Here is a 144,179-nt window from a genome sequence, read left to right as displayed (position 1 = left end):
AATAGCAGAGATTTTAAAATTATTGTTGCTATATCTGTTGAAATTTAGAGAGGCAGTTTCATTTGCTGGTTTTATTATTAAATCCCTCTATGCTGCTGGGACATGTCATAGCTCTTCTGTGAGACAAAATAATGTTAATGGCACGTAGAGGAGGAACCCACTGCAATACTTGATGATGGAGCTGACACAAAACCTTGGGAAGAGCAGAATCCAAGTGTTATGGGAAGTGCAGAGCTAGGATGTAAGAATCAGAGCTGGGGTCCTGTGTTCCCCAGAGCTACAGATATCTTGGCACCAGACCAGTTGTGTCAGCAGAGGCTTCTGATGCAGGCGGCGCTTGCTGTTGGAGGAAGACAGTACATCTTGGAGGGAAGGACACCACCTCTCAGAGTGGTGTTAGTTCGGCATAAATTGCTCCTATCCTCTGCTCTTAGAGAGCATTGTGTCAGCATGGTGTGTAATCTAGGGTTCATGATTTACTTTTCTCACACATGTGCCTTTGGTGATGTAGCTGTGTAGGAAGACTTTTGCAGCACGCATGTAGGCTTATTTCCATCCCTGAGATTGAGCTAGGGTTTACTATATAGTAACAAAAACCATGTTTTAAAAATAGTGCTTTAATATACTATGGCACCCTACATAATATTTCAGACTGATTCTATGATGATGCATATTTGCGTGAACCTTAATGAGACTTACAAACGTACGTGACAAATTTTAGGGAAAAATTGGATTAAGTAGCTTAATTCTCCATAATCAGTGTTTGAGTATGAGACTAGTAGCTCTTAGACAGAATGTTTGCACTGTCACCAATGTATTTGTATAGCAGTGACTCCTAGAAGTATGAAACAAAATTCAAAATCAGCATCTACATTTCCCAAAGACCGTATTTGGGTTGTATTTCGTTTTGTGTTGTGAAGGTATCTTGTACTCCTGCACAGCCAGTGGCCCCTGTGCAGACATCTGCATGACACCTGTGATGAGCTGTATTGGTGCAGTTCTTCTTCCCAGTGACGGGACAATACAACAACAAACCTAGTCTTGCTTAATGTGTGGAACAGGCAGAAGGATGTTTGATTTTCTATTATCTGCCTTATATTCAGCCTTCACAGAAAAAAATATGAAAGGGTGGTTTTGGATTCTGGTCTGTTATTCCCCATGTCTGTAGTCACAATGCCTTCCCACCTCCCCCAGTGATATTCAGAACTTCATAAATATTACAAAGTTTGTGGATTTCAAGTTGTCCTCTAGTCTGGGGTTTGTTTTCCACATAGCTCTGGGGAAATCTGCATTAGACAGAACAGATAATTTATGGATGGTGTAACTGGTGAGTCCCAGACCCTTTCAGGCAGTTCAAGCCACACTTTGAAGCTCTTTCTTATCTCACAGACATTTCTCAGAACCATATAATGGTTGGGGTTGGAAAGCACCTCTTGAGATCTTCTAGTCCAACCCTCCTGCTAGAGCAGTTTGCACGGGATTGTGTCTAGGCAGGTTTTGAATATTTCCTTGGAAGGAGGCTCCACAACCTCTCTGAGCAGTCTGTTCCATTGCTCTGTCACCTTCAAAGTAAACAGTTTTCCCCAAATTCAGATAGAACCTACTGGGTTTCAGTTTGTGCCTGTTGCCTTTTGTTCCCATCATTGGGCAACACTGATCTGAGTCTGGCCTCATCCTCTGATACCTGCCCTGAAAGCAGTTATGTGCATTGATCAGATCCCCTCTCAGCTGTCTCTTCTTCAAGCTAATCAAGCCCAACTCTCTTAGCCTATCCTCCTAAGAGGATAGCATCGTTCTTGACTAATGCTCCATTCCCCTTATCACCTTTATAGCCCTTTGCTGGACCCTCTCTAGTAATTCCTTGTCTTTCTGTTATCCTTGTCATTCCTGATTTGACATCAAGTATCTTCTTGCACATAGGTTTATCTGCTTGTTTGGGGATGCACATGCGCGTGTGTGTGTTACACACACAGCTAATCTGTGTCTCAGGTTAATTCATTTTTTCTTGTTTCTACTTGGTCACCATCCACACCTGTTCATACCACACACCAGGTTTTGATAGTGGCCGCCATGTAGATGAAAATGAGCTGGGCGTTTAAGGAGCCTGCCTGTACTAGACATTTTTTGGCTGTTGTGGGATGATGAGGGATTGTCTTGGCCTAGCAAAAGGTTATTTGTATTTATTAGATGGAAAAAAGACTGTAAAACCTTCTAAAAGTTAATGTGTTGGATTGATGTGACTGTAGAGGATCATGAGAATGCTTTGGTCATAAACAGTAAGGAACTTTTAATGAGATGTTTTTGAAGTTAGGCAGTTGTACTACAATTTTAACACCCTTAGTGAAGTCATCATGTTTTCAAAATAATAAGGTTATTGAGACCTTAACACATTGCTAAAATGGAATTATGTAAAAATAAATGAATTTATGTTGGACTGATGAAATAAGATATTCTAGAAGAGCAGTGGAATACACAAATATATAAGCATAACAGTTTCACTTTTAGTATGCTTAAGAAACAATTCTTCAGACTTTTTCCCAATCTGACACCTTTGCTTTCTGTGGATCAGTTTGTCCTGTCAGTGTAAAGATGCTCTGTCTTTAAACCATTATTGGTGTTGTGGTTTAGGAATGGCATTTCCCAGTTAGTGTTCCCACTGAAACAGTCTAAACCATGAGCCGCTCGCTCATTTCCGTTCCCCTCTCCCTCTCCTGTGGCGGGATGGAGGGGAGAATTGGAAGCTCAAAAGGTAAACATCACAGATTGCAATAAGAACAAATTACTGGAAACAGAAATGAAATTTTAAAAGCACCCCTAAACAAACTGTACCAGTAACAATATCAAACATGAATGCTCACCTCATGGAACCCCAGCAACACCCAACCACTCCCTCCACTACACTGTGTGACCCAGAAGGGCCCCCTTTCTCTGCCCCTAGAAATCATGTGAGGTGGTACAGAGTAATGTAACCTCTGGGTCCTGCCCATGTCCCCCTTGGTTACTGCAACAACTAACCCTGTCACTTGCCAGAACCAGGACAAATGGGGATGAGAAACCTCTTGCAGTGCCCTACTTCCAGTCTACTTCTGAGGTTATTTTTAGTGAGCGGGGACACATGAGACTAACAAATATATCAAGTGTCCATTAAACTTCAAACAATTTCAGTTGGATCTGGTGGTCAAAAGTCTTTAACATCGCTATGACTTCCACTGTTGTGCTAGATTTGGTTGAAATTGTTCAAGAGGCTGAAAAATTACCAGGGAGATTGGGGTAGTGGAGTGAATGGATAATGCACCTGCATAAGCCTCATTTCCTTAGGACATTGTACAACAAAATGAAAAATCTGCTGGGTGAGAAGATCTTCAGTATTTAGCAGTATATATGTTTTGTTTCAGTTGTTAATCTTGCTGCTAGTTTGTGGAGAGAAGTTAAGTTTGCTTAACAAGAAATATGGCTAATCAGTCTTCATCATGCTTGGCTTTTTCTTTGGAAAACGAGTAAGAGTTAAACTGAAAATACTGTATCTCGAGTTATCTGTAGTTAGCATTTCTGATCAGAACATCCAGTTCTTTCTTCTCTCTTTCCTTTTAAAATTATGTTTTTATTTCAACCACTTTCTACCAGCAGGCAAAGCTGCTGTTACACTGTACCCAGCTGTGAAATCAATATGATTTTCATTACAAAGATAACAGAAACTCTCTTAGAAAGACTGTGAATTGCCAAAGGTCAAATAACAGTCAGTGGCACAGCTTAGAATTTAGATGCACTAATTAAAAAATACTGTGGTATAAATATATTAATGAAATGCACCCTGAGAAATGTTTGCATTTAAGATGGCAACAATTTTAAGATATTACATTGTTTCTTTAATTACTGTAGTTCATGTAAGTCACATCAAAATGTAATGGATTCTTTCTCTGGTTTATGATAATTTCTTACAAAAACAGGTATTAGCTTTTGTTTCTTTTTTTAATTCACAAGTATTTGAGCTTGATTATGCTAGGAGGTGTAACGGGCACAGAAGACAGAACTTACCTAGTAAGATTTCTGTCATATTGAGCTCTAAAAATTACACATACACCAAATGAATGGGTGCATCAGTTATTTCTGTGATATATGACTTCATTAGGAACAAGAAGAGGTGCATCATCAAACTGAAACCAGCACTTGAGTCTTTCAGCCAAAGCAGCCAGTTCTATTAAACTAAAATCAGTATTTTAAGATAAATGTTATTACTCTTCCCAAGATCATCCTTGATCTCTTCTTTTAAACCTCAAATTTTCCAGCAGTTGTTACATTTGCCTTATTACAAATGAAAATAGCACGAAAGAAATTATTTTACTACTTGTGTTTGTTTGACATTCCTCTCTCACATTTTTTTATTTTTATTTAAATTCTATCTTCTCCATGCCATGTGCTAAAACCTTAAACTCAGATTGCCAGTTACTGTGGGTTTTAATAGAAAATTTCCTCACCTTAGAGCTCAGGGGTTTTTGCGTTACTGTGCTCCCTCTGCTGGATAGTGCCTGTTAATTTTTTTGTTCTGTAAGCCGTATTAGTACCCATGTTCTGTAAACAAGCAATCACACTGCCTTAAAGAAAGAGGTATAAAAAGTGACAATGCGTCATTTTGATCTCAGAGAGCACAAAAGGTGACATCTGTAGGCTAGGAAAAATCCTATTGTCAGCCAGCTCAAAAAAACTTCAGCAGACATTTGAGGAATAATAATTTACCATCTCTTGAGCAAAACCAGATGGACACTAAATAACCTTTCATTTGCATAACTTAGAGAGGGTGATGTTGCTTCTCATACTTGGTAAGTACAACAGTATCCTCAGATGTCCCTGTAATGCTGTTAGTGTCTCAGTCTTAGTGGCATGGTTCTCATAACTTGCTTCATCCTTTGGCAAATCTTACAGAGTCATTGCTGGGCCAGCGCTTGCTCAGTGGAGAATGCAAACATGCTCTCATGCTCAGTGCCAACCCGACAGCAAGGTGGTGAGAATACAATCCTTTCCTGTCCCCACTGCAGTGGGGCAAAAAAAGCAGGAAGAGCAATACTCCAGTTTTGTTTCTAGAAGTGATTTTGGTCTTTGTGGCCTTTGACTTCATGTGCTTTGGGCTTGTTCTCCTGCTCACCTTTCTCCCACTGCTGTCACACAGTGAACCTGGCTTTGTCTGTCCTTCCTTCCTTCAGTTTTCCTTCCTGTCTTTCTACCTGCCTGCCTGCCTGTCTCCTTTCCTTCCTTTCTTCCTTCCTTCCCAGTGGGATGTGGCTTGGGTGGGCACCCCCAACATAACTGATTCAATGTCACAGTTCTGTCTCAGTTGACCCTGGAATCTCCTGACAGTCCATCCCCCCGGCCCCCCCCAGGGACCACCCAGGCTTCCCCACGGAGCAGTGCCCAGATCAGGCAGCCCCTGTGTTTCACAACCTCCCAGCACTTCTCTCTGTGCTGGCTGACCCAATTGGTTGTATGCAACATCCGTTCAGATGCGGATGGATTTTCCCCATCCAGGATGCTTCTTCACAGATCTTGAGCCATGGTTTTTCCAACTAAGATGGATACCTTTGCAGTTTTCTTAGATTTTAATGTAATGTTATAAATGCCACTGCACATTAGTAAAGACAAACTGGGGTTTTCTTTTTAACATGGCATGGCTGCCCTTACAGATTAGTCCACATCTCTTCCATATTCTAAAATAGATCAGGCTGGTAGCCTATTCGTGAAAATAAATAGAAAATTGCCAGTTTTTAGGGGCAACAAATTATTTTGTTTAATTTACCATTTATTTAATTTAGTATTATTATACAATGTTAACTTAAATCAAATATAGTTATTTACCATTAATACTTATTTAATTTAGCATTGTTATATAATGGTAACTATTTGACTCCTGGGAGAGTCAGCTAGGAGACTTGTTTTGGCAAAAGGCATTATGGGCAAACTCTAGTTAAGAATTTTTTTCCTAAGGTCAGTTTTAAATTTCAGTATCTGGATATATAAATTAATATTCCAGGTCTTTAAATCTCCCAAACAGTCCTACAGTGAAGTAATCAAAATAATTATTTTCTCTGATTTGCACAAATAAATAAAAACAGCTTCCATCTACATGTATCTTTTTTTTTTTTTAAACAAAAGAAGATGTTTTTTAAAACCATTTTTAAAAGAAAAAACTGGTTAGAAGAATAAATTTCCAATTCCTAAAACCTTCAGTTCTTCCTGTTTAGAAGAGAAGACAGTTGCATGGTATATTCTTCTTTTGCTGGATAATAAAAGCTTTTGCTGTTGAATAAATATTTTTCCTTAATTTAGCAAGACCTAAATAAAATCAGCATTACCATTTGCAGAACAGTGTGTCCTAGGGTCAATCGATGACAGTTTTGCTGGTGGTGGGGTTGGGCTGAGGAGGCTGGGGAGAACTTGTTCGAAAGGGACCCTTTATGCAGGGGCTTCCAGAATGAGGTTGGGAATTTTTGCCTCAGATGTCCACTGAGTTATAGCAACTAAAACACTTGACAGTGCTTGTCTCAGCAAGAGCGTACGCCATATGTTTTGGGAACATTCCCAAGCAGAATATTATCCTCCTAGTGCCACAGCAAGCTCATTAATACCCCAGTTACCCATTCAGCGGGACTAATCCCCCAGCCCTTGAAGTCAGTGAGGAGATTCAAGTTATCTTTACGATGTTTGAATAAAATAATTTAAGTCACACCACAGGAATTATTTTCCAGAGTTTTAAATTCTTGCTTTTTTGCCAGTTTCTTTATTCCAAGCTACTTGTTTTCCTCCATCTTATGAGGAGCAGTGATGTGAACTGGAAAAAGGAATATTCGTGTACATTTCTGCTACTTTCCTAAGCTTTTTCCAGAGAAGAACTAGAATAAGCTTGCAGCGGAATTTCATATAATACTAAATCAAATGTAAATATATATGTTGAACAGGTTTTTTCTCCAAATATGTGGCCATTTCATGGGAAGAACTGTGGAAATTTCAATGATATGGACAAAGAAAGTGCCAGTTTAAGCTGTTGTAGTCCTCAGTCAATTCCAGTCATTCTTTATTGCTCTCTGGCCACACAGTAATCAAAAAATAATCTTTTGCAAAGTATCTTTTTATATGTAAGAGAAGAAGAATTGGTATTTACCAAAAAGAACCCCCCTTCAGGTTCCGATATTTTTCCAGACTAAGTTTCTTTGTATGGTGGAAAATTTCATTTTCACTCCTGTGCATTTTAACAGCAGTTTTGAATTTTTTTATTGGGAAAAAAAGATAATTAGATATGTGGGAAGTGAGAATGAATGAACCTACAAGCTGTACAGACAAAAGATACTATTTCACATAAGTATATTTATGGTAGTGGGAGTGGAAAACTTAGATCAAACAAGAAGAAAAGACTGGAGAGGATCTACTCCAGATTCCACTGATATGATAACAGCTATTACAGTACCCAGCTTTTTGAATTAAATATTGATAGAAATAAGTGAATAAAAGTCTGAGTAAACCGAAATGTGTGTTCTGTCTTTGTAAACTGCTTTTTTTCAGCATCTAGAGTACCAGAATCAACACCCTTTAGTACAATTAATAGTACTAAATAGGGACATCAGCTGACAGGAAATAAGAAAGTTCCTATGGCAACTAAAAATAAGCACAGGAGGAAAAATGCATCAAATGCTGCCAGCAGACAGCATAAAAGGTGCCTGCATGTCGATAATACAATACAAGCAGAATTAAATTCTACTTGCAAACATACACATTTTAATCACTTTTACTGGTACTTTTTTCTTTCTTTTTTCTTTCTTTTTTCCCCAAATAGGACTGTGATACGTTGGGTACAGAGTCTGTTTACCAATATCTCAGATTGGTTTGCTGGCATAGGATCCTGGTTTTAAAGCCTACGAAACACAGGGACAGGGCCTTGCATCTTCAGGAGAGCAGCTGTATCCCCTCAGATTTGGACACAGATTAAAGAAAGCTTTTGGGTGTTTTAAATCTCATGCACTTCTGGCACTTTCTCTCCACATTACTCTTTGGTTCCTGCATACAAAATGTTTGAGAAGAATTTTGGGTAGAAGCAGAATGTCTGTTAGAGCTGTGCCTTCTGGAAGAAATAGAATTGTACACATCATGTAGATACTACTTACATTCATTTAAAGTTGTACTGAGCTTCAGAAGCCATAGATGATAAAATCCCTGGTGGAGGGGAAACCTGAGTGTGCAGCTGCACTGCTGAGGCCACGTGCAGGCTACTTCTTTCATCTCAGTGGGAGAACTAGTTTTAAGGACAGTTTAACTCTTGAAATTCCTGAGTTATCTGTTTTTCCTTCCTATCTGATCTTTCTACCTTCAACTCTCTCATAAAAAACAAAACCAAACTCCCTCCCGCCCCTACCAGACGTGTGCATGGCAGAGAATCCAGCATTGCTTCCTCTTTGCTCTCTGAAGTCGTTGCTGCCCTTGCACACACATCCAGGTTCCCTCTTCTGATGCACAGACGTGGTTTTCATAGTAGAACTCTTCCGCTGAGCAGCACAGGACTCTGCTAGAGTGGCTTTGTTCACCGTGGCTTGTGGGGTTGACAAACCCACTATCAGTTTCTTGGCTACCTCAGGAAACTTGGTTTCTGAGACAGAATATTCAGCCCTGTAGGCAGCAATGGGATCATATTTCTCCCATATTATTTCTATCCTGTTAAGTGATAAAAATGTGAGAGAATGCCAAAGCAAGGCCAAAAGTAAGAAGAACTGGGAGAAATGTGGTCAGACAGCCTTAATGCCAATAAAGATTTCTATATTTACTCAGGAATTCTGTAATTCCTGGATTTTTATATGACTGTTCTGATTGCTGACCCAAATTTTGAGTTCAGTACTCAAATTGTAAAGGGAATTCCACTGTTCCAAAGATGAACCTCATTTGCAGTTTTAATATTATGCAGCTCAGAGGGCCTTCTGGGGCAAGAAGCCCACTCCGCACCTATGGTGGGCAGCTATGTCATATAACTTCTTCCGTAAAACCAATTTGGGTATGTTGCTATATATATTTATATATGCTTCCCAATCCTGTTGTTCCATGTTTATATGATAGTGTACGTCAGATGTAACCCATCATTATGTGACTCAGGCTGCAAGTCAACACATGTAACCACAGGCATGTGGAGTATGAATAGATACCAGGCAGTGATACTATTATAGCTTACTCTGCAGATTGGGTATGTACAGGCTGCTGTGAACAATACCCAGCCCTCTATGGACTATACTTGCACTGCCTGCATGTCTCCACATGCGCAACTCCAGAGAAATTTAGGAGCAGATCGTTAGGTAGTCCACAAACAAAACATCAGAAACTAGGTGATACAGTCACTCAAAGGGAATCACCTTCTCAAACTGGCTGACAAGAACAAGCACGTTGTTTTGCTCTGGCATAATTAGCACAACAAAGAAATTAGCTGTCTTCTGATTGAGTAAAGATGGATACTACACATAAATACTCCAGCAAACAAAGTGCTTCTAAAATTATCTGAACCACGATGTCACTGTAAAGGGAAAAGGCACATTATATTGTAGCAGAAATTCAGGGGATGGCAGCTGAGTGTTGGCAATTACCTCTAGATTCATAATAAACTCATTGTTATTCATGTCATGGCTACCAGGGCAGAACAGCCTGTGTCCGTGGGAGCTGCAGGCCTTGTGACAGGAAACATTTGGTCTCGGAGCCACCCGTTCCTGGTAGCAGTGTCAGGCAGGTGCAGCCTGAAGCAGGAGGCAAGGCACAACCTGTTCCATCCTTCCCTCCTGTTTGTGAGTACACTGTGCTCTTCAACAGCTAGAGGAACTTACTGACCACTTCCCTGGTGCTGCTACAGAGCTGGGTAATTGCAGTGATTACAGTGATCAGATTACAATGCAGTTTTTCCTACTGTGCTTGTGAAATTTTGCAGCTCATCTCACCTTTTATTCATGGCAGATGGTAGATTTGCTGAGTGTATGAATGGGTGCTGCAGGATTAATCCTCTTTCCCCTGCCCCCCTTCTGCCACAGCTAGGTTATATTCTTCACCTTGTGTGAACTAGCAGGGCAGTAAAACAGACAGCATGTCTACTTTATGCAAGTCAGACTTGACATTTAGTTTGTCATCCTCTCATGTTCAACAGCTCACTGCTGAGTTAAAATAACAGCAACCAACGACAAGCAAAAAGAACATCAGTGACCTCATAATTTTTGTTCCTTAGGTGAACAGATACTCCTGATTGGCTTGTTATGGACAAATCAATAGCCAATTTAATATAAAGTAATTCTATTTTGCCATTTTAAAAATAATAACAATCTGAAATAGCCACAATAAAAGAGACAACCTCGATCCTGGGTTATCGAAGTTGGGTGAACGTAGAGACCGTCCCAAATGAACCAGCTCTCCCCTGTACAGGATTGCCTAGATCCAGTGGTCAGGTTTTATACAGCTTTTCTCCCCTGAGGCAGTTTTATTGTTAGTTTGTATCTGCAACACATATTCATGTGTTTTCTTTCTCTGGCCTAATGGTCCTTCCTGGCAGAGACCAACGCTTGAATGGAGTTCCGAGAAGTTGGCATTGGGATGCTGATAGCGACATCTCTGTGTCTTCCTCTTCTAGATTGGTATCATGTGTTAATCACCGGAGGAGGCAGGTGGCTCTTCCGTGATGGATGGGACATCTCCTGCTTCGCCATTCCTTTTGGTTGCTAATTTGGGCTTCACCCTGCTATTGTTTGGAGTCTCTACGGTTGCAAATCAGTCTTGGCAAACAGGAGAGCTTTCACGGCTTGGTGGAAACCCTCTGCTTGTAATACAGTGTATAGTTTATAACATATAGAACACGAATTTATCTCAAAATACCCAGTACAGGCTGAATCTAAAGATGAGTAATAAGAAAGAAATTGAAGAAACTAGACATGTAGTCTGAATGTTTGCGTCAAACAAGCTTTAAAGAATACATTGGAACATTGGAATAAAAAAGTTTAGGTTGGGTTTTGTTTTTTGGGTTTTTTAGATACATTTTTGAGGTAGAAAATATCAGTGTATTTTTTACAAAATTAGTTTAGTTGTAACACACAATGAACTAAGGTGTTGTACTTATACCTGTAAGACCTATACTAAAGGCTGTTTCTAGTGGCTCAGAACATGATTGCTGAAATGCTGACTTCTCAAAATGCCAACATTTATGGAGGTTTAGGTCTTAAAAATATCTTCAAAGCACAAAAACCAGTTTTCATATGAAAAATGTGCTTCAAACAATTGAAGTGCTAAAAGAATTTGAGAAGTCTTGTTTGTGGAAGGGCTAAATGAAATGTCTTTCCTCTCTGCTGTGACATTTGTCATCTTTTGCTCTAATAAAGTCCACCTCCATTGGACCTGGTGAACTTCTTGATAACATAAGTATTTGGCATACTTATGCTGATGCAAAATTTTCTGTTCTAGCAACAGCAACATCTCTTTTGACAAGTGCAGTCAGATTAGTCTATCCAGCACTGGCCACTGTGTAGTCCCAGAAGATGAGAGGGAGCCTGCATTGATTATCACTATTTAGCAAAGTCCATTGTTGAAAATGTGTCTGGTGTTGGACAGGGAAGGCAGAGGCGCTCACACAGGGTCTGAAGTTCAGGTAACTCCTGCTGACCAAGAATGTGAAAAAACTCCTAAAAGAAAAGCACTTTTCAGCTGGAAAGATGTGAAAATGGGGGGAATAAGGAGAAAACGGGAATGCCTTTACAATATTTATATGTAGTATAATAGATTTTTCCTTTATAGAGTTACTCATTCTGAGAATTTCATACTAACATGTTATAAATGATGTAGACCAAATTCGACAAATCAAAATTTGGAATTTTATTGAGAGACAAAATAACAGTCTCGGACAGCCACAATTAAAAGGACAGCGTCGAGCCTGGGGTTGCCGCTGGGTGAACAACGATAACACACTCTGCCAGTCTGTTATCCCCAAGTTCACATTTGTGGTTTGCAGCAGTCTCTTTTTATACACTGGATCGCGGAGAGAGGCTCGGGATGTTGAAAATCCTCCCTCCGAGGCATCTTCATTAAACATGCAGGTTTCAGTTCTAAGAGTCTGAGTGGATCAGCGGAGGAGGACAATGCTGTTAATGGTCGGTTCCAGGTGTGGTGTGGAGATGTTAATTCCAGACGGAGACCATCTAGATACGGATCTGAAACCATCATCGGGTCCTCCGGGCTATCATCTCCGTTTTCCGTTGCCTTTTGTTTCTTTTCAGCGATTCCTGGCAGTGACAGTCTTCTGTCCTCCTTTCTGGTAATTCCAATCAAGCTCTCCTCATGTCCCTCCCATGCCTTTTCAGGCTAGGGAAATTCTTGTATTTTATTAAGTCCCCTTCCTCCTGAGTTAACTCACAAAATGCTATTTTAAAACAAAACTTAACTTCTAACATGCTAGTTTATACAGAACTTATATTTATACAGTTGGTATTACATTTTATATTCTATTAACATGAAGTAACTTTAGAACAGATGTTACATTCCTTTTTAATGATTCTTAGCCAAGGCATGTTTGTGTCTCTCTCCTGGTAATTCTAATCATGTTGTGTCTCGTGCCCCCCCCCTTGTCTTTTCAGGCGAGAGAAATTCCTGTACTTTTACTGAGCTGCTTTCTTCTGAGTTAACTCATAGCATATTGGATTAAAACAAAACTTATACTTATAGGGATGATATTACACTTTGTATCTTTTAACACGAATTAACTTTAGGACATATATCATATAACAGATTTCATTTAGTGGCTCACTTGCAGATTATGAATGGCAATTTTCTTTGTTTCACTGATGAGAATGTCAGCAATTTTTTATATAATAAAATTAAGCTTGTTGTTTGCAGATAGTGTACTGGAATAAAACATTTTATAGTGCCTTAGTGAGCACTTGGAACAAAATCTTCTGATATAAAATTGGACAGCGTACATAAAAGAAGTCAGTCTGTTGGTTTGGGAGATTGCTCAGAAACTGAAGGAAATTCTGAAATTGGTGGATCAAATGTTCTCTTTGCATAGTTGTCCTATTCTGCTAGAATTAACTTAAAAACAAATGTAAAATTTTGCATGAAACTGTTTTTCAGCTAATTTAGAGAAGGATCTTTCGTGTAAGAAAGGTAAAGCACTTTTGGCAACTACTGAAATGAAAGTCAAAGTTGTTTAGTACCTCACAGGACTGAGGTAAGAGTAATCAGAGGTGATTGCGCATTCCTGGGACCTCAGGCAATGAAGTAATGTCCTCTACTTAGTGACCTGCTATACTTAATAAATATAGCTGTCCCATAGGAAAGGTCCCATCATTGCATATATTTAGCCTGAGAATAATCAGAAATATTTTATTTTATTTTATTTTATTTTATTTTATTTGTGAGTTGAAACCAGGAATCATTGCTCTTCAAAACTGAGAGTACTTTTCTTTTTGAGTACATAGATTTTTTCCTTGCTCAACATGTTTCTGTTTCTTCAGCAAGTATAATCTGGAAGAGGAAAAATATATGACTGATGCATTAAGATCAATCATGCTAGAAAATGCAATATTCAAAAAATTCTCCAGATATTCTGGAAAAAAAAATCGAAGTGATGACAAAATGTAGTGCAATGATTAGTACTCATTTGCCATATTGAAGGCAGAAATATTTGGTAGTTTAATTTTACTCACGGTTATAAATGGCTCTTGTCTTCAGTGGAAAGTCCAGCTATATCACAGCTTTTGAGATAACCAGGTTATCTTGCACATGTAGCTTAAAACGCATGTGGCAGAAGGGCATGTGACATGCATAAGTCACTGTCTCGAGCACAGTGAAGCACATATCGTTTGCATCTCACAGAACATATTTGTCATTTTATGCTAATATATGGTAAGGAAATTTTTCCAAGAAGTATAGCAGGAGTGTTTGAAATCTTATTGTAAGTCACTGGATTAATTTATTAAACATTTACTCCAAATCATTGTTTCAAGTTCAGGCCCTTCAAGGGTAGGCACACATGGGTGATGAGTGCCTGGGAATCTCTTGATTACAAATGACACAGGACAGAGGGGAAGCTGCCAGAAACCTCCATTTTATTAAAGGTTGTGATGAGGTTTGTATCCGTAATCATCTATTGATGGTTTATGCTGAGGAATGGGAGCTCCAAGGGTGCTAGCTTCCCCAGTGAGAGGCATGAACTGGAGGAAAGGAGCTAGGAAGCCTTTAGCCCCTGTTAGCAGTCTGGTCCTTCAGATGGCACAGGGTCCTTGGACTACCCCTGCACTGCTAGATGAAGTGAGACCACAGAAGATGCTGGATCTTTTGACCACTGGGCATAGGCTGCCATGTCCACCCTATACATTTGGCTCTATATATCACTTCCAGCTGCCCAGTGGCATTCCCATGACCCCAGCTCACAACTGCTGTCTGAAGTGATGCTGTTGCCTTGCTGTGAAGCTGAAGTTGCACCTTGGGTTCACAGGGCTGTGGCATGGTACAGGAGGCTGTCCAAGGTTGGCCAGTCTTCTGAGACAGTAGTGGAGGCCATGTCTGGTGGAGATAGTGCTGGGGGATATTGAAAACATTAAATACTATGGGTAATCTCCAGCCTGGAACCTTGGCCCTCTTATTTACCAGGTGAGAGACTCTTAACCAAAGTCTTAGATTTAACCTTTTTTTTCAGCTGTCACCTTGTGTACATGGAAAACCTGCTGTTAAAGAGGACTGCTTTGTGAAATTGCATCAAAACCAGATTTTTATTGTTTGTTATTGCATTGTATTTCAGTACTAAATCACATCAACCCCAGAAAGTTATCAGGAAAAATGGAAAATGTGGTGCTGCTGTCTTCTTAAGTTTTGTTTGCAGTTCTTTACATAAAAGCTCTGATTCTGCAAGAATTTTGAAGTTGATCTTATTCATGTCTGTGCTAGGTTTCACAAATATATTGTTAGGTACTAAATCAGATCTTAGTTTCACATATAATATGTTTATGTATTGTAAAATCATCTGGTCTAAATGGTGCTCCTAGGGAAGCATATCAGCACTTCAAACCACAAGATTATAATTTTCACTGTAGCCATTCTGCATTTTGTTACTATTTGCATGTGTTAATATTATATATTTTAAAAAATGTTAAAAGGACACAAAGTTTAGAAAATCAAGCAGTAAACCATAATTCTATTTCTTTCTGGCAGTAATCTGTGCAATTTTAACTAGCTTGCTTTGGATTTATGCATTGTGATCAGTCTTTAATTAAAAGAACACACTTTGTTGTTGTTGTTTTTGTCAACGAACCTCTTCTACTGGAACTCTTTAAAGTCAGACACCTGGTGTGGAAGTGTATTTCATGTAGATGATCCATTAATGAGCTCAGTATTTGATTTTACCCTTGTCTTAAAGGAGCATCCAATGCTGATTCATTTCATATTGTGCAAGACTGATGTAATGCAGAATTGTTTCCTGACAACCATTTCTTTCATGTTCATCATTAGTGTACTCAGCTGTTTTGCAGGCAGTAATGAACTTCTAACCATACTTATTTGCTGCAATGTAGAGTATTATTAGTCCCATTTTTCAGATAATATGCTGAAGCAGATAAATATGAATAATAACTTTAAGTACAAATTTTGGACACTGAGTAAGAAAACAATAGACAATTGTTTCAGGCTTTATTAGTTCACAGTAAAGCCCTCCCCGGTGTCAGGTGTGAGTGTGAGTGTGAGATCCCACACTTCTGCAAGACCACCACAGTCTTCTGCTCAAGCTGATGCACAGCTAAAGGGCTGAGGAAGAATGCTTTAGGGAATGGCTTTGTAAGGTTAGCTAGCTATAAGGTCTAGAAAGGAGATGTATGCCTTTCCCTTACCAACCACAGGGAATGATTCCATTGATGCAACCTCCTTGTTTAACCTCTTCTGGCACAGCACAGTTGGGAAAGGCAATTGTAGAGACAGTCTGGGCTTAGCCTCCTTTATCCTGGGGTCAGAGAAAAAAATAGGCTTAGCATGGACGGAATCCTTGGAAATGCTATTTATCAACTGCTACTATGCGTATGCAATCACATATTTTCTCAATTATTTAAAACTTGGCTATATTTGTGCTTTATACCCATCCATACATATAGATGCACAACAAAAGACTTCCCCATCACACAAAGACTGTTTAATGCCAAATTTCACTTCCTTGCCTCAAGAAATCATACTGCCAGAAATTATTTACGAAACTGTTGAAATAATCACTGGTAAATAGCATGATTGGCAAATAATATATTTTCTGCTGATTATATTATTGAAAACAACTGGACAATTTATGCTAAAACTCTTTTGGAAATCAGACATGGAACATTTCAGGCCCAGCAGTTAAATTCTGGAAGAGTTTTTAATGACTGAAATGAAGGGTTTCTAATGAGAAGGAAGAGTTTGGCAGCATTAACTACAAAGAGCCTTCACCATTTAGTCTGCAATTGCTTCTCCTGAGCTGTGAGTTGCAAATCATCTTTGCCCCTAATTCTTGCCAGAGCTACAGTCCCTGGTAAGAAGGGAGCCAGAAGTTTTAATTTTTTTACTTGGTTTGTGGGGGTGGAGAGGTTAAGTAGATCTAGTTTATAGTATTTTTATGAAGACCCCACTGCTAAAAGCACATATGGAGGTACTAGAGGACAAATTAAGAAGCAGAAATTATTTGTATGTACAAGGTACACAATGCCTGTAATGAAATATTTCAGTTTATTAATCTTTCTGGAATGAGTAGGAATAGTGTTATCTGTTACTTGCATAGTTGATAACTTCCAGCTGTAGAATCAGTGTGTTTACAGTTTTGGTTTGGTTTGATTTTAGTCATATGAATTTGATGTGAGAAAGACACAGACTTATGTTAACATGAGTCCCGCCACAAATTAAAAAAAACGGTGTGTACTAATAAGTTATAAAAAACATATACAAAGGAGTGTGTATGATTGTGATACAAATGGTTTGGGAGTTTTTTTGCTTTGCTCATAGAAATACCAAATGCAAAAATGCCATTACTTTTTTAATAAGTTTATCACTCTGGTAGCCTGGGCTTAAAAAGAAAGCCAAAGGGCCTCACCTTTGAAGTGTTTCTTTAGCTTCGGGTAATGGCAATACTTTGTAGAATCCATGTAGGAACTATTTTTAACAGCATGGGGCTAAAATGGACTTACTTGTACATCTTTGGGAATTGTCAGTAATTTTGTACTGTTTATTTCACTGTCACACTCCAGTTACAACCTGTCCATAAAAGTTGGAAAATACTGCACGGAAAAGATTATTATGTATTGAGATATTCATTAGACAATTTGGTGTGTGTATTTAGGAGGGGATGAGGATGAGCATGAGCAAGGAAGTGTTTTTCCTCTCACTTGCAAGACATGAGCCAGTGAGCTTCTTGTGACTGGGAAGTTTACACCAGCACATTGCAGGAAACAGATTTCCACTATGAGCACAGTCATCCCCCAACTGCAGGTGTCAGGGGACCATAGAAAAGCCAGGTTTTTGTGACTGATAATGCAGACTTGATTGGACATATCAAAAGAGTCAACATCCTGAGTCATGTTTTCCAGTGTGCTGGTAAAATTATTGATATGTCAGAGAATTGATATTTAAGAGTTCTGGCTAAGAAGTTCACCCTCGATAAAAGAACAGTCCTTTCAACTAGGAGCTTGCAGTCTGTTTCCCCTCTCCACTGCTAATTGAAGGCAACATAGGGTATACCTGATAATAAAAGCTCCACATCCTTACCTTATTTACTGTGAGTCCTTCTTGGAGCTATGGCACCTAGCAAGCTACAGAAATCTGTCCCTGTTGGAGATGGATACCTGAATTTGTTAGCATCACAGTGACCTTTTTCCTCACCTCTTTTATTTATTTAGTTGTTTGTTTGTTTGTTTGTTTGTTTATTATTTCCCTGATGCTCCCTATATTAGAATGATTACAGTCTGCGATCACTTAGCAGAGCATAGGGGAGCAGTGAGGGTGACACTGTCCACATGTTATTTCACTGTGATCACAGTCAATAAAGCTCCAGTCTGACCTGTTCCAGATTGTACTTGTGTTATTACACACTTGGATTGTCCAGGTCTCCCACTCCAACCCGTAGCCCCAAAATTTGTCGGTAATAAGGTTTTTATGATAGAAAAACAAGAAAGTCTCTTGTATATTAAAAATAAAAATCTGCTTTGTTTTCCCCTCTTCTTCTTCAGTTTCAAGTCTTTTAGAGGTCTTTGCATGGCATTTCAGTAATCGTTATCTTCAAGAATTCAAGCAGCTTTTTTAGCCCAACTTTTAAAGGTACTATTTTTCTTAGCAGGACCACATCCGCTCTGAACAGAAACATATTACTTGGAATTTATAGTACAATATTGTTTCTCTGAGTCATTATAATGAATCCATATTAGTTTTTTATCACTCACACTCAGCCCCAACACATTATATAAATGATGTTGGGTAGCTTGTGTATATGAATACTGAAGTCTACCCTACTGCTTCTGTCGTCCTGTCCTGTGTTGCTTAAGATAATAATTGCTGTTGTTGCTTCCAGACTAGTGCTGTTGTCACTATACATGTACCTATAACTACACAATATCATCTTCTCAGACAGTGTGGAACTGGGTATATTTTATAGCTGTAGATATTATCACTTATGATTAAAATATTTATAGTTTCGAGGTGCAAGCCATAAACATAAGAGTTTATGTTCATGCTTACCAACATAAGAAAACAATCCTTTTTTTTCTTTATTGAAAAGTCTCAGTTTAAAATAAGTACACTTTTCTTTAAGAACACTATTTATATTCATGGCAATGACAATCTGTTCTAAGGCCTAATTTTGCTGTTACTATTCTCAGATGTTAATGTGTTCAAAAGTGCATTTTGCCTAATAAATCTTCACACTGTATAAGTCTTTCAGAAAAGAGGGTTTGTTTGGTGTGTTTGTGGTTTGTTGGTTTTTTTAAACTTTGGAGCTTTTTCAGTTTCTGCTGTTTTGGTTGAAGCTTTCCTGAATTACTTCCAGTGTAATTTTTAGTTGTGAGTTGCAAACACAATTTTTTCTTTATTTGTGTTATTTCATCTAAAGCTGATAGGCTGAGTTTAAAAAGCAGAAAAAGAGTTTCTGTCTTACAGTTTACAAACTCCCAAATGGACAAGAAAAACATCACTTGAATCTGAAAATTAAAGAATATATAAAAATATTTGTGGCAATATTCTTGCATGTACAGCTGCTTTTCAGAAGTGCCTTGGCATCTTAATGGCACTGATTTTGATGCGAAAAAAAAAAAAGCAGCTGACCTACTGCAGTAATTCTGATATCCCACAAGGTAATGAACTGCTTTATTAGGCAGCAAATACCTTTAGAAGTGAGGCCCATGATGACCAAAAGCAGTATGTTATTTCACTAACTACAATTAATATTTCTTTTGCATAATAAAGTAGTTTTAAATACAAAAGTTTTAAATAGTCTAAAAGCTTTGTTTTTATGAAATAGCAATAAGGGGTCATTTATTTTACCTGTAAAAGCAATTTTAGGTTCTTTTTGTGTATTCTGAAAATTTTAATTCCATCTTTCATCTGAATACTGCTTATAGAAATTTTAAGACTAAATAATCACCAGGAAGTGTGTCCCTCATTATTACCTGACATAAATATATCTATATATCTATATATCTTCTATATATATATCTGTACAACTAATCATTTAAATAAATTTATGTGGGACAAATTAAAAAAAAAGTGAACAGGTTAAAAACACCAAGTTCAACATAACTATAACAAAAGTTGAAAACAATTGTGCCAACCAATGAAAATTAAACTTTGTAGTCTGCTCTGACAGTGCCCATGGTTAGAGTTGCCGTAGAATGCAGCCCAAGCAGGGTTGGAGCCCAACTGTGCAGCTAGCAAGCCAGGACACTGCCAGTTGCATCCCTCTGGGTGCAGGGAGCACAGCCTGTCATGGGGAATGGCCTGGGTGGTCTGCAGCATCCACAGGACTGCTGGATAATAAGCCAATTTTCACTTCTTTAGCTTCAAAAGAGACTTTCTTTTTAGTAAAGCACTCAGGGTTATTTACGATATTATATTCTTAATGACACCTTTTTGGGGGCACAGAAAGGCAAAAATCAACAGATCTTTACTATTTATACAGATACTCCATGCTTATTGCTCACAAGGAGCAATTTAAAATGATAAATCATATCTATAAATCAGATACAGACAGACAACTTACTGGACTCCTTCCAATATACACTTAGACATGCACCAAAATATCAGAGTGTAATTACTTTCATTATGTATTCCAATTAATCTGAAAACAACTGAGTCTGTAAAGATGGCATCCTGCTAATTTTTACTCACATAAACCCCAATATTATTTATAGAATTGCTTGTCCTCTGTTTACTTAGTTAAAATATGGACTAATCATGCACTGCTTTTCCAGAAATAATTCTTGACTATGATAATTTGCCATCTTCTGAACTTTTCTTTATTTAGCCAAAACCCGATTGCATGTTTTACTTCATAGCAATACTTTAAACTTGTGTCTGCTTTGAAACCAATGACTTTGCTAAAAAAACCTAAACAACAAAAAAATTTTAATATGTATCTGAAGGTATATTCTCTTGTGTGAACCCATGTTCTGATATTCCAAAGACGTTTTGTTGTTTGACCACAGTGCTTTTCCAAGAAGTATAACCATTTTTTTTTTATGTTGGAGATTATTTTATAATGAGCTCATCTTCGCCTTTGACATTGTGTCATTCAGGAAAAAGATATGTGGCCATTGCAGATATATAGCTGTTTCTGACCCTGTATTGTCAATGATTTAGACCTTCTTCTTTGTCTATCAAAAGCAATGACTTTTCTGTCTTTATTATTTGTTTCAAAACCTGCTTCCTTCTTCCCTTAAAATGGAGATTCATTTTTGTATATTTGGAGTTCTTCATACAGCGGAAAGAAATCACATGAATCTTAAAATGTTGTAAAATATTAAAATATTAGCTAAGAATATACTACTAATGTAACATATTTTAATTAAAAAAATCTTTAGCCCTCATAAAGGATTGGAAAGTTAAAGCAAGAAGCTCAATTGCGCCTTCCTGGAATATATGTTGTAAGGGATGGAAGTGTATAGCAAAACGTGAGCTCTGGGAGGATCAGATCAGGCCGAGAACTTTCTCCACCCTTGGGGCAGTTGAGTAGGTGAGATATAGACTTGCTGAAATTTGGTGCAGTGTGTGGGCTTGTGTCAGCCCTGCTTTGGTAGGTGGGCTCTTCCTGGACAAGTGGTACCTGCACAGACAAGATCACTGAAGACGAGGATGTCTAGCCTTGGTGGCCAATGTGCATCAGGGCGTACAGCTCTTCTGTGGAGGGAGGAAAGATACAGCTTTTGCCTACTCCTAATCCCCTAGCTTTCCAAACACTGAGTTAATTAATTATGCCTGTAATCCTCTCCTCCTCTGTCAGTTTAAGTCTTCTCTTCAGACCTTGTTCCTCCCTCTTGGCCCTTTCTTCACTGGCACCATGCTTCATTCAGTGCTTAATTACTTCACTGCACTTTGCATTCTCTAGTTTGAAGCCCCTGTTCTTTGTTTTGTCATATTGTGGTAGTGCAAATAATCCTCTTGAATTTGAAGGTATTTATATTCTGTGATCTTGTCTCCCCTGAGCTTTCTCTTTGGCAGACTGTAGAAAGTGAGTTTCATCTGCCTACCCTAAGTCACTAGATACCTTTTAATGATGTTCTCTCTGTATGTGTTTTCTGTACTTTCATGGCACTTCTGAGCTGTGGGGAGCAGACTAGACCCAAAATAAGGTCTCAATGCACTTACCTACATAAAGTATGCCATATACTGTATTATTTTTACAAAATAACGGTGACAATCACTCATCACTCCTGAACTTTTACTGCAACTCTTCATGTGAAGGCAAGCACCAAGGAAAAGGGGTACCCATTAACCTATCAACAATTTGTCAATTTAAAATCTGTGCCCAGTCTAAAATCTTTAAGTCTGTAATTCACCATGCAAGACAGTACTGAGACAATTACTGTTTAGAGGCATTTTGGCTGTGCCTTGTCACACTGATTCTAATGAAGCTATTTGTGGTGTGCATTGACTGCTTTGGAGTCTTTGTCTTTCCTAAATCTTTTCTTACAGGTGTAAAGTTGATGGACAGTCTTCTGATTCATGGCAGTAAGGATACATTGGAGAAGATAATAATCAGAAGTCATGAGGCTCCTTCATGTCCTGGATCCTTCTCAGAAAGTGTAATAACTTACAGAATGAGTTAATTGAAGAAGCTATGGAAATACAGTGATTAGAAAATAAATGTGCAATGGTCTCTGATGCACAGAGGTACTGTCTGCAAGCACTAATGCCTTGGCCAGTTTTCCTCCATCATTTTGTTGTAAGTGGTGGGGAATGCCCTGGGTGGTCTGCAGCATACACAGGCCTGTTGAATAACAACCCAGTTTTCACTTTCTAGCTTCTTATCTGCTGCTTTTTTTTTTTTTTTTTTGTCCCGGATGGTTTAATCAGTTCCACGTGGAAATGGTTCATGTAGCTGGAGCTCATAGAGGGCTACAACAGCAGGTTGCAAGAGGCTCATGGTAATAACTGCCATTCAGCTCTTTGCAATCTGGTTTTATTGGAAATTATTTGTTACAGATAGATATTTTGATTCATCAATCATTTTAAATCCCTCTTTATCTGAGGTATCTTGCATCCCCTAGATGTGACTTCAAAAGTTAAAGAATAAAACCTGTGCCAAAAAATACCTCACTTTTTTTTTTTTCTGCACGTCTCATTGTTTGGTGAGAATTTCTGGAAGAATAAAAGTAAACTTAGGACAATGTTTTTTCTAGGATACTTATTTATCTTAGTACCTCTTCTTTTTGCTTTAATATCATAAGTGATAATTGCACCCCCTGGGTACATCTTGGCTGATATCTAAACCACATTTAGAGCTGTTTTCATTTTACTATGAAAAATTGTTTGAAATGAGAGGCTACAGATGCTTTAATACCAGGACCACAAAATGAGCTATCAATAGATCTCTATAATTTAAAAAAGCTAAGTGATGTTGAGATTTATTTAATACCAAATATGATTTCACTGCTACCGAATACCATAGCCCCATTCTGTTGCATTAAAAACAAAGGAGAAGATAAAAAAATAATTAGTTTTATGCATTCAGAAATCTCATAGAGCCCAAATAATAACTCTGGTCTTGACTTGGTAGTGCACAAAGGATTTACCCTGTTCCACAAGATTTCCCAAAAACTTTCTGCTACTAATAATGCTAAATGGCTTCAGTGGAACAAGAATTTTTTCCCTAAGAAAGTTACTTTCTCCTGCTGTTATCGCAAAGTCCAAACCAAAGAACTTAATTAAAATTACGTTGTGCTTTCTAGCACAAATGATGATATATTTTATAGGCTTCTTAATAAGAGGTAAGCAGCATGGATGGATCTTCCTTAGTCCTTGGAGGACAACCTCGGAATACCACAAGATGCAGCAGGCATAGTACAATGAGTTGTGCTTAATCATCTGACAAGGAATGCCAACAGGCAGATATACTAGAAAATACTAGAAAACACAATTTGGCTGTAACACAAGTCCTCGGGGGACAGGTAGGGAAAAAATGAAGGGAGAGTTTTCCTATTTGCAAAACGATCTTCCAAGCCTGCGTCTCATGTCATAAAGCAGTTCAGGATGTCCACAATTGCCTCACAAGCTTTGTGCAGGCTCTGCAAAGGAATGTGTGAAGTGTGAAGAAGATACTCCAAAATATAAATACTAATAATTTTTCTCAGTCCCTCTTTTATAAAATTATGGGCGTTTCTAACTGAACAGAGCTGAAATAATCTTTACATGCTGATCCAAATAAATTCAGATTTACTATGGAAAAATATGAAGTAGCTTTTCCCTGTGTACAAGACTCCATGGATTCCAAGACAATGGTATCAAATTCCACATTCTGTTCCAAATTCCATTATTTTAATTTCAACACATTAATTTATTAGAACATGTTGAAATCATTTTTCTTTCCTATCCTCCTCCTGGAGGAGGGGCCCAAAGAAGAAAGCCCATGCAACCAAAGTTTGTAGTTAAATGTGTTTTTTTGACATGACATTTATTAATGATTTGTCCACAATCCTTCACTTTGAAGATATTTTTTTCTTAAGATTTCTGACAAGAGGTTAATGCAAAAGGTGGCTGTGCAGAGTTACTCCCCAGGACCTGGAAGCTGTCGACTGCCTTTCCTGCTAGAGCTGAGCCCAGGGCCAGCACACTCCCAGTCAATTGGGCACTGGCTAGCACTACCCTGAAGTCCCAGCTCAGGGTGTCCAGAGGGAGAAAGCATGTCTGCTTTTTGTGCTTTTCGGGTTTTCTCTTTTTTGCTTCAAGGCCCAAAACTATTACATTAAAAAAATCCCAAAACACAATTAAAATTTTATATATTTTATATATTTTATATATAAAATATATAAAATATATTTTATATTTTTTATATATTAAACATTAGGTTTCGGTAAACTGAATTGCCAGAAAATCTGTGAATTTTTTCAACTCATTTCATGTGCAAGAAGACAGAAACTTGCATGTATCTGATGTCAGCCTTCAACAGGTTGCTTGCTGCAACAGAAAAACTTTGAAAGTGTTTCTAATCACAAATCTCAAGAATGCAAAAGACAATGCCAGCAATCTGCATCTGTGATGCAACAGTCCTCTATCTGTTTGCTAAATAATAATACATTGTAGAAGCTAATCCACTGTATACAGCTCTAAGAGTATGGAAGGAAAGAAGCAAAGCAGGTATGGTATGAAATATGTACTGGGCAGTCTTCTGAGGAGTGGGAAAAATGTGAAAAGAAAATGCAATTTTATATTCTGTGCATTCCAGTTCTTAAAAGCCATCTGAGCAAAACATTTACTATTAGCTGCCCTGTAAAGAAGAATGGGAAATGGTGGCTAAAATATATGAAAGGAACAATAGACTAAAAGCTAATTGCTCTTATTTCCATATAATTCAAAAATATAAACTTGTCTGAGCAAAATGACAGACATGATTTATTCTTAGCCTGTGAATAACTGAAGGCTTACTTTTTTCCCTAATCTAGAAAAGCTAGTGTAGGAAAGTTGAAACAGGAGCTCATGTATGCACTTCTTTCCAGGGTGAGGTTTGTCATTCAAAGATGCTGTGTAGCTCTCAAGTCTGAGTAGGGACAGGTTGTATCTGGAGATGCACCCTTCTCTTGCACAGGCCCCAGATTCCCCACCACAGCTTAAAAGTCAGCACCCCATTGTTATACTAGGAAAAACTACTGCTCTCCCCAAAAGCATCCTGGAGAGGGTCTTTGTGCCAGAATATTTGTTGTGCTGTCTCCCCCACAGCAGAGGTGTTTGGGGTGACTGAGAAGCCAAAGGTTCATGGTGCCACAGCTTCTCTCAGTGCTGGTTGATCAATCTGAATTGCTGGATCTCTGCTTTGTCTCACAAAAGCAGAGGACAGCATCTCCTGCCTTAGCAGGAGGCTCCAGTAGCAAGAAACACTGCTGAAACTGGAAGTAGCAATTAAACTCAATACTGGCAGTGCTACATTGCAAGACTTTAAGTTCAATAGCTCAAAAGTTAGGACAGTAAGCATCACTCACAAGAAAACACACATCAATTGCATTTCTTTGAAAAAACTAAAGCAATTAATCTAAAACTACCAGGATACAAAAAATAATTAAATCTATAGAATTGAGTGAAAGGCAGTATTGTCGCTACTATCATAGTATCATAGGCTTATAGCATAATTCAGGATGAAAAGGATCTCAGAAGATCACTAGGCCAGCCTCCTGCTCAAAGCAGGGTCAACTTTGAGCCCAGACCAGGTTGCTCAGAGATATACCCATATGGGTCCTATAAACCTCCAGACATGAAGACAGTACAGTCTCTCTAGGCTGCCTCTTCCACAGCGTGGTGGGGAGAATGTGTTCCCTTTCAACCAATCTGAATGTCTCTTATTTCAAATTATGCCTACTGTCTCTTGTTCTCCTGCCACGTACCACTGTGAAGAACCCAGATCTCTCTTCTTGCCAAGAACGCCCCCACATGTGCTGGGGTGCTGCCCCTGGGTCCTATCGTAGCTTTGTCTCTTCCAGGCTGACCAATCTGGTTCCTTCACTCTGTCCTCAAAGGGAAAATGCTCCACTCCCACCCAGCCTAGGGCCCTCTGCTGAATTCCATCCAGTTTGCCCATGTTGTACTTTGTTCAGTATCTAGATAGTCCCTTGCCTCAAACTACTGACTAAGGCAGCCCAGGATAGTTCCCTGTCACCTTCTCCTTCATGTGCCAGAAGTGCACTCCAAGAGGACTCACTGAATGATTTCCTGAGGAAACAACAGTAGGCTGAGCAGTCTGCAGTTCCCTGTGTTGATTTTTGTGCCCTTTTGAAGATGAATGGAACTGTATGTCAAAGGAAGAGACTAGAGGGAATAAAATAGAAGAATGGTCCATTTTAAACTCTGGCTTACAGCTTTTCAGCTTATAGATTTCCAGCTAGGTCAGAAAGAATCAGAAAGAACCCTGAAACATCCGTGAATTGCCTTCTGGAATGCGAGAACAACAAATTAGGTCAGATTATGGCTGCTACATAATGCTAAATCTAATAGCAATCAGTGTAGGATGTCTAGGGTTTGGATATTAGAAAGAATATAAATGAAGGTTTCTCTTGTGTGGAACACCATCTGGTGCTCCAGGACACCATCTTATCTTCAACAGTTTGGACTCGTGGGGCTCTCAGTTGCACCTAAACCACTCTGCTAAACAGTCCTGGTAATCCCATTGTTTACAAACTCATTAAATTCCTTTGTAGCTCATAACTTTGGTAGCAATAAATTTCATAATTAAATTCTCAGTTTTGTTGGAAAAATACTTTCTTTTGTTTGATTTAAACATACAGTTGAGGTTGTCCCCCAGCTCTTGTGTAACAGGAAACAATGGGAAACAAACAATTCCCTATTCACCTTCTTTCCACTGTATGCACCTCTCTTACATCCCATCAAAGCTGCTCTTGAGCATTTTCTTTCCTGATGAACTTCCTTTGGGATACATTTCATATGTCCATCTGTCTCTCATCCCCTTCCCATGTGTCTCTCCCACAAACACCAGTTTGAGTACTGTTTACAAAACAGTCCACAGATCTCCTGGCAGACTCTTATGCAAAACACAGCCTCTAGCCAAAGTCTGTGTTTTGGAAATGTTTTTTCTTTAGTAAGTATAGTTTCATTTTTATTTGATTATCTCCATTTGCTAAATGTGGTTTGCTAGCATTTTACAACAGCTATATTTCATCAGCTGGAAAGACAGAAAAGACTCTTGTGCTGTATTTGGAACTGGGAGTGAAACAGGCCAGGAATGGCCTTCACCAAGGTCTCTCAAGTTTTTTGTATTCAAAGGGCTCCCCACATACCATGTCAAGGTGACTGCCTGGTTGAGGCCATCGCTGCCACTCAGGAATTTGGATGGGAGGCTTTGGAGGAGGATTGGAGATTGGGAAGGAGAGGCAGGACAAGGACGTTGGGGTGTGAGTGCCTGCACATGGCACCTGCTGGCATCTGCCCTCTGGACTGTGGGCATCCTGCCAGAGCAGCGCCTGCTCACAGTCCTGACTGCCTCATTCCCTCAGGAACTGGGATCATGCTTTCCACAGCACCACCTTTGCCTCTCCTTGTGGCTGGGTGCAGCACATTTGCTGTGCAAGCACCAGGTGCCAACTCTTCCTCTGTAACAGTGCTCCTGCAGAGCACAAGACAGTCTTAAAATATTACCCTTGGTGCAGTCACTATTTTGGGTTTAGTGACCTTAGAATCGATTGTGATATAAATCAGTGCTGGAAAATTATTTCTTGCTGTGAAGGGCGAGTTTCAGCACACTGAGGTGATAAAACAGCATGTCCTGGACTGACTGTACCCATGACACCTTGCACTGCTCTATGAGGCTTTAGTACCCATCATGTGGCAGAGAACCTCCTTTCCATTGTCCTTATCATATGGAACTGTAAAACTGCATTTTATCCTTTTATTAGAAAGCCATATCCATCAATAATTTTAGTTCTATGGGGAGGACTTACTTTGGGAGTAACTTTTCTGGTCATTCGGTTCAAAGCAGCATGTGTTGCCCCACAAAGCAGACCCCTCTCCCTGTCTCTCATCCTGTACCTGGTAAAAAAAACCCCACCAACTAGAGACATTATTCTAAATACAGCTGGGAAAGGACAATGTATTGTTTTTTTTCTTACAGTGACCAATAATGGTGATGAAGTATAAAAAGGAAAAGAATAACAAGGCAAAGATACCGAATCTCTCCTGGGTGATATTTGGATTTAGTCTAGGCTTTGGAAAACCTAGAGCATTCTCCTCAAGTTTAACATATTTTATGTGTATCTAACTTATTTTTCAGGTTTGAGTTTGAGCAGAAGTGTGGGCCTTCAAGACATGTGTTTGTAGTTTGTAGATGGACAGAACTTAGATAAAGCCTCTGAATTTTACATTTCAGGAGGCATACACTCTTTAAGCTTTTCTTATTATGCAGTTTAGTGAAGTAAAGCTGGGGCTGTTCAGCCTAGAGAAGAGAAGGTTGTGTGAAGACCTCATAGCAGCCTCCCAGTATCTGAAGGGGGCCTGCAGGGAAGCTGGAGAAGAACACTTTATTAGGAACTGTAGTGACGGGACAAGGAGTAATGGATACAAACTGAAAGACAGTAGGTTGAGATTAGATGTTAGGAAGAAAGTCTTTACTGTGGAGGTGGTGAGATACAGGAACAGGTTGCCCAGAGAAGCTGTGGATGCCCCATCCCTGGAAGTGTTCAAGGACATGTTGGATGGGTCTTTGAGCAATCTGGTTGAGTAGGAAGTGCCCATGCCCATGGCAGTGGAGTTGAAACAAGATAATCATTTAGGTCCCTTCTAACTCAAACCATTCTAAGATTCTATGATTCTATACTAACACTCCAACACTTATGTTTTCTCTTCCACCAATAAAAACTTTTGTTTGCTAGCAGCTCCGTTGCTGTGACAAGCCACGCAGACAGATAGTGTCTGGATCTAGAAAACTGATACTTTTCCATTTTCCCATCACAGTAAAAGGAGTAAGCTGAAGGTACTGAACAAAGTTGCATTTTCATCAGCAGTAGTGTCAATAGTTTGAAGATCTTTCACTTTCCTTTTATTCAGCCATTTAGTACATTGTATTAGTTTTCTTTAATAGCATCATGTGCTGGAGCTTTACTTCTTGTCTTATCCAGACTTCTCTTCTAACGGCCACAAGCCTTAAATGTGTAAAGTTAAAAAGAGAAGGCCATAACGCATTCGTTTTGCCAGTGCAGATAGCATACAGAAGATAAGAGCATTCACCTATGGCTTACTGAAAATATGCAGACAGGCAATCTACATAAGGTTTCTGTGAGTGCTCTGGACAATATTTCTGACTAGATCCTCAGCTAATTTAAGTTGGCATGCGTGCGTAGACCATTGTTTCAGTTATGTGCAGTGAACATGTTTATTTCAAATTTAAAGATGGCCAAACATCACAAGCTCTATTAACCAAGAATCCATTTATTCCTACTTGAGTTATAGAAATTTTAAAGTTGGTTAAAACTGCTATGCAGCCAAATGCTTTTCATTGGGCAAGCTTTCCAGAAAGTCTTCCAGTATATATTCAGTCTCCTTGATACTCTGTAGAAAGAATACAGGACAGAAAGAATACAGTACAGAAAAGTTCCACAAGTTTTAAGGAAAAAAAAAAAAAAAAAAAAAAAATCCATACTGATTCCAGGGAACTCATATGGAGAAAAAAAGTAGAATTTGATTTAAAATAAATTTTCATGTGACCCATAAAATTATAAACTTAACAGTGAAAGAAACTGACAAATATTTAAAATGTGCTTTCTGTAGGCAGTATTTCAGATTATGACACTTTATTTCAAAATTTATCAGTTTAGCGATACAATTCCTATCAACTGTTACTCTTCAAAGTAATTCTCTTTAACTACATTATGATGAACACTGATAGGAATACCATGGGTACTTTGAAAAATGTTCTCTATAGATGTCTGTATTCCATTGTGTGTGTTGTTATATCAGGTTGAATTCAGTTAAATTCTATCTCGGAACTCTACAGGTAATCTTATTTTCATTTCGTATTAAAAATTATTCATGGTTTCTGTTTTCAAAATTTTTCAATAGATAAATTTATAAACCTTAGTCAATATACATCTTCATCTCTAATACTAGGGTTATAATTAATTAAACAGAGATAAATAATGTACACATTTCTTTTGTGTACTGTCTAATTGCACTTGGTTTATACTATCCAAATTACACATGCTGATTTTTTTCTGAGATATACATACCATTTATTTTCCACTTTGCTTAGTTTTATTTAGCAAGTGACTATGACAGATTTTATTTATTCACACCTCTATTTTTCAGTGAGGGTATTTTCCTCTCAAAACTACACTTACACAATTTTTCATGTGTAGCTGTATATGGACCTGTACTGCTGGATAAATCAGAAAAGTTGAGGTGTGTTTAAAAAAAAAAAGTTGAGTTCATCAACGCTCTTGGTGGGCATACTTTTTAAAGGACTTGCAGAAAATGTGGATATAATTTAACAGGAAACAGTTTAGGATTTAGACTTTGTTAGACCTTGAAAAGGGTTTGAGGAAACTGCAGTACTTAATCAAAGTGCTTGAAGATCCTATTTCCTAAAGTATGAGGAAAAAAAAAAAAATCTATATTTTATTAAATAAGCTGTTAACCACAAAGGTTTACATCATCCAGCATGAGTTTCTGAACAAAATAAAATTAAAAAAAAAAAAAAAAAAAGAAAAAAAAAAAAAAAAAAAGGCAAAAAAAAAGCAGACTCTGTGCTCTATGTCTCCATGAAGGGCCTGGGCGAATTCCTGTTTCTGCTGAATGTTTCCCATGTGGCATGGTGGGAACTGGAGGAAGCAGAACCTCCACAGTCAGTGCCACTGACTGCTGTCACAATGCCACAGTCCCTTTGCCACTGTCCTCCTGCCCCTGTGTAGCTTCTGCTCTCTCTGCTGCTCTGGGAGCAAGTACTAGAGGGTCCATAAAGAAAACTGAGCTTGTGCCTCTTTCCAGCATGGATTACCTCTGCATTTCTCCAGTCTCTGCAGAGGTTGTAGTTGAAACATTGTGTTTAAGCCCACATGAGTACAGGACTGTTGAATATTTAGTTGGCTCCATTATTTTCTTTCAACAAGGACAGAATACAATCTGATGCATTTCTAAGTGATTGCAGTATCTGAAAATACATCTTTCTTTCCTGCATATAGCTGTAGTATACCCATTCTGAAGTACATGGTAGATGATTTCTGCTTCTTTTTAATTCTTCTTCTGACATTTTTCATAGTCTTACTGTGTTTGGAAAGTCTCCAACATGGAAACTGCTAATTCACAAATTTTTGTTGCGTGTTGTTAGATTTTTAGGTTTTGGCAGTTCTGAAGAATCAATCTTCAGTCAACAGCTTAGACATCTTCCCAAATGCCTATATTCAGACTGTAAAAATATTCTATATTTATATATAAATATGTATTTATATCACATATGCTATATATGAAACATAATTCGGTTTTGCTGGGTTTTTCTGAGGTCATTTGCTATGGAAAGATCACAGTTCAATATGTTAGACCTACAAGTCTTTCAGTGTTTTCTACCTTGTTACAGTTTTCTGTTTCACAGTGAATTATTAGGACCCTTTTAAGCTTTGCCCCTTAAACAGTGCCCTAGGCTCCCTATCCTTGTGCTAGAGCTAACTCTGGATGCTCGACCTCAGCAAGGGAACATGCTTCCCTGGGATTCACACTCAACAGTCCAGCAGGTATGCTCTCTTTCTACTTCGACACCACACTGTTAGAGGGTTAAGAACCTACGTTTATTTGACTTATTTTCCATTACGCCCAGGGATTCTCCAAGATCCATATATCTCTCAGCTCTCTGTTTGAATCCTTCGCTGTGCACAGCCTTTCCAGCAGTCCCCTGACTCTCCAGTCTCATGTTGTATGGTTTTAGCTCCTTTTAGTTTTCTGTTTGTTCTCTCAATCTCTAGTTTTTCCCTTAAAGGTTGCCATGGAATGCCTTCCTTATGATGTTCCAACCCACAGCCCCCTCTTGGGAGCTGGCTGCAGTGCCTCACTGTTTCATGGCCTTCACTACTCTAGGTACCACATGATGCTGTCATCCACATGCCTGTGATGACATTGATAGAATTGCACAAGTGAATAACCAGCAACTTCTCCACACCACTCCTCATTTCATTCCCGTTAAATGTCTTTTTACATATAATGACTTCTGCTGGTTCAATATCTCCCCATCTGGAAGATGTTCCCAATTTGGACCATCCCCACTGTGTTTCTCCTACACCTGTACCCTTTCTACAATGATTTCTTAAATAGCTGGACCAGTAAGGGTAATTTCACAAGATCTACACACCACCATAATTTCTGGTTTGACTTTTATCCCTTTCTTACATACTGATGCAGTCTATAGGCTGGCTCACTGCAATCACTTGGCAGAGCACGGAGGAACAGAGAGACCAGTGCTGTCCAAACGTTTGTTTCCTGTGATCATGGCTCCCCTCTAACCTGTCCTACATTGTACTTGTGTTATGAGGCACTCAGTGTCCCCAAATATGACACTTGATGAAACGATGTGTCTTTCTGACCACTGTCAACAGTGAACTGAGTGCCACAGACCTACCAGCAGTAACTCCTAGTTCACTTTTATGTGTGGTAATAGCCAATTTAAAATCCATTAATTTATATATGCCTAGTTAAAATTGTTTGCCTCCATATTAATTATTTTACGTTTATTGACATTGAATTTTTGCCTGCTATTTTACAGCCTGAGTACCCAGAGTCTGTTCATCAGACTAAATGTAGAAAAATATCATCTGAGCCAGGCACCATGTGATCCATTATAGGCAGCAGAGAGAAAGAGGCATCTTCAGGGCCATGATTCCTCTAAGTATAATGTATATATCCCAAACAGACCAGGGGAATCCAGCCTGTATCTCTCCACTGAGTACAAAATGAGCCTCAGGTGGTTTTGTGTTTCTCTAACAGCTATGCGCTGGTTAGGTAAAATAAATCCCACCTGTTGTGAGCTGTCTCTTTCACATTGCAGACAGCTTTTGTTTATATTGCCCTAAACTATTTTGTATCATCTACAAACCCTACCACGCTGCTATTTGCTTTTCTCAGATGATTTTTTTGTGAATGGGGCAGGCACACAAATCCACAGATGCTGGTAGGACTACCCTTGAAATGTCCCTTTAAAAATACCCAAGAAAACCCACATGACCTTTTGTTCCTACCCTTTCTTTTTTACTGTAAAAGCTTTATTTGTTTAACAACCTTTTAGGAAGGAAGTTCTCAAAACCTCTTTGGAAACACATGCATGCTTCTGCAACACAGGACCACTACAATCCATGCTCTCACTGACTATTTCCAAGGATCTCAGTGGATTTATGACGTAAGATTTTCTCCCTACAGAAGTTCTAGACTTTATTATAAGGTTTCTATGTCAGTGTTTCTAGATCAGCATTACACATCTATAGGTGTTTCGACCTTTTCTAATTTTCTTTTCCAAAACTGAGTTCACATCTCTTGTTGTAGGACACGAAAGAAAGACAAGAGGCTCCAAGTATTTCAGAGGGCAAAGAGTATAGAAGAGCTTTATTGTCTAATTCTTACTACCTTAAGGTGTTCCGATACAGACTTAACATGATTGGTGACTAGGAATAACACCTCTCTAATCCCATTGGAGAAACAGCAGCACACCACCTGGAGAAAGATTGTTTTGAGAAGGGATAGTTTTTTGCCAAGATTGTTTTGAGAAGAAGCTTTCTTGAGAACTTTGCCCTTGAGAAAAAGTTAGCATCTGCTAACAATTTTCCTTGGGAAAAAGTTAGCAGCTGCTAGCAGGCTAAACTCTCTTCAGACCCAGAAATATCAGGCCCACACACATCTACCTTTTAAGGTAAATATTCCCCTACTACATTAGAGCTGCTACTATTTGTTGTCATCAGGAAAGCCCATGCAGTGGGAATGTCCCTGATTTCTTTGTGGTTACCAAGCCCACCTAGCTTACGTCTTTCTGTATTCCTTGATTGCCCACAGCATGTCTGAGAGAGATTTAACTATGTCTTTTGATTCTTTTAGCAAATTGTCTTCAAAATATTTTTCAGACCTGACTCCTTATGATCTTACCTTTTGCTTACCAGAACACAATCTACACCTACTTCCTGGAGATTTGTCTTTGATGTTGTTCATATGGATTTTTTTTTTTTTTTTTGTAAAATACTTGATCATAGTGAATTAGATTAAGTGAAACTATAACCTACATTAGGCACATATCTGATTATTATGGTGAAGGTGTAGTTTGCCTATTTTTGCTTGCATTCAGTAGTTCTGGTCACAAGAAAGAGTAATTTCCGTTAGTCTGAGATGGCCCAAGGTGGGCAGCAGAGGTATTTTTGCTCTGGTACCCTTCCTTTTCATGGCACTTATATAATGCTCTCCCCTTCACTAAAAAAAAAAAAGAAGAAATACCTTCCATTTTTAAATTAATTGAGTTAATACTGTTTTCACGAGAGAGGAGATTCCTCAGAGGAAGGTCAATAACATAATTAGCAAAATATAATTAAGACGGTGGTGCTGAAGAACAAGAACCAAGTCGCTGGCCAGATACTTCCCCTAGTACAGCTGGTAGGTTGATTCTGTCCTTTGGCTAGGTTTGGGGCAAAGACAGAATTTAACAAGAAAAAAAAAGAAAGCTCTTGGATCTGAATATTTGGCACTTGAAAGTCAGCACATACTATGATTTGGTTTTCTAAGCACTCAAATTTTTTTAACTTTGCATCATAAACAAGCAGAAAAGGCATCATTTATGTTCTTAATTTCAAAAGTTAATTGTACATTACATATTAATTTGTAATAGTGATTTTAATTTGCCCTTTCTCATATATTTGCAGATATGAGCCTGACCTGAGCCTGAAACAAGGCAATTAGTATAGCTTACTAATGCAGTCCTTACTCTCAATTACTTTATTTTAATAAATACTCTAACCTCTGGAACATTTGATAGAAATAAAAACTAATTTTAAATAATAGTTGTATTTGAAAGTTTGAACTTTCGTTTGTGACTGTTCGCAGAGAGAAAAATCAAGAATTATCCAGTAAATTAGTGGCAATGAGTTATTCTTCTTTCTCTGTTGATAATCATGGGAACTGAAGAATATATTTTAGCAGACATCTAGTGTGATGAGTCTGCTACCATTTCTTGCACAGTGATCAATTCCTTATGTTTCAAAGGCATATTATGTAGTAACCCACACAAAGGAACAGTTTTTAATCTCTGGAAACTACTGCCTGATTTAGAGTCTCAAACATGGCAATGGAAGTCCCAAGTGTTTTAACTCGTCTTTTCTTAAAATGACGCTTGTGAATACCTGAAATGCCAAGACCTGGTTCCACCCACACATTGTGGGTTTGGTTCTGTTTTTAGTTTGTAAAGAAGAGTTAATGGCATTCCATATATTTACTTGGCATCTTCAGAAAAAGTACATCTGTATTTATCTCTTTGACAGATCCTGGAGAGGCAGGATTTTCCCCACACAGTTTTAGGGAGGCAAAGTAACCGCAGCATTAACAGAGGGAATGAAATCTGTGTTACCCCCTCATTTTCATTTTTCAAACTCCAGGCTTTTTCCATCAGAGCGCAAGATACAGCTAGTTTCTCACTGCTGCCAGCTGGATTAAGACTAACAACTAATTTTACATACAGAATGTAATTTTCCAATTGCTAAGAACTATTATCTTTCAGCAGATTTGTTTTTATTAACATGTGAAAATCTCTGTGTATTTTTTATTGTTTGTGACTCTTTTTCTTCATTTGCTCCAATTCTAATCTGGGTGTATAATTCCAGAAACACTGTAAACTCTAGTAATTTGGTCATGCAGAGTGCATCTTTAGGTGTTGGAATGCTCTAAATATGTTTTCCTGAATATATTTTCCTTTCATTGATTAACACAGGGCTCCAGATTTTTTTTAGTGGCATGCGATTGTTTTGATAAATATATGTTTGGCCATGGCTTTAAATCTTTTGGAAACCCTACTTAGGCACAGATGACTGATCGACCATTATTCAAGTCATTGACTGTGAAGAAAGTTACTCAGACAAATCTTCTCATTAACCTGAATCTGCTTCTCTTCTTTATTACTGAAAGACAGATAATTTAAATTTTTACAGTGAGGCTAAGGAATGAGTTACTATATTATAAAATGTGTCTGTATATTAAACATGTGTGCCGTTTATATGAGAGTTTATAGAATAAGGATAGAATAAGGAATATATTGCACAAAAGAATTTTGTAGTGCTATTCTATCAGAAAAAAACTCCATAGTACATGTAAATGAATAGAAGACTGTTCTTTTCCAGTGTACAATAGAATAAAAATTACCTTGATAGCTCTTTTTTTCTTTTTTGTTTCTATTTCTTGTTCCTATTTTGTCTTTTTTTTCATTCTGCCAATACTTTTTTCATTGTTTTATGTTGATGTTTCATTTTCATTGGGCTGCTTATTTGCTTAAATACATGACTTTCCATTCCCTTCAGTGGTGGTCCCCGTATTACTTTGTCTAGCCTTTTCCCAGTCTTGCACATAGCCCTAGTAACCATATAGGTGGCACAATGTTGTCTCCAAGAAGTATGTTCACATTTTTGAAACAGATCTGAACATTGTGAGCTTTATTTCTCAGGCTGATAGGTAAAGCTCTATTTATTTATCTTATTTGGCAAACATGCTATGGCAATGTGCCGTAAGGAGTGGTAGGTAGATAGCAGGCCAATGCATTCCTTATGTCATTCAAAAATGACCTACTTATTTATATAACTTTGAATTATGAATGGCAGTGTGCTGCATGTATGCTTCCATCTATATGTGGGAGAGGGAAGGAGACTGAGCCCAGCATGTTCTCTTTCTTTGCAGTCAGTGGACTTTTCATTTGGTTCGTGTTCTAGAGAGGTCTGGAAGCAGTAGGGTTTTCTAGCACATGCTACATACTTATAGGGATGTCAAACTGTAATTAAGTACTTAAAATCTTGTTTCTGTTGCTAGCTGACCCTGGCAGAATCGTAAGTCTCTAGGCATCTACATTTGTGCCAGAAAATCTTTAATATTTTGAATGATATGTTGGGAATGTGACCAGCACCATCTCGCTGAGAGTAACTTGGTGTTCTCATATATCCACTAAATATGGTAATTTCTTCTGTTAGATCAATGTTTTGATTTCTTCTCCAGTCAATGTTTTATATCAAATAACTGAGTAATCTTGCAAGCAGAAACTGTAATGACATACTCTTCCATGCCCACTCCAAGTGACTAGGTTAGAGAGTCATTTTCTGGCTTGCTAGCTCAACCAACATGCAATCATTTAATTAAAACTGGAAAAAATAACCTGAAAAAAATGGAGAATGACATACAGATATATGTTGCTGGCCACAACAAGATTTAGGTTAAAACTGCCTTGGGCAGAGGTGAATGGGCAAGGCTCCCACAGACCTGGATGTCTATCCTCATTGCTCCTAGAAAACAAGGAAACCAAGAACATTGCTTCAGCAGCTTCCTGGGGCTGAGGGAGAAAAGGTTTTCCCCCACAGCTCAGTGCCAGCTAGATGAGAGAGTGCTCTATTCCTTCTGGTGGCTTTCCTAGATCCTGTTCAGAAACATGTGGATGTCCCCACATATACAACAGGAAGCCTAGGTATATAACCCAGGGCTGGATATTTCTCTGTGGGACAAGATCTTGGATTCATCACATGTAACAGTCAGCCTGAATTATTGCTCGAAATCCTCCATTAACTTCAGAGGATTACGGCAAGGTCTTTGTTTCTGGCTAAGGTTCCCAAAGTTAGCGGGATGAAGCCAGCTGAAAGTGTCAGAAGTTCAGAATTGCGACACTTGATATTGCAACTTCTAAAGGTTTTTGTGGACTGATCTAGTGGGGAAATTTTGGTTAGGTAAATGCAATGGTATTTTACGATTGACTTTAATAGCCCTGGAAGTAATTTAAAGAATTCTGTAAAATAGCTAATGCTGCTGCTCTAGAAGTAGGTATTAACTGCCTTTGGTCCAATAATATTGAGGGATCAAAGCCATTCCTCCTAGGTCTTGCTGTAATGAAAGATGGGGTTTTAGCCATTCTTTAAAAGCAGTGAATCGTTTCAGTTCTTTCTCTCCTGAAAGCTCTTTCTATCAGATGTATTTTGATAGAGTTAGAATCATGTCCCTGTTTTCTTACTAAATGTTCCTATTTATATGTTAAAAAAGCTGGCAGGTTTGCAAGTACTGAAAAAAAAACCTCAAGGGGACAGCATTTTTTAAATGGAATGGGATTCAAAGTGAGAATTCATGAATATGCCTTTGGCTGGCTATGACTGCAAATCTTACAGAGATCTGTGACACTCTTATTCAGCAGAGTCCAGCTGGGAACTGGCATGTTGTGTCTGTGCAGCCCTTTGCTCTCTGCAACCGTAGAAAAGGAGGTCAGTCTCGAGCTCCATGGAGGGGGAGGACATGGGAGCTCTGGTTCCGTTTGGGGAGGGGCTGTGGTTATAGCTGGAGAGTAGGCTCTCTGCAGGAGGTCATGAAACCTGGATCACTTGCATGAAACTGGGCTACTGTCAGCCTTTTATTTGGTTCTTGATGAAGAGACTGTGGATTGGGGAAACCTTCCTGAGCTCAGTACTAACACACACATCACTAGAAATCTGTTTTGGCATTTGCTGCTTTCTTCTCTTTGAACACTGACTCTACAGGATAGAAATTACCATATTGCACTGTGCATCCTTAAAACAGAAAGCAATTATAGTCGCTGCCAAGTCAAAAACATCTGCCTGAGGAAAGATCTCGCTGGTCCGGGCCATGAAGCTGTTGCTGTGAGGTGGAGCATTGATGGTTATTCCAACACTTTTCTGGTATGTGGCTCAGTTTGCTTCTTCTGATTGTGCTTCCATCTTACGTTTTTTCTACATTCCCATAAACTATTGGATGAAAAAGGCCTTAGGAGCTGAGAAGGTCTGAAAGAATACTGTCTGCTGCCATAGATTAGATAAAGTGCTGCAAGGGCTATAGGGTGGTAGGAAAGATGGTACCAATCAAGATACTGGTCTAATTTTTTTTGCCTGATTGAAAGTCACTAAAGCCTAAGAACATACGCAAAGATAACTCATTATTATACTTAATGGGCAGCTAGTTGTATTGCATCAGGTTTCCTTTATGTTACAGAGTAATTGGAGAGTAATTGTTGGTAGAGCAGAGTCTTGCTGTACCAACCTAAAAGTCGGGAAATATTTCTGCATAGAGAGATGGAGGGACCACAGCTGCTCGATTCAGAAAGCAAATAAAAAAAGTAAATGCATGAATAGAGTCAATATTGAGTGGAAGATGCACAAAATAATAAATGTTATAGAAAATCAAGGTCTCCTATTTATTCTTGAACATAATGCCAAAACAAGGTAATTTGAAATGGAAGTGAAAAGCAGCATATCCTGAATGGCATATTATTAATTTATAGTACTGATTGGTGCATCAAAATGAAGGATTTAGTAAAAATAAAAGCAAGGAAAAGTCTGTGAATGGATAATGAGAAGGTCTAAAACCTGTTAGACAGCATTGGATCACACAAGCCAAGGGAACAAAAGGTAGGGCCTTAATTAATTGGCTGTAGATTTCTCATCCCTTCGTTTTGGCGGTAATCTGAACAGGAGTTTCAGATGGCCAGATCATTTCTCTGGTCATGTGTTACAATGCTGTACAGAGGAGCTTAGGCATGATTTTGCTAAAATGCTCAGAAAGGCTTTTGTGTATCCACATTTGCAGCTAAAATACGTTTAACGTGAGTGCAATTGCATGTGTTGTGTACAGCTCAATGTCAGCCACAGTTGCTTTTCACAGCCTAAGCAGTATTAAGGAACGTGAATTTGACAAGAAACAACTGGAGTACACTCAATCCTAAGGTAACTCTGCTGACCTTGCTAGAGCTGATCCAAAGTTCAGTTTAGCCTTGACCCGTTTTTCTGTAGTTCGCAAGTTGTGTGTCTGGAGAACTGCTTCTACTTCTGCTGTTCTATCCATCTTTGTTCAAGGTAACAAAAGAAGTAAAAAGGGTTCAGGGAATGGTGACAAACATAATTGGAGCACAGGAAAACTCTCCTATGAAGGGAGATTAATAAGGTTGGAGTTGTTTCTTTTTTGAGATGAGACAAATAAAAAGAAATCTGAAAGGGCTCATCCACATACACTTGTGACCCACTAAAAGGCCTTCAGAGGTCCACAGCCATGGAATTGAACTCAGCTGCTGCTACCTGTTACTCCCTGCCAGCTGGATGTGCAGTTGAACTCTCTGCCCTTTGCCTTTTGTGGTATAAAGGCTAAAAATCGTTCATATAGAGGAGGAGCAGCAAATCCTAGAAACATGCCACCTCATGCCTCTGTATTTCACAGGCAACAAGCATCGTAACAATCTCTGAGGACTCACCAAACAAGTTCCCTAAGCAGCTGATGATAGTGCTATACTTTCCCAGTAAATTCAATTTCATGTCAGTGTACTTTATTTGATGACTGTTTCTTTTTTTGCTGCAGGGCTTTAGCAGCAGTGCGGATGGAGACTGCCATGCCCTCACTTTTTACCATGTGGTTCACTCACAGCACACCTGGGTTTGTAACCCAGCAAGCCCCAGAAGTGGTATAAATACATCTTTTGTGTCTGGGCTGGGTACTCTGGTAGGTTCCTTACTGCCCAGCAAACACCTACAGACTTGGCTGTCATTTGGGAAATGGGAAGGATCAAGGCAGTTCCTGGGACACTGCAGGGACCAAGCCCTGGAGATGACAGTGGATCCCTGGTCCCAAGCCTGCCGAGAGATCTGAGTCTCTGGGGCTTTTCTTTCTAACTTCTCTTTCTTCCTTAGAGAGTCTTTGAATTCCAGTTTATCCTTCACTTTATATGAAGGGATTTATATTGATCACACTTGTTAATAGCTGTTAATGGGAATTTTATTCTTGAATTTCCTGTATTTGGAAATATCAGTTTGTTTTCAGAACAAATTTAAATTTGTAAGTATTCATGGGAAAAAAGTTATCAGGCCACCCTCTGCACTTCCTATCTGATGTTATACAGCATTCTCTGATTAGCTTTTAAAAACTATTTTTAGCTTCAATATGTAGCATAGAGCCCAAGACACAAAGCTTGATGTTGCTTCTCACTTCAAATACACTATCAACAACATCCTCCCAAAAGGAACAGATTGTAGGTGTGTAAGGGACTTCCTCTTTTCCTCCTGCAGAGAGTCTTCACTTTTGATATCAAAAAACTTGGCGGCAGTTGAGTCCCCCAACTACTTCAGCCTTACTCCAGAGACGGCTGAGGCTGCTCCCTGCAAAAAGTGGGGCAATCCCAAGTTCAAAGTGAAGCAGCTGGAGCTGGATAGGGTGCATTCCGCAGACACTTCTCCTTTCTTTTATTTTTTAAATTCCCTTTGCTATATTATATTATTATATTTCTCTTTTCTTCTCATTTTTCCCAACCCAACTAATGTCTTTTCACTTGAAATAGTTTGTACAGTCTTTAGGATTTGGGGGGAGATAGCAGCTGTAATGCTGTAAAAGCTGGGGAGGGTTTATCTTGTAGCCCTCTGTGCGTGCTCCTCTTTGTGCTCTCAGAGGCCTTTGTACATGGTAACCTTACTTGGGGGAGTTTATCTAAGGAATTTAGGTTGTCATACAGATCTTAGTTTATGGGGGCAGTTGGGTGGATTTAGGATGCTTATGTGAAATTGAGTATATATCTGTGGGTAAAAGTAATAGTAGAATAAAATAATATGTAAAGTAATATCCTTTCTAATGCCCAGGCTAAAATAACAGGTTTGTGTATCCTAAAGCACGTTCTGATGACTAGGTATAGGAATGCTTACTTATGCCCCAAATACCACATTGCTTTTTGCTTTTCCTTTTTTTTTCTTTTAATGCATGTGAAAATCATTTGCAAAGTCGGCTCTAAAAAGAATAGTGTTGTACAACAACTGCAATATTTTTTCAGGTGAGCTTTGAAATTTAGTGTTTGTGTATACAGTTAAGAGCATATATGTTTTTCCATCTCAGCCTTTATCTCACATCTGTTGAGCTGATGACTTGTACATTTGCTCTTTTCTAGAATAAAAGTCACTTGCTTTTGGGCTGAGCAAAAGTTTCTCAATTACCTTAAGTAGGAAAATGGTAGGAAATATGACATAATCATCTTTGTTTCTTGTGAAATTTTCTTAGTTTGAGAGGTTCCTAAGCCACTCTTCAGAATGTGGATGCAAAGGTGAAATGATAAAGGTATCTGGCAAATTATTTTTATAATGGGTTTAGAAAACTGCCCTGCATTGCTGCAAGTAAGGAGGGATAGGTTTTTACCATTTCTGAAATACCAGCTGATCTCTAGAAATGAGTCTGGCCATTTCATCTTCCTTAGTCTGATAGAAGAAAGGAGACAAGTGTAACAATCTGTATTTTGTTAACATTCAAAGTTGGTTGGGTTTTCTTGTCAACAGGCATTTAATTATTTTGCATGGGAGAATGTCCTGTTTAAAGAAAGAGGGAACAGCTGTTAAGTTCAAATATAGGAAAAATAATTTAATAAAACTCATGTAGCACAGCAGCATATTGATATTTTTATTGTAATTTGTGCTGCCTCAGTTGTGAAGCGTCCTGATCTTTCTTCCATTCCATACAGTTTAGTACTCAGCTGAAAGAATGTTGTTAGTGACTGTTTATATTTTAAACCTTCACTAACAGCATTATTTTGCAGCCCATTTTCAGACTAGGGTGCATCTTAGAAATAGACTCTTTATTAGATCACATCGTATTGGTGTCTTTTCCAGAAGGAAAAATAAGGTGCTTAAATAGCTTGACTTTTTCCTCTGTGAGTGCTTGTACAGGCCACTCTGAGACTGGTCAGCTGATGGGTGTGGATGGTGCGGTGAGCAGGGGGTTGTATCTGTTCCCTCTGAGCAGCGACCACAGGGACTGGGGTGGGAGGGTTTTCTGACATGCCCCCGCAGCCACCAGCAGCAGCTGCCCTGCTGTCCTTCGCTCTGCATCACTTGGGAACGCACTGATGGATGGCAGCACGTTTTCCTCTGATCTAGAGACGTTTCTGAACTTTGCTATAGCTGCCTTTTTCTTCAGCTAAGGGGCAACTAAATTCACTAAAAAGGAAGCACCTAAACTCAGAAGTGCAAGAGATGAATGAGTACAGAAAAAAATAATTCAGTTGCTGTCTTGCTCTTGTTCACCCTGTCTTTTGAAATTGTAGTGAAACTCCACAGTGTCCTTTCAGGTGAAGAGCAGAGCAGTCTGTGGCTTATGGGCTTTACTTTACACAAGGAGGGATTGCTCTCCTAATCCATCAGACAGGTGAACTGCATTGCATTTAGCCAGTAAAAGGTGGATATTGGAGGAAATAGCCCATTAAATTACCATTACCTAGTCCTAGAAAGATATTCCTGAAGAAACAGATCACTAAAGTGTGAAAGAGCAACCAAGTCTCTCCTCAGCTCCTATTTTTTTTGGGTTTGGAAAACAGACAGCAGTGGTGCCTGTCTCTGGGTGAGTCATGCAGCTTAGAGCAAGGACTTTCAAAATCTTCTTATCCATTAGAGAGAGACACGTGTGTTACACCTGCTGTGTGTTACAGACAAGTTGTAAATCAGATGCTGTAGAGGATTTTTCCACAATCGAACCCTCAAAGCGCCTCCTGATAGGCAGGGTCAGACCCAAGGACAGAGGAGAATGCATCTCCCCCCAGCACTCCCTTCCCCAGACCTGGAAGTAAAGTGGGGTTGTCCACTTTCTACTCTTATTTTGGGTTTTGTGGTGTTTCCAATCCCACCGCAGACTGGGTGACGCGTTGGGGCTGGTGCACAGCTGAGTGGGGGCTTTCGGCTGAGGTGTGGTGGGACAGCAGGAGCCAAGCTGGCAGCACGGGCTGCTTTCCTACCTCACAAATTTTTGGTCCTGGGATCACCCTGGCCCTCAGACCTGCTCAGCCTCACCTGGGTCCCCTCAGGTACCCCTCAGCCCATTACCCTAGCAGAAGATGAATAAAGCAGTTGCAGCGCCTTCTTTTCTATCTGTAGGGGGAAAAAAACCAACTTAATTTGGATTCTGGTTTGGGGACTGGCTTTACAATGAAGAAAATGGATTTTAATATAAATCCAAACTTTACAAAGCAATGCAAACCAGTACTTCATTTCGTGCAGTATCTATACATCTCATTTTATTTGCAGGCTACACTATTATTCACAAGTATAAGCTATAGATCAGAAAATACTGCATACATTTCTAAATTTTGTAAATAAGCAAGTAGTTTGGTTTTTGGTTTTTTTTTCCAAATTGCAAGATTCTTTGTGAATTGTGCTTTTTCCTAATTTAAAATCTTTAAAATTTGTCCAGCTAAATTTGTTACATTCCTAAGATCCAGATCCAAAACCACTCAGATATCTTAACTGAAAATTCCTCTAACGCTTAAGCTGACAATTGTGGTTCTTAAAATCCAGCTAGCATCTATGTAGCTTTTTTTACCAAACAATTCAAAAGTGATGGAACTTTAGCACCCTTCTACAAGTTATACTACACATATAAGGCACTGCTCAGATTTTCATCAAACCTCCTAGCAAGGATAAAATGCACTTCTTGACAGATACAGACCACTGAAAATCAGCCTAAAAGTGAAATGGAAACAATCATAAAATCAACTTTTTTGACAACTAAAATTTTTAGTCCTAGCCAGGATCAGCTTTTGGATTGCAAATGGTCTCAAAATTTATATCAATGTCACTAAGTGGATAGGACATAAAAACTGGATTTTATTTTTTTTTTTTTCCCATCAAATTGCGTGACAATTACGAACTAGGAAAAGTTAGGTCTCAGCTGTTATCTGCTCTGTGTTATGGACGTAGATGTGTCTTAGCAATATTTCTAGCAAAAAAAATTTCTAATATTTTTACAAAGCCCTAGAACTTTATAGAATTATGTTAATTTTCACGTCATGGGATCTATATATTAATATGTGCTTTTTCTCATTGACACACTTTCTAAGGAGTTTTTTTTTTTTTTTTTTTTTATTTTTTTTTTCTTTTTTTTCTTTTTGGTCTCTTAAGCCAATTATTCTAAATTGAAGCTGTTAAGAAAAAAAAATTCTTTTTCTCATGAACACACAAATCATTACAGAAAGGCTCCTAGCTAAAGTGAGGTGTTTCTGGTCCAAGCTAGGAGGAAGAGGGAAAAGGAGGAGGAGGGGAAAGAAGAGAGCAGGGGGGAACATTTATCTTCTTCCTTTTACTGTGGGAGAGTGTCCCAGGCCCTTCCCTGGGATTCTGAAATCTTTGACTGAAGTCAAGCTTCCTTGGTTTCAAACTTGGCAGGAGTGTGCCCAGATACTGGATGGTAACTGGGATAAGAATGAACTGGGAAGGACTCACTGAGTTACTTCTAATGAAATAATTTTGCACTGTCATTTTAGATAATTAGACATTGGCATAGAACCTCAGTCTGCTTTCCCCAAACCCCTGGTGGAAAAGCTTTACTCCAGCCCTTTCCAGACTTTTAAATATGTTTGTGGAAAACTTCCCAAAGTCTTGGGTTTTCCTTTGGTTGCAAAATATATGTTTGGACTTGTAGAATCTATCTGGGGAGGGAAAATATTTCCTATTCAGCTCTTGTAACAAAACAAACATTTTTTTCTTTCTTTTTTACTTAATTATAAAGGTTGCTAAGAGATAGATACTTCATTTCTTAAAATTGCTTTTTCATGGAACAGTACCAATGTTAGCAGACAAAGCAAGCTGGTCTTGCTGTATTGTAAGGTGCTGCAGAGAATAGGCCAACAAATAGATTGAAAAGAAAAAATGCTGGGAAATGCTTGCTATGTAATTAATTAGATATTTAAACAGGAGGAGCCAATTTCTGTAAAAGCAAGAGGATTTCTGAAAACCAAGAGTGTTTTTTAATCTTTCATGTCGGTTCAGAGATTCAACAATGTGTTGGTGAGCAAAAAGCATGGACCAGTGAATAAGGCAATATCTGCTTTACAGATACATAGGGACAGCTTCACCTCTACAATGTATTCATCATGACGCATTAAAAGCACTTTGGCCCCATGTCTTGAGGAACAGTAAAGTGTCACTGTTACTGCAGTGCATTGCCTATCCCGCTTAGCGTTACTGCACACTCGGTATATCTTTTGGGCTTGTAATCGTGCTATATTGCAGGGTATTTCTTTATATTTAAATAATCATGGGCCTAATTTTCAGAGTGTCAATATGTCTGGCTGAAATGGAATCAATGGCACCAAATTCCTTTATGCTAGCTAAGGAGCTGGTCCATGTGCTTAAAAATAGCCTAATGAGGGAAGGACCAGTCTACCTACTGAGAGGTTTTGTGACCTACATCTGCCACTCTCCTGCTCTTTTGGGAAAGCTCTGCTGGGCTTCTGGTTCTTAATCTCCTTGGTCTCCCCCAAATCACTCACAAAAGCGAATTCCACCAGAGAGAGAGAGAGACAGCTGCTTCTGCATATATTAATAATACACAGTTCTATAAATGATTAATAAAAGATACCACTGACTTTGAATTATGATGTAGTAATTCATGCTTAGCTGTTTAGATGGCTCTCAGCCTTCATCCTGGCAGTGCACGAGGCACCGGAGATGAATGATTATCCTGTCATGCAGACTGTTGTTTCTAGTTGCTTAAATTGAGCACTGCACATACTGGACAGGATCATGCAGCTGATTATGGCCCACCACATGGATGGTCATAATCAGACTGATTAACTTTTAAAATTGCTCAAAGATGCATCTGTGGGACTGGTGTCAGCCTCCATTCTGTGAGGTGAAGACAGTGAGGGCTTCATCCTTTGACATGCTGGAGCCAAGCGCCGGTCCAAAGAAATGTCTAAACTTGTGATCATATTTAATTTAATCACATGTGCAGATATTATGGTGAATCCTATGGAGTGCCTAGTACAGAGCAAGGTCCTGTTGCTCCTTGTGGCTTGTCTCTCTCTCGGAGTCCCAGTTTCATTTTTGCCTCAGCTAGCTTGAGAGACAAACCACAGTTGGAAGGATTTTTTCCTCAGGTCCCCAAAAATCCCAGGAGTAGCTGTGAACCTTTTCCTTTAGAGAGAGCAGGACCCCGCCAATGGCAAAGAAAGGGTCTGCACTTGATCCAGGGGAAATCAGGGCTTCATTCAGTCTTTCTCCTGTGGCCCTGCCACAGCCTGGGTCAGGAGCCTCTTCCCTGTCCCCAAGCCAAGCGAGATTTCCACGGGCTTTTATCCAGGGGAAGGGGCTAGAGGCAAGGACAAGCCACTGTCCAGTAAGGGATAAGGTGAGAGTGGGACAGAGTTGGATTACATTCTAGCGTGGGTGAATGGGCGGAGAAAAGGAGCAGGGACAAACCTCGGGATGTTACATTTTCCAGAGGAACAGGGGAGTAGAGAAGAAACCATTACAAAACCCAATATAAAATGTAATACAATATAAACCCAAATAATACACAGCAACATCTCCTCTGGTGGTGGATATGTTCATGTTATCATTCTCCAGCTCTTCACTCCATGGCAAGTCATTGCACCCTGTGCTGTGTCTCTCCAAGTTCTCCACAATAATTACATTTGTGTAAGATCTGTCCCTAAAAAGGGAATTTTAAATTTTAAAAAGCCTTACGAAAATGAGATTGTATTTAAAACAAACAAAACCCCCTGAAACTGAGAAGCTGGGCATTAACTGAGTAACTGGGAGCTGAGTAAAAGAAGTTGTCCATATGAGATAGAGAACACGAGCAGAAATATAACCCTGTCTAGTCACCTGCAGACAACTCTCATTTACTTCCAGGTGACTCACCACATCCCAATGTCAATCATAATGGATCACAAATATGACACCTGAAAAGTGCCAGGTTTTTTCTGTTAATTACAAAGGGATCCTGAGGTGGCTCACTCAAGTATTAGATAAGTAGTCTCCAGAGCCCTAAAACTTGGGGAGGTGAGGCTTACCTTTTAAATCCCTGTATTCTTCATCCTCTGTAGCATTCTGTTAGGCTGCCAGTACATAGGAGAGTGAAAGTCCACAGCATCACTAACAACCTGTTCTTCAAATAAATGTGTTAAAATGCTGTAGTGGAGAAGCGACTGCTGATGTGGAGCTTGTAGGGGTGTAAAATCCCCACAAAAACCTTGTTTCTGACTATGGCATGCGAAGGCGAGGTGGAAAACCTGGTTGAGTTATCCCAGATAGAAGGAAAAACACCAAAAGTGTTTAGATCCACAAGTGAGGCCTCCCTCCTCTTCAGGGGAAAAAATAGGGCCCCAGAAGGAGTTTGGTGCCTTTGTGCTGGCTTCTGAGTGAAGCAAACCTTTGAGGGGAAACAATGCTAATAGAGTCATCGCTTTGGCACATGAGCCCTGCTAGAAAGAAAGCCTGTTAATCCCCTCTATAGTCTCTCTATTTATACCCTTAGGCTGCACATAAACTGGCCAAGTACAAGAACAAAAGCTGACTAGAAAAATCACTCTTGTGATTGTTGCTCTCAGGAGCTATTATCCCCTTTATTAAGGAGCAGGCTCAGAACAATCTCTCTTAAGGACAATGTTCTGTAAAGAAATGTGATTATCATGCTGATTTAGGTGAAACTTGGCCCTCTGGCTCGCCTCTCCCTCTGCCCTGCCTGCCCATTTTCCTTACTGTGCTTTTACGTGGTGGTGCCATCAGCCAAGCTGGAGGAATGCTCTGCCCCCTGCTTCTTCGGGAGATCAGTATCAACCTATAAGCTAAGTTTGTCTTCCCAGCCATTACTTTAAGGCATTTGGTTATATAAGTTTTACAATTAAAAAAAACCAAAACAAAATCTTGGGCTATGCATTTGTGTGTCCTTTTAGAAGTGGGATCTTCTAGAGAAGGGCAAGGTGTGGGACTGTTCACCAGATTACCATTGTCCTTTCTGGTATCTCTTTACTTACGATCATTTAGAAATTAATGTATGTGATATTTCATTTTTTTTCTTTCCTATATCTAGTTAGCCCATTAATAATTTGGATTATCTTCTCTGCAGTTTATATTTGAGAATAAAAAAACCTCACCAATGTCCTTTTTCACTGTGACTGAATGGAGATGCACCTTCTTGACCTGAAAGGCAATATGGCCTGGGTTCTTTTGTGTCTGTCAAATTAAAAGAGGAAAAATGTGGCTCTTCTGATCTTTCTGCAAAGTACATTTCCAGGGGCTTTTGGAGAAACCTGTTGAGAGGAATGACAAGATTTGTCTTTACAAACAAGCCCTGAGTCTGCTGGTAGATAAAACCATCGCTGAGAGATAAGAAAAACAATGGAAAGGATTCCACTGATTGATGAATAGAAAAGAAGATACTTGCCTTTACAAACAAACTGTAGGTTTGTTTGTAAATGAAATTGAATATTGAAAGATGAAAGCAACAATGGGGAAAAACCCATAAGTCCCATAAAAATTAAAAATTAAGGGGGGTTATACATTAAAAGAGGAATCTTAGGTCTTAGGCATTTCGGGGAGTCTGTACCTCTCAAGTACCTCAGCCAACGGGGAAGGAGAGAGGGAAATGCGGCTGGGAAATTAGGATAAAAAGGAGGCTGCGTCCTCCGAAAAACTGAGAGACCCCAGGGGAAATGCCCCATGGCCTCTCCCTTTATTTGAATAAAGTAAAAGGACCCCTGTTGGGGGTTAAGTTTCCTGTAGAATTTTCACCCCCCCCACTAAGTTGCTAGGAGACTAAATACTGATAGTTTAAGGGTGCTCAACCCGGACAAAGGAAGTGGATCACTTAGTTTTGGGGGAGGGGAAAAAAAAACCTCCCGGGAGTGGAGGGTGGAGGGCTCACTGCTCTCGGTTTTCCGGGGAGGACGGTCGGGCTACTGGTAGCTGCCTGGAGTCCACGGGTAACGGAGGAGTCTGGTCCTGGGAATTCTACCATCTGTTGGAGCACCCAGGAATTCGGAGTTTCTTTGCTGCCCTGCTGGATTTTGGGTCAGCCCGGGTCCAGCCGCTGCGGGTTCTCCGGCACTGCCCACTTCGCCTGTCAGGACGCCCCCCTGCCTGCCGAGAACAAACCACCACTTCCAGCCATCAGCGCCGGAGCTTCCACCGTTTGCCCTCGGGGTTCTTGGTTCTGTTTTACTATTATTATAATTGCTGTTGTTGTTTGTCTGTCCTGTTATATTTGCTAGTAAAGGACTGTTATTCCTTTCCCCATAGCTCTGACTGAAAAGTTTTTTTTTTTAATCTTCCAAATTGTAATTACACGGAGGGAAGGATTTGAATTCCTCATTCTTAGAGAGGCCTGCCTCTCCATAGCAAACACCTGTCTTTTCAAACTGAGACAACTCCTCTGTCTCCTTTGTGGACATAAACCTCTGGTGTTCGTGGATTAATTTCCTAACACTGCCCATCATTGAAATGCGCTTGACTGAGAAGATACATTGAAAATATAGAGTGCAAACAACTCCTCCAGGGTTTTGTTGGAGAAAAAGGAGCAGGAGGGATTCATCATACTTGGCTATACCGAGCATGGAATGTCTTATTTGGAAAACTGTCTGCATCAAGAATAGTTGTGTAGCACCTTACATTCCTGCAGTGAAAGTTGTTAAAAATATCAGATTAGACTTATCTGTGAGAATTTTACATATTTTGACTAAATGTAATATTTCCATTAATGTATTGCCAGTATGGTTGAGGATAATTAATTAGATAACACAGACTTAAGGGGCCTATGAACTGAATAGTTGAGATTCTTGAAGTAAAGTAACAAATATCTTTTTCAGACTATGTGTTTACAGTTTTCTGACCCTTTCGGTGTTGGGCAGTCAAAAATTTTATCCACAGTATACCCGGACTTTTCAAGTCACAATCCTATTTAAGGCCAGACAACAGGAATAGATTAAATCAATGCAAAGACTCACACGTTATTTTGTGGGATTGTTTTTTACTCTATAAGCTATTTGTGAAATGAAATTAAGTTACTCTAATAATGGTTTAATTATAGGTAGGCCAGATGAAACTGTTGGTACTTAAAGACAGGGAATGTGTATATTTAAAGAGATGAAACTCCTGTCACATTGGAAAGATAAAGCAAAAAAAGGATGATAAGATAGAGTGGTGTTTAGGCTTATGTCTGAGGCTGACTGGAGTCAGATGTTGGATTTAGATGTGGTGGTTGCTGGATTCTTAAGAGCTTTCTGCTACTGAGAGGGCACCAGAGCGGAGCAGAGAAGAACTGCCCTGATGCCATTGTGACCATAAGCTAAAAAGTACAACTATAGTCAGTCCTTTCTTTTGAAGAACGAGAAAAAAAAACAGAAGAAACAAGAGAAAGCACAGGTTTGGGAATTTTTTGCACAAATATGACTCCTTATAGGATATCTAAGCAGGCAAATTGGTTTTTCTAGTTTTTGCAAAAGCCAGACAAATAAGAGGATATTTATTAGGGTGTATGTACAAATCAGGTATTTCAGAATTTGAAGGGAAGAAAAACATTTCCAGTTCAGAACTGAGGTTTGGACATGCTTGTATTTTATTCCTGAGTGATGAAGAGAGAATCTGGAGACCCTCTTGGCCACCATACTGAATATAGTCTCTCTGGGCTTGGCTGAACCTACAGATCATCTCTTGCATATTTAATCCGGAATAATCTAGGAAGGTGTTGCAGAAAGCCGCTAGCACTCATGTAGGACCTACGGTAGCAAATAAGAGAGAAGAACCACTGGGAATGTCTGAAGCTGTGCTCTATCTCCACACCGGGCGGATGCCGGCCTCTGGCTGGCTCAGATCTGCACTGCTACAAGATGTTCCCAGTCTGGATGGGCACGCAGGTTATCTTCACCTGCTGGCTCGGCTTCTCAGCAGCAGCTGGACCAAATAGTGTCGTGACAGCAGCGGCAGTAAGAAAAGGATGGCTCTCAGCTTAGCAGGTTAAAAGATGTTTATTCAGGCCTAACTGCGGTAGCACCACAGCTAGGCCAAAACTGCAGGCCAGAGAGAGCTTGAATCTCCCTCCTCCACCTTATAACTGGGGGAGGGGTTCGGGGGGGGTTACAACAAGGCAACGAATAAGGGGATTCAGGGGGCAACAAGGGGGTGTCCCCCTCCAAGCCTCTGACCAACCATCCCCAGAGGAAAGGAATTCCCCCGGGGCGACCTGTCACCTGAAGCCCTCTCCATATGATTTCTCAATCTTGGGAGGGGTCCCGAAGTGATAGGCAGGTTGTCCCAGAGCGAGGGGGGGGCAGAGGGGATGGTCCAGGTCAGGTGAGGGGTGGGAGGACTGACACAAAACACCTTATTATACAGAAAGCTAAAAAGGGTTACAGAACTGGGGATACAGTGAAATGAACTATAACATAAAACTTCTTATAAAAACCTAATAAAACAATTCTTGCACCGCCACAAATGTCCTGACTCATTATTCTAAGAATTTCTTTCTCTATTAAAACTTCTATTTAAATATTTCATAAGTTTTTATTTTCCTGAGAATTCAGTTTTAATTGAAAAGGGATATCTGGAAAATGGAAGTGGTATTCTTGAGCCAGATGTTTGCGACCATTTTTAGTGGCTTTTTGAGAAGATAGTCATGAGAACAAGCCTTCCTTTGTCACAGATCCTTCAGCATTCTCCTGGCCAAGTCTTGGTAGATGTTTAGCTTCCTCACAGGGGCTTGAATTAGATCCCCTTCCACTTTCCTTCTGGCCTTGCTGATGCATTTTGAAATGCACATTCACAAGACATCACATATTGCTTACTCCTGCTCTAGCATGAACAGGATTTAATATTAATCTTTATTTACTCAAAAATGTAAGTTGTATTTAATCTAATATCTGTTAAATTTAATACTGATAAATTGAGCACTTTCTTAATGTATGTTCACCTTCTGTCTTAGTCTATTATAAATGCACTGTATAGATGTGATGTGTTGGCATTATAAACACAGAAATAAAGACAAGAATAAAATAAGCTTTTACAAACCAAGTAACTACTCTGTGAAGTAGTGGAACTTTGAGAGCTGCAGTTCATTCCATGCCTCAATTGATCTAATACATCACAAACCCTGACAGGGCAGGTTGGTCCCCCAGCTTCTGACTGTGCGTTCCTTCAACTCTTGCACTGGTTCTGGTGGTGTCTGGATCTGTTATGAACCAGGTTGACTCACTTATCCTGAATAAAATTGAATAGACAAAAATGGAGGAATTTTGTCTTGGGTTAATTCGTTGAATCATCTTCACAAAGGGCCTGAGAAATGCTGTGGGTAGTGAAGGCTGATGGAGGGGGAGAATGATGACTCTTAGATAGTTAGACCCACTTAGCTGCCTCTTCCACCTCCCCAGCCAGGACGCCAGGACATGGGTTACGAGACTTTAAAACATTCCAAGTGGGTCTTGCTGTCATACCCTACTGCGCTGTGATATGGTACCCTGCTCTTTCTGTGCACCAGCAGTTGTGTCCTCTGGCCCTGTGGTGAGCTGGTAGAAGAATACTCTGTATTTGTGTGATTTGAGTTAGGTATCTCCCATTTTTTCATCTTGAGCTGATTCTTCAGGATGTCAAGTGAACACAAGCGATAGTTGAAAAATGTGCAGGAAAGCTTGGGGACACAGGATGTGATTGAGCTCTGACGGGGTGATTTAGATTACTTGAAACTGTAGGCTTCAGTGCTACAACAACTGGTTTTCTGCATTTTTGTTTCCCCTTTGCTTGGATGAATTTGAGAGGCACAGTTACATTTTCTATAACTAACTGATTTTTCAACTGTATAAAGCCATATGTATACAATGGACCTAATTCTGATATCTGGGTTGCAAAACTCTCTTTGTACCCGCAAGATACTGAGAGCAGGCTACAAGAAGGTGAATCTGTCTAAAGAATAAAGGTTCATTAATAATTTTAATAAGATCATACACAGACATGACAACCAAAATCCAAATCACCAACTCATATTTGCTCATCAAAAATATCTGCAGCTGGTCTAAAGAATTTGATGAGGTACAGAAATCAGCTAATAATTTGTCATAGGCTCTGACAAGACTAAATCAGATGGTAAGAAATGGGTGGACCTGTATTTCCAGGCTGATCCATGTGTCAAGTACAGTGTTGTGGGAAAGTTCCAACACTGTTCCCATATGTACCGTAGATCATACTTTAACTGCTTGCTGCTTTGGGCATACTTCTTGTAATAAGGTCTCGGTACTTGACTGAGTTTGTGGTGCAGGTGATACTTCAGAGAATTATGCACACCTCCTCTGTGCCTGGGATGGCCATTGGAGAACTAGAGCAGACATTGTCCCTGATTTAGCAGTAAAACCTGTTTTCATTACTAGGTCTCAAGTCCTGAAGACAGCCCAAATCCTCCAGCATTGGAACTTTCAATAAGACATTGTTTGTCCTGCTGCACTGTCAATAAGATGTCATTACTTTAACTGCAAGATAAGAAAGGATAATGGCTCCTCTTGGGGGATGGTGACATTTTCCCCCCTTTTAAATCACTGTGGAAAAAATACAGGAGCAGGCTGTTAAGGGAAGAAAATCAGTTTAGCACTTATTTATTTATTTTAAAAATTTATTTATGCTTCTCAGTAAAAGCTTTAAGCTATGAAAAGCACAAAATCATCCTTTCTCTTTTCTCTGTAGTCGTGCAAAACCAGTGATATAATGTTTGTATGCATATATCTTTTTAAGAGATAAAAATAAATACTTTAGCATCTTTTAAAAAGAAAGCTGCATTGAGCAGTAACAGGTCTATAACCTATCATTAATCTGGAAGTAGAGTACTCCAGGGGAGACAGATCAACTTTTGCCTTTCCCAGGTCTAAGTAAGTAGTTACTAATAAACAGCAAGAAGTTTTCAGTCCTTGCTTTGGCACAGCTGTCAGTGCTGTAACCCGAGGGCTGCATGGCTGGGCAGGGGGCTGCTGCTGCTCTTGCCCTGTGACCTCTGCCTCTGGCCAAAACCTCCTGCAAATACCCTTGTCTGGTGTCACCTCTGTCCCAGGCTCACCAGCTGGCTCCTGCAGGTTGCTGTCATAAAACTCCCTCATTGTTCCGGGGGTTTCAGAGTCCAGATGACATTTTGTCAATCCCTGATTGAGCAATGTCATATTTTTTGCAAAACCACATTTAGAACAATGATAAAGGGCCTGATTCTGTGAGTTTTTAGCCATCTATAAAATATTCTATATAGTTAAAGATCTGAGCATGCAGACAGCATGTCTGAACTTGGAAAATTCCCTTGGCTTTTGGTGAAGCCTGAGCTCAAAGCACAATAGCTACACCTGAATAGGGATATTCAGAGGACATAGAGCAGGTGCCAAGACCAGACCTGCTTGCTTGCTTGCAGTTGTGCAGGGGATTCTTAAAGGCACAACTGCCCATTCGTCTTTGTAACCAGCTTAGTCAGGCAGGCAAGTCCCTCCTTTTTAAACTCATTAAAATAACTGTAGGATGAGGAGCCCATTTGGCTGTGTTCTGGTAGATTTTTTGGGCCAGAGGCTCCCCCAAAGCTGGGCTACCTCTCCCACCATCTCATCTCTGCTTCCCATCCCGCATGACCCTGTCAGGCTGCCCGTGTGGCCACAGACCCCGTGCCAGCACATCCATCCGTGCCAGCACATCCACCCGTGCTGCCGCACTCCCCTGCCCAGTGGGCAGCTGCACAAACACGGGGGTTGGCAGGAGGCAGCCCCAGGGTGGCAGGGAGAAGGCATGCCTGCCTCCTGATGCTGGCATGGCTGCCAAAATATTTTCACGGGACAAGTAATCTTAACCCCTGGCAGACGGGGCACTCTGAGCTCTATAAAACTCAAAATCGCAACAAACCCCAAGCACCCTCGATCCTCAGTGGAGGGGATGGATGTTCAGGGCTGAATGCCAGTTTGAGGGTGTCGGTCACAATTTCCATTGGCTTTCCTGGCCCCAGCAAGCGAAGATCCTGCCGTGCCCATCCAGAGAGGCTCACAGTTCTCTGCTCACTCAGAGCAGCCGGACCGGTTTGGAACATGACTGCATGAATGAGCACGGCATGGCTGTAACACGAGACCAAGCGGGATGCCAGAGAATGGGAGGTAAGGCGATAGCTGCAGGTGGCTGTGGCTCCCAGCACAGGTTATTTAGGCACTTGTGGGCATCATCTATTCTCAGAAATTATGTGAGAGGCTTACATGGATACCATACAAATACCTAACATCCCCCTCTCCGATATTACGTTAATGCTATCAGAGATTGTTGTAATTTCTCTTGTGTTGCACAACCTAAGATCTGAGTTTCTCCCTCCACTTTGTCCTCCCCCCAGCTCTCTCTTCATATGCTAGAGGTGGCTTTTTGGTGTCCTGGCCTGTGCATGCTGCACTGTGGAATGCAGTGGGGTTTTCTCCTTGGTCTGTATTGTGTACTTTTTTTTTTTTTTTTTTTTTTTTTTTTTTTTTTTTTTTTTTTTTTCTCTTCTTCTTCTTCTTCTTCTGCATTTAGGATATTACCATAGCCTGCATATTTTTAGAGAATATCTTGATACAATTGATACAATTCCTGACTGATTAACTGTAATTTTAATCTCAACAATCAGCATTGTTTTTACAGGATGCATCAGAGAATGCAGCAGAAATTGTGGAAAGCAATTTTAAAAGACTCTTGTTTTGAGGCACTTCCAGCTTGTAAATATAAACCACTTTCTTCAACTTTCCTAAAAATAATTTTTTACTATTATCAGGCTTTTAAAACACATTCTTTTCTTACAAGGAAAATATTGCTCCAAGCTGGGTTGAGATTATTTATTACTAACTACATCCATATCTTTTCAGTGTTTTGCATACCTGCTACTGATCCATGCTTGAGGTCCACAAAAGTGCAAATAAAAATAAAACTTGCAGTCATCATCACTTGCTCCCATATATTGGAAAAGCAGCCTTATGTAATAGACTGGAAACGACAGGTAGGCATACCAGAGAAAAATCCAGACTTGGTGTGAATTGCTCATACCTTTGCTGACATCTCTGGTGATGTGCAGGCAGAGCACACTAACAGGGTTTTGTGCTCCAGGTGGGGCAGAACACCGTGTGCTTTCATCTGGTATGTTCTGACTATCCAAAATAAGTGCACTTCATCTGCTCTGTGACAAGAAAGAATTACATTCTAGCATCACCAGAAATAAAATGCTATGCTTTGTCTATTTGTACATTAAGCAGAAAAATAACTAAACCCTGTTGTTTGAAAAGTTTTAAATGTATAACTCAATTTAGCACAACCTTATATGGATTTGGGCTATGATGATACTAAATCTTTCTGCTTGTAGGACAATAATCCTTATCATGCTCTATTCTAAGTTTTTTTCTGTTCTTGTTCTGACAAAGCCAAATAGAAACAAGAGTGGCAGGGTAATGTGGGTACTGGTATCTGAGACACATAGCCCTTAGTCAGCAGGAAACAGGTTGGAAATGGTAGTACTTCTGCTTCTACAACTGTCATAAAGCAGCTGAAAACAGATCCAGAGAATCTCTATGTGAAATAAAACCAACACACCACAGTGCAAAGAAGGTCTCTATTTAAAATTACCCTCTAACCTTTCTGTTCTCTAAGTCTTAGGAAAGGATTTCCCCGAAGAAGAGAGCAAGACCCGGAGCAGAAGCAGAAGAGAACTGATGGCTGAATGGCAGGGAGAGACAGAGTGGACTGCCTAGAGGTGGGAGCATCCCAGACTCAGATCAAGATGAAGAAACAAATGATGACTCTGAAACATAACACAGGGTTTATCATTACAGGAGTGAAAGGTTATAAAGACCTAAACTGTTTATTTGTATGAGACCATAATGGTCCTTGTCATCAACGTAGTGTTGAAAGGAATGACTTCCATCTAGGGGATGCAGAAAAACACAGGAGATACATTTTAGCACTAGTAACAGTTTAATGGAATGAGATTGAAAAAGAGGATGAATATGGAAATTAGACAGGGATGACACTGAAATAATTTAAGCATTTGGCAGCAGCAGTGTCATTCAAGGAAAACCAGACAACACTAATCAACATCAGATGTATTGATATTTTAAAATATACTTTATTTAATAACAATAAATATAAAAAAATCAATATTCAGAAATTAATTGCAAACATTCTTAGAAAAAATACAAAAAAATACACTCTTACATTCTGAATTTTATTGACATACACAGAGTATAAAACAGTGGTGATAGTCTTTAATTTATGGTGCTTTATGGTTAAGGCAATGAAATCGTCACTGGTCCAAATTCACCCTGACTTCAACAGATCTGTACAAAGTAGGTGTCTGACCTACATATCAAGTGTAGAAGAAAAGGTAAAATGGATTCAAAGTTTAAAACAAATGCTGATTTTCCCTTCAAGCAGATCTTTACTTAAAGTGACCAAGCCTAAAAAAAAAAAAAAAATTACGAATACTCATATGTTGGCTACTGGCCCTCAGCATTTTGTTCTTATGCCTCCACAGAGCTTTCTTCATGCAAGCAGAGCACATTTCAGTAGCTGGAGGTAGAAGCTTCAGAAACTGCATAGCTTAAGTCAAATTATTAAAATGCAATTATTAGGCACTGTGTTGGTTTCCCTCCTCTTTCTCTGTTTCAGAACTCTGCTGTGAATAACACTGAGCACATGGCAAACTGAACTGAATCCCTGATGTAATGCCTTCTGAAATGAAATGTTACATCTACATTAGCAAGGAGCATGGCATTTCAGAAGCAAATCACCAGAGCAAAAAGTTAATGTTGGCTGGGTGATTCCCATGCAGAGCTCACCACTCTCTCCAGCCCAGCTCCAGTTTCAGCTCAGCAGACTAAGTGCCTGTCAGCAACCACTAAGTGCATATCTAAAAGCTGCCTTCTGGGTCAGTTTGAACCAGAAGGAACTCAGTCCTTGTGTGCTCAAACTAGCCTGTGATGTCTCCCAGAAAATGGAGACAAGTGGAAGACTGGTTTCAAAAGCACATTTGTCATCTGAACAAAAAAGGTTACATAGAAACACACTTAGGGCAGATTAGGATTTTATTATGGGAGGAGCCCAAGCCATAGGCACATAGGTTTTGCTGATGTAGCAGTTTTTTTGATCGTTATTTCAAAGGCAGGAATATAAACCCTTTATGACACTGAGGGCTAACTCCTCATTTAGGAAATTATGCCAACTGATGTAGGAAGAAACAACTTGGAGAATCCCCAGGTATCAAACAAGGAGCAAAAGTCTAGGCACTCCTGAAAATCAGCCTTAAGCTCTGTCACTGCTCACAGTATGACAATTCATTTGTTTCCTAGTCTCTTTAACTGTCAGAGCTTCCTTAAGACCAAATAATTACCTGAAATGGTCCATTTTGTGCTGCATTTTTCTCCCTTTATCACAGGATGCCTCCTTACCTGCCCTAGCCCTCTAACACCACACCTGGAAAGGTATTTAAGGCACACTGATGCTGTGATCACTGATGAGGGATTAAAAATGGTATCTCTCATCTGAACACAGCTGCAAATGAGGAAGGTCCAGTTGAAAGGTAAAATCAAAACCTCCAAGTATGAAAGGAGCTGACTGTCCTTTCTAACCCAACTCATTTTGCACACGGAAATCCTGAGTACTTAACTAAAATTGTTCTTGAAACAGTTTTTTGGACAAAACTTTGTTTTAACTGAAAGTTTGGTATATTATGCAGTGACAGGACCAGAGGCAGTGGGCACAAACTGAAACACTTTTTCACTGTGAGGGTGATTGAGCAGTGGCACGGGTGGCCCAGAGAGGTTGTAGAGTCTCCATCCCTGGAAATATTCAAAAGAGAAGACCAGCCTGGCAGAACAGAGGCCTTTGGCTGGACTGCAGGTGAAAAAGGAGAGTTGATGACCTTTGGAAGAAGGAGCAGACACCTCAGGAAGAATAATGCTGTGAGGTTATGCAAGGAGAAAATTAGAAGGGCTAAAGCCCAACTAGAACTTTATCTGGCTACTGCTGCAAAAGACAATAATAATGTTTCTATAAACACATTAGTGACAAAAGGAGGGCTAAGGAGACTCTTGATCCTTTATTGGATGTGGTGAAAAACACACAGACAAATGATGAGGAGAAGGCTGAGGTACTCAGTGCCTTTTTTGCCTCCGTCTGTAGTAGTAAGCCCAATTGTTCTGTGAGTACCCAGCCCCCTGAGCTGGGAGACAGGGGCAGGGAGCAGAATGAAGCCCTCATAATCCAAGGGGAAATGGTCAGTGACCTGCCACACCACTTAGATGGACACAAGTCCCTGGGGCTGAATGGGTGCTGATGTGCTCACAGCTTGAGGACACCTACTGTTTGCGGCTCAGAGAGTGGTATTTAAAAGACAGGTAGATGTGGCACTCAGTGACATGGTTTAGTTGTGGACTTGGCAGTGTCACGTTAATGGTTGGACTTGACGATCTTAAAGATCTTGTTCAGTCCAAATGATGTTATGATTCTGTAGGGTTTGCTTCAAAAGACAGGCTTTACATGGCCCTCAGTATCTGGAGATTTTGCTGCAAAATTAATAGGTTTAATTCCTTCTGATTATTGACTGGATAAAAGACATCTTCTAAATGCTATTTGGTTTCTGTAAATGGACTTCATATGTAAAAAGCTATATGAATAATCTGCCTAAAAATTCCGCATATCTATTGCATTTAAGAGGAGTACAAAACATAAAGTAAACACCTGGTTTATAGAGTACAGGCATATTTTGCTTTTTTAAAAAGGTTTTGGTTGTCATGATTTATATAAATTGTCCATTAAAACTGTTAAAAGAGAAAGCAAGTTAATAATCTGCCATATCTCTGGTTCAGGCACAAAATAGCCCTCCAGATACATGCCTAATCTGTGATTCCCTAATTCCCAGTTTGCAGCTGGAGCCAAAATAAGCAAGCAGATCAGCAGCCTGATTTGAAGATGACTGATGGCTGTTGCACATGCCTCCACACCTGTGACATCCTTCCGCATTATTTAAAGCTTCATAGCATGGTTAAGACCTATTAAATGGTTTATTCCAATCTCTGGTTTCAATAGATTAATAGTCTTGTCAGAATTCACTTTATCACGCAATGTTGTATCAAAATGTTCAGCTGCACATTTGTCCTATGTCAAAACCTCAGGGAAGAACATTTTCTGGTGTGAGAGAAATGCAAAAGACAGCCCTCCACAAATATTGATTTAGTATGTGAAAAGACTTTTAACACTTATTGCTTTTACAGGTAGGGGACCTTCAAGGCTAGGCGCGTTTAGCTCAGAGTGGGCAAGTGAACTAATGAAAGTACATTGACAGGGGAAAGATAAAATGCCTGAGTTTTCTACTCACTTGGAGCGCTGTAAGGTCGGTTTGTATGCATTGATTTCAAAGGCAATTCTCCTGTTTGCATAGAGATTGATGAACAGGATGGGCTTACAGTCCTGTTGCTTCTTGTGATCCAAGTCCATGATTAATTGAAATACCTTGTTATCCATTTAAGTCTCAGTATGCATAGCTATTTCAGAGTAGCAAACAACCACGCTTAATAGTTCCAATGGCTTAACAATGGGATTTTGAGTTGTATTCTCTTTCTTTTTCCTTCATGTTTTGGCTTTTCCTCTTAATTTTATAGCTAAGATTTGCATCAGCAAGCAATCAAAACTCTTTCATTAGATGCAATAATATTCTTACAGCAAATCATTCTTGTTCTTAAGGTTTTATAAAAGCCAGACTAGTAATCTAACAGCTGATACCTAAAAAAAGTAGAAAGCAGCCTTGGTGCTCAGGAATTAATCTGCATCTTCTTAAGAGGATAAATAATTTTCACCTTTTTTTTTTTTTTTTTTTTTTTTTTTTTTTTTTTTTTTAATATAGCCTAAAAAGCTGTTAAAAAAAAAAAAAAGATAACTCTTCTCTGCATTGCAGCAGTTGCATTTGTCCAAGTGAAGCTGGTAAATGTATGTAAGACTTGAAAGAAACAATGTTTAGAAACCCAAAGGGCTTGATAGCTATTGGTAATATCCGGGTAGATATTAGTTGTCCAAGTACTGTTGTTCCATATGAAAAAATACTTATTCATCTTTATATCGGAAAGTGCTGTCTGCTCCTTTGATGATTTTGTCGGCTATTTTGCCCATGGTTTTTTTGACACATTTGAGATCATTCTCGTGTAATAGTTTCTGTGTGAGGTACTTCTCTCGTTTGACCTTGCTCTTGGTCTTTTGTGAAACATCCGGAATTATATATGAAATAATAAACTTCACAAAGTATATGACATGCTGAGAAAGGTGAAAATGAAAAAATGTCAGTCAGGCTGAACAGGACATTATTATGATTAGAAATGAAATGTCACTTTTTGTCTTAAGACTCTGCGCTGATTCAGTACCATTATCTAATGTGGTAGAAAAATATTTTAAAAATATATGACTAATAAAATAGAATAATTATCTGATAAACAAAAATTTCTGATTTTCCAATCCTGATTTGTGCAAGGTCCTCTCTGCCTGCTTTGGGGAAATCCTGGTACACACTGCTTCCCTCCTGCATGGAAACACCAGTTACAGTATCCTATAAGGTTTTTTAGGTTTGTTCAAATGGCTCTGGGGCAATTACTTTTCTCTGATACAGGAAATCTGCTCTAGCCAGTTTCTGATTACTTCAGTAGTCCCTAGATCAGGCCCTAAATACTTAAAAAAATTAGTTTAATATTCCCAATAACCCAATATTTCTCTCTCTTTGTCTTGGACTGATTCCCATATTTTGTAAGCCCAGGTTGTAGCTGCAGAGGAAGGAGCTATTCCTTTTTGATGATCATCTAGAGACTCACTTCTTACAGTGACTCTCTTTATAGACCTCACTCTGGCATGTATTGTACCTGTGTTATGTACATGTATTACATACAGGTATCACGTACGTGCATTCAGGACACTGTGTGCAAACTTCCTCTAAGCACATGTATTCTATTTCTGCTACTAAAAATTGTTCTACAGCTCTTGAGAAAAGAAGCTGCAGATATGTGGGGCAATCCTCAGCTGATGTCATTATTTCAGGGAGTTCTTTTTCTAATGTTGCTACTCTTAATTGACATCTCCCAAGTTCTTGCTCATTCTAGCACACATCACCAGCTCTGATAGCTGTGCCTGGACCAAATGCCTCCGAAGGATTTTCTGCAGAGAGGGAAAAGACTAAATAAGCAATGCTCACACCCCCCTACACTGACCTCCATGACAATGACGAAAGCCAGCTTGGCTGCAATGACATGCCAGTAGTATATGTTGTGCTCATACTGGTGCTGGTGACCAGGAGGGTAGCGGAGATCCCGGTATCTGAAAGCAATGTAGGAAAGTCAGGAGCTGGTCTCCGGCATCTCTGCAGTGCGGCACTGCGGCCAGAGGATGGAGCACGACATGGCCCCGCTCAGCGCCTGCGGGAACAGTTAGCTCGGGGAACTACTGTGATGGCTAAAATCGTATCTGCAAGATAAGCCACATTTGGCTGAAATGCTGAATCTTTGCCATTTTATTAAGAATTGCTGATAAAAATTTTGAGGTGCTTTTTTTTGAAAACTATCAGCTAGGAGAAAACCAAATTAAAATAAGAATTTTCTGAGTAGCACAAACTTATGGATGAATACTTCCACTCCATTCTGCCATTCAAAATAAGCTGCATTTTCCTGTGTTTTAATGTTTCTTATGGATATTGTTAACTGAATTAGATGGCTTAGATATAAAAAACATTATTTTTGTAATTGGGAAATGACAAATGCTTATTTGACACTTGCCTGCATGTGGTTTGGTTCCCGAACCAAGGGGAAAGAGGCTTGCTTGCATTCTTGAAGTCTGATATATTGAAGACAGAAAGTGTGCTGTTTATATACCCCTCCATAGTGTGACTGCTGTGATTCCCGTAAGGAGGGACCGAAAAGGACCAGTAATAAACCAGACGAGGAATCATGTCAGATGTAAAAGCAATGATCATAGCCTGCATTTCAGAAAGAAGACAAAAAAGCAGAGCAGCATTAAAGAAATAAGCTTTAAAATGCATTCCTTTGCCATGTACTTATCATGTCAAAAGTTAGCATACAAGCAAAAATTAGAAAATATGTTCTTTTCCCGTCAGTGGTTGTTCATTCTGTAAATGAGCATGTAGTCTCTCATGGGCACAAAACAATCCCTTTCTGGCATGTGCACTGTGTAGAGTTTCTAAATTATGCTAGGTCTGCTGAATGCCTTAAAACAGTTATACTATAAACCACTTTTTTCATGTGCATGCAGAGGAGATCAGCAAGTGTGCTTCTTATGAGTACGCTTAAAGAAATTCTGCCTGATGAAACTAGTGGAAACAACATAAGAGTTCTACAGTAATAGAAAATTAAATGTCACCAGGTTCTCTGATGTCTGAGTAAAGGAATTAGGTAAATTAGATATATAGCCGATCTGTCTCTGATGCTAGAAACATCCCACCCTTTCTGAGGTGCTAGCCAGCCCAAATTCATCTTGGTACTTGTTGCCTCCTACTACAGCATAGTACCTGTGGAAACTGCTCTTGATGCCAAGAAAATTTTTTTTAGTAGCAGCTGCATAGTGCTGTTTTACATGACGTGACTATTTGTTTTTTTCTTGCTCCCAAGAGAGTCCCTGTCCTACTCAGTCTGCTAGTCACAAACTGGGTAGGAAATATGATCTGTGGGTTTGTTGTGGGAAGTATTTTCTAAACTCATGAACTTCCCAAAACATCCTATTCTGGAGGACAGGTTAACTATGTTTAATCCAATTTCCTCCCCTGCTACTGCAAGTTCAAAACATTTCCCTGTGAGGAAGACTTTCCACTGGCAAGATCTGCAGCTGAGTATTTAGCAAGAGGCTGCCCAGCCAGCTCATGACAACAGGCATCTCTGGTGCCCAGCACCTGGGAAGGAGTGACCAGCTGCACTCCAGGACTGAAAGAGAAGTGTTTTGTCCCATACCAGGATAAAAATACCCACTTGACAACATGGATGGAAGGAACCAGGGCAGAGACATGGAGGAGAAAGGTGTGAAGTAGGGATCTGATGAGATCAGGGAGATTTAGGCAGGGATGTATAAAAGAGGCAGAAAAAAACCACAGAAAAATCATGGGACAGAATTAAGAGCAAAGTCAAGCAGTAATGGGTAACAGAGGAACGTAAAAACTGGTTAATATCTGTATTTTATTCCCCACCATGCCAGTCTGCAATTCATGAGGTCTGTATTTTCTTATTTTGATGACATGGGACAAAAGAATTTCCATTTTTGTGCAGCATTTCCAGCCAGCCAGTCCCAGCCTGAGGAAGTATTTGTTGTAGAAAAAGGTAAGGGGAGAGAGGAGAAAGAGTGAAAAAAATGTGGATACCTCTTCTACAGTTCCTTGAACAATGCTTTGGTGGCAGTGCTAGCTAAAACAATCTCCCGCCTCTGCCTCTAGCAGCTGGCTTGTGCTCTGCACTGGCTTGGACATTCCTGGCCCCATGCAGCAGATCAGATGACGATGCTGATCTGACTGGGAATCACCACTGGATCCTTTCCCTGGTCTGATTCATCATGTGTTAATACAGTGCTGGTGCCAGCACAATGCAAGAGACAGGACTGAGGGGGAAAGACAGTGAAGGGAAAGAGCAGGCAGTTGAAATGAGGGCAAAACCCACCCTACCTCAAGCAGCACCAATGCCAAATGATGAATGATATCCTAGTTGAAGAACCTGACAAGTTAACTGTAGTTAAGATAAAAGTTGCAGAAACAATCCTTTTGAGACTGTGGTCCAAGATCTGCATTTAGTTCTCCAGAATATTGTTACAAGCAAGTTCAGTTGAGAGAAAGTTTGGCTGACAAGAAATAAAAGGAAAGCATCCTAGGTCTAAAACTCATTGAAAATTTTCAAGGATAAGGTATTTTTCTTGTACTGTGCTTCGGCTTAAATCAAATGTAGTTGGCATGCACTTCTAAATACTGTTTTTAAGCATTACATGCCAGTGTGAAATGAAGTGAAAATTATGTGTTGTTTATATTTACATGCTGAGTAGGTGTTTTTGACTGACAAGAAGTATATATTACTGTGTCTTGCAGTTGCAGGGAGACGACCTCACAGCTAAATTACTCTGTTTTTAACTCTGAAGTAGAGTAAAAAGTAGAGTACAAGTAGAGTATTTGTAGTCTGAATTACAAGCATAGAAAATTTTTGTTAAATAAACTTCTTTTCTGTTCATTAGCTCATCTAGTCAGACCATAAATGAATTAATATCAACTTAAAAGTAAGGCAAAAAAATTCTTTCTCCCTTTGGACCCAATGAATTTGATGATGCTTCTTTGTATCAGAAAGATGCTGGAATATGGTATTTACAGAGCTTAATACTTGATCTTACTGAATCTTTCTTGCAAGGCCCCAGGTCTCCCATCACCCAAAATCTGAACCCTGTCTCACTCTCCTCCCTCTTTCAGAATGATCTCCAGATGTGCTCCGAAGAGTTTCAAGGACAGAAATATGAGAGCTAACCCTACGGCATCCTCTCAAAGGAAAAGCTTTTTTTTCCTCTTGAATTATGGGCTGCATTTCAGAGTATTGCACTGGAGAACTACAAACAAACAGCACATTCTTTGCTTCCCAAGCTTTACTGCACACAGTTTTCCATTTATACCGTAACTAATAAAAATCAGTCTTCAAATCAACAACACATGCAATAGCAAGTCCAGTGCCTCATGGCATCTCTCAAAACTGGAAGCTTTGTATAAAAGTTGCTTGCAAGTACTAGCAGCTGCTACAAAGGTAATATGCATGAAGGAGAAGATGCATGAAGGAGAAGAAGATATGCTACCCAAGTATAATCAGCTGTAACGACTCAAGTAGAAGAGAAGAAACACTTTCTGTGTAATAAAGTAAAATCAAGGCAGGGTTGGTAAAGGAAAGACTAATGGCTTGGATCAGTTCCTGGATGTCAAACAAGAAAAGAAACACACTTAAAGGAGGAAAACAACTTCTAGCATTTGCTCAAGCACATGACTTTATGGCCCACACTTCACTAGCAATAAATACCAATCTCTTTGAGGTCCTGACAACATGTGCAGCGGGGCTGTTTGAACGTGACAGTCTCTGGAGCTGAGCCCCTTGCACGCCAACAGCCGCACGGAGGTGAGCAGCTGATGCCCTGTTTGCACACTGACATCAGCTGCAGGAAGCAGGGCAGAGACATGTTCCCAACAGAAGCCTACAGGTGGCCAAGTTAACGTCAGGTCACCAAAGCCACTTTAACTCTGCCCTGAATGCCATGAGAAATGTGATAAGGTACAATACTTTAAAGTAATCTCAAGATACGTGTTCAACTTCTGGTTTCATATTGGTATTACAAGATCCAACTGGACTGACTAAGAAATACAGTTATCTTATCCAATAGCATAGCATATTTGAATCTCTCTGATAACAGAAGAAAACAGTGACCTTGTTGAGAAAGGCTATTCCCCATGGATAGTCTGTGGTGTTGTTGTCCCTGCAGAAGAAACCAGTGGTCATTGCTCCTTTAAAAAGGCCAGCAGCAAGAATTTTCTGTAGGTTTATGCATACTAGTTACCATTTAAGAATAAGCAATCAAATAATCCACAGTGATAAATAACAATGGCTTATTTTTCTTCCCACAATGCAGCCTACAAATAAAATATTGGTGAGCTGATAAAAAAATATAAAAGGTCTACATTTCATCATTAGAAATATATTAATCAGATTTTTTTCTTAAACATTTTCAAGAAACTCTCTTAAAATTCAGTTTCTCTGTTGTGTACTTAAAAAAATTAAGTACAACTGAAGAACAGGTTAGTGTCCAAATTCTCAGAAAATTCATTCTGGTCTGCAATTTTGAGCACATGTGTTATTTTTAAGGGCACAAGAAAGAAGCTGAATTTCTGTTTTAAGACAATGTGCCTCAAGGATCATTTCAGTCGCATTGCCACACACAGCATTCCCACATTTGGATGTAGCACATGCAGTGAAGGCATTTTATCTTTTGCGGCTGCTGGCACCATACTTACATTGGTGACCACGGCCAGAATGGCTATGCCCTGCAGGATGGGTTGCCAGGCGCCAATGTCTTGTGCCTTCTGTGGAACCATGCGCCTGAATTGGGTTGTCAGCTTCCACGCATCCAGCCGGATTTCCAGCATGTTGTTAATAAGAGCCAGAAGAGGAGCCAGGGGGAACGATGCCACAAACAGGGTCACAAAGCCAAACTGTATAACTGTGAAAGGGAGCGGTGACATGCATTGATGAGGCCTTCACTTACTGGAGATAAGCAAGTGTAGGCATGTATCATTTATATACTTCAAATTCAGATGGGAGAAATGAGAAAGAGTAGCTGGGTTCCTAGTGATTCTTCTGGATGAGAAAATAGTAGCACAAGACTACTGGAAAAAATGTGCTAGGTGAAGGGGACAGGAAAATATTACAGCTCACAACACAGCATGAGGAACTATTCTGGGTATTCAAATATCCATTTCTTTCTGACGTCTTTATCATGAAGACCTGGCATGGCTATCTCTCTCTCTGTACTGAATTGGAAGGCCCAAACCAACAATAATCTTACTAGTGTCTGGGAACTGCCTTAAGTGCACTGCAATGTTGTCACAGAATGGATGGTGGCAACAAACTCGCCATGGCCTGGCAGCTCCCAAGTTACCAGCAATGAGTCCCGGTGATTGCAGACCTCCAGCAGGGCAGTCAGACACAGGGCTCTGCTATGCAACACCAGAACATGACAGGAGTCTGCCTTCTGAATGCATTTGTCTCAGGATTAGGCAAGGAAGCAGCAGTACTGCTCCATGTACAATCATATGCTGTTTCCTAGTTATAAAATGGATTAAGGCTTAACTGCTTAATAAAAGCCTGTAAAACCATCTGTAACGGCTCAACCAAAACTTGTCTCAGAAAATATTAATGTCTCCTCTGTCCACCATACTGAGCATTGCTTGTATGAAGTTTTTATTTAGAACATGTCTGTATCCAGCAGCAGTAGTGAATCAGAGTAAACTGTTCCTTACCCATTTCAAGATACTCATAAAATAGTCCAAGTTTTCCAATGGGTTGGAGATGGTAGTCTTGTTCCCAACGTGCAACAACTCTTTCTGATCTAGCAGCTGTAGAGTATCTTCCAATTAGATTCTTGACCAAACTATCAGACAGGGAGAAAAAGAACACTAACATAGGTAAAAGAACATAAAAAGTTCAGTAAATGAAAAGAAAAAAAAAAAAAGGCATTTCTGCTGTTACAGTTTTAAACAATGGATTTATTTATTTCTGAATTATTCGAAACTTTCTTCTTTCCTTTTGTTACCTTATCCTAAAAGTGAGTTTTTTACAAACTGTAAATAAGAGTGTAAAGGGAATACCAGAATCATAGTGATTTATATTTACTAAATGAGTTAAAGTAGTAACTTATATATGACTTTTAAAAGTCCAATGTATAACAACAAATCATTCCAATCAATATTGAGCAAGTCTTCAGTTTAATATTCTCATAGTTTCTACTATCTCAGTTTTGAATATTCAGCCTGAAACACATTGAGTTTGACTTGCAGAGGAAGGAAGAATTTCTGATTAGGATTAAAATCAGAGTTAAAACAACAGAGACAGGAGCCCAGACTACCAGACTGAAAAAGACTCCAAGGACAAGTCTTATTCTTTTCAAATACAATATGCACTTACCAAACTCAGTGACCAAGTGCCTGAAGGCATCAAGCAAAACAATATTGTTCAAATATGAAAGAGCAGATTACTTAAGAGTTTGAACTTACGGAAGAAGAACTTCTTGAATGTTGTTCCAGATAGCTTTCCCTCCTACTATGATGGCAAGCTGGGTTGTGAGCTCAAGGAGACATCCACCTGGATCACACTGAAGGTTGGGAAAATTTTTTGAAGTTGGGTAACTTTTCAGGCATGAATGAAACATTTAAAATTATGCATTCCTGGTTTATTATAATAACATTACTGAAAGCAATTGAGGAAAACTGTCTAGGCAAACCTTTCACTAAGGTATGCAAAAGCCAATTCCAGGCCACACATGGTAGGCTGACAGAATACCAGTGAAAGGGTGAAAAGCCAGGTGGTCATGCAGCTCTGTGCTATCACCAGGCAAGGGTCACCCAGCAAAATAGGAATGCTTCTACTGATATTCTCTCTTTTCTATGTGCCCGGTCACAGATTGTAGGACCATGGTAAAAGACATTTTTCTGGGTATGGGTAATACGTTTCTAAGCCCAATTGGTCTTGTGCCATATTCTTTTTTGCTAGGGGTTAGGGAGGAGGTAATTAGCTTGGGAAGCAGTCACTTTTTAAACCCTAATGTTAAATATGTACAACTATGTTTTACTTTATACATTCCTAACTGCAGCACAATACCCAGACTAATCATACATTCTACATTCTTACCTCTTCATTGCGATACTTTCCTAACCAATAAACTGGACTTCCAGGGTGACCTACAAATTTACCCTTAAAGAAGGCTATGTAGAAGCATGAAGAATAGTAGTTGACAAACTGGAACAAGAACATCTTTGTGGTCAGGCTGTTTTCATAATCAGTCTGTGTCCTTGGAAGTTCTGCAATGAAAGAAAAGTAAATAAATTTTAAAAACCCCATCCCAGCCTACAAGTAACCTACAAGCTGTTCTAGACCCTCAGCTGCAAAGTATCAGTATGCCTCATATTTCTTTATATGACTGAGAGCATTACCATTTAGATTGTATGTAATCCCCATGTATACTGTAACCATTATATAATTCTAAAACTGCATAGGTTGTAAAAAGAAAAGAACTCATTCCCTGACAATAGAGAAAGAGAAGAAGCTAAAATTCTAATAACTCAGGGGAAGAAAAAGCACCCAAATCCAGCAGTCTCAGGAAAGATGCAAATGTAACACTTTGAACAGATGAAACAGTATTAAATGAAAACACCACACTACTTCATGCATCTAAAGTAAAATAGCTACTTTAATGTTGATGGCCTGGATATAGAGAATAATATTATTTTTGACTGTTTATCTGTTTAAAAATATCAGAGTGGTATGTAGCTGTGGAATGGTGACCTTAGCTCACTTATTTATAAAGAAAATAGCTATTTTCCCCATAAACAAAAGCTAAAATAATTGAATGTATTATGCCTTACTGATCTGTTTTCATAAAGCTTGGTTGTAGTAATTTTCTTTGCTTTGTATGTTTCACAAGTGTAAACAATTGATCTTTCATGCTGCCTATGTAAGGACTTTTCAGGCAAAGAGCTGAATGGCATATTTCTCTGATATTGAGAAAATCTATATTGGAAAATTTCTAGGTGGTATTGTGTGATTTTGTGGGAAAATTCTGAAAGATATGGCACAGGTGTTCATTTATTGTAATACCTACTATACATATAAATGCTAATTTTTCTAGCTATTTTACCCCACATTTCCATCTGAGGTAGAGCAGCAGCGTACCAAAGTCAGTGATAACGGTTGCCACTTTTTCATAGATGATGTTGAGAATCATAATGACAACAAAGCTGATGAGTGAAGCAGTTACTGACGTGGCCGTCTGTGGAGTCAGGTACTTGCTGATCATCTCTGTTCCACTGATGCGCTGTGACAACTTTGCAGAGAACACCAGGAAAACTGAGAGCCTGTAGACAATGATTCCAACAACTGAAGCAATAATCAAAAGGATCTGCCAAGGGAATACAAGAAAGATGCTCATGTTCAACCACTGGAATTAGGAAAAAGTGAGTTCAAAACACTTTTTACGATAGGTAAAAGGAAAGCAATTTTGCGCCCGTCATTCCATTGCAAGAGGATGATCAAATAAGATACAGAACAATAAACAGAGAACCCATAAAAAGAAGCCTTTTTTCATGTAGCATAGTAAATCTGCAGGAAAGAAAAGAGACGGTCTGTTTTATGACTAATAACAAGGTTTGTACTGATGTAAGCCAATATAACGAGAAGTGTAATCAAATTTTGCACCTTGAGGCATGTGGTAGAAGAAAACTCTTCATGCTGGACAATTGGCAGGATGGCAAATGTATGAATCGACATTGATTATGGAGGGGGCTGCACCTTCTCTTCCACATGATAGACTATTAGACATGATAGATATTACAGACTACAGACCCCTCAAAGGAATAGAAAAATTTAAGTCAATTCATGTAGTCTGCAGGAGTTGCAATAATGATCCAGCTACCCCATCTTGCTGTCATCTCCTCTTTTTGCTTCTCTTCCTGCTTTTATTTCTTGCTAGTTCTCTAGCTATTATTCAGTTTAAGGTCCACAGGCTGTGTATCTTTTTTTTACTATCTCAGCAATCTGCCATGAACTACCTTCCCTGACCCCTCACAGAGTAACTGTGCAGTAACATATGTGACAAACCCAGAACAAATCGCTTCCCTCAACATGAAGTCTGGCCTATTTAAACCCAACTGCAAATCAGTATTCTTTCCTTTCTGTTTCAAACGTGTCAATGCTGAGGCTGTCCTGGACTGCCAGACACCACTCTATCTACTATCTGCATCCTGTCACAAAGAAGAGGTCTTTTCCAGCTGCTATTTTGCTACAGATGAGGAGGACTTGCAGCATGCAAAAACACAGAGCTTTTCAAGTCAATCTCTCTGGGTCTGCTCGTGTTATATATTGTGTCATGGCTGACTGGACAGCTTTCAAGGTTTAGTTTTAATTAAAATAGCAGCCCTGGAAGATTAAAGAGCACCCAGCTTTGCTCTGTTAAGTGAAACACAAAACCTGAAAGAGGTCGTGGACTGTGAGACACAATATGGAAGAACACAGCTGGAACAAATCAGACAGAAACTAGCAGGGAGGAGCCCATATAAACCAAAGTCTTCCCTTTACTGCCCCCCTAAAAGAAAAGACATTTGTCTTAAAATAATGAGGAAAAAAAACAGTGAACCACCTCCGCAAGCATAACTCACAAGCTGCAGCTGCAGGATATTTTGATACTGTATGCTAATGAGTATTGGGTGACTACAGCTACCTTCTCCATATGGGTCCGTACCTTATAGGCTTGATTTATGCATGAGATGGAAATCCAACTGAACTTCTTCCATCCTCATTTTTTGTTCCGTTCAGGAGGATAATTTTTTTAGACACTTACTAGAAAAGTAAATTAATGAGGAGAAAGAATAAGAGAAGAACTTTACCCAGAAGAAGATGGCACCTATACAGAAAGTCATCCGTACGCACTTCCCACATGCAGTGTATGGCACATGTTCTTCTTGCTGTAAAGGATTAAGAAACAGGTCAAGGACGCACACAATATTTTTCACATATTTTTGTGTGCTCCAATTAAAGTCTTTATTATACTGAGGGCAGAAAAAATGGAAAAAAGTACCTTGTTTTATTTCCTGGAGATTCAAAATTTATTCATGATTTCAGAAATCTTGCCTGATAACAGGTGTCTTTTTTTGCTGCCCCTTCTCAGAGAAAAATGACTTCCAAAGAGGTAGAGGGTCCTCAGCTCTTATTGACTTCAGCCATGAGAGGGTGCATAGTCCTTTTGAATGGACCCATCCTTCTTGGCTGATCATGGCATCCAAGGCCATTTTCTTTCAAACTTCAATGGCTAAGTTTAGCAGGCACCAAAATTTTGGTCCTTGATCTCTGTATTTATCGATGTATTCCATATGAACAATGGGATGGCTTCCCCAAAGAAAATGACTACCTCACTGTGGTACTGTGAAAATTCACTGAGTCTTTAAAGAATCTCTGAGGATCAAAATAACATATTTTAGCATATTCTTCACTCTTTGAATTGCCTGAAAGGGACTTTCTAGCTATGACTTTATATATTCAAGGTGGCATAGGTTTATAAGCTTATAAACAGGATGAGTTTTTTGATAGTACAAGATATAAAAAGAAGAATTATATAGGATAGTTTCAACTATGGCAGTTAATTTTGAAACTTTTCAAGTGTCTTATAACAAACATTAGTATAATGTGAATGGAATGTGAAAGCAATGCAAATGATTAGATAAAAGACAGAGTAATCTATTGACAGAGAATAATAAAAAGTGAAACTGAACTTGAGCAAGCAGCCAAAGCTAAAGTTTCTCAAATATATAATAAATAGAAATCTAAAATAAGATCCTCATAAATATGAATCCTCTGTCATATAAATGAGGTTTATCTTTGTCTCTGCAAGTTTGTTTATCCTTGTCTCTGCAAGTTTGTTGTTATTAATCATAATTTCATCCATATGCACTTAGCAACAATAGGTATTTATACATGTTTCAAACAGAAACATCTTCAGTTAAAAAAAAAACATTCTTGGCATCATAGATAATAATGCAACATTTCCCTCTATTCACCTTTTTTTTTCCTGATGCATTCCTAGGCAAAGATAGCAAATGCTCCATGATCTTGGCCTCTGGCAGCAACATTTAATAATTTCTTGGGGGATTTAACAAAGTAGACTTAGTCTTCTAAGCTGGGGACGATGTCTACTTCTGTTTAAGACAGAGGAACCTCAGCAGTGCAAGGTCCTCAAACAGGCAACTACTTTAAAGTGCCTTCAGTTAGATATCAGTTCCCTCTCCCTGCATCTGTACTCTATCAAGTCACTGTTTTCAGGCCGGCTTATCAATTTGAGGCACTGCTGAGATATAAAGCTCCAGTCCCGATTCTCCACTTTCATAGTGTCTGCTCACAGCATGTCTATAGCAGTAACCATCACCAGTTATCAAAAATATTCCTTACCTGTGTGATTTCATTCACCACTACGTGAGTGCAGCGAGCTTCGTATTCTGGGCGAACTTGCTCTTCTTGCTCTAAGAACTCAACTGTGTCCCACTCATATTCCAGTTCAGCCTGCCGCCGCTTCCAAAACTCCAAAAAAAAAGTAACTATGCAAATGATACACAAAATGTGCAATACCACGTGAGTACTGGATACTGCTTGACCCCTCTGAGCTATAACAGAATCCTCAGTATTCCATACAGCTTTTCACAGACATGGAATAAAACCTTTATTGGCTAATGCAATGGTAAAAACAACTGGATCTACTCCTTTATGCAATTGTGCTTTTGGATGTATGTGTACTTTAATATGAGAAACCTGAGGTAAATGGTGCTGCAAGAACATGCTAAAGAATGTATATACTTTATCTATGTATTTTCTTTCTGCTTAAGGCCGAAATATGAGCATTTTGGATTTCATATTACAGACTGCTTTGAAAAAGTTTAACATGGGATGCTGAAGAAATTAAGTTGTTTGGATAGGTGAAGACAAAATTCTGGAAAGTGCAGGACTTCTAGAAAAATTAAACTCAGTATGCAAAAAATTGTCACAGGGAAGAGCTCATGCTCATTCACGCTGCAATCTTTGTGTAGACAAGTTATCAGTTTGCAGACTACAAAAACAATGTTCATTCGGGTAAAACTGCTTAAATACAGCTGTCTTTCCTCCTCTGCTGGCACAAATCTGGAGAGACTGCAGGTCTTTTGTATGGCATGGAGCTTAGAAACTCCCTGTGCTGGGCCAGCCGTTTCCCTGGACTGTGCTCCTACAGCTGGAGGCGCTGAGGGATCAGGTACACAGATGCCTAAGCAGTAACAGTTAAACATGGATCCAGCCAAACTCGTTACCTTGTCCCAAGACACTACACAGGCAGATCTGGCAGCAGAGGCAATGACAAACTCAGATGGGAAGGCTGGGAGGGGCTCAGGATGCTGGGTGTTAGCACCATGCTCCCTGGCACACCTGGATGCTTCATTCTTGGAGAGGGTGCAGGCTCAGATTAAATGAGTGGTGTGGCTCTGCAGCACTGTTCCCAGGAGTAGTAGCCAATCACTGCACTCTCATTGCTCTCATTGTCTGGGAGTAATTAACCTTAAAACTGGAGTTTTATTTTACTAGTTTGGCCCCTCATTCTGAATGATGAAACCTCAGCAGCATGCAGTTACAAGTCCAAACATTAAAGGATATATCTAGAATCAGGTGTGGTTGAAAAATCCCAAAGTGAAACATTTAAAAGCCAGGAAACTCCATAGGCTGGGCTGTGAGATGACCTTGGCATCTGCAAACAGGCAGAAGTCTAGAACACCCTACTTCCCTGATTATTCAGGGGCCTGTTTCACAAGGCCTTCTCCACTCCTTCATGCTTACAAGCAGCAAGGACCTTGCTAGCAGCAGACCAGAGGGTCTCGTCTGCTTTCTCCTGTGGAGCAAGGACATTAGTCTTCCATAAACCTCCAATTGCTCCCCAGCCCAAATCACAGGAATCTACAGGCTATACTGATTTGTTCCAGCTGCAAATTCAGCTGCTGCTGCTGGAGAGCCCAGAAGTGCAGGGACTCCTTCTGTGGTGGTAGTCTCAAGTGCTAACTGTGACAGAAGGGCACAAAACACAGGGACAGCTCTCCAGCCCCCTATTAGCCAAGTTGTGTCTTTCAAAGCAGGAAAGGAGCTCCTGCTGGATTTGCCATTTTCCTTTTATTTTGAAGCAAGATTGTTTCAACAGTGGAAACAAATGACATTTCAGGATTAGGAGATCAAAGCATTCATTTCACATCATACTGAATGGTGTCCCTTTTCATGTGTCTCCCAACACTACCCTTGAGGCTGGCCCAGGTACTCTGCCTCTGAAGCTGTGTCACCAAGGTCTGAGAAGTGCCTCCATCGGAGAATGCTTCCTGGTTTAACTGCTCTTGCTCAGGGAGGGGGATCCAGGAACCGCAGCAAGTGAAGTGGAAGCTGCCTCTTGTTCATGACCTTTGCCAATCTAGTCTTACCATCAAAGGGAGAATTAGCAGAGCATTAATGTATAAAAAAGGCTAACTCCTGAGGTCAAAATCCCTAGAGTTTTATAGTGCTTTAAGATTTTTGAAGGGAATACACACACACAAAATTGCACTTATTAGAAATGTATTGATGATAAAGAACCAATATCTAAGAGTCTAATATTAATTTTAATTGTTTTGGACAAAGAGGTCTAAAAAAGTAATAGAGCAAGATGAAAATTACAGCTAGAATTATACCAGGACCATGGGTCATTTGGATTCAGTACAATTTTGGTTGAATTTCTGTAATATAATTCACCTCTTTATATAGTGGACTTACAACAAGAACACTAGTAGACCTTGCAGCCATCTCTATAAGCATGAAGCTTAACTTTGTAATTATTGCTCCTGGAGCCATTCTTCAAAACAGGGAGCACAATTTTAATTAAAAACTAAATGGACAGTAAATTATTGCTTGACATGATGGGAAAAGATTGCGTTAGTGTCAAACTTCTAATAACTCCCAATTTAGTGAATTCCCTGCTGATATTTTGACTTTAGCATATGTTTTAGAAGAAAACTTCTTTTTGAAATTATACATTTCACCTTGCATTTCTTTAAAGCAAGAGTTATTTTGAAGCACTTTAGGTCATCATAGAGAAATAAAAATACAATATGTTTTACAAAGAAAGAAAATTTTTCATTCTTGTCAGTCTATATATGAATTCAAAATATTACATGAGACACATTCTCTATAGCTCCCTGCATACAGACCTAACACAGAACTAACTTCTGTAATTACTGGATAAGACACTACAATACAAGCCAGTTAACAAAGCTGCAATTATGAATAAAATAAATTGTTTCTAGGAAAATAAACCTTGCTTAATCCCTTGAATATAGCACCAAGTGTTTTCACTTGTGGGAAACATCCTGGTTTCATATAGATTTTCTCTACTTAAAAGTTCTTGTAACCTACTACACTTTTTACAATCAGCTTTGTAAATAAAGACAAGGAAAAAAATCCTGGGAAGTATAACAAATTACTATTTTTCAATTGCATTGTGCAGTTACACAGCTGTTAATAGCACAAGCATCTCCATGAGTCTTTGGGAAAAAACCCCAGCTCCTCTGACAGATATACTTAAGCATGTGGCTGGCTCTTGCTGGATGAACATGTGGCAGCCTTAACCACCTCCCTTAGACTTTTCTTCAAGTCATCAGAACAGAGCAAATCCTGAAGACTAATTTTTAGGACTACAATTTTGTGCTTGCTTATGATGAGTTCCTGTGAATGTGCTTGTTTTCTATGGAACTACTTTCCAGTGAATTCCTAAGTGCTAGCAAATGAAGTCAGTGCAAATTTATCCATGTTTTCTTGGCTGATGCTGGCCAAAATTAGATAACAAACCACAGTTGTTGAAATCGACTTACCCCATATTCCCATAAATACTGCAAACACCAGTGTTCCAAAGCTATCAAAGATACAGAGTTTCTGGAAAAGTGGGAAAGAAAAAAAGTCTTAAAACATAACTGACCATTTTTATTCTCCTACACCAACTCAGAACAGAACCCAGAAGCTGTTTACTGAAAACATTGATTTTCAGTTTTTATGTAGTTTCATAAACAACTCTTGTGGATAGTGTTTCCTCAATTTCTGTCCATGCACTCCACTCCCCAGTAAATCAAGGAAATTAAATGCAAAGTACAGAATTAAAAATAAAAGCCATATATGCATTATGGGGGTTAGTAAACTGGTGTGCTATAAAACTTTCTTCCATCTGTTGCATACTAACAGGAAAAACAGTGCTTCTGGTCTGGGAATTCAGTATAGAATTATGGATCTTTAGTACAGACACTAAGGCCATGGACACATCTGGTTCTCATAAGCAGGATAACAAGTAAGTTAGTTAGTAAAACCACACTCTGATGAAATACCTCTGTGGCCAGTACCTCCCTTTTTCCCCACCCCCCCCCCCCCATCATTTTTTTCCCTGCATTCTTATTTCTTCTACTATGTAAGTGTGCTGATGCAACACATTAAAGTTGGGCAAATATTTTTGATGATTAGCTGAAAAATCAGTTTTGGGACTGACTCTATGGAGAGGAATGATGAAAGGCTAACATTAGCTTAGCGAGACAAGGTAATGGGGAAAGAAAGTGAGGTTCTTTTTGACAGGAATAAAGAGCAGATAACAGGACACGGCTGTGTCACAGCTTCTGTCAAAGCCAACACCAGCCTCTCCTTGTACCCATCTTCTCCTTGGCAACATGGATCAAATTCAAGGCACAGATCCAGATAACTTCTTCACACAGGGAGGAGGCAGAAATTAGAAATGTCAAAACAAGCTTTAAATGTTTCCTTAGAAAAATTGATTCAGAGCTACTGAATCAAGGCTTTAACTGAATCAAAAAAGTACCCCCAAATGAAACCAATTTTCAATTAAAATAGTATTTTATTCTCATATCAAATATCAGAAGTTATGTGAAATAAAATTTTAAAATTTTCATCTTAGATCAAATTGGAGCAATTAATGTTGTTTTTACTTTTTGAAGTTGAGTCACTCTATCAAAAGGAACAACAATTTGCACATTTTTAGCAGTCCTGCAGGACATTAATGGAGGACCAACATGATTTTATTGTAGTACTAGAGAAAGTGCAACTACAGTTCAAAAGTGTGTCTACAGGCTGTAAATATAGTTACCTTGGATGATTCACAGGTGATGCTGAGGTTCCAGTAGGTACATACTTTATCACACTGAGGGCACATTATGATATTACCACCTATGTTTGGGTCACATACTTCTTGGCTAAAAAAAAACTAGTCAGTCACTCACCAACACTAAATTCTTTAGTCCTTTTTCACACATGAAGACAGTGCAATAATCTCAGGGAATTAAGAAATAATATACCAGTGATATGCACTCAAGAATTCCACCCCCACCCCTTGCCCTGGCAACATATTCCCATTTCCGTTCGTAGTCCCCATCTCAAAAATGGATGACACATGAGGAAAATAATTTCCATCCCTTGTATGTGGTGGTAATTCTCAAAACTGACCACACTAAAAATAAAACATCTCTTAAAAAATCTCACAGTCTTCAGTAGGAAAGCCACAGTTGCATGCTCGTGCATGCTACCGTAGCCAGTCTGAAGGGAGAAGGAAGAGCAGCGCTGCCTAGCAGAACAAGGAATAGCTGCAGAGCCCCAAGAACTACCTAGTCCCTGTGGTCTTCTAAACAGGATCAGACTGAAAGCGTGCAGAGGACAGCTGCCACAATGATTCACAGATCTGTCTCCTAAGAGATGGCAAAGGACCTGCCATCTCATATGTACTAACCCAGCACAGTGGAGGCTGAAAGGTAACATCATTCCTTTCTACGCGTACATCGGGACGCTAAACACCAGGGAGGGACCTGAGCTGTTTAACTAAATTATAATACTGGCAAAAAGCTAAATGGGTATAAATTGGGCACAGGAGTGGAGCTGTAGGATAGCCCTTCAGCACGGATTATGAGCACCATTCCAGGAGAGGGTATACAAATGGATGGCCTACAGGTCCTTTGACACAATGCTATCATTATTTTCCTCCCTGGGTCATTTGGCCATGACTGAATTTTGTTGTGTTCCGATGAAAGAATCTGTGTCATTGCTACACCTTGCCTTCCAAGGTACCCTAAGCAGCTGAAGGTCCCAGTGTTATTGCTCCTCCTATATTTTCCCAAATAGAGGAAAGACATTTTTAACATCTTTGGGTATCTTGTTTAAGGATTACTACAGTGAAAATTATGTCTTATGGCAATTTTTATTGATTTCTGATTGTCACTCTTTGTGTTTCTACACTAGGTATCGTGAACCTCATGAAAAATATAAATAAAATTATGACATAGCGAACTCCCAGATGTCCATCACTGTAATGGTCCATGGATATTTATCTAACGGTCCATATTATTTATCTAATACTTTATGCCTTTGCCTTCTAATCTACCACGGCAGTTGTTCTCAGGCCCTTTAATTTTGCCTCCTTCATTAAGCAGTGTCTTGCAAACCCTGCACTGTCCCCCTGTACACGGGACTGATTAAAATTGCACGTGATACTAAACCAGGCCTGATCAGGTACCTCCATGTGCAGTTGTCCTTTTTCAGGCATCCATACAGGAAACAGCCAACTCCTACAACTGCAGCCACAGTCAGCATATTTGTGTAAAAGCCCAGCCAAGCAAAATAGATGCCAATTTTCTCTCCATAGTATTTCCTGTGGAGGAGAAAGGTGATTTTTTTCTGAAGCAAGTAAATCTGCATTTCTGTTTCAAAGGGCTCTTAATGCCACACATTTTATGCCAACCCATATTGTAATAGTCCTCTGGTTTCAACTTTGGGATTGCAGAAGTATTATGTGCTTTTGTAAAAGGATAAAAATGGGGGGGAAAAAGGAAAAAGATCATGGCTTGCAAAGAAAAAATTTTAAGTGTTTGCCTTTTCATAAATCAGCTCATCATGAAACCAATCTCAAATTATGCTCCTGTGCATGAGCTGATCTGGGTGTATGTCTCTTCCCTCAGAACTGATTTGTGTCTCTTCGATTTCCCCAAACCCAGACCTATGATGTAGGTATCTCATTATCCCAGCATTAGTCCAGTGCCAGTTACACCAACCTGATGAAATCCAGAGGCTGCAGTTTGAAAATGTTTTTAGGATGAGCCCATTCTCTGTAGAGGAGATATCGTTCACTTGGGCAGGTGGGATCAGTTGATGGGTGTCTAAAACTTGACTGCAAAATAGACCAAGTGTGAGAAGATACCACTAAAATCTAACCAGTGCAGCTCATCTCTCATCTCTCATCTCTACAGACAATCTCTACACCATGAAGCTGGAGTCTGGAGTAGCCTTTTACACAGCCTTACTGCAAGCCAGGAAAAGGAGCAGCAGCTCTGAGAACACACCAGGATTCAGGATAGAAGATCTTCAGAAAGGCACTGGATGCTAAAGTAAATGGTGTACATATGTGAGCTGAAAATAACAGGGACTCATCATGAACTTAATCTAAGCACATGTCAGCATCTTGGCACTTAGGAATAGAAAATAAAAAAGGATCCATTCTAATTAGAGAACAGGACTGAATTAAAATGGATTTTACGTAGCTTTACTTAATGCTCCACATTCTTTGCTTCAAAATAATACTGTACTAGAATACAGGCAGGAAAGATTGAGGGCAAAATCCAGGGCCTCTAGCCTCTGTTTTAAATTTAAAAGAGAGTTCACATGGAGATAATCTTTGTATTTGTTAGTAGGCTATTAAAAAAGCTATTTCAATAAAACCTGTTTTATTTGAGAAATTTTTCTATTCTATATCTGTGATGCAACAAGATGAGTGATTGTGGAAATCTATCTGCTACTTTTCATTTTCAGCATAGTTGTGATGTGTAATTTCAAGTGTATAAAAAGACAGTCATTAATTACTAGTCATACTGAGTCCAAATTCCCCACGCCATGATAGAAATAGGCTGAATGGCAAGTTTAAATTCTTTAAAAGGAAACCTTAAAAATGGCTAGTCACAAATTATATTAATTCTATTCTGTAAAGTTTTGATTACTTACAAGAGACATGGTTTGTCTTGTTTCTGCCTTAAATATTTCTTTGAAAACCTTAGAGGCCTCCTACATATTTTAAGCCAAGTCCATTGAGCTGAAACAGTTATCATTCCTGACCTCCCATGTTCTCAATGTCTCCTCGACAGAACACACCTTGGACACAGAATGGTGGCTCTGAGGGGGACAAGTTGGGATGTTGTGGTTATGCAATAGATAGAATACAGAAAATCAGCCCTCAGTCTTTGCTCACTTTGCGTTCACAGCCTCACATGGAATTTTCTTCTTTGTCAAATATTCTAAAATCTGATTTTTTTCTCATTGATTTTTTTTTTTTTTTTTTGTGCTATTGCTAGCCTTAGTATACAAAACAACTTTCAGTATAATTTTCTTATTCAGATGATATAATTAAAAAAGCTTCAGAAGCATTGTGAGGTGAAATTGAAACCAGTTGAGTTTTTCTCTGCAAGATTCTGACAACACCTGTGAGGCATTGGACCGGCTGGGCAGAATCTTCCTGTAGAAACCTGAGTCTCATGCATGTATGCTGCAATGTTTGGCAACCAAGGGACTATTTCTAACTGTGCAAGACTTTCACACATCTTAGAGAGATGTGTGAAATCTTAGAGATTTTAGGATAGTCTACATCTCTATCAACAATACTGATAGGAATTTTAATATTGGAACATTTCATACTAATGAAACATTGATTTAGGACTGATAATGCAGTGTGTCATGGGAACTGTCTCTCAGTCCAGGTACTTTACTGAAATATATCTCCCAGAGAATACAAGATTAAGAACTCTGAAGTGAAATATATTGTTTTTGATTCATAGAAATACATTTTTAACCAACAGTGCTTTGGAAGAAATCTCTTTAGCAAAACCACATCTTAATCTTCTACGTGGATATAATACCAGACCAGGAATAAGGCAATTAATATCTTGTATCCTTTTATATATCTAGAGGATATATTCCTATCTCTATAGTTCAGACCTCTATATCAAACTGTATTTTAGTTGCAAGCACGGGACTTACATCATGAAGGGGAAATGCTGCTTTGTAGATTCCAGTGTCCAGTAATTTGTTAATGCCAAATTTTTTCACATTATTTTTTGTTGCATATTCCACACGGGACAGGATAAAATGAACCTGAAATTTTAAAAAAAATATTTTTGTATCCTTGCAACCTGAAAGAAATCATATACAACTATACCTGTCTCAGCATATAATAAAATTAGGAAAGGGTAAGCACTGTAGACAAAATTAATTACACAGGGTATACAAACCATTCAAATCTCTCCTTCAAATTCAGGTGGAAAAGAAATAAGACAAATGTAAGTAAAGTTTTCCTTCTGGTTTGTCCAGGTTATTTCATAAATTGCACAGGACTCCTTCATCCCAAACATTTTTAATTTTTTAGGATGTTTTAGTGAAGGTAATTACACTGATTCGATAAAAGGAATAGTTTCTTTTTAAGAGTAAATTCTAGAAATACTCCGTGGACTTACAATTCGGCTTCTAGTTGCAGGATTGAAAAATGTGTCTTTGTCTTGGATATAGAAGTTGGACAAATGTTCCTTTTGAAAAGGAGCAGTGAAAAACTCTTGCTCAGGTTTGATGATATTTTCGTCCACCCTGAAGAGTCTACTGAACCAGTTGAAAGCCGAGCGTCGGGTTTTCAGGTCATTGTGTTGCAGAGGCAATTTGATGTGCATAACCTCGGCGTACGTGCACAGCACTTCCCAAGGTGCATGCACTTTCACAAAAATAAGTTTCTCGTCCAAAACCTGAGATGAAAGAATACTGAAAATAAGTATGTAAGCAAAGAACTTCTTATTTTAGCAATTCTTGAACTGTCTAGAATTTTCGTTCTCTTTACAGCTCATAGATAACCTACTCAAAGTTATAGTCATTGTCCATCCCAAGAAATATATCAATGGCTTCTGTAAAAGCACTGACATGAGGAAACACTCAGGCAGATGAAGGCATATAAAGGTATATAAAAAAAGACCATTGAAATGTTCCCTTAATGCTTAACATTTACATCTCTGCAAAATATTTTACAAAGCAATTTAGGTGTAATATTTTCCCTATATGGGGTCACTAGGACTCTTTTTACTTATAGTTTGACAGGGCAAGCATGGCTCTGGAGCTGCCAGTGACTCCCCAGCAGCTCAGTTATAACCCCGGGGTGATGGGAGCAGGCTAGGCACTCATGGGTGCTCCTGGACAACAAGAATTCCAAGTTTCCTAGAGAGAATGGGAGAGGGAAATTAGATGAAACTGCTAAAAAGACAGCACGGGGAATGTTTGCTCCCAGTGGAATGCCCAAACCAGCAGCAGTATGCATTGGGAACCTTGTCAGCCACTCCTGCCTCCTGCCTACACATCTGTAGGCCTACTGCTGCCCTGCATGAGTGAGTGTCAGCCACATGAAACTTCCTCAGGTAGCTCATTGGCTTAGGAACACTGGTCAGATATCTGATATAGCCTGGGGAAATGACCAGCTTTTCAGTCATAATCACAGCAGAACTACTGAAGACTGCAATACATAAGTATAGCACCAGGTCAGCCTTCCAGACAGCAAGCATTTACTTTCGTATGAATGCGAAGAGCCAGACTGCATTCTTGGACATGCAGCAGAGCTTGTAGTGCAGACAAACAAATACTGTGATGCCATAGATTCTGAGTCTAATTTGGGAGGAAGGGGCAAAGCAACCATTTCTGGAGCTCACTACAGACTACTAAACAACAAATTTAGACTGGAAGTGATTGTCCTGGAGAGGGAGACAGATGGAGCACTGCAGCCCTGCAGGGTAGGAAGAAAGAGAAGGGATTCGGAGGGGCTCTAACCCTCCCTGCCAGAGACAGCAGCTCTGGCAGCTGGTGTGCACTACCACAGTGCTCTTGAACTGCCTGCAGGCGACATGGCGGCCCAAAATGCACAAAGCGCAATAGAACCACTTGCACAGTGCCAGGCCTTGCGGGGAGCAGGGTCATACGCAGGAGCCCCGCACTGCTCTTCTGCCAGGGGCTTCCTGCCCCAGACACACACTGGCTTCCCTCCTGTACTACACAGCCAGAGTACGAGAAGTACCTCTCTGCAGCATACAGACAGTAGTTTTTATCTTCCAAGCTCTGAGCAAACATGACCTATGTAATCTCCCAGCTTCATGATGTAATCTTCCAGCTTCCCGTTTTTATTTTGCAGAAGAAGGAGCACACATAAAGTTTAAAAAGATTTTGTATCAGATCGCAAAGACACTGCTAACAGAAGAAAGCTGGGCCTTTTTTCTTGAGGGGAGAGAAATCTTACAGTGAATTCATATATCCAGTTTCCTTAATCTTGCAAGGTCAGCTCTGCTCTCAGAACAGCCATTCAAACAGAGAATAGCACTCACCGACCTCGTTGCTTCTAGGTGCAAGCCATTGTTTATCAGGTTTGATTCATATACTTGTCTCTTCCTCTGTTAAAAGATATTGAACACAGTAAAACATTTGTTCCAAATTTCACAAATATGTATGCGCAGAAAAATGGAATTGCCTCCCAAAACCATCATCATGTTATCTCTATAGCCCACTTGATGTGGTGATACATACATTCCTACATAGTAATTAATCCTGATCAGTTATTTTGTCTGATATGCAATATGCCCTCAAATGCAATAGTGGAGAACTTATCCTCTCAGTTTCTGGTACATTACAGAAGTGTAAGTCTGACTCAGATTTTGCAAATTTTGAAATCTACCCCTGAAATTGTGATCTCTTTCACCTTTAGTCACTAAGTGAAATAAATTAATCTTCCTTTAGAAAGTCTTCATCTCAAGTGCTTTCCATCCCACTTTCCTTCCAGGATCCTCTAACTTTATGCTTCTTTCGCTGTAATCATATGAGTTCACGCAGCAGTTCAAATTGTAGTATCCCAATATATTTTAGTCCATGGATCACATCCCCAAAGAAAGAAGCTGAGAGCTGTAGCACTTGTAGAGTCAGTGGTGCTATTCCAGGAGCATTTATGTCCCCAGGAGGACAAAACAAGTTTTTCCCAGTAAAGATCAAATTTGTGGATAATTTTAATTTCATTTCATAGCATTTACCAGCACTTGGCAGATAGTGAGTTACAAAAAACTTGAAATATCTTTCCAATCTTGAATCTGCTTTTCTATACAGATGTCCTCCTCCCAAGAAACACAGAAACATCCCCTTTCCCCTCAAATACAAAACATATAACTCCATAAGGGATTTATAAGAAATTTTGAAACTCCATGTGAAGTAAACAAATTTAAAAGCTATCTGCACCAACTGGGTAGTTCCTTGATGATTTATTTGTTTGAGTCAAGGGTAGCCAGCTCTCACTGAGCTACAGACTGCATGTCAAAATATCATCACGGGTAGTGGGGGGCACCTGTAGTCAACTGGGCTGGGGGCTCTTAAGTGAGCAGTTCGCTGGAAGAAGATGACTTGAATGCACTGGGGACTGAGAGCCTTATTCCTGTACCAGGATAGGCTAGGGCTGAAGCAAGGTTCTTGGAGTGACTTGGGGATACTACTTTATTACTCCCAGATTCCTTTCATGCCACTGGCCAATTTCTTTGTTGATTAATATGGCTTAAAGGATTGGCTTCTGTTGGGGAGGATGAAGCCAGAAAGTCCTATAAATATGACTGCTAGGACTCTGAGAATGTGAAACCTGTAAGTGAGATAGAATTGAAAGTAAGTTTTGATGTTTGAGAAGTCCTAGCTACTGTATGTCTGGGAAAACAGTTATGTGACCAGCTGAAGGTCACCTGCAGCTAGACCCAGAGGTCAAATGGAATGTCCTGTCTCACCCCCAATGTATGGTTCATTCCACACCTGAAGTATCAGGTATCCGTAAGCCCATTGACCCAAGTCCTGTTCCAGCCCACCCTGAAGCCCCCTGATAAGGGGTCCCAAGGGGGCTGGACGGTGTCCTCAGGCACCCTTCCCTGAGGACTTTCCTCTCTTGGAATTTCCTCTCCCCCACTCTCTACCTCTCCCTTCCCCCACTTCCCTAGGCCTTGCCACGAGCTGCAGCCTGGCAGCTCAGACCAAGGCCTCATATCCTTTACAATAAACCTCATCTTCTAAAACCCAACTTAGAGATCTCTCTTCTACATTCATCCACACCGTCCTGGAGTCTACAGCAGAGAAGCAATATCTACAGGCATCTCTCACTACAGGACCTTAAAGAAGAAGGACCCGGTGTTTTTTGTCACGTGGCTCCCTATAGCAATTCTATCTGCCTTAAGATCTGCACACAGGATCCAGACCTGTTGCTACTGTGAAGGACCAGAGTTGGTGAATGACCCGCTAGATAAAGTCTCAGGAGTTTTTGATAGGTAGGTAGAAAGTGGTTCTCAGGGCTAGACTCACCCACTCTGGGGACAAAAAGATCTTCAGAAGTTCCACAGGAATGGGGCACTTGTATACCTAAATAAGTTTCATCTAGTTCTTAAATATTTTAAGATGGTTTTAAGTCCCCAAACAAGAAAACACTATTTTTCCAAAACTCTAGCAAGTCTTGAAATTAATAATTATAGAACTGAATAACAATATGAACAGCCTATCCCATTTATAGTTTGCTAGTTCTCAGTTTCAGCAGCTGCATGTGGCAATGATCTCAATGGACTAATTTTTTATTTTGTGAGAAAGTATTTTTCTTATCTGTTTTGAGTTTTCTGCCTTTTTATTCCAGTGAATAACACCTTCTACTCAAGCTACACACAAGAAGAGCTAAATATTTCAATCTGTAGTTGTGGTGGGTTTTTTTTTTTTTTTTTTTTTTTTTTTTTTGTTGTTGTTGTTGTTGTTGTTGTTGTTGTTTGGTTTGGGTTTTTTTTTTTTTTTCCCCTCTCATCCATACTTATCACCTTTCTCCTTATTCCTTGGTTTTCTCAGGATAAACCCATAAACCCAGACTTTGATAGCACTCTCCATGGAGGGATATCTCCATGTCTCAGTAATTCACTTGGCTATTGGTGACAGTATAATGCTGTTTATATTTTTTTCCTTGTATATATATATGTGTGTGTGTGTAATGTAGACATTTATGTTGTGTACATCTAATTATCTTTATTGTACTGAGAGCTCTAACTTAAAATTGCAGATGTGAATGAGTGTTTTCCTTGCAGTAATATATTTTCTTGCATTTTCAATATTTAACAGATAATAGTGTTCTCCAATCTCCTTTAAAGCTAAAGATTTTCAACCACCTTGGCTTCTAAGTAAACAATATAATGATTTGCTCTGCAATTTTTGTTTTATCAAAACTCAGCTCTCTTACCAATTCATTAATATATGTAGTACACAACACAAAAGGAGTTTCTCACTCTAGTAGTAACTCTTCTACCACTTCATCCCACCTCTTTGCTTCTTCTGTATTCATGTGGGTGTTTCTAAAGTGTATACTACTCAATCATGAAAATATTTCAATCCAAGTTCTGCTTTGTTCCAGCAAATAAAATGGGCAGGGGGCTAAATACTTGTTTCATTTTCTTTCTAAATTGCATAAAAATAGATGCAGAGCAATTATCATTTGTAGAAGTCTAATACTATTTTTTAAAATCTTTTAATTAGATTCCTTTATTAATTTATTATGGCAAGGAATTCCAAAAATCAATTTTGCCCTCAAAATCTTAGAGGAATGTTGACAATATTAAGGTTTCTAATAATGCATGCATTCAAGTAGTGAGAAACAAAGCCTCTGGGAGGCTTTTCTAATTAGGGGCTTTGCTATTTTATATAAATTACTGAATTATGCATATAATAATCTATGGAGGAGCTAGACTTTTACCCAGAGGAGTCTATAGTGGTTTTGCATTGACTGGGGAATACAGTATATAGATATGATAGTTTATTAAGCTGGAAGGTGGAGACCAGCCAAAGTTTATTTTAGTATCTGGTATTTTGCTCAGCTACCTGCAAGGGTAAGTTGCAATAATAAAGTAATCACGGTAACGCTGCTGATCTAAATCTGACATAGGTTTTGATGATTGAATGGCTTGTCAGTAGACTAAGATACCACAGGATGCATAATCATACACAGTCTTAAGAAGAGGAAAGGAAAATGTATGTAAATGCCAAGTATTGCAGGCATGTGGAAGGATCAGCTTTTGCGAGCTGCTTTTTCACCATGGTGCTTTCAATTTCTGGTGATTGTCTTGCCAAGTTGAGGAGATTAACAAGATTGTGGGTCTGGAAATTGGTAGAAGACCAGTAGCACTTTTCCCTCTGTGTGTTGCAAATGGTAGGGAAGACTTGCTTTGATTACAGTGACAGAAGAACACTAACTCTTATCTTTGCTAAGTTTCTTTTGTGCAAAGAAAAAAGTTCCCTACCAAAATATCTATGTGGGTTCAGGGGAAAAATCCTAATAAGAAAAGAGATCTTGAACAGCCTCCTCTGCCTTACCTGACAGGCAACAGATAAATCACAGTCAATAAGAGAAAGAACATGGGGCCAAAATCTTCCTCTATGGAAATCAGCTGAAGGGAGTGAAGAGGATCATTGTACCAATATTAGCTGCCTCACAGTTTCTTTGATGGTATTTGGAAGCTATCCTCCAAGTCCCAGCTGTCAGCATCAGAAAATAATTGATTGAGAAGTTCTGCTTTGTAAGCTTCTTTCCCTTATGTTTGAAGACAACCATAAAAATATGAAGCAGAATGCTATAGAGAATAAGCCCCCCAAAAATGCAAACCCAAAGAATTCCAAATACATATTTTCAGATATACCCTTTGATTTTAAGCCAGCTTCATGGTTTTCTGAAACATGACCCATGACTCCACAGAACTGGTAATACTGCAGTCTAGCCCTGCCCTCAGCAACAGCTTCTAGTCACCCTGTTTGGAAAGACCCATTTGTGTCTTACAAATGTATACAGTAACTGCAGAGTAACTCCTCCTTCTATCTGTCTTCATATTCTATTGTCATCCTTCCTTCCAAAGCAGTAAAATTTGGGTTTGTGGTTAACTTGGGAAGAGAGGTTTTATTTCAGTGAGTTTCTGCTTCGAAACCAAACCATGCAGCTGAGATGAAGGCAGGTGTGGCTGTCCTCCTTCAGTGCCAAAAATCCCTTCATACTTGTTATCAGACTTTCTTAGTAGGTTGGCTGAGAACACCACAGGAATGCAGAGCCTGTCATTCTCTACTGCCTTAAATCACTGCATAAAAAGGCACAGAGGTACCCTTTTACCTGTAAACCCAAAAGCTGTTCTCTCACTGCAGGTATGACACATGCTAAGCAGTGGGTTGAGTATAATTCATGTTTGAAAAGTTACCCAAGCTTATTTTTGGTCATTTTTTTCTTTTGTGGTTTTATTGTTGTTGGTCATCTGAACTCAACAAGTATAGAGGCAGGAACTGTTCATTGTTTGCTTATGAAAACAAAATTCTCTATCTCTGCTGAAGTTCTCAGTAACACTGTACTTAAAAAAACCCCAACAAGATGTGTAGTGCTCTCCATGAGTGATAGTTTCATTCAATTTGAAAAAAACAAAAGCCGTCTATTTCTCAGAAGCACGGATTCCTTCACAGCTGGAAATGAAGGTTTTGCCCACACTCCAATTTAAATTACTGACAGTCTTTCAGTTTATTTCTTTTGGGGAAAATAGATAGACTAAAATGACATTCTGCCTTGATTTTTTTTGAATTTGCCTTTCTGGCCCTGATCCTTTGACTTTCGGCAGTGAGCTCCTTGAGGACCCCAGCAGATGAAACTGGTATTTGTGAGCGTTCCTGAAGACACTGGTGATATTTGATGGTAAGCTGTGACTGGGATACGCAAAGCAATCACACAGAGTCGGGAGATTTTCGCAGGGCAGAGAGTTCCTCTGAGCCAGCTCAAGGCTGAGCCAAGGCAGAGAACAAGGTGGAGAGCCCTCTGCCTGTTTATTTCTTACTTTTTATACATTTGTGGGTCTGGCTGAAGATTGGCTTCTGGAGTTTTCACCCCTTAGCCGAATGGCCAGACCAGCTGTCAGTTACAATTGTTTTCAGGTTAGAAATATGCAAACAAAGGACAGAGAATGAAAAACAAAGGATTTGTTTATGTTCCACGTGTGAGAAAAAGTGAAAACTGCTTCTAATATTGTACAGTAGTTAAAAAGTCTGACTCCATTTTATGAACAATCAAAAGGCTTTAAAAAACTCAGAAAAACCAGGGTGACAGTAAGCTATCCTGACAAATAGGGTACATAAATTGTAGGTTTAAAAGATAAGCTTTGAGCAAGAATTTCAATTGCTTGCAAAGTGCAGTTTCTGGAATCTTCTCTTGGCAGTCTCATTTTTGCTAGTGCTTGCAAAATTTATAGTATACCAACTTTAAAAAGTTTGGAGTTTAAGTTGAGTTGCATATTTGAAACTTACCTACTGGCTTTTGGATCTATAAATTATGTTGGAAACTTCCCTGAGGTTGTAATTTCATTAGTTTGACTTTGCCTTCCAGATGAAAATAAGAGAAGCCCTGTGGATCTCCAAGAGCTTCAGAATCCCATATTTTTAATCCTTCTATCAAATCACACCCATGTTTTATTTCCTGCTGTCCTCTGAGATATTTTCCCAAGAATATTGCTTATTATTATAAACTAATGCTGGACCATTCAGTTACATTTATCCAATTCCTTGGAAAATTAACAGAAAGCCATTCAAATCCAATACAATGATAATCCCAGGATCTGAGTTTTCTCTTGCTGCAGAAGAGCACATGGATCTGTTCCCTGTTTCTCTGAATCCTGTATATTCGATACCTGGGTTGTGGCCTGATTTTCAAATCCTTCTGTCTAAATTCAGTAAGAATTTGGGGACTCCTCCACATTCAGTATCATTACAAAAACAGCCACTACAGCACACAAAACATTTCACTTCAGAAATCCATAGAATTCTTTTAAATTGTGAAGTGACTTCCACATCATGCAGTTGGGTGGAGTGCTGTGTGTGTCAGACAGAATTTTTACAAATGACAAATCTCTAGATTTCACAGACCTGTAACATTGCACACAACCAGAGGTAAGCTTGCTCCTGACTCCAGTGGCATGAGGATGTCACCCTATGGGAACAGTCTTCACTGAATCTCCTATTTTTCAGTAAGCTGGAGTTTCCAAATTCTGTGCACAATAAAGTTCTGGATAATAGCTCTATAAAACTGTCAGGGAAGTCAAAGAAAGAGTAGCATAGGCAAGGAACCTGTTCATGGTTAAAGCACCCTGAATTAGCCAAGATACTAATAAAATTTGGTATTTTCAGTTCATCATTGATGAATATAGTATTTAGTATACTATATACACTATACAGTGATGTATACAGTATTTAAAACTGTTATAAATGGAAATGCTCCTATTTTGGTTATATTTCATCACAAGGGTAGAAGTAATTTGCCTCAAAAAATTACAACCAAATATACAACAGTGTCAGTAAAGACAAGCTATCAAGTAGGTTTTATGCCAACATTGATGAAATTTGAATGTATCTTGGGCAGCACCAACCCCACACCATTCTTGGAGCTGTGGTAGGCCAAAATGTTAATTTCCTTCCTGGAATTCTAAGGATGTAAAGCTGCACCATAAACATCATCTTAATTTCAATCTCAGATATAAGGTATATACGTACAGTCCCCCTGCTGCTTCAGCTTTTACTCATCCATGGAAACACTGGGTTTGACTTCCTTCTGACGCATCCCAGTCACCCTAGCCCTGCGTGTCACTCTCCTGGCTGTTCTTCTGTCCATACAGAAGCTGAAGCTTTGTTGGCCATTTGCTGTCAGGCTGCACAGCTGGCTCTTGTTCATCTTGCTCTCCACGAAAACCACCAGGGCCCCTTCCACAGAACTGCTCCCAGCCACTCAGTCCCCCTTTATCCGGACATTTGTCTCATATGGTCTTGTCCTTGCATTTGTTGCGTGTAGGTAGATTGCTTCCTCTTCCTCAGCACACCACAGTCAACGTGGATGCAGATCTTTGTGGAACTGTGGCCTTTGAAAGTAAAGTTCTTATGCATGCACCTACCCACAATGTCCTCGTCTAATTACTACTGGCTTCATTCTGGCTAATATCTTAACATTAATGCCGCATTGAAAATACTACTCCACTGCTCACATTAAATTTCCATCACTACTTAGGAAAGATACTCATTATATTTTTAATATGTTTGGGCAACAGCCAAGTATTACAAACATAAATGTAAAATGCTAATTGATAAAAATAATTCTTTCCAAAGGGGCAGCTCTTTTGTCTAATTACCTCTTTCAATTAATTTATATTGCTGATCCTGTGATCATGTGTAATACAACATCCACCCACGGCAGGACTCCCTCAAACCCTTATAATGACATTCCTTATGGCTGTCCTGTTAATGCCAACAACAACACTGTGTAATGAGTATCAACCAACTTAGCTACAGGCATTTTTACTCCTACACTTCTATTTCCTAACTGCAAATTATTATTTGTATATGAGCTGCTTTCAGAGATATCTTTGTCCCTGCCTGTCTCTACTAGAGGCTGCTGCTGGAACATGGATTATTACTAAGTCAGAGGAGGATGTGGGTGGGTGGGGGAGTGCAGATGCCAGGAGAACAATCTCATGGATGCTTATTTCTCAGACAGTTCAGTGGCATGGCTGAGCTCGTTTCTGTGACCCTGTGTGCCATAATGAATGTAGTCCTCTGATGGAACTGGTGAAATGATTAAAGAATTATAGTTAACCTATTATTGTGCTTCATTGTTAAGCAGCTATGGAGCTGTGGATGCTAAGGAGCATCAAGGAGTCACTGGCTTGAGTCAGAAACTTTGCAAGGGTGAAGCTGCTGAAGTGCCAAGGGAAAGAATTTTATAGGGAGAAATTCTGGCGGCAGATGTTTAATTATTTCCCTTAAACAACTTAGCTATGTTATCAGAAGTCAGCAGAATGTCAGCAGCTGTGTTCATAACTGTGATCTGGAGCAACTGGTCAACTGCCCTCCTTTGGGTTCCTCTGAATACTCTGATTTTATTACCAAAGTCCATTAGGGGCCTAACTGAATCACTGTAGGTACAGAAAATTGGTCCAGTGTGAAGATCTTGGTGTGTAACTCTAAGCTGACATGGCATTTTCCTGCTCAAATCTTCTGAAAGGTGGCCTCCCAGGAGGATGCCCTGAGGTCACCAAGCACACACTGACAGACATGATGCGCATATGGTGTCTGCCCATTTACACAGCAATCTAGTGGCTCGAGCCCTGTCCCCTGGTCAGTTTGATGGGCTTCAGTCTCCCAGCTCCCAAGAGTACTCTGAGGATAAGGCAAAACAATTGCTGTTCTGGGTGAGGGCACTGTCCTTTCTGCCCACAGCTCCAACACCCAATATAAGAAAAAAACCCTTACCTTTTGCTTTTTACGATCACTCCTCTTATGAGTCATTTTTTTACTTTCGTCTTCATATACCAAAACAAAGTCAATTCTTCGCTGCCCATCTTTGAAGAACAAGGAGTCAGTCCTATCATCAAAATCCACCTGAAAGGCAGGTGGCATAGATGAAGCATGAAGATCTTTACTCACTAGTTCCTTACTTGCTTCCATTTACACAGTATTTCAGTGAACATAGAAATTCAATATATATTAGCCTTGTGTAACAGGAAGCCCAAAATAACAAAGTTGCATAGAGTAGAATGAAGAAAAAAAAAATATCCACAGGAATTTGTCAGGTCTCTGCATGACATCAAATCAACAGAACTTTGACCTAATTTTCTTCTTTAAAAATGGTACATTAAATAATGCCTCCATCTGGTAATGTGTACAACATCATGGATAGCTTGTCTACAACACTGTTGTTGCCTGATGGGAGTCTCAGAATTAATGCATTCCCATCTGTTCCCTTACCTGAAGAATTTTAAGCATCTCTGCAATTACTAAAAAAAACACCCCAAAACCTGTGCCCCCGCCCCCCAAGTAGTTTCATGCATGCTTACACTTTAACCCACCACTGCCAAGAGAACAAAGAATATGGTCAGAGCAGAGATGAGATCTCCAAACAGACTCATATTATGTGGATTTATTTCTCATTTTATCTGCAACAACTCAGCAAGCAAAACCACATTGTTGCGTGCCACACATCCATCATGTTATAACAGATGCCAAAATCAAAAGCTTTAATATATCCATAAGCCGTTATCCAGTCCCTGGAGGAAAGTAGGATAGATTGTCATATCTACTAATAACATCTTAATGTGTTATTTCATGCGTGAAACGATACAGACACATTGGTGACAGGGAAACCTGAACACTTGAATAATGATTTTGTAGTTTCTTAGAGTACTCTGAGGGCAATATCACACATTACCAACCCCCTCCTTTCAAGTAATATAGAGCTGTAATGTTTCCTGAATCATGCTATGTAATGGGCACCAACTTCTCAGGTACTGGGCCAAATCCATCCATGCTGTTAATGGAGGCTGTGCCACCGATGTTGATAGATACCGAGAGCTGGAAGAGGGACTCAGCATGGCATTAGACAGGAACACCTCCAGAGCTGCCAGGGAGGCAGCTTGGCTTCCTTGCAGAGGAGCCTTGGCCTCCAGCTGACTGGGCATGGAGGGTATGCCGAGCCAGGGTCAGGTCAGGCAAAATGGCATGGAATAATCTCTTGCATTTGCTGTGGCTATGGCAATGATCCTCAGATGACCCATATCTGGAATTTCCCTGTCAGTTCAGACCAAATTTCGTGATACATGCCAGGTCTGGTTTTGGAGCTCTAGTATGTGTGGTCCAAAAAAAGGCCATGGAAATGTGGTTATGGTGTCAGAAACCCCAGAAGTGCAGCCTGAAATGGTTGTTCTTCAACTGTGAAGAACCAAGAAGACTGTCAGTCTTCAGTCAGGAATACCTAAGTTACAGGGAGCATACAGTGTTTCAGGAACCACGTGTCAGTTTTTCCAAAACAAATTTTCTCTTTTTTTTTTTTCAAAACCACTCCCTGTAGATTATTTTGTAACTGTTTATTGGCTGAACCAAAACAGGTGACTAAGATGTGTCTCCCCGTAATTATGACAAAATTTCCATATTTTAAATAAACTCAGGGGAGTTTAAACTCACAATTTTTTTATGTTGCATGTGTAAAGGCTAGGACCTGCTGCAAAGATGTCCTGTCGACTTAGTTGCTTCAAAAGTCTGAGCAGATTCTTGAATAGAACAGTTTTCTTTGAATGCCACCTGTGTGTTGGGATTTGTGACAAACCTGACAGCAAGCAGCTGCTCACACACACACACATATGGCCTGTATACACACATTCTGCATGTTAGTTTCACAGCCTGGGATAGGATTGAGAGACTACCTAGGCAATCACCAAATCAACATACAACTGCATACTGTGAATAAAGTTTTAGGAAAAAAAAAGGCATTCAGTTTCCAGATGATATCACCAGACCACAATAACACTGAGTATCTCTATCAGCCAAAGCAAGTCACAGGTGTGAATTTCTAAATTCTTGAGAGGTGAAGTTGGCATAGTCCTATCAAGAAATCGGAACTGGCTGTGAGAAGCTTTCCTCCCGCTGAGGACTAATCACAGGTGTAAAGCTATCATTTATATATATATATATATACCCTGCTGCTATCATTTTCAATCTCATTTAAAATATAACCATGATGATTTAAGATTGATTCGCTATTGGGAGGAAAGCACCAACAACGGCCCCTGTTGGGAGACATCCTGGGAGGTGCCTGAGCAGCAGGCACAGAGCCCAGCCTGGGACCCCAGCAAGCTCTGTCACGTCACAGGTGACGACAGCTCCGTGTTGCAATGTTGGAAACACAGAGCCCAGATCCTGTGGTAATGAATAACAGTGGGAAGGGTTACCACCACTATGTAAAGCATGAGGTCTTTTAACTGGGCTTTTTACTCCTTGGAATCTTAGAAACATCATTAAAATAACTTCTGTTTAAAAACACACATTTCAGTTGTGAAAGTCAAGCACTTGGAAGCATAAAAGTAGCTTTAACTTTTTTTTCACTGCAGCTTTTAGCACTTTTTCTGGTATGACCTGTCCTCAGGGTAGAGAAAAAAGATATGGAAAAGAGCAAACATCAAATCAAGTTTTGATAGAAGCCTTGATCATAATTTGTGTTCACATAATTTCACTGAATAATTTTCCTTTAAATGTAGTATTTTTTAAGCTTAAAAATCAGTGATAACTGGATTAGCAATAATAATTTATTATATTAAAAACCATATATACAATAGTTATAAAATACCTATTTATAAAATAAAATCTTCCTGTTAACGGCATTTTGACTAATAAATTTACTTAATATGTATTGTCATTCACATGTGCGTATAACTGTTATTATCTTTATTAACTGTTATTATCTTTATTGACTGTTATTATCTTTATCTCTCTCTTTCACACGGTGTGCACATATAAATTGTATATAGCTGAAAGATTAATAAATGTTGGACTGCGTGAATCCAGACACACAGAAGTTCATACTTATGCAGCTAACTTCTTATATGTAATCTCCATTGCTTTTAATCACAAGGGCATTGTTCACTTGACCTTTCCATAGACACTGTATGTATCAATAAAATAATAAAGAATTGACTCATTAAGCCTGAATACTTAAGAGATCAAGACCCACATAAATAGATTGTTATGTAGCTCATATTAAATAAATTAAATAGTGCTCAACAAAAATTAAGAAGTAAAATGTAAAAGAGAAGGTAATAGCTGAGTTTCCAATAGCCACATTAACTTACATGTGTGGTGTATTTTGTAGTCCCTACTGGAATAAAATATCATATATTATTCAACATAACTACCCAGGGAAAAACAGGACTGGAAAGCAAAAAGACGTGGTGTACTTTGAAGTTAGCATTTCCTTTGAGACAATGTTTGTTTTGTTGGGGTTTTTTTGGTTTTTTTTTTGAATATGTAATATTATTTGACAGTTTTACAAATGTTACTAGCATGCCAGTCCACACAAGCTTGCCTGCATAGACAAATTAATGGGGCTAAAATTTCAATACATAGTTTTTTAAAGAATCAGTAGAAAATTATAGCCCCAAACTGAACAGGTCCATTGATACCTCTTTGTTTTGGAAGAAATGAACACAGGACTATTTACTGCACTATTTAATTATTTAAGTCTTGGCATAAACACATTTTTAAGCACTGATGGAGGCAATCAGTAGTTCACTCTAATGTTTTACAAATACCCTAATGGACAGCTGGCTAATATTGATTAACACCACCAATTAAAAAAAATAGCTGTGAAATATTAATTATGCTTAGCACAAAATCTGCAGCCTTTAGTAACTGTCCAAGTGCTGTACAGCCAACTGCTTGCCTACCATGGAACTATCAGTTGCTTTATTAACAGCAGGAATCTGAAGGAGGAACCTGGCCATGAATAGAGATTTTTGTAACACTGAAGTTACACTTATATGGGCTAGCCTAGAGGCAGGTGGGTGTACCTCTGTGTTTCAGTTTGGAACAGGTCTGATCGGGGGAGCATCAGGGCTTTCACTCCAGGGAAGGAGACTGGAGGAGCCTGTGGCAGCAAAAAGCCCAGCCAGCAATGTGTGTAATGTGGACACCACCTCCTCAGCACCAAAAGCTTTTTGCACAGACCCACTGCTCGAGTCCTCACTGCCAGCAGGAGCACACCCATCACACAGGGTTGAGCCTGTGGAATCCTCGTGGAGCTGGGAAGTGCTGCACTGATGCAGTCACACTGAAGGTGCTGGTCATAAGCAGTCCTCTGCCATACACTCCCCTTCCCTAACACACCTCATCTTCCTACCCCCCGAGCGTGTCCCCCTGCGGCCACCTCGGCAGAGGAATAAGGAGCTTACTGCCTCTGGTAATCCAGCACAAGCCATCACCAGCCCACAGCACTGGCTCTCCCAGACCCGGGACACAGCAGCACTTGGAAAAGGGGCAACAGAGACAGGAAGATAAGCTTGCCCCAGCGCACAAGGCTGAGGGAACTGCTTTGGCTACAAATGCCCACACCATGGAAGGTCTCCTCAGCCTCTTGACTCAGAGCTTGTCAGGAGGGACACGTCTGTGTGCCCCTCCAGATCCCAGGCTCGCTGCTGTGTGGGGGGAGCTGCTGTCTCACTCCTGGGAGCTGCTGCTGTAGTCATGGCTACATGTGATGCCTGCAGTAGATCAAAGGAGAACGTGCAGGCGGAAAGCTCCCTTCAGCAGCAGCCCTGTTCCGGGGAGGAAAAATGGTTGCATTACCAAGAAACTTGCCTCACTTTTCCAGGCTTCTCAAGGCATGATACAGTTAAATATTCAGTGGGGATAATGGTGGGAAGGGCAGCACTGAGACAAGCACGAAGAAAAATATGTGCGCAGGAATTGCAGCTATTTATTGTTTACTATGCTCTGACCAAGCACAGTATTGTAAGCTGGATTTTTTAAATAACAAGAGATTCTGCAGGAATGATTTATCAGACTGGAAAGATGAAAGAAGTGCTTTATTTTGCCTGCAAGAACCTTTGGTGTGACTGTCAATAGCGCCAAATGTAATCATTACTGAAGGGATAAACTACTTGTCTACAGCCTCACACAATTTTCAGATATGCTCAAAATAGCTTCCTGCAGCATGCCATTGAATAAATCAGTACAGGGAAAGAAGAGAGCAGAGCAGAGCCTGTGTAACATTGCCTCTGCTGATAAGCACCTGCAAAAAATCCTCCCACTGGGGCACAGAGACAGGCGCATGGGGGACCTGCAGGTTGCACTTCAGTCGCGGGTTTTATGAAGGGGAAATTTCATACTGCCTAATTAGGGGCACAGTTATTTCTCTCTTCCTGCTTCAGGAAACTTTAAAACAAATAAATAAAGAGAAAACAAACTATATTACCAGGGTATCAGGAAACATAATTATTTATAAAGGACTGAGATTGTCTGAAAAAAATGTTACAGAAATACAAAGTTCTTCTTACTAACACAGCCATATAAAAAGATTTTTTAGTGCTTTAGGTTCTGATCAACCAATAGAGGCAACTTTCTGACATTAAGACCAACAACACAAGCATTTATTTCTGGATTATATATATATATATATATATATATATATTATATAGTACTGGAAAATGTAAGTTTATTTGCATATTGCATAATCATGTTGCTCTGTCTCCAGAGGGAGACAAATAAAACTGTCGTGCCTTTAACATTTTTCTTTATTATTAATGTTTTTTAATAACAACAGAAGACTGTTTTACTTCTCTTTTTAGCATTAATGCAAATATTAGCAAGCACTTCATCAGAGGAAGGTTTTTATTTAATTTCCTACACACGCAAAGGAATTTCAGCTGTGTAGCAAACTGAAATAAACTGAGACTAAAGACAAGTAAAAAAATATGGGGTGTCACTATAGACATGCATTTCTGTCAGCAGAAAGCAGCTGGTAACCGGCCAGGCATTGGGATGCCTTGTCCCCTGAGCTAAGTTTGGACCAGACGCCCACTTGACTTCCTGTCTGAGCGTCAGGTTGCTGCTGGCTGCAGGAGGAATTCCAGTCACTCCTGATTAGAGAGAGACTGAATGGCCTTGCTTTTAAAGAAAATGAAGAAAGTGCTCACTGAAAACTGCTTTTCAGAAACTCCCATCTTTCCTGGGATGCAAGAGCTGGGAAATTAGCTCTTTTGAACTTTCCAGAAGCCTTCATGCAGAAGAAATTGCACGAGGGGCAGCACTAACAGAAAGTTTGAAGAAGTCAACCTCTGCTCTGCAGATATTCACTCTCAAAAAAAATCTTATTCTTTCAAAAAAAAATCTTATTCTTACATGCCAATTCAAATTATCTACCTACAAAGCAGACAAGCTGCAAAATGAAACATGAGCTGTAAAAGGCTTGAATTAATGCTGTCTGTCTGTGCAGTTTTGTTCTTCCCTGTACATGATGTTTATGATACATGATTAAATTGTAGCATCACATGTCATATTTCTATGCTTCTTGTAATAGTTATGGAATACTCTTTATTTTCTTCTTTATTTAACGTCTGGGTGGTGGTTTTTTTTTTTCTTTTTTTTTTCTTGTTGTTGTTGTTGTTGTTGTTGTTGTTGTTGTTTTCCCTCTTGTTACGCCTCACCTCAATAGCTCAAATGATTAAAATAGGGATTTCCTTCTGAGTATCCCTCTGGTATTCTCCTTATGGAATCTCAGTGTTCTGCAAATGTTGTGAAATTTAATTATAAAAGATCCCACAGGACAGAAAGTAACACTATAACTCTCATTCTAGTAGCCATAACATAAGACTTCTAAACATCTATGCCAAAACCTCTTCACTGTCTCCTAAATTCGGAGTTTTATACAGCAGGACAGTGACATCTTTCCAGAGAGCTCAGCAATTCTCTCTCTTCAAAGAGCAATACACTCAGTTCCAGGTCCATACGTCACTCTCTTGCAAATGCAAACAGGGCCATGGATGTTCTCCTTTGCCAGTCAGGAAAAAGAAAAGCCGGCTGCAACTTTATAAGTCTTGCACAAAAATCCTATAGCAGGGGTTGTAAAATTATCTAGGAACAAACTCAGTTTTTCTAGTGGTAAGAGCCTTTCATTCCTTTGCTGCAATTTCCTGACATATTTAAAGCTTTCTGAAGTATCACAAACAATATCACAGATTGTTTGCTTTTTGGAGATAATTGTCCTATTCATGTGCCAAATGAGGCAGGGATCTTGTGGCAAACTTCGCATATGATCCTGCTTAGAGGAAGCACCATAAGAAGAACAGGACTGTTCCTATTAGCCAAAAGCTTTGGCTCCTCAGAAGAACTTGGAAAATCAAATCAAATTTCCAAAATACTTCTGGCTGCAACACATGTTCTAAGTTTAGACAAAAGGAAAAGTACTTCCCTTCTATTCAGCCATTTCAGGTTAGGCTTCCTCTTCAGTTTCTGTTTCTAGCTACAATTAGCCCTAATTCATTTAGCAGAGGCGCAGCAGATCTCAATTCCATCTTTCTGTCTCCCCCAACCCACTGAAATTATCTAGTGATCAACAAGGAGGACTTGACACAGAAGGAGCAGTGCAGACATGGTGCCAAAACTGGGAAGAAACTACAATTGCTGGTAAACATGAGTAACCAAAAATAAAAATTGATTTTGACCATCATTTTTTAGTGTAAATAAAAATAAATTCTATGAAGACTATTCAGAGGAGACTGTTCTAACCACAAGGTATATTACATTCCAATTGTTCTGATGATATTTCACTTCATAAAAATATGTTAAAAAAAAAAAAATCAACAAACCATTAGGAGACTCTAAGAAGGATTTTTATAACATCCAAATCTAGGCACTCAGTTGGGAAATGGAAGTTCTTGGTTGCACCTCATGCTTCAAAAACATTTAGACAACTTCAAATGAACACCTTGCTGCAAAACACAGGGTCAGGGGAGGCGAGGGTGTCCACCTCCCAGGAGGAAATGCATTTCCAGTTACTTTGGATATTGGTTTCCTATGAGATCTGAGGCAGGGGCTCTCGAGCTAGAGCCAGCAGCTTGTTAGCTGCAGAAAATCTTAGGTGGGCTGGGAACCTAGAACTTTGGACAAAGGGAATGGACACCTCTAGGTCTCTCTTGTCAGTTCAGTCTCTGGAGTAAGAAATTTCTTGGTATTTCCAAACTTCCTTGGAGCTTTCTTTGGTGTGTGTTTTTATATGTAGGGTGTGTTAAGAACTATTTATTCCTGCATACACATACAGAAATACTATACATTTGTGAACAAAATTACATCGAGAGAGGATGTGTATGTGTATATATCAGTTTATAGTGAGTTTATATTGGCCACACATCATTGAGCCCAGTGCCTGTGAAACCTGAGATCAGATCTGAGTCAATTACTTCAGCTACCTTTAGGAAAAAGGGGCTAGCAGCAACTCAGATTTAATCACAAAAATGAACTGCATGCAATGCAAATGCAAAGGAATGCTAGTCTTCTGGAACAGCTACTAGACTGTTGCATACCTACAAGAGAAAATTTTGTAGGTAGTCACAGTTAAAGTAAACAGGTACTCACCCATTCCGGAGTATGAAGGTTTTGCTGGTCTGGCACAGTTCCATAAGTGGGAATAATCACCTTGTTCAGTTCCAAGACTAAAATGAAACATAAAAAATGAAAATAATTTAGCATTTTTTGTGGTATGGGTTTTTAATGGGTTTATAGTTTTAAATTTTTTTTCTTACTAATGCTTTTTGGAGAAGCCAGTTTCTTGCAATTATTTAGTGTTTCAAAAATGGAACAATTGTGTGTCACACTTCAGTTACAATCAGCAGGTGGCAAGAGAATGAGACACAAGGATGACAAGGTAATGCTAGGAGAACATTCTGACGGTGATGCATCCCTACAGTGATGCAAATAGCATCCCTATACTAGTATTTTGCTAGTTATTTAGTGTTACAGAAACTCTATGGAGTTTGTAGCAGAAGTTTATTTTTCAGTGAATAAGGGTACCAGAACTGGCTCCAGCTGTGCAAACAACCCTAGCTCATGCTGGCTCTACTAGTCGGGCAAGAACAATAACAGTAGCAAAGAAATCTTCACAAGGCTTGGAAAGGGTGTTATACAGGCTGTGATACTGTAACATTCACTCAATAACACGCAACCTAAAACCACACCTACAACTTCAGTGTGCTGTTGATGCCTCAGCTGCTCCTCACCCATTTCATCAATGCTTGGAAACTGAATAGGTTTCCTGAAAATACAACATTAACTAAAAATGACTTTGTCAAATATGCTACTGCATGAAGTCATTATCAAGCACACTGGGAATACCGGCTACCAAATCAAGCACCGGATAATACAGAAATTCATCCTAATTTAGCTACTGGAAATAAGTTACAGAAGCTCCTCAGTTGCTGCAAGGTATTTGCAAGGTTTTGTTTCCTCACAACTATTTTTGTGTCTTAAGAAGAAGTCAGATAACATCCTGAGGCTGAAGATAACATCAAGCAGCTGAGGGGAGCAGGCTGCTTCCTTCCTATGCATGGAAGGCAGATGGATCCCATCTGTTATTTTCAGATCCTTAAAGCTGAGACGTATCTTAGTCAAGTCTATCCTGCACTGAGGAAGGGTCATGGATAACAGCAACACAGCTACCTAAATGTCAGTGTTGTCTGGAAAGGACAGCCTCAACCTACCAAAAAATACTATAACACTGAAAGAAGATCTCCAAACTCTAAAATAGTTAACCTATAGTACTTTTAGAATAGCTCAACACCCATTAGAGACAAAGCCAGGAAGAACACAACTGATATGGCTGGCTATGTTTTGGTTTAGTTTAGCTTTGGGGTTTTTTCAGAAAACTCTTGTTTTAATACTCTTTCCTAGAGTTTGGTAGGGACTTAGTTCCAGAGGGTATTGTCAGTTTCCAGATCTCTGCTCTGGTGATAGTAAATGCTCCAGGGAGAAGACAAAAGCAACTCCACAATTTTTTTCTGAAATATTAGGGCCGTAACCGAAAGGTCTGCCCAGCTGAATAATCAAGGTGTGTGAGCTCTCAACAACATTAAGATCTCCAGAAACATTTCCCAGAATTTAAAAATAAAAGAGATGGAAAATATGGACTAGTGCAGCATTCAAACATCACATGGTGAGAAAATAGCATGAGGACTCAGAAAACACAAGCACCTCTCAGCAGCCACTGCAAGATTGCTGAACATGTGCATCATTATGGTTTAATGGATTCAGCTTAGATTAGGGTGAGAAGGGGAAATACATATTCTCAACACCAGTGTAATGGACATCTCCCTTCATCTCCTCCATTATTCTCTGTGTGGACACAAAGATATCCAGATACAAGGTATTTCTGAAAACCCACAGAAGAAATAATATTTCTGCCTGCATGGGCAGAAGGAAGTAGAAATATCAGCATCTTACTTTGAAATACAAACAGTTGCTCTGAAACTCTGTGTGCCATTACATAAAACATGCAGGTGTGGACATAGACACGAAGACCCTCAGCCACTGCACTGCAGAATCAGGAGTTAAAGTGGCCTTTTTGCTAAGTAACCACCCCCCCATCATCGGTCCTGTCTAGAAAACCCTTCAGACAGAGTTGAAGGTGGAAACATGGCATTCACAGGAAGAAAAATTCCAGTTCTCCCAAATCCTGATGGGTTGAGGGCTGGTCAGAAATATTCCTATGAAATTTGTACGTGAGTACAATTTGCTCCTGCATCAGGGTCTCTGTACAAAATGCCTTCCTCCTGATACGGTGAATGTCATGGAAACTTTATAATTGTGCCTATATTTAACATATTAACATATTTGTACTTGAAATAATGCTCAAGAGAGTCCCTCGGTCATTGTCCCTATGGAAGAACTTATGTAAGAGGGACCTGCCACTCTCACCTCTCATGAGCTAATAGCCAAGAACTTCTCTCAAGTTAATTACAGATTAATGTTCATGTGAATCCAAAACTGCAAAGCCTTGACGCTACCTGAATGTGTACTTAGAGAAGATTTGTTCTGACAGTGGTTTGCAAGGGCAGCTGTGCCAGTTTGTGCAGCTTTTATCTGGAAGAGACCATTCTAGTCTCTCAGAAATACAAAAACAGTACTGCAAAAACAGCCTTGCCAGAAAAAGCTGCACCCACACAGAGTGCTTTTTATACCCCCAAAATCACTCAATTTATTTCTCCTACCTCCCCTCCAGCATTAAAAAAATTGCAGCATAAAATTTTGGTGCTAGACACTAAGAAAAAGCTCCTAAGAGCAAGAACAGTAGAAGAGAGGGCCTAGGAAGGAAGGTGAGATCATGTGAGGTTTTTAACATCAGAGATTATTTAGTACAGATGAATTAAATATCCTGGAACAATTTAGGCCATGCTGAATCGGGCATCAGCTTTATGAGGCTGGCTTAGTGGAGCTTTTGAGGTCCTTCCCCAGACCCAGTTTCCTCTGAGTGTAAGTCTAGTCACTGTTCTCATAGTTATGTCTAAAGGCTACTGTGCTGAGATTTTATATTAAAATAGTAGTTCTGCTCACTCATATCTTCTTCAGAAATGTTATTGCTCCTGGTAATATTTGAGTCACAGTACATCAAGGTTAAATGCTTGTGTTCTATCACCCAGCCAAGTAAAGCAAAAGACACACAAGGGAACAAAGAAATCTACTGGCTTTGTGCCAGCATACTCTGATTTTAATTGACAGCTACATCAAATTCTGTCTTCAAGCAATCCAGGCAACATATGCTTTTGTCAGAACACTTGATGTAATTTCTTTCTATTGTAGTCATAGTTCTGAGTGTCTGCTCAATGATTCCAGTTGGTCTTTGATCTAGTCCTCTCAAAAGATGCTGTTGTAAAAATTTTAAGTACTGAAAAATGTGCAATCTACTTTACAAGAACATCTTGGTGGTATTCAAGCTGCCTGGTGATTGTTCTTCAATGCAGGACACTGAACTGAGCTGTCAACACCTCACACTTTCCCTCAAATATGCCTATGAAGAAGTACTAAGAAGTCCATGTTAATCCCACACTACTTCTTTATAACTTACGTATATCCCATTCTTTTGGCCTGGTCATGGGAGATGAATCCTCCTGTTCTACCTGTGATTTTTTAAATGAATTTTCTCTACAGCTTTGTTTCTCACAGGTGAGCCAGAAATTCTGGATTGAATAAAAATCAAAAAAATTCCTTGATAGCCAAAACAAAATACCCTGTCTTTTCATAAGTTAATTGATACTGACAGTGGATGGTTTTGTAAGTTCAGTGATTTCTCATTGCATAATTCAAATTTAAAGGCTTTAATGAACATTACTACTAGGAATCGCTACGTATTGCTATAGGTGAGAGGCTATGGCCTACTGATAGACATGGAAGTTGCTCTTCCTTTGTAAGAAATATAAAGAACTAAATATAAAGAATTAAACATTTCCTTGAGGTCTGAATAGTGAAATAATGGTAGCTGTCCAAAGCACATGCAGTAGGGATGAAACAGGTTTTTTTCAATCTATAAATTAAAGAGGACTGAGAATGGAAAAAAAACCCCCAGTATCCAGAAGTGAAAAAAAGATGCTGTCCAAAAAAACATTAATGAGAAGAAAACCACAAAAATGTTGGATAAGCTGATGTTTGAAAAGACCACTTGGCTTGGTTTTGTAACAAGGACATTGTCAAACATGCCTGATGATGTCTATCTTTTTGTGACAAAGAAATTCTATGTATTTGCTATCACTGATTTCCTCTCAAATGAAAATAGTCACAGGTGAAAAAGAGCTGCAGCACTCTTTTGGCCTGTAAATCACCTGCATTAACCCAAATAGGCACCAAATTATTCTGAGAAGTCAAGAAGATTTTACAACACTAAACTCATGGTACCTGGTATTTAAGAAGCCTGTGAGACATTGTTAAGGACAGGATCTCAGCCCTGGCACTGAACATGGTACCTCGTGAGCAACCAAGAATGCAAAGCCAGGAAGTGACATCTGGAATCCCCAGGTTTTGCCGCTTTGCTACGGAGATCACATCACCTCTCACTTCCCTCAGAGTTTTGTGAGAGTGATGTCTCTCACAGAATTTTTAAACAGTCTAAGTCCCAAAACCTCTTCTTACAAGGAGAAAAATACTTGAATAGAACACTGTGCTCTCCTAAGTACAAAACCGATGTGCTGGGGAACATCTGCTCAGCCCCTCAGTGGGACTTGCCTGAAGCATGGAGTTCCTGTTCCCAAAGAGGGAAGTTTGCAGTATGGTTACAGAAAATGGGACGTCGCAGAGCCAGACCGCAGCGCTGGGGCACAGCGGCTGGTCTGCAGCACCTGCCTGCACGCACAGTGCAGCAGGTGGGGAGCAGGGGGGGAATGGGCAGCAGGCATTTACTGAAGGAGAACACCGAGTAGGTGACATTTCAAACCCCCATTCAAGCTTCCTCACAGCCCTGTCTCCACATAGCCGTGCATGAGGAAACAGCATTGACTGCACATAGAAATGTGTGAAGATTATGTACACCATTAGACACGCTCAGGTCCTTTCGGCCTCAAATAGATTGCAAAGAAAATTAGTATAATAACAAAATACGTCACTCACTGGAAAATATAAGGAAATATTTACATGCAACTTTTATCTGAATTGACACATTTCCTGATACATTTGACAGCATTGTCATTACATTAGAAAAGAAAAAAAAAAAAAAAAGTGATTAATAAAGTCTACGTGTTCTAATGAAAATCAAATTAAAAGATCGTATCATGTTTGCCACAGTGAGGCCCAAAGAACAGGATGGACTCAGATCGTTCCCATCTGCTGGGATAAAGAAGAACCAAAGACTGGTCTTTGTCCAGATGCTGATTTTTCCTGACTAGTAGTTCTCTGAGCTATGGTATTTTCTCCATGCACATATGAGAGCAGACATTACGAAATTATCAATGGTTTCACCTCATTCCACCACATACAATGTTGGCTTGCATTTAGTAGCATTAATTCTGCTCAGTTCTGTGATTAGAATGTGTTTAAATTAGTTTTCTTTCGCACCTGTAGACCTCATTTGAAGAATGATTTAATGATTTCTTTAAAAGTAATTATTCAACAACAAATTGAATCATGCTTCTAAACACCACATTCCTAATTTTCAGAAAAATTATGCATTTGAAGAGAAATTGAATTTTTTTTTATATCAAACTATGCTTTATAACTTATCATTTACAGTTAATAAGAGATCTACACAGCTGCCTTCCATGTGAAAGCCTTGTTCTCTTCTTAGGGTCACCTGCAGTCTTACAGCACATGAAAAACATGGTGACAATTAGTAATGTTAAAAATGTAGTAATGCCAAAATGGCTTTCCAGCTGTTAATAAATTACATACTTTGTGCACTCACACAGTGCAGATCTGCAGGTATCATCAACCCAAAAACCTAATCTATGCCACATAATAAGGAAAACATTGATTTTCATTTCAGAAGCCCAAGGAAACCTAATAATGAAGCTAGAGATGCTGCTGGAGCACAAAGGAAGTGAAATGGCTGTCTTGGAAGATGATTCTTTCCTGTTTGAAAGACTGTTCTTTCCATTAAGTTATCTTCTTTTACAGCTGTGCAAAGAAAGGATGGGAAGGACATGTGGAATGATTTAAAAAAATAAATGCTTTTTCATGGTTAACCCTAAACAGGAAAACATTCAGTTGGGTATATAACAGAGGGCATTGCTAGTCTGACTCAGGGTAGTTCACCAAAAATAATAAAGAGCAGACATTTATAAAACAAAGAAATCTGACTTTGTGGAAATGCTTCTGCTGACAGAAGTACATAAATATTTAAGAGACATTGAACTGGAATGTTTAGGGGCTCAGTAATTGTAAAACAGTTCTTATGCGTTTAGAAATCAAAGAGGGCCAATTGCCCAAAATCTGTGGCAAAAATCCTAGAATATTTCAGTGAGACCTGGACTAGCCCCAACCTCAGTTTCCAAAACAAAACACTGGGCTAATGATGTTTTAGTTACAATTCTGTGATTTCAGGGAAATCGACTGAAAAGCCAGTGTTTCTCACTGCTGCAGTGCACACCAGAACCAACCTGGCTTCATCCAGTATCCACGTCCCACTCCAGCTGACATTAAATCACTGCAGAAATTCAATTGCTAATTAGAATATTCCAAATGCTTTTTCTCAAGCTAAACAGTTTACCCACATTCAGCTGAAATGGCTGTCAGAAAGAATTATTTTGACTCTCATCTGTCAATAGGCAATTTAAAGATAAACAACCTTTGGTTTAGAATGTATCAACATGTCTACCTGCTATAATTTTAAGCAATATTTGGTATGCTTTTCTGTTGTAAACTGATTGTATGCACGGTAAACACATGGCTCACTTTGTCAAAGTATAAAGTAATGGAATAAAGCGATTAAGTCAGCAAGCTACAGACTGATATACTTTTCAGGCATTAATCTCAGATTGGAATATGGGCTTGACTCATTTTCTCTTCTTCACATATATCTTTTTATAATCTAGTAAGTAACTTTAATACATTAAAATGATGCACCAAAGAAGCATCCTTAAATTTTTCAATTAATGGCTGCTTTGGTTTAATTATATATGTAATCAGGTAGAAAACTACTGTAATGTTGACTGCCAAATGAGCCTGCTTCACGATTGATTCTGTCACTCCTGCAAACGGAGGCATACATACATGCATATGTATTTTATGTATTTCATTTTTAACAATAATGGAAACATTGTAATTCCTGCTGTCAAAAATGCAAGTTCTTAGCTTCTAGAGTTGAGCAAAAGAATGACCTAAGTCACATTAAGAACATAAGACATTAGGGATCAGCTGGGTCACTGAATCCAGCACCAGCTTACAGACAATTTGGACATTTAACTTTGTTAGAAAGTTCTGAGAGAAAAATTTCTTTACTTGGAATAACCTGTTTGAGTCTGAAAAAGGGATCAAGAAGAACTGGTTGCAATTTTTCGCGTTGGAGTAAATAAAATCCAATTTGCACAGGATGAGATAGACTAATTTAAAGAACCCAAGGGGCATTAGGACAGATTTGCAGAACGTAGTAGGCATATAAAGTTACAGATAAATTCTTGCTGATGTATTCAGAAGTGTCAAACAGATTGAGAGTTTTTATGCCAAATTATATCAACCATAGCATATGGCCCTTAGTGACCAGAATGAATAAATAAATTTCATTAATCAATATATCAATTTCATTACTATAGCTAATGTTTCCCTTGCTTAATAAAGTATTTTAAATGCAAAATGTTTCATAAATGCACTTTTTAAAAAGTATACAGCCTGCTTAAGTCAACTAATAAATATGTTTTTCTCTATGGTATATTTACCTACCAAGATGCATCTATATACAAGTTCAGAGTAAATAGGAATGATCTAGTAGATTAGAAAGAAATTATTCAACAACAAATTGAAAATCAAAGAAAGTGTGCAATGAGCTATATACTTGCTGAAATTAATGTGTGTCTGTGGAAATAAAGAAGAGATGTAGGCCCCTAACACAGGATTTGGGAGTAACCAAAACATTCAGCTCCACAAGTGAAAACTGAAATAATGACTTTGCAGCTGCTGGCTAACAGGAATTTCCTGCCTTGCTGTCAGGCACCGTGGGTATATCCCTGGGGGTTGCCAGGGTCCAGACTGGGTATAGACCCTGTGGGCCCCTCAGAAATGTCATTATGCAGTAGAACGCGGGGGGTTTACTGTCTTTGCTGCTTCACCAATCAACAAGAAAAACTTCTTTCCCTCAGAAAGCCTTTAAATTAAAAATTCAGGTTACTACATATTACAACCCATAAATTAAATCAGTAACTGCAATCATTCCTCTTCAGTTAATACAGCACTAATGGTAGAAACTGGCTTTCAGGGTTCTAAAAAAGAAATTTATAGAGAGATGAGACAAGTAAGCAGATTAATAGACTTCAAACTCATGAACACTGAAATAGCTCTGGTTCAAGACTGTTTGTCATTGCAGATCCTCATTTTAAAGACACAAGGGAAAGAACTGGATCCTGATTTTTCTGTTCCAGAATTTTTTGTGAATACAAAAAAGGCAAAAGGTACACAGTAATACCACTCAATCTAGCACAGGAGATGCTGGCAGATTTTAAGGCAGAGGAAATAATTTTTCACTATAAACCCCCAGCTGTTATCCTTTTTTCTTCATGACCCTACCTTCTTTTGTATGCAAGATGGGGCTGCAATGACAATGACTCCAGGTTTGGTGAAGTAAAACTTGTCTGTCTAGAGCTTTAACTTATTTTTGCAAAAGACAGATAGTATATAGGGCTGTGGGAAGATTGAAAGGAAGAATATCTGTTTGTCAAATAATTTGCAGACAGCCTCAGAGAAGTGGCCTGTGTCCCAGCTTCAGGATCTAATACATGTGGCACTGAGCCAGCTGCTCAAACAAGGTTTGGCCCAGCTTTTCCTGGCAGAGTTTTCCAGCTAACTACCCAGGGTGCTACTGCCAGGGAACTCAGCACTTCTACAGCACAGCTGGGCATTTGTCACCAAGAGAAACCCTCTACAAGAGCATGTAATGACAAGACAAGGGGGAATGGCTTCAAATTGAAAGAGAGTATGTTTAGATCACATACGAGAAAAAAATCTTCTACTGTGAAGGTGGTGAGGCACTGGAACAGGTTCCCCAGAGAAACTGTGGATGTCGCATCCCTGGTTGTGTCCAAGACTGAGCAGGATGAAGCTCTGAGCAGCCTGGTCCAGTGGAAGATGTCCCCACCCATGTCAGAGGGGTTGGAACAGGATGATCTTTAAGGTTCCTTCCAACCCAAACTGTTCTATGATGATTCCGTGATGAAGTATGGTACGGTATTTGTAAAGGCAATATTGGAAAATGCTCTTGTTTCTGAAAATGCATTGCATTTTGTCATTGGTGAGCATTTTTTTAGACAATTTTGTAAGAAAAGCAGGGAGTTTATCAACTATCGACCCAGAATGGGATTAAGATCTGACTGTAAAAAAGTGGTTAAAAAAGAATTATTTTCTTGTGACCCTTCAGAAAATGCATTTCTGCCATTGCAATCGCACTGGATTCCTGACAGTGGAATCTGGATCTGCCTGTTCAGCATCTTGTGTTTGCACAACCCACTCCTAAGTGTTTTACCTTCCCCACATCTTAGTAACCACTTCAGCAGCCTGCATTCCTATGAAAAAGGCCTGGGTTCCTAAAACCCCATGTCTCCCTAAAAACAGGAGCTAGGCAACCGGACACTCACATCCCTGTTGGATATGTGTTCAGATGTGGTAAAAGCACCACAGAAACACAGAGGATGAAAGGAATGAAAACGTTCCGCGCAAAGCTTGGATAATTTGAGTTTAACAAGACCTGGAGCCATGCTGTTTATGAGGAAGAGAAAAATAAATCTGCAATTACTACCAGTTTACTGAATGAGGCAGTGGACTTATGAGGAAAAAAAGAACAACGATTGTGTACATAAAGCACTGTTTGCATTTAAACAAACGGCAGGGAAATGGAAGTTGCCTGGGCAATACTAATGATGACACTGCCTAACTGCTATGTGCTTGACCTCATAACCTTAATGTTAACATTTTTCAGTCATAATATATTATTAACTGCAACCAATTAGGGATGCTATGGCTCCTGCTGATAACTGGTAAAATTTGCATTTAAATATGGAAAAATATTACTGGTGGCTATACTGTATTATTTAATTATACAGTCGGTTTAGAAATGGAATTATATCTGAAGCATTTGAGTGATTCCTTTGAGCAGAAATGATGTAACAATTATTACTGCAATTGGCATGAGAAACTTTGCTGAAAGTCTAGAATTTCACATAATCAGGCAATTTGATTAGTGGTCCATATGTAGCAGCACTCTGTGCTGCTGCAGACTAATCTCAAAATGTACTGCATGAAAAGTAATCATAGTAACTGTAGACACTTTTTCTCATGGATCAAATTTATTAAGTTTTAAAAGTCAGTTCAGAATGATGTAATTAGTGTAAATTCAGTACTATGATGGAAAAAAAACATAACCTACCAGTGTAGTTGTTTTAGCTTATTAAAATCACTATGAACAAAACTCCTGGTTTCTGCTGAAAATTCAACTCATGATGCCCAGCAACTACAGCTGGGTAAGGTGTGACAGCTTCCTGCCAGACAGATGTGGCTTTGAAGACAGAAGTTCCTAAATTTCTTTCTGGGAAAAGAGGCATTAACAAGCTGTGTTGCTGTCTATGCATATGAAAATACCAACTCAAAAAATGTATACACAAATACATTTGGAAAACACAAAGACAGTAAAAGCAAGCTCCAGAGAGAACACAAAATTTTTTCCCTGGACTTTGAGAACATGGAAGTAGAAGGATGCAAGATCCCAACAGCCATTACAGCCCTCTAACAAGACAAGGATAGAAAAAAATGAAGTAGATTCCTCTGAAGGGAGAATGACATGCTGAAGGTAATTTCAGTCACTGCTAAGAGCCCTCAGGCTTGGGTGACTGAATGGTCAGATCAACCACTGCACATTTACCAGACCAAGCCTTGAGCTTAGGCAGGTTTGACAATTAGCTTTCCAAGGCAATGCCACCACCTAGCCACGCCTTTGGCTGCAATCAGCCTCTTGTTGGGATGGCTTTGTAAGCCCATCTGGTTTGTAAGCCCAACTGGTGACTTGTCCTCTGTCAGATGAGGAGTGAAACACACAACTGCCTTGGGGTCATTCAGCTGCAGGGCTTAGCACCAGTTCCTGGCCTTTGTCCTTGGGCAGAATGCCTGCTCCCAGTCCCCAGCCTTACGTTACAGCGGAGTCATCGGCCTACATCTTGCCTTCCGTGCAGGTTCTTACTGCGCCTTTTCACCTGCGAGTGAACACTAAGGCTGTTCACTAGCTTTACACAAGGTCAGTGGTCCACCCAGCCCAGCCTCCTGGCCCCAAGAGAATCCAATGGTGCTTTGGGTCAAAACCACCATTCAGTGTTCCAAAGTGTAATATGAGGGCACAGAGGCATGGAAGCTCCCACCGTATACGATCAGACAGAAGCAGTACATTTTTTTTAGATCATCTTAAATGCTTTCGAGCCTGCAACTGCTTCTTATATGTCTTGGCTCTGAGATGAGTGAGGAGCATTAAGTTTTACATCACCTATTCATGAGGTGGCACATTAGAAATATTGCCAGATATATTACATAGTACTAACAAGCTCTCAGGCAGATGCCAAAAATACCTAAGAAAATGCATGAACAGTGCTGACTATAGGACAGCGAGAGCTTATTGTTGCTTGATGTGCAACAATATTAATAAAGTATCAGGTATCTAGCTTAAGATTTGTGCTTATAAGCAACATATATAGAAGGATTATTCCCTGGGTAGAGTCATACTTCAGGCTTCAGCATGGTTACCCACCACCACAGTGACCAAGTCTTTCAGAGTAGGAACAGCAGGACAGCTTTAGACCCAGCAGAGTAAGCACATGATAGACTGGCATAAAGCGCCATTTCTAGATTTCTCTGGCAATTGCTGCCCCTTCATAGAAGATTAGCCATCCCAGACTGAGTAAATTCTAAGAACTCATCAGTAAAGAATATCTGTGAATTTAAAATTACATACGTCCTTTTGTTCAGCACAGAGAATAAAAATACGTGTATTTTGATAGCGTATCGCAGGAGGGAGCTAACAGAACTCAGGACTATACTGTAATGATCCTGATGAAAAATGACTAGCATCGAATCTTAGATACTGTTCAGCTATAACAAAACCAAGCAGCAAGAATAATGAGGAAGAAGCCAAACCCTTGCTTTCCTCCTATCTCACCTACACCACGGTGTAATTCTGTGATATCTAAAAACAGGCCACAGAAGAGGAAATGCAAGCTTTGTTTTGGAAAGCTTGGAAAGAGATTTTACTTTGGTGTCTGTAAGGAATCCTGCTAAACTGTTTTACAATGTTATAAACATACCAGATGGCAGTAACAGAGGAACAACCACAGGGTTTGCTCATTTTGTAAAACATTATAGATCTCCATGAGAGTACAACCAGTGCTGAGAGACCCAGTGATAGCCCTCGTCTCCACTGAGATTCTAATCCATTTCTTCAAAACTGTGGAAGTGACAAAATGTAAAAAATCAGTTTTCCACTGAAATAAAACCTAAATCCAACCAGCAGCACCTAGAGAGCTGTTTTTCATTTAAGCTGAGATAAGAATGCTTACACATCTCGTTATAACAGTAAGGAAAATGCAAGTATGATGGGCTAATAGGAGGTTTGTCCTCATCCCCTGATACCAGTATACTGAGATTTGTTCTGTTTTTGAAGAGGAGACCAGTGTGGCTTTACTGCAGCTTCCATTTTTTGTGTCAGAGGTAAGAAAAATGACCTTTTGAAATGTGTGAATCCAGCTCCTAGACTATATGACTAGAAGGTACTGGCAAGGTCATCCAGTCTGATCCCTGAACACAAACCAGAGGATTTTACCTTCATATTTTCGTTTAGTTTAGTATCTGCAAATACTGGAGAAATACAGCAACATGAAATCATGGAATGACTCCTCTATCCCTGCTTGCTCCAGATTGGCACTTTAGCTGTGTAGTATGGACCTGAAGAGCATCCTATGCCACTTGTGAGTGACATTTCTGCAGGAGTCATGTCTGTTCATATGGACTCAAACTTGGCATTCTGAATGCCAGGAGAATGACTGGCCCTAAAGGTGACAGAAGAAAACAGCAAAGAAAACAGTGATGGATATGGAAAAGACCTGAAATACTCATCATGAAAGCAAACAGGATTTCCCTAATGTTTATTTTTGCATGCAAGGTGTTCCTAAGGGACATTCTGATGAGACGAATGGTTAATGGGTTTGTTTGGCGAACTATACACAGCAAGAGTGCAGAAGCTCTTCTGATGGACACATTTGATCTTAGAGCACAGGATAAACATCTATCTCCAATGCATTTAAGCAACCTCCCCTCCATTCTGAGGAAACAAATTAAAATAAAGCAAGGATACACCAAATCACAACGGATAAATGGAGTATTATTATTTATGCTGTCATCATGAATAACTTGGGGGAAAAAAAAAAAAAAAAAAACCAACGAAAAAATCCCCACACTGAAAAACACCTACTGAGGAACTACCCCCAGGCTCTGGGGACTAAGATTGCTACATTTACACACTTAAATAACTTAATGGAAACTGCTGGATCCACTTATCTCAAAAGAATCATTCTCATGTTTGTGTTCTCATGTTTGGCTTGCAATCCTTCCCTACATGGACTGGAACACAGAAAGGAGAAGCAGCCTGCTACCTCAGAAGTTTACGCTGTTGTGTGAGAACTACAGGAGCAGGCTGCAGGTAATCCTGTAAAAATCAGTATTCCTACCACAGCCTGAGAGAAATACATGAAATGGTGGCAATGCAACAGCTATCAGAAGATTGAGGCCAAGCTCCATAAAATATCATTGGTTTTATGTTTTCTTTCCCTGAGTAATTTCAGACGAGTTTGTGAGATTTGATCTAAATCAGCTCTGTTAAAACACAGTATTGCTGATATTCTAAGAAGTAGAAAGGATGAAACCAAGAAGCAGCACAAGCTGTTTATTATTTTTGTGTGAACACTCTCTCTCCCTGCCTAGGTCTCACGCATGCCCAGATCCTGGCCTGATAAACATGCAAATACTCCAAAGGCTGACTTGCTGTACGACTGTGACAGAATGTTTTGGAGAGGACTGTAGAGTTAGGCCTCTGGTCAAAAGTCTGACAAGCTGCTTTTATACCTCCTCCAGTGTTGAAGGTCCCCGAGGGCCTTCTTGAATCGGAAGGTGTTTTCCTCATTGCTTAAAATAATGTGATTTATTTTTGTTTGTTTGTTTTTTAATCCCAGATCAACTAAAACAAAACAGCTGTCCTGAAGCAGGAAATATAAAGACAAGCTACTTCTGATTTTGTCATGAGACAAATTTGCCAAGATCAACCTCAACTATCCTATGAAAATTACTATCCCTTTACAGAGGGAACTAGAATACCCTGCCTTCCATGTGTTTTACATAGGGCAGCTCATGCACAGTAGTTGTCCCAAGCTTCAAACATCGGTTTTTAGCAGCCAAGCTGATCCCTTGGTGTTCCTCACCAATGCCAAATCTCCAGGCAGCAGCTATGGAGCCTTTTTGTTGGGAGCTGACATGATTAACCCAATTGTAATTGCAGATGGCTGTTTGGTCAGCCTTCAATGCCAACGATCACTGAGCTATCTAATTAGAAATTTTGAGATGTATTTATAAAATCATACCCACCGCTATTAAATTTACATGTCTCAAAGGAGATATATTTGAATTTCTGTAATGAGATTTTCAGCATGTTTGCTTTAAAATATTTCCCACACTCAGATGTTAGACAGTGTGTTTACAGGCAGGTCCCAAAAAGATACTTTTAATTACTTAAAAACCAGTGAAAATATTAAGTTAAAGTCAAAACCTAGAGGCACTTTTTAACTTGTGTGTAGGTGCAAAGACTCTGCCTGCAAGCACTCTTGATGTTGGATGCAGTTTAGAAACAAACTGTACTTTTGTTTCCTAATCAGGAAATACTTTGTAGTTTTAGCAATTAAAGGACTCTTTAGATTTTACTGTGGTGACCAATGACAGGATCCAAGGGAATGGCCTGAAGTGGTGCCAGAGGATGTTTAGGTTGGATGTTAGAAAAAGTTTCTTCAGCCAGAGGGTGGTTGGGCACTGGGACAGGCTCCCCATGGAAGTGGTCACAGCACCAAGCCTGGCAGAGTCCATTTCAACGACGCTCTGAGACACATGGTGTGATTCTTGGGGCTGTCCCATGCGGGGCTAAAAGCTGGACTATATAATCCTTGTGGATCCCTTCCAAATCAGCTTATTCTGTGATTCCATGATAAACAAACTTTACTTTTATTGCAAACTCCAGTAAACTTACAAAAACATCTGGAGCTCTATTTGGCTGGACTACATAGCCCTTGAAGCTTTCTCTCTCTTCACTTGTTTATCAGCAAGGAAAAAGTCAAAAAATATAGTCCAGCATTGACTCTTATATTCTTCAGGTCATATTTTTTAATAAAAGTTATTACACGTTTAAGTCTTACCAAATATTTTAGGAACTATTGCTGGGTTGTGTCTTAATCACTGCCATCAGTTTATAGATTAAATTGTGTTTCAATGCAAAACTCCTTCTTGTATTTTAAAGACAGCAGAGTAATTAAATGAATTTAATTATTTTTCCTAGAATAAATCAAGAATATAATCAATATATGGAGATGATGAAAGATTTAATAGAGATATTCCCTCCATTAGGGACTAATTCTGCTTTTTCTACATTGTTTGCAAAAATGATGCTATTTCTACTCTAGCCAAAGGGACTGCTCACAAGGGTAAACTGTGCCTTGCTTGACCTCATCCTTGTTCATTAATGCCTATAAAAACTCTATTAGACTACTCACAGAAAAAAAAACCAAACAAAAAACACACAGTAAAAGAACACAAATAATCTTATTAATATTGCACAAAAACTCATAAAACTCTCTGGCACTACTAGAGCTCTCTGTATTACCATCTCAGCCTTATTATTATCTCTAACTGCACTGCCAAACCTACAGCAGTAGAAATTTTTTTTTTGCAAATAACTAATAGTATAAAGATAGAACTTTTTCCTTTCCTGCTGGATAAATTAGCAATGAACACATTGCAATTTTGATTATATATTAAAAATATGCATGAACATACCACAGATTATTTACTTCAATTCACTGCAACCATAGCTATATTATCTTAGTCCCTTCTATAGTTTATTTCTCTGACGAACTCAACTGGAAGAATCTTTATGCCACTGCTTAATGAGTGCCTGGTCAGATAAATAGGTGAATTACAGAATCATAGAATCACAGAATGGCTTGGGTTGGAAGGAACCTTAAGATCATCTAGTTCCCAACCCCCCTGCCATGGACAGGGACACCTTCCACTAGACAGATTGCTCAAAGTTCCATCCAGCCTGGCCTTGTACACTCCCAGGCATCTGGCATTCACAACTCCTCTGGGGAACTTGTTCCAGTGCCTCTCCACCTCACAGTAAACAATTGCTTCTTAATAGCTGCACTGGCCAGCCCTCCCCTTGTGAGCACTGTCAAGAGTTCTTCCTCTTTCACTTTTAATTACTTTCTTTCTTAGTCTGTACCCAGAACTTGACATGTTTTGCCTTCACTTCCATTTCCTTACTCTTTTCATTACTTCAACAATTCCTATTTTATGAGAACTTTCAGTGAAGACCCTGGTTTGTGCTACATGAGCCTCTCCACTGATCTAAACTCAAGCCTGGTGCTTGTCTCAGGCTGCCTTGAATGACAGTAACAGACCACAGCTTTTCCACAGGCTGTTTGGTCATGGCTCTTAACTCCTCCACTGTTAGCACACCCTTGGATTACTAATATCAGTTGCCAGCATCTTTAGCAGGGTTGCTACACCACCAATATTTTATAATCACTTCTCATACTTTCCAACCTGATCTGCAACCCAGATGACATTTATTTAGTTACCATTTCTCCCACAAAAGAAGGAAAGAATCCACAATATTTCACACACTGAAAAGTCAATAATCTCATCCCCTTCTCCTGACACAAGTCCATTACTATCACCACCACGTAGGAGGTGCAGGGCATCTCAATAGAAGCACTTCTTGCTCAAACTCTTCCTAGATGGTGAGGATTCCATATCTGACTGTAATTTCCCAAAATAGTAATGGTTGGAGGACAGGTCACGGGTCTCTGCTGCCGCCATGGAAAAAGAACTAAGAGCTTTCAGTCTGAAGAGAAGGCTCTGGGGAAACCTTACTGTGCCATTTTAGGACTAACTGGGGGCATGTAAGAAAGATGGGGACAGGTTTTTAGTAGGGCCTTTAGAGACAGGACAAGGGATAACGGTTTTAGGCTAAAAGTGGGTAGATTCAAGTCTGCTTATAAGGAACAAGTTTTTAACAATGAGGTTGGTGACACACTGGAACAGGGTGCCTAAAGAGGTGGTCGATTCCCCATCCCTGGAAACATTAAAGGCCAGACTGGATGGGGCCCTGAGCAACCTGATCCAGTTGATGGGGCTCATGATGGTGGGGTTGGTCTCGATGTGCTTTAAAGGTCCTTCCAACCCAAACCCTTCTGTGATTCTGTAAACTATCTCCACCCATGCTGGAAGCCTGCAGGACAGACACACACCACAGGCACTCAAGTTTACCAGGCATTTAGCCTGCTGCACCAGCTGGTCTCAAACAGCACCAAACACAAAAGAGGTAGTAGCTCTTTCCTACAGCAGAACACTGCTGTGCAGCTCATTTTGATGACTGTAATGTAAGCAGTCTCCTATGCAAATATTTAATGTCCCATGATAAATCATATCTAAAAAATGCTGGAGAACCTGACTAACCAGATTAATGGGGCCATATAAAATCCATCTACAAAAAACTGAAAGGAAGGGAAACAGTAAAAGCAAAGCAAAATCTTCTGTTTGTGGCAGTTCTTACAAAACTTTAATTTTCAGTAGTGTCTAAATAATGTTGATGAATAGCGGTTTAGTTGGAAATTATTTAATGTAAAAACTAAACTGAAGGGCCTTTGCACATTTTGAAACTAAGCTGCTGTTTCTACCACATGAGTCACAGAAATAATTAAAAGAATGTTTATGGTCCAGCAGACTTGTAATTGCACTTCCTAAAGTTTAGTTTGCAGTTTAACATATTTTATTAATTTTCCAATTTGAATCTGGCACTCATTAAGGATGCTTCAGGAGCTCACTTCTCAAGTCCGTGCAGGGAACCATGTCTATATGTCTACTGTTGTTATCAAATACTTGAGAATGGGGTAGGTAAGAAGAGAGTAATTCCACTGAATTAAGCAAAAATATATTTCAGATAGCTGTATATTCCCTTGGGATGCAATCAAGACATTTCTTCTGTCACAAAGCCTTCAGAGAGATGTGGGATGCTTGAGTAAATTGTGAGGGGTGGAAAAGACAAAAGATCCATGCTCAGACACTTGCGTTCTCAGACTGACTTGCAAACACAATCAACTGTTTGGTGACAGCGCACATGACCGCCGGTTTTCATTTACCACAGACAGCAGCAATAACAAGATAAAGTGCACAGTGTCCTTCTCTGCAGCTTCGCGTTCCTTCCACCCTGACACAGACTCCCAAGTGCTAAGGAAACTTTGGCTGCTGCTGTGGGGTGGCTGTGGGTGGGAATACTTCTTTTGGTAGCCAAACCAGTTTGTGCTGCTTCACGTGTTTGTGACATTACCGCCTCTAGTTTTCATTTCAATTTCTAGATCCATCAGACTGGAACCAGAACACCAGATGGTAGCAATGTCCGAGCAGTCTCTCCTCATGACCAGTGCAGCAGATGAACACACCCTCTTCATAAGATTGTTCCACCTACACTCACACTAGGCCTGAGTTTGAATCAAAAAGCCCTATAAATTGCAAGTGATATTAGGCCCATGCCCTAGTGAATATTTTCTAAAATTCATATTAAATATATATATATCAAATATCTGTTTAATAATATATATTTTGTACAGTAATATTTCAGACTGTTAGATAGGACCATGCCAAAGGCATGCACAGTAGCACTAGTGACAGCCCACTAAAAACAATCTGATTTTTTTCTATCCATCAGGATACAGAGCTTAGCACTTGGATAATATTTCTCCCCTAGCTTTTTTTTCCCTTAAATATAAGAAGAGCACATAAACTAACCCATGGTACCTACTTCAGAGCTGTCCTCCTTGACATTCACACTCTGTTAAATAAATTATCTTGTTAAACGTGCAATTGCAGCAGTTCCATATGCTTAAGGCCTGAAGCACCTTTTCTGAAGGTGTTCTTATGTCAAGCTCACAATATTTAGTTTTATTATTTGTGCATGACATAAAAAGTGCAGCAATCAGTAACCCCTTTTCCTGGCTACATCAGTTCATCCCAAACTTAGGCTAATGCTACTTTATTTGACTTTTTTAGGGGATACAAGAGTATTTAATTTATGCCATGTAAAACAAAAGTACCCTTGTGTTTGGTGTTTGTTTGTTTGTTTGTTTTTTAATCACAGCAGAAAACACCCATTTTAGTATCAGATTCCCCTTGGGGTTTGCCACAAGTCTGGTGGCAAACTAAATCTTAAGAACACAGAATGCCACCCATCACTTCCAAGGAATTGGCAGGGGTGTAGTCCCTAAAGACACACTGTTACACACAGGTATGAGGAAATAGTAGGATGAGGTGATTTAAATGATAACTTTATTGAATGACGTAAATGATAACAACTTTATGGACAACAGAAAGCTGGGAGGAGTGGCTGACACCCCAGAGGTCTGCAGAAGGACCTCACCAAGTTGGAGAGATGGGCAGAGAGGAACTGTCTGAAATTCAGCAAAGGCAAATGCAGAATCCTGCACTTGGGGAAAAGTAACCCTCGGCACCAGGACAGCTTCAGGGCTCACCTGCTGGGGAACAACTCTGCGGAGAAGGACCTGGGGATCCTGGTGGACAATCTGTCCATGAGCCAGCAGTGCCCTTGTGGCCAGGAAGGACAATGGACTCCTGGGCTGCATTTGGAAGAGCATTGCCAGCAGGGCCAGGCAGGTGATCCTGCTCCTCCACTGAGCCCTGGTGAGGCACATCTGGAGTGCTGTGTCCAGTTCTGGGCTCCTCAGTGCAAGAGAGACACAGAGCTCTTGGAGTGGGTCCCACAGAGGGTGACAAATGTGATCAGAGGGATGGAGCATCTGTCTTACGGGGAAAGGCTGAGGGAGCTGTGCCTGTTCAGTCTTGAGAAGAGATGACTGAGGGGTGACCTCACCAGTGTTCACCAGTATCTGAAGGGATGGTGCCAAGAGGATGATTCCAGCTCTTCTTGGCAGTTCCAAGCAATAGGACAAGAGGCAATGGTCAGAAACTGATGCACAGGGAGTTCCGACTGTATATGAGGAGGATCTTTACTGTGCAGGTGACCATACTCTGGAACAGATTGTTCAGAGAGGTGGTGGAGTCTCCCTCACTGGAGATATTCAAGAGCCATCTGGACATAATCCTATGCAATGTGTTCTAGGATGACCCTGCTTGAGCAAGGAGGTTGGATCAATGATCCACCATGGTCCTTCCCAATCTTACCCATTCTAGGATTTTGAGAATTTCCTAGACATACAGTAACAGATCTTATTAGTAATTCTTCTCTAATTGCTCTTGAAAGGTGTTTTTTTGTGGAAACACAACATCTGTTATGGCATGTGTGTACATTCTCCCTTCCACGTCTCTGGTCTCTTCAAATTCAAGTTGTCCATCTGCATTTTCATATACTGCATAAAGTGCAAATCAACTGATATTAGCACAGGTTTTTGTGAGCTTTTGATTGCGTTACTTTTAGTAACTGTAACATAGAACTCCTGGAGTTCTGTAGCATGTAACAAAGTTCTGGCTTTCCCCTACATATTCAATTTAATGAGTTTTCTTTTTTACAAATGATAATGCTTGAAAAGTCATTTTAAAAAATATTAAGTTGTTGAGCATAAAAGTGTAGAGCATTTTTCCTGATAAAGTAATTTGTGGATTGTGTAAATAGAGGAAAAAATTCAGGGAATGACTTGCAATAAACACCCACCATAAAATTTAATAACCAGGAAGAGAAACAAAACAATTACTATTAAAGTTGTGCAATTGGCAGAAGCTAATACAGTCACAGATAAGTCCTCCTAGTTTGTAGACTTACCTGTAAAATGCACTCGTATGTTCAGCACTGCTAAATTCAAAATACAGGAAGAAAGAATACTTTCAAAGTACGGGAAGTTTTTCATGGACAACTCTGAATTCAGGTATAGTATTCAGGTATTTTTAAATAGATTAAAATTGGGTATATATGTGTGAAGGTTGTATAAGATTCCTAAATTCCTGCCTGATTCTCTGATCTCCTCCAGAATTTATTAGTTATAAATAGCTGAAAACTGGTAATTACATTGCGATTAAATATTTATATTCTTACCATTTCTAAGGTTCTGCAGAAAAATCATTAAATCAGCATTAAACAGTGACTGGTACCAGTGTGTATTTTCAAATGGAACCACACCTGCTGACAAGGTTGATGTCATTGTGTGGCTTGAATTGTATACTCATCTGTGGCCTGGATTCTGTGAAAGTGAAGTGGAAGAAATTCAGGAGATAAAAATTCTGAAGTATGAAGAGACAAAAAGATGTAGGTAAACCATCAGTGAAACAGATATATGAGAAAAGACAAGAAGGCATGAAAAGTAGTTTAGATGTTGATCAGTGTAACAGGCCAGTGTATTCCGGACCTGCGTGAGTCCCAGCTCACCATGAAGAGTCTCTCGCTCCCCCCGCAGTAACTCAGAATAAATGAGACCATGTGTCTACATTCCTGATTGTTTCTGCAGGAAAGTACATGCATGAGATGTACATGCACGAGAACAGTGTGGCAAACAGAATGCAGAGAACAGAAATTCTTGATTCTCAGCTCATCAGACAGCTTATTGCCATCTTCAGGAGAATGGAGAACTGCAATGTGCCCCGATCATTTTTAAGTTAATTATAAGTATGAGAAGCAGAAGAGAAGAAAACTAGGTGTGAAAAGACCCCACTGGGGCAGTTTTACTCTCTACTATAGGTAGACTGAAAAGGAAGAAAATGTCCTTTCAGAAACAGATCTACTTTTTTAAAAGATCTGCTTATAAAGTCTTGCGTGTTAAAAAATTATTAGATGTGGCCCCTTTGAAATTTTCCAAAGGTGAGGAACTCAACAAATTGCAGGACAAAGCCAAACTTCAAAAAAAGCATTTAAATGTTCAGGCTTTCCACTGCCTTCAGAAGAATTCTGTAGGTAATTGCCCATTTCACAGCATCATGAAGGCAAACTGGAGTGATTTGGAGACACTGTTGGTCTGGTATATGTTCCTATTGGAGTACACTATATGATATCAATAATATTTGTATGCTCATACAAGAAACATCAAGCTATTGAAGCCATTGAAATGGAAAAAATAAAAGCTCCGGGCAGGCACCATGACTAAATGCAGTATATGCCATGAGGAAAAAAGCAGAGAATGTAACAGTGAGCAAAAGTAAGGAGGTGAAGAATAGCTATGCCTACTCTACATCATTTGGATTACAACATCACCCCTCAGGGCAGGCTTCCAGTTGTACAGTGGGTTGAACAAAATTGGTTGTCTTAGGCTGTGACTCCACTATTAATGTTGGTTGAATATACCATTACTTTTGTACCTTTTTATTGTAGTTGCTAAAAATGTGTCCTGAACAACAGCATGAAAGCCTTTTTAGAAAGAAGAGCTGGAATTCTCCCTAAATCTTCATCAGCACATTGTGTGAGAAGAAAAAGGCTGACATATGAACACCCTTTTCTTTGTCATCTATAAAGCATGGTCTGGTCATTACTGCAGTAGTGTCAAAAGATAACAAGATGTAGACTCAAGGCTCAACTAGCAGCTAGGATATATACTTGGGTAAAACCAAGACCACAAAGAGTAAACAAGTTGCTAACATATCCCTATGAAGACAAAAGTCTTTCTTGTTGGATGGTCAGGATAGATGCCTCTGGATATTGTGCATTGTACTTTTTCTGGAAATCATACTCAAATATCCTGTAAATCCTCAAACTCAAGCAAACCAATTTGGATATAGTATGAGGTTTGCACCAGGGAAAGAAGAAATTTATGATTTATGGAAAAAAAAAAAAATGGTGCTACTGATGTAACAATCCTCTTGAAAGCAGCCTGAGTCCAAATGAAAAAGTTGCCCATTTTGTTTAAGCATTGGAAAGAAAAAGTTTCAACTTGCCAAAAAGTCTAACCTTGGGACAAGAGTTCTTCCCTAAGCACAGCTCTGACCCAAACAATTACTTTCAAAGCTCTGTACAACAGGCACAGCAGCTCTGGTACCTCCCTGTGAACTGGGACTCAAGTACAGCGCTTTCTCTGGATGCCTGCCTAATGCTGCTTCTGACATGAGCGGTTTACTAGTCATCAGCATGGATAAACAAAACCAACTGTATGCCAAAATGAGACAGATCGCTCCCTTTATGTGCCACAACTACAAACTTTGATATTCCATAACAATGCTTTTCTGATGAGCTATAAAGACTTTGGATTAATCTTGAATAGGACCAGAAAGAGTTCGGAAATCCCGCTCACTTCCTGAATCAGGGATGGTGTCCCTGGGAAAGATGTATATGCAAGGGGTACAGTAAAACTGGAGGTAAATGGATGATTTACATGCTTGTCAGACTAATAAAATAGTTCTCCTGTAATTATACCTAATACAAAAACCTTAAGACAGTTACACATGCATTTTGCAAGGCAGAGCAGCAAATGCGGCAAAGCCAGGTGCTGCGTAACAGGCTTTGCATAACAACTCATGAAATCATCACTGCACAATTTTGAGGCAATTTTGCCACATAGCATGAGTTGTTCTAAACTGTTGTATGCAGTATATGAAGCTCATGATTTGCTGGCTCCGAGAGCTGAACTATCCCCAAGTTGGGTAAAGAGTTATGAGTAGGAAAATATTCAGTTGTTCTCTGGGGTGAAGAATGGAAAAGACAGCTGTTGATTAATACACTGCAGTGCTGATCCACCCTTTAAATTCAGGGAGTGGAGTCAAACAATACCTTTGCCTCACTTCATATGGAAAACTGAATTTGTCTTTGGACTGTTACTGTAAGTCAAGAGATACTCCCAACTGAAACAAAGGCTAATAATGTTGGAGGAAAGACATTCCCGATTTCCACAGACATTGGGTGAGGCTCAAACTTTATACACTTTTGCAGTGAGCTAACTGAATCAATGTGGCAAGCTGTATTTACCATTATTAAGGATTGGTATTTGGAGGCAATGAGAGTATCAGAGAGAGTTAATGTCACTAAAATATTTTACACACGCAGGAATTCAGACCAAATATCAAAAAACCCTATCAAAAATACATGCTTTTCAGTGAAAACATTCACGACCTTTTGAACAATAATGAGCGGAAGCCCTTTTTATTTGCTAAAATTTATATATACAGATCCAGATTCCATTTGCTTGTCTGACTTTTGTCTGCATTCCTTATTTGTTAGATTTAACAAGTTAACAAGAAATAAAAGGCTTTATAATATTTTGGCTATTGCAGCTGAAAAACAGCTTCTGAACTGAAGAAAATCTGTGTCTCTTCAGTGAAATGAACAGGCCCCTTCAGTCTGAACCAGCTGAGAAACAACCTCTTTTGAGCTGTTTTCTGGAAATACTTTAATAGAATTCATTCCCACAGTAAATACAATGTCATTGTCCTGGGCTACTGGCATTGGAACAAGATTAACATACACTTTGAATTTAAAACTCTCTGTCCATTTTAATGTCTGCTTTTCTGGCAGACATAATATGCTTTCCCCTCTCTCTACCCCCCACACCCCTCCCCACCAAAATCACTATCTTTCTCTGTTTTGCCAATTTCCCCCTTACATTTTACTTTGTTTTGCTGGTTAGTCTGTTCTTGGGAAAGGGAGTGGTGTCACTGAAGGAGAGTAGGTCTAGATTAAATACTAGGAAAAAATTCTTTACTGTGTGGGTGGTGAGGCTCTGGAGGAGGCTGCCCAGAGAAGCTGTGGGTTCCTCATCCCTGATCGTGTTTAAGGCCAGCTAGGATGGAGCTATGAGCAACCCGGTCTGCTGGAAGGCATCCCTGCCCATGGCAGGTGTGCTGGAACCGGATGATCTTCAAGGTCTCTCCATCCCAAGCCGCTCAGTGATCACCCTTCTCTTTAGCTCGGTGTCAAGCTAAGGCACGCCGGCCAGGCAGCGCGGAGAGAAAAGGGATGCTGCGAGCGCCGGGGCGTGCGGAGGCGACCGCGCGTTTGTATTTTCCTAAGGACCGGGGCACCGGGGCGGGGGCTGTGCCCGTGCTGGGAGATCGCTGCGACGCCAAAGGTCCCCGGCATCGCGCTCACTACAAAGTGCAGCTTCTGCCCCCTCTCATGCGTTTCCCTCCCGTCAGAGGGAAAGGAACGGGCAAAGTTTTCGGTGCTTCTCGCCCACTGAGCCTTGCCCACGCTACGGAAGCAGGACCATCGCCACGGCGCTCCATAAGAGAACCACACCTGGCACACACCCGGCAGCGCGGACAAAGACATCCCGTGTTTTCCGCGGAAAACCCTCAGTAGTTTCGGCGGAAGGAGGAGAGCGGCGGTGCGGGCTCCCTGTCCGCCGGCCGCTCCCGGCCCCGGCCGGCCTCAGCCCGGGCTCGGCGCCGCCAGGTGCGCTCCCCGCCCGCGGCACCGGCCCCACCGGCGGCTTCCCCAGGCTGCAGCCTCCCCGAGCCACGGCCGCCGGGGTGAGCCCGCTGTCCAGGGCGACCCTCCCCGCGCCAGCCTCCTACTCACCGATCTCCCCATCATCATCATCATCATTATCATCATCTTCCTCCTCCTCCTCCCCCTCCAGATCCAGCAGCACATCTTCGTTCTCCACATTCATCTTGCCGAAGTTGCGCTGCCCCGCGCCCACTCCCGCTCCCCTGCCGCCGGGGAGCGAGCCCGCCCCGAGCCCTGCCAGCCCCGGGGGCGGAGCGGCGGCGGGGGGCGGCCGCCGACACCTTCCCGGCAGGAGGAGCCACCCCCAGCCCCGCCGGGCACGGCCCCGCCCGAGCCCGCCCCAGCCGCGGCACCGCGGCCGGCGGGAGTGCCAGGGGTCTTTAAAGCGCCGGGTCTCTCAAAAATGGGTCAAAATGTGCACCCAAGCATTGAAGGAGTCACCACTGCTAAATACTGCTGAAGATGTGAAGCCAACATATGCAAAAAGCTCCAAAGGAACAAGTAATGGTAGAGTTCTTTGGAAAAGGTAGCGGAAATTGAAGGGGGAATGCTCAAGGACTGAATAAAAAGCCCACCTCTAGACTCTAGTATTCAACTCGTTGTTGACTGTTTCACAGGGAAGAGGTTGTCCTCATCTCCATCTTCGCCTCCAGACACAACCTAGGAGAATTTTGCAACACAGAGAATGCAGAATTGTCACTATACAGGAATGCTGTGGGGGCAGAAGTACTTATAAAAAGGGATTTAAGTGCTCAGCAATATACTCATCTACTTACTTGTGTTGGTTCCAGGGACAAATAAAGGGTTCCTAAAACTGCAAGACACCTGGAGGAGTGCCCAGACAGGAACTGGACTGAGGTGGTATAGTGGGAAGAAATGGAAATAAGACTGTAAAAATGGATTGAAGAAATGGAGGAGCAATATTTGGGGAAAGGAGAAAAGATAAGAAGCACAATATACCATTTGAGGGTTGTGGTTTTTTTTTTTTTTTTTTTTTTTTTTTTTTTTTTTTTTTTTTTTTTTTTTTTTTTTTTTTTTTTTTTCCTGCAGAAAGCAGGAAAAACCCTGTAAGTAATCTGTTTTTATTCTCCGGTCTATTGTTGATACCGAAATGACTAACAGGACCCAGGATGTTTAAGGTGCACAAACAAGAAACTGTTGAAAAGCCGTTTGTCAGATAAGCTTGTTGCTTGATAATGTGGTTATCTGTTGTCAGTCAGCTACGGGTTAGAGTCACAGCAGGGGCTGGTATTACAGCAAGTCCAAGTGTAAGCACTTTCAGCAAAAAATGAGTTCAGAAATTTAATTGCGGAGTTTTGAAACGGCTCTGCTTGGCAAAGACCTTCTCTCATAGGCTGCTTAAAGACAGAAGTGGTCTGCAAAGGCGTGAGTGAAACCATCAGAACAGAAGCTACTGCTCTTGCCCTGTTGATAATGCCTCACTGGTATTGTTGTTATCTCCACCATCCGGCACTGCAATTTCTCACTCAGATTAGGAAAGACTCACAGAACTGAACCAGAGAAGGAGGCCAACATGATGGGAGGATAGCCCATGGTGGGTAATGATGCATAGCAAGATTTGTTCTTTTGTGTCCTAAGTTAGAAACCTGGTGTGCTGCCCTGGTTTTGATGCGCCTGGCACACAGTTGCAGTAACAGCTTTACATACCTGTATTACATAATATTCAGCTGCCACCTTTTCTTGCAGGTCCTCACCAAAATGTGGTCCTGGCTGGTGGGATCTTGTTCCATAAATGATGGGAAGAGGGCAGAGATTGTTACAGACAAGGTACAGCTTGGTTTAGGATGGTGACATGAGATTTGTGCACTCTGAACTCTCCAGGGACATCATTGCTACCTTGGTTACATACTTCCCATTTTCACATTTAATGAACGAAAATATAATCCAATAATAGCAAAGTAAAAAAACAACCAACAACAAAAAAATGCAAACAACAACAACAACAAAAAAGAGCACTTCAAAACCAGGCTTTAACAAAGTGTGGAATTTCTTTAACTTGATCCTAGTAAAAATACAGGTAAAGGATCTACCTCCTGCTCCCAGCATAAAGATTTCTCCCAGCATTTACAGAACCTGAAGATTTTGTAGGCTTCATTCAGCCTTCAATACCTGAATGTTTGATTTCATAGATTACTGAGCTGAGTTTTCCAGATACCTTTAAAACCAAGGGTAATATTGTGTGTAAAATTCACATGAAATGCATGTATGTTGGGAAATGCACAGCTATTTAGTTTTTGACTTTGTACCAGATGCAAATATTTCTATGTGTAGTTTTGGTAAAGCACCAAAGCTTCAGAAGCTCAGTTTTGTTACGTCTGAAAAACAGATTAAAAAAAAAGCAAATGAAGACAAAAATGCAACAGCACCACCCTGCTGCCATCTCTTTGTCAGATGGATAATAGCAAAAGATCCACTCAAATAATTGCAGTTGGGTTAGCTCTAGCCAAGTTTTTCAAAAGTCATCTAAAATGAAAAAGTTAGGCTAACCAATCCCCACCCCAGCTGAAGCATGACTGTATTCAATTTTATTGAAGAAATAAAACTGTTTTAACATTCCTCGTAGTGAGAAACAGAGACAGGCCATGGAGCCAGTGGAAAAATTGCTTGGGTAAGGGTTTCATAGAAACTGAAACAATACAGGTCAGGAAGAGAGTAAGAGAGATTGTTTATCCCAGTAGTGACAAAATTCTGGTGCAGGCACCAAGTATTTAACTGGCAGGGATCTCGGCTGGCACCAGGAACTCTGAGTCACAGGGCCTTTGACAAAGAATCTGGCACTGAGCATCAGAAGGTTGCTGTCAGTCCCTGGTTTGGTCCAGCCCTCAGCAGTAAGGCAGGTTTGAACATATCGAGACACTGGTGACAAATATTTGCCATCATGTGCTTCACATTCTCTGGTGGGGAGTCCCTGAGGCCCCCAGTTTCACTCCTGCTGCTACACAGCCAAAAAAATTTTGCAGCGTTTGAAGTTTTCTTCTTGTCTTCTCCCAGCACCTCTGAGAACAGCTGGCTGTTGTTCTCTTGATAATGACATACTACACGTGCAAAACTATCACCTTAATGCCTCTGAAGCTTTTCTCATCCAGATTACACAAATCCAGGTCTTGCGTCCTTCCAGCACATATCACTGTCTGTGCTTTTCTCTGTTACGAGTTAGCATGAAAAATGCAGTGCGAGAATCTATGGTAGGAGAAGGTGATACCGTTTTACAAAGTCTCTTAAGTACGTTGGCTTTACCCACTCACAGTCCTTTTCTCAATGATTGCATTCCCTTACACTCTCACATCCACACAATTACAAGAACCAACAAGTAAAGTGTTCCGGTGGTCTGGGCAGGGTCATTTGCGTACAACACAGAGGACCAGGGGGCCACAGAGCTCCATCCTTGGAGATACTCAAAAGCCACCTGGACACAGTACAGGTGGTCTTCCTTTAGCAAGGGGCATGAACATGATGACCTGCAGAGGTCCCTTCCAACCTCAGTCATTCTGTAATTCTGTGATTCTGCCATTCTGCAATTCTGTGAAGGGATGCCACGTATCAGGTCCTCATCATCTTCCTTCAGCAGTGACAAACTAATTTTTGGACAGGTGTTTTGTGCCAAAGATCCAAAATTCACTATGACATGATTCTTTTGCATTGGACTCCTGCTTATTTCCACCTCCATAAATTTTAGGCAAGTCTGGTCTGAGTTTTTTAAGACCACAGTCTGTGTTATAGATGGACTAGAAATAAAAGGAATGGTGGATGTGATGATGTGATGTGGTATTACCTTCTTCTTTTGTTAGAGGTAAAGTCCTCTGCTGGCAAGCAATCAGAGGTCTGGTTTGACTGGAATGGTAAATGCAGGAAACAGGCCTAGATCTTTCTGTTGGGGACAATGCCCTTCCATTTATATTAATATGGTCCATTTTTAAATTGAATATAGTCCATTGGTATCATGCTTATGCAGTTATATCCACTCATTCTTCATTTCCGCCCTCTCAATATTTCTACTACAAGTCAATATCTCTGTGCACTTTCTTTCATTGCCTAACCCTTTATTTTAATGCACCGTCCTCAACAACAAATACTGTTTTCCAAGTAAGAACTCACCCACAGTGAATACTACTGCTGGTAATGCCACTATACCATTTTGGATGTGATTTTTCTTTTTAACATGTCCACAGCAAAAAATTTTATTTTTTTCTTCCCACAGTTTTCAACACATATTTCCATTGCACTCTGTAATAAGTCTTAGATTAATTTCTGCAGCTGAGTTCTTTGTCAGGCAGTTTCCCATTTAGCATTTCTGTAGCTGATTTTCTGTTCCTAACTGGACATTTTTACCCTTGTTTTTATAATATTTCTTCATTTGATCAGTTCTTTCTCATTTTTCATGATAATTTTGAATTTGAGTGTTTTTCTTGGTGTCAGCAAACTGCTGGGGGACAAAATTCCTATGGCCTAAACCATAGGCCTAACAGAAGAATGTCCATAAGCATGTAGAAAGCAAACAGTCGGAAGATTTGGAGAACTGGTATGTCAAGGGTGCTCCAAAAAAAAAAAAAAAAAAACCAACAACCTTGGAGGGAGTTTTGTGGGAAAGCTATCAATTATTGAAAGATATTAAGGCCACTATGGCAAATTATATCAGTAATGCACATAAAATTTGGGAAAACCAGCATTAGACAAGCATCACTGTGTGAGGATTTCTTTGAAGATTTCTTTAAGGAGTTGGAGTCGTTCATCACTGTGGGATTCATTGGAGAGCAGAGAAGACAGCTGTTTTTCTATTCTGCATTCTCAATTGGAATGAAAGAAATAATTATCCCAGGGACCAAACAAAGTCTATTCTTTCACATTTCATAAAACATTAGAGTTTTTAATAACTGCTGGGATATTGTGCCTTTGTGTCTGAAAGTAGGTAACTTTTACGCCATCACAGAAACTTTGAAACTCAGTAACAGAAAAGAGATAATTTGACATGCTAAGCCCCTGCTATAATGAAAAACAAAATCAGAGACAAGATAAAAACTAACTAAAGAAACAATAAATATTACATATATTTAATTAAATGGTCATTCCCCACAAGAAATTCCCTTAAGTGCACCAAATTATTCACAAATTTGATACATTAAAAGTCAGGAAAAGAAAATGTAGAAGAAACTTCTTCCAGTTCACCACGCCACATATTTTTCCTGGTATTGTTAAGTTGGTGCTTGCAACCTGTTCAAGCCTAGAGAAAAATGACAGTGAAGGGTTTTGAGATAATTTTGTTTCATCAAGCTCTTGTGTTTATTTCAGTCTGATTCACAAATAAGGAGAGCAGTGAAGCATTAAGGGAAATTAAATTACTCAAATTCTGTACAACTCTCATAATTTTCTTTTACCTTGGTTATGTTTCCAGTTGCATGCAATCCTCACAGATTTCTTAATTCTCACTCTTGCATGCAGCTTCTAGTCTGAGATGACAACTTCAGTCTCTTTTGCCCTCTATTGAGGTGAATTGGTAATAACAATTACTAAGGAAATGTGAGCTACAATGTATAAAATTATATAAATAATGGATCTCAGACCAGTGGCATGTGTAATTACTGGAAGCAGAAGTCTGGTAAGGGCTGCCAAGTCTTCTGCTGACTCCTACCTATGAGTTCCTTTTCCCTTCTTTTGCTAGTTGTCCTTAGTATGGGAAGTGGATGTGATAATCATCTGGCAATCTTCTTGTCTGACATTTCTAACATGTTTAATACCAAGGTTTAATTCTTAGGAAAGGTATATACACAGCCAATGTGTAGAACAATAGACTCGGAGTTCAAGTACTGTTATTTTTCTAACACAAATATCTGAACTCAGATAGTTCAGAATACTTGAACTTCAGGGCGATAATGAGGTTATTTCAAAAGGTGAATTATGAACAGTAACATTCAGTAATTTTCTTGGCAGTGTGCTGTTCTAGTTTTCTCTAGATATTTTAATTCTACTTGCAAAAAAAAAAAAAATAGTCTCAAGTATTGCTGTGTATTATTGGGGTTTATATTGTATTTCATTTTTATATTGGGTTTTGTAATGGTTTTTTCTGTACTCTTCTGTTCCCCTGGGAGATGTATCATCCCAAGATTTGTCCCTGCTCCTTTTCCTTGCCCATTCTCCCACACTGGAATGTAACCCAACTCTGTTCCATTCCCACATTATCCCTGATTGGGTAGTGGCTTGTCCCTGTCTTTAGCCCCTTTCCCCTGGATATAAGCAAGAAAAAGCACATGGAAGCTCTCTTGGTTGGGGGACAGGAACCAGGGCTCCTGACCCAGGTTGGGGCAGGACCACAGGAGAAAGACTGAATAAAGCCCTGATTTCCCCTGGATCAAGTGCAGACCCTTCCTTTGCCATCGACAGCGACCTGATCTCTCTAAAGGAAAAGGTTCACAGGTACTTTGGGGATTTTTGGGGCCCTGAGGAAAAATCCTTCCAACTGTGGTTTGTCTCTCAAGCTAGCCAAGACTCTGAGAGAGAGACTAGCCACATTCAAGTATGTCTGGATATCTCCTAGTCACAGGAAATGACTGTAGCAAATTTTACTCATTCTTCAAGAGAGAAGATATTCTGTCATCCTGCCTTACTCTGCAAGTGCACACACACTACAGCGTTGCCATAGGTAGGTGGTGGGGAAGGCAAAGTCACCCATGTGTGTTGGTTAGTCCCAATGAGCTACGTGACAGACGTGGCCAGGCCTTTCAAAGCCAGGGCTCGAACCTCTGCATGTTGCTGGGGCTACACTGAGCTACTCTGAACTAGCTGTGGTACCTGGGCATCACATTTGACTACTGGGGAAGTTATGGCCCACACCTGTAGGGCAGCCAACAGGTTTTGTCATACTGCTCTGAAAAAATGCAAAGAGCTGCATTTAGTACCGACCTGAACCCCACTGAAATGGTTAAACTAATTTGAATAATGCTTTGCATCATTACAGTGTCCAAGTGCAGGTACACTCTGGTTGGGAAAGTAAAGGATAAGTAATTTGCCACACTTGTTGCTAAGCACTTTTAACAATTTCACTTTCTCAGTTACTTGGGAAAAAATTTCTGATGTAAGCCAGCATGGAAATGACACAGCCATAGCTGAGTGTTCAGACTACAAAAAATATATATATTTCAATGACGTCTTTAACAGTTTTTCTAATTTCAAATAAGAGATGTATATCCCAGAAAGATAAAATTGTTTGGTAATTCTGGAACATATGGAGATAAAACTTTCTGGAAATGCTGAAGAGTGACCATAATATTGTCATAATACTACAGTTTTTTTCTGCAGCTGCCACAAAAAACACACATTAAAAAAAGAACGTTTCCAGAAATTTGCTCATAGGAGCCATGATATTTTATTTTTAATAATATACTTTATTAGCCTTTCTATTTCTACGTTGGCTTACTCAGAAAATCTTCCCTGAGTAACTGAGAAAGCTCCACTTTGTAGAGCCCTCTTAGCAATGTGGGTAGCAAACTTATCATTCCATTATCAGTGGAATAGATATTTTTTCAGAAAAAAACTGAATTTATCTGGTGAAAAATATGCATATGGGAGTTTATCAATGATAAGGTTAGAGGGGTTGTCTCGGCAGTTACTTGTGCAGCTTACATCCTCTGCCCTCATTGTCATCATCTCCTCTTACTGTGGTGGTGGATCCATCCAACGCTTCAGCCAATGTTCATTTTAACTGCAATTCCAGTGGGATAAGCAAGTGCTTCTTCTGTGTGCTTGCAGTAAAGCTCTGTATTTGTGGTAAAGCAAAGTGCCTTCCATGACTGCTGTTGTACATCTCCCGCACTGTTGGGGAGGATGAAGCTAGAAAGCCCTATAAATATGACTGCTTAGATTCTGAGAATGTGAAACCTATAAGTCAGATAGAATTGAAAGCAAGCTTCGATGTCTGAGATGTCCTAGCTACTGAATATCTGGGAAAACAGTTATGTGACCATCTGAAGGTTACCTGCAGCCAGACCCAGGTCAAATGGAATGTTCTGTCTCACCCTCAATGTATGGTTCATCCCACACCTGTAACCCTCCCCTGAAGTATCAGGTATCTGTAACCCCATTGGCACAAGTCTTGTTCCAGCCCACCTTGAAGTCCCCTGATAAGGGGGCTGTGAGATCGGATCGCTCTCTCTTTGCCTGGCACCCTGCCCCTAGGATCTTCCTCTTGGAATTTCCCCTCCCTAACTCTCCCTTCCCCCACTCCCTAGGCCTTGCCACGAGTTGCGCCTGGCAACTCTAAGCAAGGCCTCACATCCTTTATAATAAACCACATCTTCTAAAACCTAACTTCAGAGATCTCTCGTCCAAATTTCATCCATACCATCCTGGAGTCCTGCGAAGCGATATCTACACCACACCACTTGCAAGCACAAATTTTCCATTAAAAGTTGAAGAGAGAGGAAGAAAGAGGAATTCTGAAATAAATTCCACATTTAGGTAAGTGACTTAATGTTGAAATACTTCCCAGCACTTTTAAAGATAATTTGGTTCTATCCTGTGGCCATGAAACATTCTTGAAATAACTTGTCAATAAGCGTATCCTGCAGGGATAGAACAGGACCTTCTGGCATTAATGAAAACCTGGCAATCAAACTTCATAAGGCTTTACTTACAGCTGAAAGCATAAGTACAACTGCACACTTAACACTTAAATGGCTTTCTTTTGTTTCCCAGTCAGACTTCTTCTATCAGGATGGGTTGCTCTTCTGCTAGGGATGGTCTTAATTTCCATCTAATCTTCAGTAACATTGCTGGTTTTGGGTTGTTCCTCTGTTAAATGTTATGTCTGTACTGGCTTGTGGTCATGTAAGTGGTATAAATCAGTAGACTCCACAACTGATGATGTGAGAGCATTCTGTGGCAGGCTTTAATGCTTGCACAGGAGTTGGAGGAGCACGTATGTCTCCTGTATCAACTCCTCTTTCCCTCTGCTGCAAAAGGAAAGGATCTTGTTATCAGTCCTTCCTCCTCCACTCTGTTATGTCATGTTGCACATCACTATATTTCAAATTTACTCCAAGAAGGAATTACAGTGAAAACAAAAAAGGAGAGTTTTGGTCCTCCTGAAGAATGTGAAGGAGGGGTTTTGCTGTATGCTGGTTTGGAGCCCCGGGAGCATTACCCATATGCTCTGCAAAGTATTGTTACTGCACTTGAAAGAGAAATGGATCTTTCTTCACGTGTCTTCTGTGTCTTGCAAATGGCAAGAAAGAAAACCACTCTTATTTACATATTTACACATGTAAATACATACATATTTAAATATGTTTCTATATATACATATACACACATGTATAGATATGGATATAGATGTAGATATAGATATAGATGATGTAGATATAGATAGATATACACAAAGTGTGAGAATTTCCTTACCTCAAGATATGAGTCAGTTTTAAGCAGCTTCTTTTTTCTCTCCTTGTGTTATTTTGCTTCTCTTGTTTTCTACTGAAAGTAAGATTATATGAGGCCTAAGAGGTTAGTTGAGTAAGACTGATCTTATTCACCAGACAGAAGCTGAGACCACAGATCAAGTTACCTGTCATTTGCCAGGTGTTTGACACCTACAGTGATTTTAAAATGAGGAGCTTTCTGTTTGACTCTGTGGCTTTGTCCTCCTCAGTACAGGCTGCTGCATCGTCAGGAATGTGGATGCTTTCTGCTGCCCAGGATCCTGTTTTGTTAATACTTCCTCCTTCAGCCACCTGCCAGAAAATCACCTTGGAAACCAAAGCACCAGTTTCCATGGTCACTTGGAGGAGCGTATGTTTCCTTCCATTGCACGGGGTATTAAGAGAAGGAAGCCCACAAGCGTTTTTTGCCAGAATAAATTCGGTGGGATTGGACTCAAAAAGCTGCATCCCGGCCTTATTTCCTCCATCAAATCCCCAGTGAAACCACCAGAACTGCAGAGGATAAACAAGGGCAAAATGTGGCTTTACATGAATGTCCTCACAACTGAGATGTGAAATGACATCTTACAAACAACTTATTATCCTCTGACTTATTATCCAGAGAAACTCAGGAGTGAGATAAACAAGCATAAAACAGAACCTTGTTCTCATCATCCCTCAAATTCAGGCACATAAACACGAACAAGAAAAAAGTCCTTAAAAGCACTCTCCTGATGGTTGAGGTGAAAACGAACAGTTGCTCATCAATCTAAAGGTGTGACTGTGGCACTATCCCATACTCATAAAGGGCCAACGGCTGGTTGTGGAAAAAAGTACAAGCAATAGCATGAGGATTTTTCATGACTCCCATGCTAGTTGGATTCAAGAACTGTAGGGGCAAAGGCTAAAAATGCAGAGGAGGAACTTGTAGACTTCCTCTAAGGAAAAGCAGAAATGTTCCTCAGTCTGCTGTGTTAAAGCTTCTCTCCATTTTGACCACCATAGGCTGCAGAAGAAGCACCTTCACATCAGACATTGTATTCAGGTCAGAGAAAACAGCAAATTTTAATACTCATCTGTGGTTTAAACTTTTCCAGGTAAAGGTTGTCACAATTCCCCTTCCATCTAAAAGTTAGTTTTCTTCTGAAAGGTGCTATTCCCATCAAGTGCCTCAGAGAAACAACATGCCCAGCCTCAGGATCCAGAATGATGGTTACCATGAAGTGACCAAATCCATACTGTGAAAATCTATATAACATCTTGCAACAGTTTTCCAGATCTGAAGTTTGAAGCTATGGTGATTGCTTTGTGAACAGGAACTCTGCTTGCTGCTGTTGGAAATTAAAGTTTCAAAGCAAGAAATTTTCCTTCCCATTTAACATTCTCACACTTGTGTCTGAGACACCAAATCACTACAGCTCCTGTTTCTAGTTTCTTACTTTTCTAACTTTCCATTCTGAAGGAAAATGATTAGATAAACAGGAAATCAGGAGGATCCAAAATCAAATACCAAAGGAATATTTTCTGTTATATCTGATGTCTCAATATGGGGATGTGACAGATCACTGCCAATACACAGAAGGGTTTGAACAGCTTTGATCTTATTTTGCTGAAGACATGAGCTGACTAAATGCCAACCAGACAGTCCAGGAACCACACAGAATGGTAGCACTCCTGAGCTCTCTCTGTAAGCCAACATGCTCATGCAACCCAAAATGGCCCTGCACATTATTTTCCACATTATACTATTGCTGTAGTTCTTTCAAAATTAATTTAAAACAAATGAGTTCAGTAAATTCAGACTGTTTTGGGCACACTGGCTAACGTGGCTAGCCCATTTAATCACATTAACTCACAGAAATACATTTTGGGAACTACTGTTCAATGATGAATTTGTTCCCTGCTACATGATATCCTCTCAGAACACCTGGGATGATTTCACTGTATTTTACTTTGTATTGCCATCAGCAACTTTGATTCCCCTGGAAGCAGCCGATAGTTTTCAGTAACCACAGCTCAAGTGAAGAGCTCACCTCTTCATTGATCAATTTTGTGGGTGCCCTGCGGAGCCATGGATAGAGTTACAGCCTTTAACTGCTAACAGGTGAGAAGAAAATCAACACTGCTTAAATTAACTTGAAAGTTCACTTCAGAAACATGTATCTGTGCCTTCAATACCTATTTATTTGCAATTTCACCACCATGTTTTTGTATTCTATCAATTATGATCCGTTTCTAAACAGATACAGTAAATACTGCAGCATAGATTTAATCTCTGTATGGGCAGGGTGCAATGTGAATTGGAGCCTTCACTACACCTCAGGATCTTCAGAGATGCTGTGGTCACCTAAGTGTTTTCTGTTGCTGTACATTCTGTACATGCTGTGCCATACACTCCAACTGCCCCGTACATGAACTATTTAAGCAAAGTCTAATATTAGGCCTGGCTCACTAACCTGTATTTACTTTTTGCTAGGAGATTGCTTTCCGTCTAAATTATGCATGCCTAAACTGCAAATATCAATTTCTCTTAAGCTCCTTCCCTTAATTGGATATGACTAAATTAATTATGTTAATTCTGTTAAAATTGTTTTCAATAATCCATTATTTTCTGCTGCAGATAGTTAAGCAGAAGCAACTTGGCTTGGCCATAGGAATGTGGTATGTCAAACCACTCTATTTGTCACTCTTTCTGTAATGACATTAAAAACAATTAAACAACATGAAATGGCTTTGATTTTAATTGAGAAAACTTTATGAAATGACAAATGTTGGCAGTCTGCACTTTCTTAGTGGCTTTATACATTATATGTACTTTAGTTTACACTCCATAAAACACCTTTTCCCACCAGTCTTATCATGTTCCTTTTCATTTCCCACCAGTCTAATGGAAAAATAACAACAGCAACAACAACAATAACGTAATTACACATAATTATTATGCGGACAAAAACATTTACATAATACCTAATGTTCTCAGGGATGGAGCCTGAACTAGCTAAAAATAAAATAATATTAGAGCCCTGCCTTGGGAAGCCTTAAGAATAAGTGCTTGTGACAGATTCCCTTCAGAGGAGAAGCATCAGAGCAGAGCCCTGGGAAGGTAAGTTGAACACAGCCCTCCACATGGACCACAGTAAATACAGGCTAGCGTGGCTAAAGCAAAACACTGAACAGTTTTGTCTCTGAACAGGTTCCAAACAAAGGTCCTATGGTGAAAATAGCACTTTTTAATGTAACTGCAGTTAGTGTCAAGATGTAGAAGTTTTTTCAACAGCAGCCTTTGTGCATGTGTAGTACAAACAAATCTAAGCTATTTTGCAGTATTTACACTATTTACAATAGAGAATGCAACTTCTATAAAATAATTTCCCAGATCATTTCTGTCAGTGATGCATCTCTGCCACTGAATATATTGTATGTGGTTTTATTCTCACACACTGAATATAAATGTCTTGCTCCATGCTGGATTTGGTTGCCTCTGCAGAGTGATTTTTCTCCTTCCAAATGTGACTGGCAGCTCTTAAGAACAGCACACACATGCTGCAGCTACCTGGGGATGCAATACTATTAACTTCTCTCAGCTTTTCCAATGCATGCTTATGTTTTGATTGCTGGCAAGACCTTTGTAAGACAAGATCATACATGAGATAAGGAGGACAAGGAGAACACGGCATTTTAGCTTGGCATAGGGACCAGCAGTACACTGCCTTGGCAGCAACCCATCCTTTGCATTTGCAGGAAGGAGCTCCTGCTGACATCAACTCCCACCCCCCCCCCCCCCCACCTCCAATCTCCAGTCCATCTCACTTTTTGGGCTCGGTTTATTACATAGGAGGTTGTACAAGTCATAAAGAAAAGATCCCATTACTCTAGTCTGCAGACCTGCACAGAGAGCTCCAATATTTCAGGATGGAGATTGGAATTTTAAACTGTCCCATCCCATTTCTCAGGACTGTGTAAATCCATCCATCTCTCTGTCAGCAGGGGCAGAGGAGGGGGATAGTCCTTGGTGGAGCTCACCTCTATGTTGTTGGGAGGGAAATCTGGTCCTTTTTCATCCCTTCCATGCATGAGTCTTTATGTAGGGCCTGAGAAATCATCCCTCACGTGTTTCTGATGTTTCTGCCCTTAGAGACACAGCTCTCCTGGTGACACAGACAGTCCTAAACATATTTCTCCCCAGATATTTCTGGGGACATTCCTCTGGCCTTCCAGGGATAAGGCATGCCTGGCTGTGAGCTGAGACAGATGTGCTGATGGGTTGGTCCATGGAGGAAGAAGCCCAGTTTAAGACAAGAGTCTCTGTGGTCATGAGGGGAACAAACTGAGCTGCTGAACTACCCCCAGGTCTGTGCCTCCAGTTCACAGACTGGCTGCAATGCCTGCCTTGCAGCCACATGATACAGTATTTTCACCTGGTTTTATAGCTCTTTTCATAGAAGAACAACATTTCTGACTCCATAGTCTGATCCTTCACTTTCGATATACCCAACTAACGCAAAAAGAATTTTTCTGAGTTCCTCAAACCCTTGTAAACACCAAATCTCAAAGCCAGAATTTCATTCCGAAAGATGGTTTCAGTGAGGTGAGGGTGCATTATGCTAAGGCTTGGACAAAATATCCTTGCTGGTGTTGCTTGTAAAAGCTGTATTTAATTCAGAATAAAATATAGGAAACAGTAAAGCTCCTTAATGGAATTAGATTTTAAAAAAGCCATTGCCAAGATCAGAGCAATATTCGCCATTGTAAAGATGCCAGATAAAAAATGGGGTTTTTGGGCTGCATAAAAATGCAGAGGTGTAGGCATTGTTTGATGGAGGTAAATGTGAAAAGAAGCTGCAAAACTGTCACAGGCTGACACAGAAACATCAGAAAAGCAAGGAAATAGCCACAGCAAGTATTAGGCATGTAGCCTCAAAAAAAGTCAATAGGCAGAAACATCTTTCCATGACAATTCCACCACAAGGATTTTAATGTTGGCCCTTTTTTGATAACTTTGGTTTTAGTCTTTGTACATTAAAGGGACAAAAGTCAGACAAGTATCTAACTTTATCATTGTTTTTTCTTTCTGAAAGAAACTTCCATTAAGGCTCCAAACACTGAATAGCAGTTCACATTCAAAAAGGAAAGCATCTGTCCCCAGAATCTTGCCATAGTTTCCTGTGAAATTCAATGCATTAGGCCAGGAATAACAGTAATGAGAGCAGCAGGTAAATATCATTATGGCCTCTGCTTGTTTCACACCTCAACTAAAATGGCTCCACCTCTCCTTCCTGCTTTCACGTGGAGCTAGGAGAGACTAGAGTGGACAGTGGTAGCACTTGTCCCTGGGCACGAGCTTTGCCCAGCCAGTAGGAGCAGGGTGTCTCGCCCAGGAGCTCCTACCTCTGTCAGCCTGAAGGAACCTCCATTTGACCGACCCTTATTGTGAAGATTAAGG

At 39.8% G+C, this 144,179-nt stretch overlaps 1 protein-coding gene across 2 annotated transcripts; it reads right to left on the bottom strand.

Annotated features, from left to right (window-relative positions):
• Positions 1-58,320: 58,320 nt before the first annotated feature.
• ANO6 (anoctamin 6) lies at positions 58,321-138,780 on the bottom strand. 2 transcript variants are annotated; one of them, XM_040062190.2, is made up of 22 exons: positions 138,720-138,780; positions 130,088-130,164; positions 129,887-129,971; positions 103,520-103,596; positions 94,874-95,002; positions 85,900-85,965; positions 84,007-84,285; positions 83,534-83,647; positions 81,562-81,677; positions 81,027-81,161; positions 79,611-79,716; positions 78,340-78,400; positions 74,885-75,030; positions 73,330-73,407; positions 71,621-71,846; positions 70,580-70,749; positions 69,946-70,043; positions 69,193-69,323; positions 68,188-68,393; positions 63,938-64,137; positions 63,377-63,482; positions 62,036-62,435 (listed from the first exon to the last, which is right to left on the bottom strand). In XM_040062190.2, exons 5-22 carry the CDS (start codon positions 94,907-94,909, stop codon positions 62,229-62,231), a joined length of 2,481 nt encoding a protein of 826 aa, XP_039918124.1. In that variant the 5' UTR covers positions 94,910-95,002; positions 103,520-103,596; positions 129,887-129,971; positions 130,088-130,164; positions 138,720-138,780; the 3' UTR covers positions 62,036-62,228. The 2 variants fall into 2 exon arrangements, with proteins under 2 accessions (XP_039918123.1, XP_039918124.1); XM_040062189.2 differs by lacking the exons at positions 129,887-129,971; positions 130,088-130,164; positions 138,720-138,780 and adding an exon at positions 129,381-129,541 and having other exon boundaries at positions 58,321-62,435.
• Positions 138,781-144,179: the final 5,399 nt, after the last annotated feature.

The sequence above is a fragment of the Hirundo rustica genome, chromosome 4 (genome assembly GCF_015227805.2).
Source record: "Hirundo rustica isolate bHirRus1 chromosome 4, bHirRus1.pri.v3, whole genome shotgun sequence".
Taxonomy (NCBI): Eukaryota; Metazoa; Chordata; class Aves; order Passeriformes; family Hirundinidae; genus Hirundo; species Hirundo rustica.
Note: the sequence above shows the minus strand (reverse complement) of the source record. Positions and strands in the feature narration are given on the sequence as shown.

Excerpts from the sequence above, each read along its gene's own strand:
- ANO6 (XM_040062189.2), bottom strand. The coding sequence starts at position 129,474 with ATGAATGTGGAGAACGAAGATGTGCTGCTGGATCTGGAGGGGGAGGAG. Across the intron at positions 78,401-79,610 it reads TCACCTGTGAATCATCCAAG|AAACTCTGTATCTTTGATAG; the intron begins GTAACTATATTT and ends CCACTTTTCCAG. Across the intron at positions 70,750-71,620 it reads AACCGTTATCACTGACTTTG|AACTTCCAAGGACACAGACT; the intron begins GTACGCTGCTGC and ends CTTTCATTGCAG.